Source organism: Pelodiscus sinensis, chromosome 2 (genome assembly GCF_052426305.1).
Source record: "Pelodiscus sinensis isolate ZL-2025 chromosome 2, ASM5242630v1, whole genome shotgun sequence".
NCBI classification, from domain to species: Eukaryota; Metazoa; Chordata; order Testudines; family Trionychidae; genus Pelodiscus; species Pelodiscus sinensis.
The window spans coordinates 263,602,568-263,740,117 of NC_143053.1; the positions used below are offsets into that span (position 1 = coordinate 263,602,568).

At 62.2% G+C, this 137,550-nt stretch overlaps 5 protein-coding genes and 1 long non-coding RNA gene across 8 annotated transcripts in view; 5 read left to right on the plus strand and 1 right to left on the minus strand.

Annotated features, from left to right (window-relative positions):
• LOC102451050 (GTPase IMAP family member 8-like) overlaps positions 1-7,121 on the plus strand; it is a 9,904-nt gene extending 2,783 nt beyond the window's left edge. Inside the window, exons 3-4 of one of the 2 annotated variants that reach the window (XM_089775958.1) lie at positions 1,155-1,850; positions 5,100-7,121. In XM_089775958.1, coding sequence (XP_089632084.1) covers positions 1,155-1,850; positions 5,100-5,983 — 1,580 coding nt within the window. In that variant the 3' untranslated portion in view covers positions 5,984-7,121. The remainder of the gene's footprint in view (positions 1-1,154; positions 1,851-5,099) is intronic. The other variant, XM_089775959.1, reaches the window with a different exon arrangement.
• A 21,257-nt stretch (positions 7,122-28,378) lies between these two features.
• LOC102450112 (uncharacterized) lies at positions 28,379-72,902 on the minus strand. The gene is made up of 20 exons (XM_089776040.1): positions 72,514-72,902; positions 71,553-71,679; positions 70,447-70,580; positions 69,850-69,972; positions 60,788-60,992; positions 60,174-60,272; positions 57,537-58,291; positions 52,669-52,947; positions 51,517-51,643; positions 50,787-50,885; positions 49,415-50,375; positions 48,479-48,588; positions 39,108-39,182; positions 36,178-36,612; positions 33,582-33,671; positions 33,187-33,288; positions 32,529-32,648; positions 32,249-32,326; positions 31,948-32,055; positions 28,379-30,682 (listed from the first exon to the last, which is right to left on the minus strand). Exons 1-20 carry the CDS (start codon positions 72,523-72,525, stop codon positions 29,322-29,324), a joined length of 5,400 nt encoding a protein of 1,799 aa, XP_089632166.1. The 5' UTR covers positions 72,526-72,902; the 3' UTR covers positions 28,379-29,321.
• On the plus strand, positions 39,096-40,997 carry LOC142823896 (uncharacterized). The gene is made up of 2 exons (XR_012898958.2): positions 39,096-40,472; positions 40,704-40,997. It is a non-coding gene; the product is annotated as an uncharacterized LOC142823896 (long non-coding RNA).
• Positions 72,903-81,927: 9,025 nt separating the features above from the next.
• On the plus strand, positions 81,928-94,962 carry LOC142823893 (transmembrane protein 176B-like). The gene is made up of 8 exons (XM_075915636.2): positions 81,928-82,056; positions 86,203-86,280; positions 86,585-86,810; positions 90,476-90,586; positions 92,508-92,564; positions 93,000-93,218; positions 93,871-93,981; positions 94,526-94,962. The coding sequence occupies exons 3-8, from the start codon at positions 86,595-86,597 to the stop codon at positions 94,622-94,624; spliced, it is 813 nt and encodes a 270-aa protein (XP_075771751.2). The 5' UTR covers positions 81,928-82,056; positions 86,203-86,280; positions 86,585-86,594; the 3' UTR covers positions 94,625-94,962.
• An 18,720-nt stretch (positions 94,963-113,682) lies between these two features.
• On the plus strand, positions 113,683-128,807 carry LOC142823886 (uncharacterized). The gene is made up of 4 exons (XM_089776041.1): positions 113,683-113,885; positions 116,435-116,494; positions 116,729-119,762; positions 128,723-128,807. The coding sequence occupies exons 3-4, from the start codon at positions 117,634-117,636 to the stop codon at positions 128,805-128,807; spliced, it is 2,214 nt and encodes a 737-aa protein (XP_089632167.1). The 5' UTR covers positions 113,683-113,885; positions 116,435-116,494; positions 116,729-117,633.
• Positions 128,808-136,784: 7,977 nt separating this feature from the next.
• AOC1 (amine oxidase copper containing 1) overlaps positions 136,785-137,550 on the plus strand; it is a 9,370-nt gene continuing 8,604 nt past the window's right edge. The window contains exon 1 of one of the 2 annotated variants that reach the window (XM_075915600.2): positions 136,785-136,941. In XM_075915600.2, the coding sequence (XP_075771715.2) occupies positions 136,843-136,941 (99 nt within the window). In that variant the 5' untranslated portion in view covers positions 136,785-136,842. Of the gene's footprint in view, positions 136,942-136,961; positions 136,974-137,550 lie in introns of those variants that run through there. The other variant, XM_089776859.1, reaches the window with a different exon arrangement.

Consider the following 137,550-nt stretch of genomic DNA (forward strand, 5'->3'; position numbering starts at 1 on the left):
CCTCGTCTAGACAGTCAGCTGATTCCTCTGCTTGGAGGACAGCGAGGAATATCTGCCGCCTGCGTCCCGAGTGGCTCAGCAGAGATCCGGTCCCATCAGGCTTTCTCTGCCGGACTTTCTGTTGCCTATCAGCCCAGAGGAGGTGGATAGGACTCTACAGAGTCTCTGCTGTTGCTCTCTACGGGAGATCAAACTCTCCGGGTGCAGGCGGTCAGCTACTAGCTCAGCGTAATCCCACCGGCTCTGAGCGCTCGGAGGCCGTCTGCGCTGCCACAGCTCCCCAGAACACCACAAACGGAGCACGGCACCCGGCGCGAGGGCTAAACGCTGGCTGGCTGACGGGCCTCGAAATGTCCCTGTCCACGCTGCAGCGCTGGGCCCTGCTCCGGGCCCCGATTCAGGAAGGAGGGTGGCAAACGGACGAGGGTTCAAAGAAGAGCCATGAGAGTGATTAACGGCTCGGGAAACACGCCCGACAGTGACAGACTCAGAGCGTCAGCTGGGCACAGAGCAGGGGAGCTGCCAGCCGCTCCCCGTTGTCTGGTCCTCGTTAGGGCCCCAGTGGAGCTGACGCTCAATGCAGAATGGATGGGCGGCTTTTCCATCCTCGCCGTCTCCCGCCCTCATTACGGATTGTGAGCGCGCGGCGGGCCGGCCATCCTCGCCCGCACTGCGACTAGCCCCTCCAGCGCGGAGCCGTTCCACCAGCAGGACCTTGCACGTTGGCTGGTCCCCCCAGCCTGGCTTTCTGGGAGTGGGACACGCAGGCCACAGTGGCTGCCAGTCCCTCTGGATACCAGCGCAGCCGTAGACGGGAGCAGCGTTGGCACCAGCGATGCGGCTTTTCCTAACCACGGTGCTTCAGTTAGGAGCCCCTCCTGCACACGCATTTGCTCGCCCCGTCCGCACCAGGGACCCTGGAGCATTGAACCGAACCGTTCCCTGGTGGCCCGTTTCCCTTCTCTCACAAAGCAAATGCGCCAGCGGTCGGAGCTGCTCCGGAAGGCGCTGAGCCAGATCAAGAGCCCTCTCGTCACGCTCCCTAGCCTCTCTGTGCTCACGGAGGGCGCGGGAGAGCCCCGGAGCATTGGTCTCACCCGCCTCTTGGGTCCTGGGTGCTGAGGCTCTGACTCTGTCGCCCTTGTTCCCGACAGGGCCGGGCAACGGCAGCCGCCTCCCTGGGCAGTCAGAACCTGTGGGTGAGATGGGAGCTGGGAAAAGTGCCCCAGGAAGCAGCACCCTTGGGCAGGAGAAATGGGAGTCCGTCCGCGGGGCCACGGAGGCCTGCAGCGACGGCGGCAGGACCTGGAATGGAGGGGAGGGCGCGACCACCAGCACGCCCGCGCCCTCTGACACTGAGCGCTCCGGCGAAGACGCCCGCGGTGAGCTCGGGGGCCGGAGGGAGCTGTCGTTGCCGGGCCCCCACGCGCTGGTGCTGGTGACCCTGCTGCGCCGGCACACGGACGGAGACCAGCCAGCACCGAGCAGAGCCCAGGAGACGTGTGGCCCGGAGGCCCCGAAGAACACGATTGTCTTGTTCGCCCGGAGAGAAGAGCTGCCGAGCGGGGCCCTGGAGCAGTGGCTCTCGCCCGCGGGGGACGTGCCCGGACGGTGGCAAGGCCGACGTTGCGCTCTCGACACGGAAGCGGCAGGGCAGGAGCGAGCTGCCCAGGCAGAACTGCTGATGGCTCAGGTAGTGGAGACGGTGCGGCGCAGCAAGGCCCCTGACAGTCCGGGCACGGCTCCCGGGGCAGACGGCAGCAGGAAGCAGGGCGGGGAAGAGGAAGATGACCAGCAAGGGGAGGCAAAGGAAGGGGCCCAAGAGGAAGAGGCGCCAGCCAGCGAGACAGGTAAATCCCCTAGGAAATAGCAAACGAGGTTTCGTTGCACGCTCCCTTCCTGCCCTGCCGGCTCCCTGCTGTAGCACAGAGCCCCGAGCTTTGCTCCCAACTCTCCATCTGCTTCTGTAACTGCACTGGACTCTCCCCGGCTTAATTCGGTGCTTTCCCTCCCCTGTCTAACGCTCGTCTTCCCGCCCCTCTGCCCCTCTCTTTGCTGGACAGCCCTGGATCCTGTGCCCAGATCCGAGTCGCTCACTCAGCTCTCCCCACCCCTGAGCAATGACCGGGCCTTCGTCTGCCCTGGGGGTGGGCATGGAGCCAGGCAGCTCCTCTCAGCCCTGTGCTCCCCCTCTGCCCCCAGTCCCTCCTCTCCCCGTTCCTGTGACCCCCCCACACCGGTTACCAGCCTGCCCCTGCCCTCTGCTTTTCTGCTCTGGCTCCTCCCTCGTGTGCATCCCCCTCCCCACCTCCTCCTGTTCCTGCCCCGCCCCGCCCTGGTACCCGGGGAGAATGTGGGGGGGGGTGATGCTGAGCTTGGTACAGGGGCTCCCAGCGCTGAGCCTGCAGGCCGCGTGTGGTGGACTCAGTGACCCCCAGCCCGCAGCCCGGCCCTGGGCGGGGAGGAGGTCACTGACAGCCGCTGTCTCCGCTCCAGGGCCTGTCCTGACCCCCGGCCGGGGGGAGTCCAGCGCACCGGGCAGCCAGCGGGTCTCGGGTTAGGGAGGCTGCGCTAGCGCCTCCCCCTTACGGCGTTATGGGGCCAGCCCCTGCGGGTGCCTGGACGCTCGGAGGGGCCCCTAGAGAGAGTTCCTGGGACCGGCTGGGTTAGCTGTGCTGAGGTGGGAGCCGGATGCGCCTGCCCGTGGTGCTGCTGGCCCTCTGTCCGAAAGGGAGCCGGCTCCTTCGGACCCTCCCCTCCCCACGCTGGGCATGGGGGAAAGTGACACGCCCACCGGCCTCAGAGACCTGCTCATGGACCACTGGCCGGGCTGTCAGCACCCCCTGCTGCTCCATCCTGGGGCTGCACCTTCGCTCCCTGCCCCAGGCCAGGCACTCCAGTCCCCATTTAAATCAGCCCAAACGCCCCGATCCCGCGCTCCTCCAGCCTGAGCCGCACCGGCCCCGGGGCTGTCAATGGCACGTTGTGTCGCCAGGCAGGGTCTGGCCGGGATCGGCGGGAACTCCATTCCGTCAGAAACGCCAGCCAGCACGCTCTGGTCCAGCCCTGCTGGGCACTAGCTGTGAGCACACGCAGACCTGAGCCATGGGGTTAGGCCCACCCGGAGATTTGCTTTGGACACCGAGCCGTCAGGGACGGGGAGTCCAGAGGCCAGGAGAAACGACTCTCCCTGGAGAGCTCCCGGACTGCTCCCAAGTGCATTGTGACCTGCCTTTTAGAACTAACTTTTAACAAACGGGTGGGTCATACGACCCCGACGGGATCATCACTTCCCCTGCAGTCTGGCTGAAATTACCTTGATCACATTCTGGGGAAGACCTCGCCCCCTCCTCAAATCCAAGGCAACGCCGCGGCTCTTCCAAGAAATCCCAGCCCTGATGTGCTCTCAGTCTTGGGCCCAACACAGCTCCGCTAGCAGGCTCAATCCTGAGCAAGACACGAGGGCTGTGTCTAGACTGGCCACTTTTTCCGGAAAATCAGCCGCTTTTGCGGAAAAACTTGCCAGCTGTCTACACTGGCCACTTGAATTTCTGCAAAAACACTGACGATCTCATGTAAGATTGTCAGAGCTTTTCCGGAAATACTGTGCTGCTCCCATTCTGGCAAAAGTCTTTTTCCGAAAAACTTTTGCGCAAAAGGGCCAGTGTAGACAGCACAGATTTGTTTTCCACAAAAAAGCCCTGATTGCAAAAATGGCAACCCGGGCTTTTTTGCGGAAAAGCGCGTCTAGATTGGCCACGGACGCTTTTCCGCAAAAAGTGCTTTTGCGGCAAAGCGTCCTGCCAATCTAGACACTCTTTTCCGAGAATGCTTTTAACGGAAAACTTTTCCGTTAAAAGCATTTCTGGAAAATCCTGCCAGTCTAGACGTAGCCAAGGGGTGTGTCTAGACTACAGGGTTGTGTCATCAAAAGGTGTTATTCCTTGTAGAATGAGATTTACGTTATGTCGACAGAACTCGGCGGTAGTGTAGACACAGGTCTATGTGTCTACACTACCGCCGAGTTCTGTCGACATAACGTAAACCTCATTCTACAAGGAATAACACCTTTTGTCGAGAGAGTTCTGTGGACAGAAGGCATTATTGCATCTACACTGTCCTTTGCGTCTACACTCTCATGTCGACAAAGCGGCTTGCTTTGTCGACAGAACTGGCTGCAGTCTAGACGCTCTTTGTCGACAGAAGCTTTGTTGACAATATCTGTTGACAAAGCCTCTGTTGACAAAAGCCTGTCGTCTAGACGTACCCAAGGAGTCATTCTTCTGCTCTGCTCTGCGCTGATTAGGCCTCAGTCAGAGGATTGTGTCCAGTTCTGGGCACCAGATTTCAGGAACGATGTGGAGAAATTGGAGAGGATCCAGAGAAGGGAAACAGAAATGATGAAAGGTCTGGAGAACATGAGCTATGAGGGAAAACCGAAAGAATTGGGCGTGTTTAGTTTGGAAAGGAGAAGACTGAGGGGACATGAGAGCGGTTTTCAAGTATCTAAAAGGGTGTCACAGGGAGGAGGAAGAAAAATAGTTCCCCTTGGCCTCTGAGGATAGAACAAGAAGCAATGGGCTTAAACTGCAGCCAGGGAGGTTTAGGTTGGACATTAGGAAAAACTTCCTGCCTGTCAGGGTGGTCAAACACTGGACTGAATTGCCCAGGGGGGTTGTGGAATCCCCATCCCTGGAGATATTGAAGAGCAGGTCGGACAGACCCTGTCAGGGGTGGGCTAATCGGTGCTGGCTCCTGCCGCGAGGGCCGGGGACGGGACTCGGCCTCACAAGCTCCCTGCCAGTCCTCGTGTTCCATGATTCTCTGAACTGCAGAACTCTCTAGTCCCACACTCCTAGGGCCGTCCCAGCAAGTGGTTAAATGTGCCGTATCGTGGACAGGTTCCCTAGGCCGAGACATAAGCTCCCTTCATGCCCAGCCTGACTCAGACGGAGCCAAGAGCTCCAGTGTTTAAGGACTAGCTCAGTAACCGCCTTGCCCTGCCGCTGCCAGTGAAAGCAGCAAGGCCCATGTGAGCACAGGGCCACCTCTTTGGGGTCTGGCCAGGGATGTTCTGAATCGGTCACATTTGCTCCCAGCAGGGCCGGGGACCAGCAGCTGCCTCACAGGGAAACCAGAGCTGAGGATCGTCCTCGTGGGTAAGACGGGAGGCGGGAAAAGCGCCACAGGAAACACCCTCCTGGGCGAGGAGACGTTTCCGTCTGTACTCCAGGCGACACCTGTCACGCAGAGCTGCAGCCGAGGCAGCAGGACCTGGCGAGGAAGGAAGGTTTTGGTTATCGACACCCCTGCTATTTTTGACACCCATGTCTCTGATGATCGAGTCCCCCGGGAGATGCGTCGCTGTAGGGAGCTCTCCGCCCCAGGCCCCCACGCGCTGGTGCTGGTGACCCAGCTGGGCCGCTACACGGCGGAAGACCAGCGCGCAGTGAGGAGAGTGCAAGAGCTGTTTGGCTGGGAGGCCATGAAGTACACGATGGTCGTATTCACCCGCAGAGAGGACCTGCGCCGCGGGACGCTGGAGGAGTATCTCTCCCACCGGGATAACGAGCAGCTTCTGCACCTAATCCGAGAGTGCGGCGGCCGCTACTGCGCGTTCAACAACAAGGCTCCAAAGGAGGCTCGGGCTGCCCAGGCGGAGGAGCTGCTGGGTAAGATCGCCGAGATGGAGCGGGAGAACAAAGACCGACCGTTCTACGTGAATGAGATGTCTGAAAAGGCCGAGAAGCTTCTGAAAGCAAAGGCCGCGGGCTGTGAGAGAGATGGAAGCACACGAAGAGGAGGGGAGGCCGAGCAGAGAGAGCTGATGGAAACCCAGAAGGCCTATGAGAGAAAACAGAAATCCAGGGGTGATAAAAGGAGAAGTGCTGGAGACTGGTGTTTATCATGGCCAGGCATCTCAGTGCCAAGTTTGTCAGCGCCAGGCATCTCACTGACAAGGTTTTTGGAGGGCCGGAAGTGACAGCAACTGAGCTGCACCTACTGCCTCGCTTGACTTTGTGGGGTCTCCGAATTCAAAGCTGGAGGGAAAAGAACTTTTAACTCTTCTGAGACACAAATTTCCAGGCGCCAAAGGGCACGTCTACACGGCATTTTGGAGCGAGTCTCTCCGGCCAGGTCAATGGACGCCGACCCCCAACCTCCTTAGGCTTCCGAGCCCGAGTGTCATTGTGAGTGGCAGCTTCCAAGCACTGTGTGTACCACTGTTTTCGGAGCACTCGCGTGAGCTCTGCAAGCCTGGGTGAGATGCTCGCTTCAGCGCCCGTGCAGCCACGTGCCATGCGACCGGTCCCACGTGGCGCCTGTCCTGGGAGACGCTGGAGGATTGTCCCGCACAACGCGTGCCCCAAGCTCCCATTCCATCCAGCCCTAAGCAAGTCACTGACGGACGTCACCCGTTTGCAAACGGAAGCCCTATTGTCTGTTAGGAAAATGGCTGGTCCCCGAACTGTTCTTTCCCTCAGCTTCATCCAGTTCTAGCTACGTATAAATCTTTGGCCCGTCCTTGTCCATTCAGTTCCTCCGAAAGCCCAACTGGGTTTTACCGCTCTTCTCTAGCCTCCTACAGTCTACCCTTTGTGGTAGTGCAAAGCCAAGATCTCAAAGCACCATCCTGCGAGTGAACCCACCTAGGGTCCTAGCCAACCACCCACCTGCCCGCTCCGCACATGGTGCCTCTGGAGCCCACAGGCATGCTGGCTCTTTCTGACACCTCACCCAGCAAACTCGGGTAACATGTTTCCCTCACATCACATGAGCTCTAAAGAATCATTAAAGCAATTTCACTGTTTCCTGTCAATAAGAATTCCTAAATCCTGCATCTCAGCTGCGTGTCTGCCCACACCGTATATCCGTGCAGAATATTTATACAACGAAGAAGTGGAACCACTAATTAGCATGTGTCCTCTACTAGTGCTGGGTACCATGAAATCTGTACCCCAAGCCACTTTATTAGCAAAATCTACCTTAGGAGAGTGCTTTAATATAAAACTCTGAAAATTAAACATTGTTGAAATCTATTCCATATTCGAGTGGGAAAATGAAACCGAGCAGTAATCTAAGGTTAGGTTGGATGAAGCATTAGATAGTTGTAGTGAAAAAGGATATGAAGGAACCCTATTCATGCAATTTTTACTTCTTGGTTGAGTGAGATTTTTTTTTAGGTTGCCGAAGCTTGTAAAAGACTAGGGAAGAGACATGCTCTTTACAGTGAGACCCTAATGATCTTTTTCTTCGTTCTTCTGAAATATTAGAAAAGTGCTAGTTTTTCAGTTACAAAACTTAGAATTGTACATGCACAATGAGGTATGCATTCTGCTTTCTCTAACTGGTACTGCACTAGCTTGTCTTTAAAAATGTTGCTCACATTTTGCACTGGTATTTTAGTGAGTTACAATCAAATATTTCCATCTCTAGTTTATAACTATTAAAAACGAGGATTCTGTTTGTGTTTTGTTCTTTTAGGGTGACAATTGCCTTGGTGCAGAGAGTCAGCACAAGGCCACTTAAGTCTGTAAAACATGGTTTTACATGGGATTTCAATGATGGTGTTTTGTGCAGCTGCTCTGTATAGGGTATGTCTACACTAGCGGACAAAGTTGAAGTAAGATATGTAACTTCAGCTACATTAATTGCACAGCAGAAGTCGAAGTATCTTACCTCGACTTTTGGTGTGGTCTTCACGGCAGGGAGTCAAAGGGAGAACACTCTTCCTTGGACTGCCCTTACTCCTCGTAAGTTTTCCGTTAAAAGCATTTTCAGAAAAGCGCGTCTAGATTGGCAGGATGCTTTTCCGCAAAAGCACTTTTTGCGGAAAAGCGTTCGTGGCCAATTTAGACGCGGTTTTCCGCAAAAAAGCCCCGATCGCCATTTCGGCAATCGGGGCTTTTTTGCAGAAAGCACTACTATGCTGTCTACACTGGCCCTTTTGGGCAAAAGTCTTTCGGAAAAAGACTTTTGCACAAACGGGAGCAGCATAGTATTTCCGGAAAAGCTCTGACAATCTTACATGGGATCGTCAGTGCTTTTCCGGAAATTCAAGCAGCCAGTGTAGACAGCTGGCAAGTTTTTCCAGAAAAGCAGATGATTTTGCAGAAAAACTTGCCAGGCTAGACACAGCCCACATGTGTTCGGAAAACCCTAAGATGAAACTGAGCACTGCACATCAGACTATAAGAACGGCCACACGAGGCCAGAGCAAGGGTGCCTCAAGCCCCAAAGCCTGCCTCGGACTGGCCCGTGCCAGCTGCTTCAGAGGGACTGAGCGAGCCAGCTTCCTAACATCTCCGGGCAGCCGGGCACTGTTAACAAACCCAGCGTGGCCAAAGGCAAGCTCTTCCTCTTCCCTCACTGCTAGCAGGCGAACAATATTTGGGTCTAGAACTGCAGAGACTACAAGTCTAACAGTGGGAACCAGACGGGTGCTACATTATTCTTCCCCCATTGTCTTTTTCCTGGTATATTCCTGATCTCATTCGTACGTACGTCCCCAGCCAGCTGGGAATGAACCAGCTGCTCCCCACTCCAGCCCCATCGCTACTGCAGCCACGAGAAAGGGGACGATGCGCTTGGACTAAGCTCCTCCTGATGCATTGATCAGACAGCGGCGTTCCCCAGCTCCCATGTCGCCACGGGCCTCAGCATAACCCCTCTGGCATTTTGCAACCCCCTTGCCCAATGCAGCTTGTACCCCTCTCCCCCTTCCCCCCACTCTGCCAGGAGAGAGCCCTGTCTCTCTCCCCCACAACGGCTTTCCGAAAGCCCAATCACAGTCTATCGACTGCATCGCCCTCGCCAAGCGCTTGCTGACATGGAGAAGGAATTCTAAGGGACTGGCGAGGCACGATTCCCCTTCCCACCAAACCGGGCTGCTCTTTGGGTCTGGCAATCGCTCTTTGCCAGAGTTTCAATCTCTTCGCCCAGGCCTGATGTTAGATTTGCCGGCCTGTCACTGCCAGGGTCACCTCTGGGGCCTTTTCAAAGATCAGCTTCAGATCAGCTGCCCTCCTGTCATCTGGGGCAGAGGCCGATTTCAGCGAGAGGCCACGTGCACACGCAGGTGCTCTGCAGACTCCGGCGTGCGTTCTTTCAGCGCGCCGGGGAGATACGCCAGCCCACGGGGACGCAGCCCTGCTCAGAGGATCAGGCTGGTTGCACCGGGGAGATACGCCAGCCCACGGGGACGCAGCCCTGCTCAGAGGATCAGGCTGGTTGCACCGGGGAGATACGCCAGCCCACGGGGACGCAGCCCTGCTCAGAGGATCAGGCTGGTTGCACCGGGGAGATACGCCAGCCCACGGGGACGCAGCCCTGCTCAGAGGATCAGGCTGGTTGCACCGGGGAGATACGCCAGCCCACGGGGACGCAGCCCTGCTCAGAGGATCAGGCTGGTTGCACCGGGGAGATACGCCAGTCCACGGGCTGACTCCCGAAGCAACATGCCACAGGCTCCTGGCACAGCTGCAGAGGGGGAAAGGAGCACCCTGCCCATGGGCAGCTGGGGCAGCTAGGGCCGGGGGAGGCAGGACCCCAGCCTCACCCGCAGCCCCACCCCCTCTGCAGAGTCCCCACCTCCCACAGGGAGGGGAGAAGGTGGGGCAGTGTGCCGAGCGTGCCCACCTCCCGGGGGGGAGGAGGCGGGACAGTGCACTGAGCATGCCCCAGCCTCCCCGGGGCACCAGGGAGGGGAAGAGAGGTGAGGGGTCAGCTCCCCTGGTCCCCTGGGTCAGCAGGGACAGCAAAGAAGTGACCCGTGGCGCTCCCCCTCACCCAGCAGCAGCTCAGCGGCGCCCACCGGCACGCAGCGGGGGTACAGTCCCTGTGTGCTCCCAGGGGACTTAGGTCCCTAGATAGAAACCTACAGCAGCCCGGCAGGAGCAGAGAGACCCTGCGTCCCCCTGCAAGGGGCTGATTTGCCGACTCGGGGGGGAGGGTTTCGGTCAAACTGTGCCACTGGAGAAGTTGTGGCAGTCGCAGGGTTTCAAATGGAGGCATGAAAGGAGACGAGTTTGAACGTGGTATCGGTGAGCGTGGCCTGCAGTTACCTCCAGGGGTCCTCTGTCCGATGTGGGTCCTTGGGCGGGGCGGCAGGGTCGTCCGTGGCACCTCCTTGTGGCTCCTCTGGGGAATTAGCTGGGATGGCCCGTCGTGTGATTACTCGGCTGCTGTTCCCCTCAGCCACGGCACCAGAAGCAGCGGCACTTTCCTCGCCAGGGCTTGGCCCTCTGGCCACGTCACACTGAAGTTCTCCCCCTTCCAGGGTATCGCGGACCCGTTAAGGAAAACTGCCCCTGGCGGCCTGCGCGTGGTCTGGTCTGTGCCACTCCGCCAGTGGCCGAGAAGGGAACCCGGGCCTATCCTCTACCCAGGTTCCAGCCCTGGTCGCTCCTTCCCTGGGCGGCTTCCTCCTTCATCACAGCTCCCTGCTCTACCAGGGAGTGTGCCTGCTGGTCAGCGGCCTGCCGGCTCTCTCCCTTTGCCAGCTCCTCCCAGCGGGCCTCCATCCACAGACAGGGCCTAGCACTGCCCGGGTTCCTCCAGCCTTCAGGTCTGGCGTGGGGCTGACCGGAAACGAGGGTTCTGTAAAACCGAAACTTTCCCCAAGAAAAACGGATGTTGCTGAAATTTCATAGTTTTTCCATCAGGAAAATGAAACAAAAATATTTCTGTTTGGCTTTGCCCGTCCGGAACTGAACGGTCCAGATGGCTGGACTCACGCAAAGCGTTTGCTTTCGGCTCAGCCTGGTGTCAGTCTGTGTGCGTCTGAGCTCTGCCCAGGCCACGTAATACAGAGGGGGCGCCCGGATTGGAGAATTGAGCTCCCTGTGGAAACGGCAACAGGAACCAACCGTGTGCGGATGGCGAGAGCACAAGGCAGCCATCAGACCCTAGCACTAGCATGAGACTTGGGAGTGAAACCCCATGTGTAACCTGCAAAGCCCCTGGCCAGACAGGGACAGCCCTAGACTCTGAGGTGCGCCATGCAGGGAAAGGGTCAGCAAATGAACCCCTGGATTCTGAATTGCCAGCCCACTCCCCCTCAGCCCACGGCACTAATGCCGGAGCAGTGACCCTGGGCTTCAGCTGCGAGTCGGGAGTACGAAAGGCAGGAGGGGCAGGCGGGGAGAGCGAATGAGGACCCACGGGACCAGACAGCAGGAAGCAAACAGGCCCTGCATCATCTCCTCCCCAAAGGCAAACGTGGTGAAGAGACGGGCCAATGGGCAGCCAGCAGAGACTAAAGGTAGAGACACTTTGCTGAGCACAGAGGGGCTGTACATCACGGTGCGATTCCCCCCACGGAAACGCCTTTGGAGTATTCCCTGGGCCCAACGGGCTCGCCCAGCCGAAGGCGAGTGCGACCGGAGAATCGCCCGTCGGCCTCTGAGCTCCTAGGGCTGCCCCATCTGGCAAAGGGCTTGAATAGCTATGTCCCGTTTGGGCCTCGGGGGCGATAGTCTGGGCTGGGGGGCACAGCGATCAGTGACAGGCACAAACTGTTCCCTGCCTGCAGCTGGGGACCAGTGGGAGGTGACACGTGCTCCCTGGTTTGGGTTCTGGTGATTGCCGTGTCGTGGATTTGGGGCGTGGGGAACTCCCCTCTGCAGCATCCTGGGCGCCGGTCGAATTATTCTTACCTTGCGCTCCTGAGTGAGCGTCTGGCCTCTCACCTGGACCAGCCATTTACCTGCAGCTCCTGGAGCAACGGCGGGGGGGGGGGGGGGGGTCATTCACTTGGAACTTGCCTTTTGGGGTTGGACGGAACTAGAAACTTTCCACTCTTGGCCCGGCATTCCTGGGAGGGGCTTTGGGCTGCACGTCCAGCAAAGGTCACTAACACGCACCTCAACAGATCTGGAGGCGGCTTCCTTTCGTTCCATTTCCAAGCTGCAACAGCCTGCTAAGCAGCCCTCTTGGGGCTCCCAGATTAGCTCCCAAGGCGCTCGCTGCCCTTCCTGCGCTAACACACGGACTGTCCTCCCATGATTTCCCCCGCTGGCAACGTCTCCGCCCGGGCTCTGCTTGCAGTTACTGGTAAATCCCAACACGGCCTCTGGCTCTCACTGACACAACTTTGCATCTGTCTCTAAGCGCGCAGCACCTGGAGCTCCGTCTCCCACAGGCCCCGTCGTCTTCGCAATGCCGGCGAGTGTGACGGCTCCTAACGGAGAGGCAGGGCTAGTCGGCCCTGAAGGCCCCAGGGCATTTTACAGTTGCATTGTGGATTTCCCTTTCCTCTGTTTTCAAAGGAGATGGCATTGCCTGCGTTTGTCAACTTCTCCAGTAGACAGTTTCGGTGGGGAGTTTTGTTCTAAGCTTTTCTTATTGGCCACTGTCGGCAGACAGGACACTGGGCAGAGGGACCACCAATGGCTATTAGCCAGGACAGGTAGGAATAGTGTCCCTAGCCTCAGGCCACGCCTCCCCTGCCCCCTCACTCAGACAGGGACCACTCCCCTCAACAGCATCCCAATTGGGCCAGCCAACCGTGAATGTTCCCCTCATCAGCTCCCGCCTCGGTGGCTGTGACGCAGTGGGGATACCTGGCTGGTTTCTATGCTGCTGGCTCTGGGGTAACCCCCACTGGCTGTCGTGGGGACCACGACCCAGCAAAACAGGATGAGTCACTATGCAAACCAGTGGCCAGACACCCCCCATGGAGAGGAACAAAGGAAGGGGGATGCTGCCCTGGCTGGGGGGCAGGGCTGGAAGAGAGTTAGTTAGTTGCTGTCTGGAAGCATGGAGGAGACAGCCTAGGGAAAGGGGCTGGAGTTTAGGGGCCCAGTCTCCCCCCAACTCAAGGGGGCCTGAGGCATCCTAGCCCAGCTCTGTGACCAGATTCCATCTGTGCTGTGCTGTATCCTGGAGAGGCAATAAACTTCCTCTATTCCACCGGCTGGTGCAGTCTGTTTGTGCCATTTCGGGGTGCAGGAGACGGGGGACCCCAACGCGCCGTCACAGTGGCGCCCCTGGGATACGTGGCAGGGGTACCGACCGCAGTCCGCACATACCTACCCTTTAAGGCACACAGCCGCTACACCCCAGCAACACCGCACCTGTAGGCCCTCCCCCTCAATCTCTGCACGCTCCTCACCTGCTCGCCCGCCCACCGTCATTTCTCAAGCGGGGTCCAGCGAGCAGGACAACTTGCCTCCGTCAGATTCAGAGAGCTCCTCACAGGAACCCAGATCTAGGCAGGAGGAAGCAGGGTTCCAGATCTCGCCTTCTCCCCTGGCAGATGACCTGATTTTCAGGAACTTTTCAGGTGGGTAGCCCAGTCACAAGACATCCAGGGCCGCATTACAACTATCGTGGGCCCTAGGCACTGTTGCCTTCGTGGGCCCCTTCCTCCATAAAAAAAAATATTAAAAATTATTTTTGATATAACTCTAAATACTTCTAAAGATCTTCAACAAGCATTCTGTAAACTGCGATACCCACACGAGGAAGTGAGGAGACAGATTGACAGAGCCAGACGTGTACCCAGAAGCCTCCTGCTACGGGACAAGCCCAAGAAAGAAACCAACAGAACACCACTGGCCATCACCTACAGTCCCCAGCTAAAACCTCTCCAACGCATCATTAGTGATCTTCAGCCCATCCTGGACAGTGATCCCTCGCTTTCACAGGCCTTGGGAGGTAGGCCGGTCCTTGCCCACAGACAACCCGCCAACCTGAAGCATATTCTCACCAGCAACTACACACCGCACCATAATAACTCGAACTCAGGAACCAATCCTTGCAACAAACCTCGGTGCCAACTCTGCCCACATATATACACCAGCAACACCATCACAGGACCTAACCAGATCAGCCATACTGTCACCGGTACATTCTCCTGCACATCCACCAACGTAATATATGCCATCATGTGCCAACAATGCCCCACTGCTATATACATCGGCCAAACAGGACAGTCCCTACGTAAAAGAATCAATGGACACAAATCTGATATTAGGAATGGCAACATACAAAAACCTGTAGGGGAACACTTCAATCTTCCTGGACACACAATTGCAGATCTAAAAGTAGCCATCCTGCAGCAAAAAAACTTCAGGACCAGACTTCAAAGAGAAACTGCTGAGCTACAGTTCATCTGCAAGTTTGACACAATCAACTCTGGATTAAACACAGACTGTAAATGGCTCGCTAACTACAAAAGCAGCTTCTGCTCTCTTGGAATTCACACCTCCAGATCAGCTGCTAGAAGTGGGCCTCATCCTCCTTGACTGGATCCACCTCCTCATCTCCAGCCTGATCCTGGCCTGCATATTTATTCCTGCCTCTGGAAATTTCCACTACATGCATCTGACGAAGTGGGTCTTTGCCCACGAAAGCTTATGCTCCTACACTTCAGTTAGTCTATAAGGTGCCACAGGACTCCTCGTCGCTCTAAATACTTCAACATTTTTTTTTCTGTTTTAGGCAAAATTTAATAGATTTTCGTGGGCCCTAAAAGTTTCATTTTTTTCTGATGTGAGAAAAGAATTCAAACATTTTCTTCAACCCTAAAAGTTCATTTTTTTTCTTCTGATTTAAAAAAAAATTAAAACATTTTCGTGGGCCCCTAAAAGTATCGTGGGCCCTAGGCACTGTGCCTACTGTGCCTAATGGATAAGTCGGCTCTGAAGACATCACATTACAGAAGGTGCAGGACAAATAATACAAATTGCTCATCATATTACAACCCTCAGCATCCTCCAAGATCACTTTACCCATCAACGAGGTTACCCTCGAACCTTCGAACTTTCGGATGCTTTGTGGCAAAATCCAGCCTCTCTCCCGCCCACAAACCGCAGAGCAGACAGAAAATACTTCATCCCTGCAAAGGACGTGGACTTTCTATTTGCCCACCCACAGCCAAACTCACTGGTGGTGGACTCTGTGAATCACAAGGCTAAGAACCCACAGTTTGAATCTACGGCCCGTGACAAGGAACACAAACGGCTAGACACCTTGGGCCACAAAGTGTGCTCTGCGGCCACTCTCCAGTTCCCGATATCTAATTATACAGCCCTGCTAGCTACTTACGATCATGCCAATTATGCCAAATTACGAGATCTGCTACAGGACATTATTATCTAACATTCAATGAAGGTGCAACAGCTCTTTGTCTGTGTAGAATCGGCGCCCTTCCTATCTACTGCTCTCCTTTGATCCTTATCTGCTTCTTTTAACCAGCCAATCTTCACGTGCTTACAGATGGCCAGTTCTGCCTACTTGTTTTTCCCTTTAATATTTCCATACCCTCCGCTCCTGGCTTCCCACCTCCCTCTTTTTTTACCTTCCTCCTTCTCCCCTATTTATTTTGGGTCTGCACATCCTAAACTCAACACTCCGGTCATCTGAAGAAGTGGGCTGTGCCCACGAAAGCTCATGATCCCATCTCCATGTTTGTTAGTCTTTAAAGTGCTACCAGACCATTGGCTGTTGTTTAAGTTTATCCTGTTGCAGACTAACTCGGCTGCCCCCCGAAGCTACAAACGAGAGAGTTCATTGGGGCATTGCTAGACCCAGTCCCAGCGAGAGCCTACCTCCCACCACAAAGATTCAGGGCGATCCGCGACCTGTTCAAGGTCCCCCTTCTCCACGGCCCGGATGTGACTGCAGTTACTGGGGCATATGGCAGCCATGGCCTTTGGGATCTTGTTCGCAAGGCTGCACATGCCTTGCATGCAACATTGGCTGACAATCAACTATCTACCAACCCCACACAGCCTCGCCAAGTGCCTCTCGCTTCCTCCCCCAGGGCTGCAGTCCCTCGAATGGTGGACATCCCCAAACAACCTCCTCACCGGTGTACCCTTCCACCGACCAGACCCTTCGGTTCCTATAACAACAGACGCATCACTCATGGGCTGGGGAGCCCACCGTGGCGCAGCGTCAATACAGGGCACGTGGGCCCAACACGAGAGACACTTTCACATCAGTATCCTAGGGCTCAGGGCCATTCGCAGGGCTTGCGCCCGTTTCCTTCCCGTGACAAAGGGCAGAACTACCCATGTCCTCACAGACAACACACCGTCCACGTGTTGTCAACCGGCAGGGGGTGGCCGATCACACTCGCTATGTGCCGAGGCAGAGTCTGGGACTGGTGCATCGGACACCATACAACCCCAACGGCCATGTTCATGCCAGGTCAACAGACTGTGCGAGCCGGCAAGCTGAGCGGACACTCCTCCGATCAGCACGAGTGGGAGACCAAAGCCAAGGTCGTCCTCGCAATCTGCCGCAAGTGGGGCTTTCCAGCTATGGGCGCTTTGCAACACCTCACCGCCGCAAACGCCACAGGTTCTGCTCCCGGGCCGGACCGGGCGAGAGATCGGAAGGGGAGGCTGTGATGTAGGGGGCATGCGGTACACTCTGTTTGGGCTGCGGGTGACCCCTACGGGCCCCTGGCTGTAAGCACCGCCCACCGGGGGTCGCCCTGGGGGCCCTCATGGCATGTGGAGAGTGACCCCCCTGGAGGGGGAAGGAGTCTGAACAAAGGAAGTGAGTGTTCGGGGGAAGGGTCAGTCTTTAGCTAGGAACCCATGGAGGGGACAGTCTAAGCGGAGGGCTGGGAGTTTAGGGGTCTAGGCTCCCCAGCCCAGGGGGGTCTATGGCTGCCTGACCCTGACTCCTTATACCCACAACACGCCCACAGTGTGCTGTGTCCTGGGGAAGCAATAACCCCTCTATTCTAGGCTGGAGGAGTCTGTTCTTGCTACTACGGGGGTGCAGGATCCCGACGCCGTCACAGACACCTTCACCATCCACTGGACAGCTCCCCTACTTTACGCCTTTCCACCAATCCCGCTCATCTCCAGAGTGATCAACAAGAGCCAATCCGCTCAGGCTACCGTAATCTTAATAGCCCCAGCCTGGCCAACACAGCCCTGGTACCCTTAGCGACACGATCTGTCGATAGATCCACCCATCCTTCTCCCGGCGGTGCCGAATCGCCTCACACAGCGCCACGGCAGTATATGTCACCTCACGGCGTGGTTTCTCCATGATTCCAAGATGAAGAACTCACCTGTTCGGACAGGGTCAAACAAGTTCTTCTAAACAGCCGGTGTCCCGCCCCGAGAAGCACCCATCAAAGCAAGCGGGCGCATTGTCAACAACGGTGCACGATGCACAATTTGCATCCCACCAGAGTCTCCATACCTACTGTACTCAACCACCTCATGGGCCTCAGTGACGCGGGCCTCTCCACCCGCCCCATCCGGCGACCACGGCCCTCCGTGGTCTGGTAGACGGCTTCTCTCTCTCCGCTCATCCCACGGTGAAGCCTTTTCTCACAGATGTACAGAAAACGCATCTAAGCCTTCCCCCTGGTGCCACCATGGGACCTGAATTTGGTCCTTAACACTCTCACCAGGCCCCCCTTGGAGCCTTTAACCACTATGCCACCGCAGTCCTTGGCTATGAAGGTGGCATCAGAGTGGCACGAACATCCACTAGAAGGGTAGGAGAAATCACAGCCCTCATGGCGGAACCTCCTTTCTCTACATTGACAGGGATAAAGTCATAGTCAGACGTCACCCCAAGCTCCCCCCTAAGGTTCTGTCCGACTTCCACGTAAATGAACCCGTTTACTTACCTGCCTTCTTCCCTAACCCTCCCCCAAGGAGGCTCTTACATACGCTGGATGCAAGGAGGGCAACTGTGTTCCACCTTGATAGATCCAGCGCAACCAGGAAACGGGACAGGCTCTTGGTCCACGCACGGGAACAGCAGTGTCGGCCCAGCGCCTAGCCCAGTGGACTGTCTATGAACTCAGGCATCAGCCACCGCAGCCCATCAGGGCTCCTTCCACACGTGCGATGGCCACGGCAACGGCCTTCCTGAGCAACGTACCGTTGGCGGACATTTGTCGAGCAGCCCGTGGTCCTCACTCCAGATTTCGCACAGCGCTGTGCCCGACACAAGGGGCCAATCCCCTCCACATCTCTAGCAGATGCAGTCCTTCCTCCTTCCTCCTTCCCCTGGGAGAGACTCCAGTGCCCACCCCTATCGGGCGGGTGCTGCCACGGAGTCACCTGGGTGAGCACCCAAGGGACACCACTCGCTGCAGAGGAGGAAGTTCCTCACCCTGTGCAGGAACGTTGGTTCTTCCGGATGTGTCCGTGTGGGGGCTCCGCTGCCCTCCCCCCCCCACCCCCCCGCCTGGAGTCCACAGACCAAGTAGAAAGGGAACAGACGGGGCTCGGCCGTGCGTGCTCCACGGCCTCGAGGGGAGGGGCGCTGCGTGCTCCACGGCCTCGAGGGGAGGGGTGCTGCGTGCTCCACGGCCTCGAGGGGAGGGGCGCTGCGTGCTCCATGGCCTCGAGGGGAGGGGTGCTGCGTGCTCCACGGCCTCGAGGGGAGGGGCGCTGCGTGCTCCACGGCCTCGAGGGGAGGGGCGCTGCGTGCTCCATGGCCTCGAGGGGAGGGGTGCTGCGTGCTCCACGGCCTCGAGGGGAGGGGCGCTGCGTGCTCCACGGCCTCGAGGGGAGGGGCGCTGCGTGCTCCACGGCCTCGAGGGGAGGGGCGCTGCGTGCTCCACGGCCTCGAGGGGAGGGGCGCTGCGTGCTCCACGGCCTCGAGGGGAGGGGCGCTGCGTGCTCCCTGGCCTCGAGGGGAGGGGCGCTGCGTGCTCCACGGCCTCGAGGGGAGGGGCGCTGCGTGCTCCACGGCCTCGAGGGGAGGGGCGCTGCGTGCTCCCTGGCCTCGAGGGGAGGGGCGCTGCGTGCTCCACGGCCTCGAGGGGAGGGGCGCTGCGTGCTCCCTGGCCTCGAGGGGAGGGGCGCTGCGTGCTCCACGGCCTCGAGGGGAGGGGCGCTGCGTGCTCCATGGCCTCGAGGGGAGGGGCGCAGCGTGCTCCCTGGCCTCGAGGGGAGGGGCGCTGCGTGCTCCCTGGCCTCGAGGGGAGGGGCGCTGCGTGCTCCCTGGCCTCGAGGGGAGGGGCGCTGCGTGCTCCACGGCCTCGAGGGGAGGGGCGCTGCGTGCTCCCTGGCCTCGAGGGGAGGGGCGCTGCGTGCTCCCTGGCCTCGAGGGGAGGGGCGCTGCGTGCTCCACGGCCTCGAGGGGAGGGGCGCTGCGTGCTCCACGGCCTCGAGGGGAGGGGCGCTGCGTGCTCCCTGGCCTCGAGGGGAGGGGCGCTGCGTGCTCCACGGCCTCGAGGGGAGGGGCGCTGCGTGCTCCACGGCCTCGAGGGGAGGGGCGCTGCGTGCTCCACGGCCTCGAGGGGAGGGGCGCTGCGTGCTCCACGGCCTCGAGGGGAGGGGCGCTGCGTGCTCCACGGCCTCGAGGGGAGGGGCGCTGCGTGCTCCACGGCCTCGAGGGGAGGGGCGCTGCGTGCTCCCTGGCCTCGAGGGGAGGGGCGCTGCGTGCTCCACGGCCTCGAGGGGAGGGGCGCTGCGTGCTCCACGGCCTCGAGGGGAGGGGCGCTGCGTGCTCCCTGGCCTCGAGGGGAGGGGCGCTGCGTGCTCCACGGCCTCGAGGGGAGGGGCGCTGCGTGCTCCCTGGCCTCGAGGGGAGGGGCGCTGCGTGCTCCACGGCCTCGAGGGGAGGGGCGCTGCGTGCTCCATGGCCTCGAGGGGAGGGGCGCAGCGTGCTCCCTGGCCTCGAGGGGAGGGGCGCTGCGTGCTCCCTGGCCTCGAGGGGAGGGGCGCTGCGTGCTCCCTGGCCTCGAGGGGAGGGGCGCTGCGTGCTCCACGGCCTCGAGGGGAGGGGCGCTGCGTGCTCCCTGGCCTCGAGGGGAGGGGCGCTGCGTGCTCCCTGGCCTCGAGGGGAGGGGCGCTGCGTGCTCCCTGGCCTCGAGGGGAGGGGCGCTGCGTGCTCCATGGCCTCGAGGGGAGGGGCGCTGCGTGCTCCACGGCCTCGAGGGGAGGGGCGCTGCGTGCTCCCTGGCCTCGAGGGGAGGGGCGCTGCGTGCTCCACGGCCTCGAGGGGAGGGGCGCTGCGTGCTCCACGGCCTCGAGGGGAGGGGCGCTGCGTGCTCCACGGCCTCGAGGGGAGGGGCGCAGCGTGCGCAGGCCTGGCGCGAGGGGCACTGCGCACAGAAACCTCCGCTCCCCGGCGCGGGCCCGCACTGAGACCCGAGCGGAGCACCCCCCAGACATCGCGAAGCACCGTCACTGCAGGGGTGAGAACTTCTCCTGGGCAAGGGGCGCTTTTGTAGGGACAGGACACTGTGCGAGGGGTTCGGTGCTGGGTTTGTTTCTGGGGACCCCAGGGGACACCCTGGAGACGGATCACCCCGGCTACGGGGCATGTTCCTGGGACGCGCCCAGTGCGACTCGGCAGTGCCAGGCAATAGGAGCCGTTCCTGGAATCCGGCTGATAATGACTAAGTTGGGTTCGTTAGCATCTGGAGCAGAGATTTCCCATCAGGCCGTGCGTCTCTGCTTTCGTGTCCCAGAGTGCAGTGCGGTTCCTGCTTTGGAGAGCTGGTCTCCATGCTGTGTGCTAATGGGGATGTCTCTGCTCGGTCTTCCATGCAGCTGAGGCTGGGGTGTTTCCTTGTCGGGAGGGGCTTAGCGGGGTCTCCCCCGGCCTCCTCCTCGCTTTGATTCCAGCAGAGGCCGGGGGCGGGGGTTCCCTGCGTGTCACTGCCCGGTCCCAGCCCTGCTTTGCACCTCGGGCTGGGAAAGGCCGGTGGGAGGTGGCGGCCCAGAGCCCGGGGGCAGAGTCTGGGCTCAGGCATTGGCACCAGCTATTTCTCTGGGGCCACTCAATGGATTTGGGGCCCTGGCTGCTCTCTCAACACCATGTAAAAGGTCCCCTGGGGCCCTTCGCCAGGCACCCGGCGGGATCTCACGGCCACATCCCTGGCGGGGGGGCAGGGCGAGTTCCCCCCTTTATGCAGCCAGTGGCCCACGCCTGCCACTCCCACGCCCGAGCCTCCCCACTGGCTCATTGACTGGGCGTGAGGGCGGAGAGGGGCAGGGAGAGCCGCCCAGGGGGGCAGGGCAGGGACGTGCAGGTGCCATTACACTTCGGGGGCGGGGCACCTCCTGCAAGGTGCCCCAAGCGCTTGTGCTCCTAGGGACGGTGGTGTGGCCACGTCCCCGGAGGCCTGTGACCGATTTTGCCGAACGCCGGGGGCTGCTGCCTGCTCTTCACACGGCGCGACAGGCCCTTCGGGGCACAGCCCGGCCCGGGGTTCCCCCCAGACGCTGCCCCTGGGCCCGGGCCGCCAGAGCAGGGAGCTCGGGGACTGGGTGGAAGACAGACCAGCTGGAGTTCGTGGCTGGGCCAGTGTCTGAGCGACAGTGAACGGACCTTCCCGCCCATGGGTACGTCCCCCCCTTCCCCTGGCTCCCAGGCTGGAGCCTGCTGAATGCCAGCCCCACGGTGCTGCTGCCCGGGTTTGCCAGCCCTGCCGCGAGGCCAGGCACGCCAGCTGCAGCACCACGATCGCTGTGTGCGGGGGAAGCCCTGGGCCTCCCCGCAAACGGCCACGTGCCGGGGGAGGAGGCAATGGCAGCCGCCTGGGGGAGAACGTGGGAGCGGTGACACCGGGGTGACTCGAAAGCCGGTCTCGTGCCAACGGAAGTTGGTCCCATAAAAGTTGGTGCCCCTCCCCCTCCCCCTCGTCTCACTGGTGCTGAGAGCAGCGCGTTCCCAGGGCCTCTGGGAGGAACGTGCCAAACTTCAGGGATTTGGGGTGTCTGGCTTTGGCTTAGGGTAGCCTGCAGACGCCCCAGCTGCAGTCCTAGGCACTCCTCGGTCCCTGCTCCAAAGAGACAATGGAGGGGAAACCGAGGCACGGCCTGGGTGGTGACTTGCCCAGTCATTGCGAAGCCCAGACTGGACTGGGGTTGCCAGACTCCCATTGCCCTTCCCAGGACCCTGGGTAAAGATGCCGGGTGGTTTGTGCCGATTGGCAGGGGCAGGTGGCTCTCCTGAGCTCCCCGCGGCAGTGCAGGGCGGGACCAGGCTGCAGGGACAGCGCTGCGCAGGTGGCTGACCCCAGCACACGGGGGCAGGGTAGGAACTCGGCCCGTGCAGTGCTGCATTCGGGGCTAGTGTCCGGCGGGCGCCCGCTCCCAGCCCAGCCCCACACACGGCCCCGAGGAGACGCGAGCAGGGGCGTGAGGAAGAGCCCAGCCGTGCGCTGGAGGCAGAGGAGCCCTGGGCAAGCGGGCGCTTTGAAAACTGCAACTGTCACGTCCGTGTTTCACCGGGGAGAATCCGGGAACTACAGGCCAGTCGGCCTCACTGCAGCCCCGGGGAAATCATGGAGGGGTCCTCACGGAATCCATCGCGAAGCCCTTGGAAGAGGGGACAGTGACAGGAACAGGCAGCAGGGATCCCCCAAGCACAAGATCAGCGTCTATGACAAAGTAACTGGCTCTGTGGGCAGGGTGAAGGCGGTGGGTGGGATAGACCTTGACTTCAGCAAGGCTTTTGCTACGGTCTCCACCATACACTTGCCAGCAAGCTGAGGGAGTCTGGATTGGCTAACCGGACGGGAAGGCGGGGAGATTGTTGGGCCAATGGGCAGTGATCAACGGCTCCAAGTCTGGTTGGTCGGTTTCTAGCGAAGCGCCCCAAGGTTCGGATCTAGGGCCGGGTTGTTCATCATCTTTATTAATGCCCTGGCCGAGGGGATGGGTCGCAGCCTCAGCGAGTTCACGGCTGACACTAAGCTGGGAGGGGTCCACACGCTGGGGGGCAGGGAAGGGTCCAGAGGGACCTGGACAGGTTAGAAGATTGGGCCAAAAGAAATCTGATGAGGTTCAACACGGACAAGGGCAGAGTCCTGCCCTGGGGACAGGCTGTTCTCAGTGGTCAATGGCAGGACGAGGCGCAAGGGGCTCACGGTGCAGTGGGGGAGGTCTAGGTTGGATATTAGGAAAAACGATTTCCCCAGGCGGGTGGTGAAGCACTGGGATGGGTTCCCTGGGGAGGGGGTGGAATCTCCATCCCTAGAGGTGTTTAAGTCCCAGCTTGACCAAGCCCTGGCCGGGGTGATTGAGTTGGGTTGGTCCTGCTTTGGGCAGGGGCTGGACTCAGTGACTCCTGAGCTCTCTGCCAGACATCATCTTGCAGAGCCTGCAGCCTTTCCCCATGGGTTGGGGGACAAGGGACAAGGGCGGGACTGAAATACCTGAGGACTTACCCACCACAGGTGTGTCTGGTCCCAGTCCTGCCCGCCCAGCGGCACCTTCGGCTGCAAGCGACCCATGAGGACTGGCGGGGGAAGGGCCCTACACCCCGTGAGCAAGGGCTCCAGCTGCCCCTAGGCCCTCGATGACACCGAAATGAAGGAGAACCAGTCGCTAAGGGGCCGGGTACCCTTTACCGCCACTGTGGAGACGAGGTGCAAACCGGGCAGACAGCTGCTGGGGATCCCTTGGAGCGTGTGGGTATCTCAGTGCTCTGGAGACTAACGCCGAGCCCCGCTGCGCAGTGTGGGCACAGGGGCAGCTCTGTGGTGGGTGGGTCCAGCTGCCACCTGGGACAGGCTCCTTCCTCCCTCGGTGACCTGGAGAGGTGGTTGTCAGCCCTCGGGTGGCTATGGGGCACTATGTCCGCTGGGAAAAGTGCTGTTCCCTCGCTACTGTGCTGCTGCCGGCACAGTGCTGCCTTCAGAGCTGGGCGCCCGGCCAGTCGCCGCCGCCCTCTGTGCTGCTCTACTGGCCTCAGTGCTGGGTGCCCGGCCAGTCGCCGCCGCCCTCTGTGCTGCTCTACTGGCCTCAGTGCTGGGTGCCCGGCCAGTCGCCGCCGCCCTCTGTGCTGCTCTACTGGCCTCAGTGCTGGGTGCCCGGCCAGCCGCCGCCGCCCTCCATGCTGCTCTACTGGTCCCAGCACTGAGCACCAGGCCAGCCGCCGCCGCCCTCTGTGCTGTTCTTCTGCCCCAGCGCTGAGCGCCAGGCCAGCTGCCGCCGCCCTCTGTGCTGCTCTACTGGCCTCAGTGCTGGGTGCCCAGCCAGCCGCCGCCGCCCTCTGTGCTGCTCTACTGGCCCCCAGCACTGAGCGCCCGGCCAGCCGCCGCCGCCCTCTGTGCTGCTCTACTGGCCCCCAGCACTGAGCGCCAGGCCAGCCGCCGCCGCCCTCTGTGCTGCTCTACTGGCCCCCAGCACTGAGCGCCCGGCCAGCCGCCGCCGCCCTCTGTGCTGCTCTACTGGCCTCAGTGCTGGGTGCCCAGCCAGCCGCCACCACCCTCTGTGCTGCTCTACTGGCCTCAGTGCTGGGTGCCCAGCCAGCCGCCGCCGCCCTCTGTGCTGCTCTACTGGGCCCAGCACTGAGCGCCCGGCCAGCCGCCGCCGCCCTCTGTGCTGCTCTACTGGCCCCCAGCACTGAGCGCCCGGCCAGCCGCCGCCGCCCTCTGTGCTGCTCTACTGGCCCCCAGCACTGAGCGCCCGGCCAGCCGCCGCCACCCTCTGTGCTGCTCTACTGGCCCCCAGCACTGAGCGCCCGGCCAGCCGCCGCCACCCTCTGTGCTGCTCTACTGGGCCCAGCACTGAGCGCCCGGCCAGCCGCCGCCGCCCTCTGTGCTGCTCTACTGGCCCCCAGCACTGAGCGCCCGGCCAGCCGCCGCCGCCCTCTGTGCTGCTCTACTGGCCCCCAGCACTGAGCGCCCGGCCAGCCGCCGCCGCCCTCTGTGCTGCTCTACTGGCCCCAGCACTGAGCGCCCGGCCAGCCGCCGCCACCCTCTGTGTTGCCTTCAGAGCTGGGTGGCGACCTATGAACCTCTAGGGGGGATGGGACGTAAACAGCCACAGACGCGGGGCCTGACCCAATCCGCTGTTCGAGGCGACCCTGTCCCACAATGAGAATAGGGAGGATTTTTGCATGAGAATCATAAATACCCTCAGCAGGCTCTGTCCTGCCCCCTGCTGGAGCCGAGGGGAATTTTCCAGTTGACATCAGAAAGCCCAGGCTGGGAGCGCAGCGCCCGATGGCGTAAGAGTCATTTTACCTAAGATGCATTTGCGAGGTGCACGCCCCGCACACGGAGCCAGCAGCTGCCTGTCGCTGGGCAGCACATGCGGGGGGGGGGGGGGGCAGTGAAAAACCCCTTCCAAACAGCCCCAAAGGGCGTTACAAATCGGAGACCATATGCAACAAAACAAAGAACTAGATGCACCCGTCCACAACTGGCGGGGCCAGAAAACCCACCGCTCCCGCCTGGCTTATCCTCCGCCAACTTCTCTTCCAACCCCAAGTCGCGGGTGCGCCTTGACCAGCCAAACCGGCCCTCGCGGCAGCAGCACCTGCAAAGAGGCGCTTCACCCCTTCTTCGCTGTTCCGAGCCGTAATACGGAACCGCCCCGCTCCGCCTGGAAGGGACAGGTTTGCTGTCAGTTTGACAGGGGCGGGGAAGAGGGAAGGGGTCCTTTTCCCGGGCGGTGCTGCCTCTCCCCCCTTGTGGCCTGGCAGCCCGTGGCTGCAAGGAGCCGAGCAAAGACTAACATTGGGGGCGTAGGTGGGGTGTCCAGCTGGGATCAGAGGAAATTCCGTCCACAAGGGAGATTCTCTCCGAGTTTCACTCCTGGCCCCTCGCTCTCAGCACCAGCCAGAAAAGAAGGGCCCTGGACGCATGATTTAGTGAGGGGTGAGATCTACCCTGGTCCAAGGAGCCAGACGCAGTCTAGACCCCACAACCCCATGGCCATGGGTCTCTTGGTCCAACACGCCAGGCCCACGCCCTGACTACGGCCAGTCCTTGGGCTGCCACGTCCCGCGTGGCTCAACTCCCCCTTACGCGGGAAGGAAAAGCTGGCAGGAAATGGCTGGATCGTGAAATGTTCTTATGCGGCCTGCGCCCCCGGCTCCTTCCGCAAAGGGGGACGTGGTTCTGGGGCCCCAACCTGGGACGCTTCCTCCACATCCCTTCCCCTCCTTGCTGCGGTTCTCAGTCACTTACCCTCCGGACGCCCACGGCCACTCCCAGCCAGGCAGGTCTCCGCCGCGGCGGGAGAAGCGCGGGCGGCCGAGGCTGGAGCCGGGAGAGCCAGGTGCTCCTAGCAGCAAGGCAGGGAGGGGCAGCGCAGCAGGCGGGGCCCGGATCGCGGTTCCTGACGACTAGCAGCTGGGAAGCGCTAGAGAAAACTCGCTTGGCCAAGTAAAGCGCCGGGGAGAACAGCTCCCCGGAACCGCCCGGCCCAGCATCAGCGGAGACCCACCCGCGGGACGGACGCCGGCCGAAGCAGCATCAGCCAAGGGCTATGGCAAGCGGCCAAAGCACAGTGCCGGGAGCAGGTTCCCTGCGGGTGCCAGGCCTAGCACTAGGACGTTCCCCAATCACCGAGCAGCAGCAAGACTGGGATATGGGCAGCGGCATCTGCCCTGTGTGGGAAAGGGAGACTCGGGGGAGCAGGAAGCACTGGCAGGGACGCAGGGAAGAGAGTGGGCAGCAGCCAGCCAGACAGGAGCTTCCAGGCCGACATGGCAGCTGAAAAGGCCAAACAACAGGCTTTGCTAACGGTGCCAGGGGCGGTGGCCCTGATCTATCGGCCTTCGGAGCACCCAGTGGAGGGCACGACGCACCGGGCAGGGGGACGGAACGGGGGCGCCGGGCAGGGGGACGGAACGGGGGCGCCGGGCAGGGGGACGGAACGGGGGCGCCGGGGACGGAACGGGGGCGCCGGGGACGGAACGGGGGCGCCGGGGACGGGGACGGAACGGGGGCGCCGGGGACGGGGACGGAACGGGGGCGCCGGGCACGGGGGCGGAACGGGGGCGCCGGGCACGGAGAGTCCAGCAGAGATGGCAGGGGCTGCAGAGCTGAGACGATGCCAATGCCCGCTCAGAGAAGGGTCAAAGTGCCCTGAGGGTGGAGGGACGGGCGGGTGGGCGAGCACAAGAGACGAGCACATCCGGCCTTGCTGACCAACGAGCTGAGGGAACGGCAGGTGGGCGGCCAGAGGGAGGGGAACTGGACAAAATCAAGACTTAGAGCTGAATGTCAGAAAACCCTTCCTAGCAGAGAGGTGTGTGGGGCTGTGTAATCCCGAGAGGTGGGGCCCGGGCCGCGAGGCAGCAGCACGGCACAGAGCACCGGGCCGGGCCGCGAGGCGGCAGCACGGCACAGAGCACCGGGCCGGGCCGGGCCGCGAGGCGGCAGCACGGCACAGAGCACCGGGCCGGGGCCGCGAGGCGGCAGCACGGCACAGAGCACCGGGCCGGGCCGGGCCGCGAGGCGGCAGCACGGCACAGAGCACCGGGCCGGGCCGGGCCGCGAGGCGGCAGCACGGCACAGAGCACCGGGCCGGGCCGGGCCGCGAGGCGGCAGCACGGCACAGAGCACCGGGCCGGGCCGGGCCGCGAGGCGGCAGCACGGCACAGAGCACCGGGCCGGGCCGGGCCGCGAGGCGGCAGCACGGCACAGAGCACCGGGCCGGGCCGGGCCGCGAGGCGGCAGCACGGCACAGAGCACCGGGCCGGGCCGGGCCGCGAGGCGGCAGCACGGCACAGAGCACCGGGCCGGGCCGGGCCGCGAGGCGGCAGCACGGCACAGAGCACCGGGCCGGGCCGGGCCGCGAGGCGGCAGCACGGCACAGAGCACCGGGCCGGGCCGGGCCGCGAGGCGGCAGCACGGCACAGAGCACCGGGCCGGGCCGCGAGGCGGCAGCACGGCACAGAGCACCGGGCCGGGCCGCGAGGCGGCAGCACGGCACAGAGCACCGGGCCGGGCCGCGAGGCGGCAGCACGGCACAGAGCACCGGGCCGGGCCGGGCCGCGAGGCGGCAGCACGGCACAGAGCACCGGGCCGGGCCGGGCCGCGAGGCGGCAGCACGGCACAGAGCACCGGGCCGGGCCGGGCCGCGAGGCGGCAGCACGGCACAGAGCACCGGGCCGGGCCGCGAGGCGGCAGCACGGCACAGAGCACCGGGCCGGGGCCGCGAGGCGGCAGCACGGCACAGAGCACCGGGCCGGGCCGGGCCGCGAGGCGGCAGCACGGCACAGAGCACCGGGCCGGGGCCGCAGCACGGCACAGAGCACCGGGCCGGGGCCGCGAGGCGGCAGCACGGCACAGAGCACCGGGCCGGGGCCGCGAGGCGGCAGCACGGCACAGAGCACCGGGCCGGGGCCGCGAGGCGGCAGCACGGCACAGAGCACCGGGCCGGGGCCGCGAGGCGGCAGCACGGCACAGAGCACCGGGCCGGGGCCGCGAGGCGGCAGCACGGCACAGAGCACCGGGCCGGGGCCGCGAGGCGGCAGTACGGCACAGAGCACCGGGCCGGGCCGCGAGGTGGCAGCACGGCACAGAGCACCGGGCCGGGAGGCGGCAGCACGGCACAGAGCACCGGGCCGGGCCAGGCCGCGAGGCGGCAGCATGGCACAGAGCACCGGGCCGGGCCAGGCCGCGAGGCGGCAGCACGGCACAGAGCACCGGGCCGGGCCAGGCCGCGAGGCGGCAGCATGGCACAGAGCACCGCGAGGACCAGAATTTATTTAGTTCTTTTCTAGACCTAGCGCCTAGGATTCTAGGAGTCCCCACGGAGAACGACAAACGTTAACTTGAAAACGACCCTTTTCCTACTCACTACAGACTAGCAGCTAAACCCACGTCCCGTCCTGCCGCGTCAGTGTCCCGTACACTGGGCCCAGGCCTCGCCCGGGGGAGGGAGGACCCATCACCGGTGACATTCCTAGAGACTGTACGGGGGGACTGACCCTGCCGTGGCCGGCGACGGGGAAAGGACCAAGAGGTCTCGTCCAGCTCTAACGATTCCCCACACTGACGCTTTCCAAGAGCCGGCTGGAGAGACGCCGGTCACGGACGGGCTAGACAGTGCTGGGTCCTGCCATGGGGGCAGGGGACTGACTCGGTGACTTCGAGGGCCCTTCCAGTTCTACTGCTCCATGCTCCTCTGCAAGTCTCTAGGTGTCCCTCGGGTCAGGAGTCCGGCCGGCCTGGGGTGTGCCCGCTTCTGGGGGGTCATACAGTCACTAAGAGGAGACAGGACGGGCGCTGCAGGAGTCACGGCTGGGGGGCTGCACCTGGAGGTTTCACTCCCCAGACTGGCTCTGGCTGGAACAGGCGCGTCGTTCAGTTGTGCCCGGCGGACATGCAGGCACCAGTCCAGCCTCTCTTAGCCCACTGGGGAGCTGCTGGCATCCACCATGATGCCAGTGCGGCAGCAACGCCCCCCCAGCCTGACCCCCACGTAGCACACGGCCCGGCAGCTCCCACCCTGAGAAAACCCCTGGCCTGGCTGCAGCGGCCCCCGTGCACACGGGGCCGGAAAGTCCTGCTAGCACTGACCCCTCTGTCAGTAGTTACACAGCTCAGCTAGCTCAGGTCCCCACGGGCAGCTCCCTCCCTGCTCCTGTGCGGGGCCGGCGGCCGAGCGGCGCGTCTCCCCAGCTCCCCCTCACTTGTACTTGGCCAGGGCCTGGATGGGGGCGCAGGACAGCAGCAGCGGGTGCATCTGCAGGAAGGGGTTGAAGGACTCCCCGTCGCCGTAGCAGGACAGGAGTCTCTCCTCGGTGTGGCCGGCCTGGTGCACCGTCAGCTCCTTCTTGTGGCTGAAGATCTTGCCGCACTCGGTGCAGGGGTAGACCCGCTCCACCGTGTGGGTGAGGTGGTGCGTCCGCAGGTTGCCCTTGTACTTGAAGCTCTTGCCGCACTCCCCGCAGGTGAAGGGGCGCTCGCCCGTGTGGATGCGCTTGTGCTTCATGAGCGTGGTCTTGAGGTTGAAGGTCTTGCCGCACTCGGGGCAGACGAAGGGGCGCTCGCCCGTGTGGATGCGCTGGTGGGTGATGAGGGTGCCCTTGCGGTTGAAGCTCTTGCCGCACTCGGTGCAGGTGAAGGGCTTCTCGCCCGTGTGGATGCGCTGGTGCTTGATGAGCTCCCCGTTGTGGCTGAAGCACTTGCCGCAGTCGGCGCAGGCGAAGGGCCGCTCCCCGGTGTGGATGCGCTGGTGCCGGGTCAGGTCCCCGTTGCGGCTGAAGCTCTTGCCGCACTCGGAGCAGCCGAAGGGCCGGTCCCCGACGTGGATCTTCTGGTGCAGGATGAAGGTCTTCTTGGCGCAGAAGCCCTTGCCGCACTCGGGGCAGACGAAGGGGCGCTCCCCGCGGTGGATCTTCTGGTGGGTGATGAAGTTGGCCTTGCGGTTGAAGCTCTTGCCGCACTCGGTGCAGGAGAAGGGCTTCTCGCCGGTGTGGATGCGCTGGTGCAGGATGAAGGTCTGCTTGGAGCAGAAGCTCTTCCCGCAGACGGTGCACTCGAAGGGCTTCTCGCCCGTGTGGATGCGCTGATGCCGCATCAGGTCCCCCTTCTGGCTGAAGCTCTTGCCGCACTCGGTGCAGGTGAAGGGCTTCTCGCCCGTGTGCACCCGCAGGTGGGTGATGAGGTTGCCCCGGTGCTGGAAGCTCTTGCCGCACTCGGTGCAGGTGAAGGGGCGCTCGGCCGTGTGGGCGCGTGGGCGCTTGGCCGGCTCCGGGCTGCCGACCCCGGGCCCCGAGCCCGCCGGGGATTTCTGGCCAGGGCTGCTGGTGGGAGGCGCCGGCACCTTTCCCCCGAGCTCAGGGGTGGCGCGCGGCCCCTCCGGAGCCACCAGGCTTCTCCGCAGCGCCGGGACGCTGCCCTGGCTGTGCTGCACCTCCCAGCGATTCACACCGGGGTCTGTCCGGGGCGAGCCCGGGGACGCAGGCCCCAAGCGTCTCATCAGCACAGCCCTGCTCGGCTTCACGTCCTCGGGCTCCTGCCCTGGGCATGTCGGCTCTCGGGCACCTGTGGGGCAGAGAGAGGGGCCAGCCGTTACTCCGGGGGGGCGCCGGGAGCGGAGAGGCCAGGAGCCCCGGGGCTGGCCCGCCCGTACGGACACCCGGGAGCGAATGGCTCGCCCCCGAGCTCGCTGGCGAACGCCTCCCCTCCCAGCCGCCGAGCCAGCGCCAGCATCCCCAGACGCGCAGCAGCGAGTGGCACCGGCTTCCCTGGCACCTCGCTCCCTTTGTGACCCGGGAAATCAGCCCGTCCGAGGTGCACCAGGTACGTGGCGGGCTGGGTCACCGCCACGTTTCATAGCGCCCCTCCCACAGCCACGGCAACGCGGCCGAGACAACCCGTCACCTGTCATTAGCCCCGGGCCCCGGCTGCACTTACTGCCCACAGCGGCACCAACAGTTCACCAGCCGCACCCTGTGTCTGGCCAGGGAACCGAGGCGGCCCGCCCCGCCAGGCAAGCTGCACCCGTAACCGCGTACCCCCCGACCTCCCCAGCGCTGGGGGGGGCATTGCGCCGACAGCAGAGCGCCCCCCAACGCAGTAAAACCAGCTCACGGAGCGGCGGCGGCCTCCCTTGTGCACGGGGGGTTCACACCCAAGCGACCAGTCTGCCGACGTAAGCGCCCGGGTGGCTACGGCCCCACGTCCGCCCGCCCCCAGGGCACATCCGGCCCCCCGCTTCCCGCAGCAACAAGAGCGAAGGGGACCTCGGCCAGCCAGGTGCTGCTGACTGTAGCATTCCCAGGCTCCCCCGGGGCCGAGGCGCGAGGGCGAGGCCGGAGCAAGCACAAGCCTCTGCTGGCTCATGTGACACTGGCCCCCAGCCTGGGGCTGCCGGCCGGGAGGCGCCGGGGTCCTGCGTGTGCCACCGCTATCGACAGAAGGGCCCCTCGCCCGCAGGACTCACGGCTGGGGGGCCCTGTCGCCGTCCGACTCAGGGACCCGGCTGGAGGCCAGGCCCGGGCCCGCGCACGGGGCGCTGGAGGAATTTCTCCAGGCTTCTCGGGGGTCACAGCCGAGGCCGGCTCCCCGCCCCGCCAGGGAAGGGGGGAGGATACCCACAGTCGGGGGGGGGGAAGGGGGCCCAGGGAACCCTGGCTGAGTTCCAGGGTGTGTCATGAGCCAGACAGTCCTCAGCAGGCACAGGCCAGGGCCAGGCCGAGTGCATCCCTCCAGCGCCATCGAGCGCCCAGCGACCGGGGCCTGGCTCCAGCCTGCCCGCACCAGCAGCTCCACGGCCCGCCCCGAGCTGCTCCGGGGGGTCGGCTCACCTGGGCTGGGGTACCCCAGAGCCCCTCCGTCGCGCAGGCCCGGCGGGCACCCAATGGCCGACTCCTCGCCTGGCTCCACCTTCACAATGAGCTCCGGCTTCGCGTCGCCTGGGCCAGGAGAGAAGGATTCTCAGCCGGGGTCGCCGGTGGCCGCGGGACTCGCAAAGCAGCTTTAAGCTGGGCCCCGGGCATGCTGGCAGGAGGGGGCGTCCGTCCGTAGCACGGCCAGCGGGAGACCCCGGCGGCCTCAGTCCTGCCCCCGTGCCCACTGCCCCCCCCGCCCAGCCCCCCGTGCACTCACCGAAGGGGTCGCCCTGCTGGGCGCACTCGTAGGACTCGTCCTCGGGCTCCGTTTTGACGACGATCTCGGCCTTGAGACCTGCAGAAAACCCAGCGCGTTGCAGGTTCCTGCGGCCCGGCCCGGCGGCAAGGGGCAGGCCGAGTCCCCCACGCGCATCGGGGCCCGCCGGGGCGCTCTGCTCCCCCGGGTGCTGCAGGGGGCCCGCCTAGGGCCCTGTCCCCACACAGACCCTGCTCCAGCCCCTCCCCGAGCCAGCCTGGGAGCGGTCAGCGTCACTCACCAGTGGGGGGGTAGCCAGGCAGGTCTCGGCCCCCCCGGCCCTGGGGATACCCCCCGTACGACTCGTCCTCTGGCTCCGCCTTCACCGCCATCTCCTGCTTCACCTGGGGCCAGCCTGCGCCTGCGAGGGACAAGGGATCACGTCCCGGCCCCACTGGTCCCTGCAGACCAGCGGCCACCAACGCCGGGCAGGGACGCTCCCCGTGCGGGGTGGCCCTGGCAGACTCGGGCCTGCAAGGCCCCGGCCGGGGAACCTGGCCTGAGGCGGGGGTTCCAGCGCATGGGGTGTTCTGGGCCCGGCCGCCCCGGGCAGGCTAACAGCGCCAACGGCACCGGAGCGCCAGGACGCCGGCTCGGGAAAGCCAGTCCCGCCGCTCGAGGAGGCCCCGGCAGCCTCCGCAATCCGGGCGCTGGGAGGGAGGCTCCGTTGGCACCTGAGCACAGGGACCGGGCTGCTGCTTTCTGAGCACCTAGGTGGGGCCACCGCAGCCCGCTCCCAGCCAGCCCCCGTCCTCCTCGCGGCCACAGCAGCCCCGGGCACCCCGGCTTAGACCGACGCCAGGGATCGCTCGGGCGCCTCCGGGCCAGGCCACCCTGAGACCCTCGCTCTCCCCAGCCTCCCTGTGCCTGGCCAGCACGGGGGAATCTCACACACTCACCTGCGCTGGGGGCCTGCGGGACTCCCCGCCCCCCCTGCTCCGGGGGCGCCCTGGTGCACGGCTCCTCCTCTCGCTCCGGTTTAATCCACGCGCCAGCAGGGCCTGCCGAGGACAGAGGGTCACGATCCGGTCCCCGGGCACCCTCGGCCCGGCAGAGCCCGTTCCAGCCACAGGGCTCGCCCGGGAGCAGCGACCCCACCCGCCCGGGCAGAGGCTCGGTCCCGAGGGAGCCGGGTCAGAACAGCGCCCGATCCCAGAATCATCCCCGCCGGGAGGATGCGACACACAACCGCTCCGGGGGATGGGCGCTCCCCAGCGCAGCCTCCGGGGCAGGCGGATTTTCCGGGGCGGAGCCGGGAAGCAGAAACCGGCTCCCTGCTGAAAGCACCACTCACCTGCGCCGCAGGCGTCCGGCCTTCCCTGCTCGCTCATCTCCCCGCCAGCCCCCGCGGGCCGCTGGTCCCCTCGCTGCACCCGGGGCCGGCCTTCAGGGACAGAGAGAGACGAGTCACGCGCCGCCCGGCCTGGCAGGACAAGAAGAGCCGCCCGGGCCTGGGGCACCTGCAGACGGCCCCCGCGCTGGGGTTCCAGTGAACTGTGGGCTCTCCGGCCTCTCCCCGCGTCCCCCCGCACTGCCCACACCCCTGGCAGAGCCCGTCGACAGCGAGGGGCAGGGTCCGGGACACGCTGGGGACCCCCCCCGTCCTGGAAGGACCCAGCCTCCAGCTAATGGGGCAGAAGGAATTGCCCCAGTGCCCTGCACCCCCCTCACTGCCCCCTGCAGGGCTCTCGCACCTTCCTCTGGCCAGAGCCAGAAGGCTGCCCTGCGCCTCCCCCAACGCCGTCACGCAGCCGCTGCCAAGCCCCCAGGGTGCCGGCCGTGCCACACGGGCACCGAGAACCGGATCGATGGGACGCAAATAGGACACACACGAGCTCTGTGTTCGTGGAACTCCCCGGGCCACTACCCACGGCCTCCCACGCGCCGGCGCGCTCATCGCACTGGCCAGCAGGGCACGGACACTGCCCGTCGGCCGAACCCCACAAACACAGCCCCACGGCACCCTGCTACTCCCGTCCCACATGGGGCCCCCTGGGATCCCAACACTGCCCAGCTCGGCATCAGCCACCGTCCCACGAACCCCTTCAGCAAACCTGGGGACGCCGCCAGCCTCGCAGCCCCCCCACGTCCCCGCAGGACACAGCCCTGCCTGGCCGGGTCCTTCGCTTGCCGTGTCCAGGCCAGCCCACAGCTCGCCGGAGCGCAAGCGCCCTGCTCGTTCGTAGCCCGTTTGCTAACGAACGCAGCTCGCGCTGCTGGGTCAGGGCAAGAGGGAAACAGGCCAGAATCGGTGCCGGCAAGCGGCTGCCCCTCCCCCCGGCAGTCGGCTCCATGGCAAACGCCGAGTCCGACGCACCGGTGACCGGACGCTTCCCGCCAGCCTAGGAGGAACGTGGGACGAGCAGGCGACAGGCTGATGCAGGATTTCTAGAGCCCGGATCCCTGGCGAGCCACGGACACGTCAGACACCCAGCGGCTGCCGCAGCACGGATGGCGACGGTTCCCGGAGCGTGACCCCAGGCTTGGGTCTCCCCAGAACAGCCTCCGCCCGGCGCCGAGACCCCACGTCAAACCCAGGGAAACAACGGCCGAGACGAGATTCCTGATTTTCTACACCCGGTAAAGTCTCCCCGGGGGCGTCCTCCTGGAATATCACCAGCCCCCTCTGGGAAGGGCGGCTCTCTGCCTTGAACCCGGCAGCCGCTCCCCAGACACTTCCCAGCGCCCGGGTGCGCAGCCGGCTTGCACAGCTTCCCTCGCGCAGAGCCACACTGCAGAGAGGCCGCCGGTGAGAACGGGACAGAAATCCGGCCTGGGGCCGACCACGGTGTCGGGGGCTGGGACGGGCTGGAAATCCAGGCAGGGCTTTGCCCTGTGGCTGGAGGGGAACAGAGCGCCCTGGGCTGCCCGCACGCCGGTTTGTTCTCCCCCAGGACGCTGGTGGCTCTTGCTGGCCAGTCCCACACGGGCACCAGGCCTTCTCCATAGACCCCGGCGCAGCCAACTCGCTCGGCTAAGTCCGGGCCAGGCCTGCAGCTGGCAGGCACAGGAGGGGAGGGATTGACGCGCCCATGGAGGGTCCAAATCAGTCCTGACGTGCAGCCACCTGCAGCATTTCACGGATTCCAGCCACTCGTCTCTCTCAGACTCAGACTTTAAGGTCAGAAGGGACCATTATGATCATCTAGTCCGACCCCCTGCACAGTGCAGGCCACAGAATCTCACCCACCCCTCCCAGAATAATCCTCTCACCTAGATCTCAGATATTGAAGCCTTCAAATATTTTGAAGACCCCAAGATGCAGAGAATCCTCCAGCTGGGATCTGTACCCCATGCTACAGAGGAAGGCGAAAAACCTCCAGGGCCTCTGCCAATCTACCCTGGAGGAAAATTCCTTCCCGACCCCAAATATGGCGATCAGCTAAACCCTGAGCATGTGGGCAAGACTCACCAGCCAGACACCCAGAAAGTTCTCTATAGTAACTCCTATCATCCCTCCATTGACCTATTTACCTCTGATAATGAATGGTCAATTAGTTATCTCATCAAACCATCCCCTTCAGAAACCCATCTAGTTTAATCTTGAAGCCAGCTAGATCTTTTGCCCCCACTACTTCCCTTGGAAGGCCGTTCCAGAACCTCACTCCTCTAATGGTTAGAAACCTTTGTCTAATCTCAAGTCTAAACTTCCTACTAGCCAGCTTATATCCATTTGTTCTTGTGTCCACATTGGTATTGAGCTTAAATAATTCCTCTCCCTCCCTGGTATTTATCCCTCTAATATATTTAGAGAGAGCAATCATGTCCCCCCTCAGCCTTCTTTTGGTTAAAGTAAACAAGCCAAGCTCCTTGAGTCTCCTTTCATAAGACAGGTTTTCCATTCCTCGGATCATCCTAGTGGCCTCTCCCCAGCAACACCACTGGCTCACCTGCCTTGCCCGGAAAGCTCCCGCTGCCCACTCCTCCGGAGAGAGACAGGCTGTCCGTCCGTATCCACGCCAGACGCACAATGTTCGCCACTCGGAACTGGAGAGACAGACCGTCCGTATCCACACCCGACACACACCACTCCCTGCTCAGCACTGGGAGAGACAGACTGTCCGTCCATATCCACACACAACGCTCGCCACTCGGAACCGGAGAGACAGACCGTCCGTATCCGCACCCGACACACACCGCTCCCTGCTCAGCACTGGGAAAGACAGGCTGTCCATCCGTATCCACACCCAACACACACCGCTCGCCGCTCACCACCGGGAGAGACAGGCTGTCCGTATTCGCACCTGACACACACCGCTCGCCGCTCAGCACCGGGAGAGACAGGCTGTCCATCCGTATCCACACCCGACACACACCGCTCACCGCTCACCACCGGGAGAGACAGGCTGTCCATCCGTATCCACACCCAACACACACCGCTCGCCGCTCACCACCGGGAGAGACAGGCTGTCCATATCCGCACCCGACACACACCGCTCGCCGCTCAGCACAGGAAGAGACAGGTTGTCCGTCCGTATCCACGCCCGACACACACCGCTCGCCACCGGGAGAGACAGGCTGTCCGTCCGTATCCGCGCCCAACACTCGCCGCTCGGCACCAGGAGAGACAGGCTGTCCGTCCGTATCCGCACCCGACACACACCACTCGCCGCTCGGCACCGGGAGAGACAGGCTGTCCGTCCGTATCTGCGCCCGACACACACCGCTCGCCGCTCGGCACTGGGAGAGACAGGCTGTCCATCCGTATCCGCGCCCAACACACACCGCTCGCCACCGGGAGAGACAGGCTGTCCATCCGTATCCACACCCAATACACACCGCTCGCCGCTCAGCACCAGGAGAGACAGGCTGTCCGTATCCGCACCCGACACACACCGCTCGCCGCTCAGCACCGGGAGAGACAGGCTGTCCGTATCCGCACCCGACACACACCGCTCGCCGCTCACCACCGGGAGAGACAGGCTGTCCGTATCCGTACCCGACACACACCGCTCGCCGCTCACCACCGGGAGAGACAGGCTGTCCGTATCCGCACCCGACACACACCGCTCGCCGCTCAGCACCGGGAGAGACAGGCTGTCCGTCCGTATCCACGCCCGACACACACCGTTCGGCACCGGGAGAGACAGGCTGTCCATCCGTATCCACGCCCAACACACACCGCTCGCCGCTCAGCACTGGGAGAGACAGGCTGTCCATCCGTATCCACACCCAACACACACTGCTCGCCGCTCGGCACCGGGAGAGACAGGCTGTCCGTATCTGCACCCGACACACACTGCTCGCCGCTCGCCACCGGGAGAGACAGGCTGTCTGTCTGTATCTGCGCCCGACACACACCGCCCGCCGCTCGGCACCAGGAGAGACAGGCTGTCCGTCCGTATCTGCGCCCGACACACACCGCCCGCCGCTCGGCAGCGGGAGAGACAGGCCGAGGCCCAGCGGCGCCATCTCAGTGCAAAGAAAGCTGCAGCATTTGGTCGTGGATTATGAGTGTTTACACAGCGCCGGGGTGGGGGCTCGCAGCTTTCCCAACACTTCAATACCACTCACAGTCCCCGCCCTGGCGCTTGCAAGGTAAAGGCTGAATTCTGCTCTCCTCCCACATGCAAGAACTCCCGGGGGCGTCACCACGGCTCTGACGAACGAGTGTAGCTGTTAAACGAGTAACCAATGCGCTTATGCACTTACTCAAACGGCTACAGAGGCCTCCCACTCCAGCTCCCCGGGAGCCGCCTGCTGCCTCGGTACCAGCCAGCTCCCCGGGAGCCAGGTGGAGACAGAACTTGCAGGGAATCGGTTTAAAATCCAGCTGCTGGTATGCACCGGCTCCCAGGGAGCTCACTGCCATCCCTCCGATACAGAGACAGCTGCGCAGGGCAGCAGGCGGGAGCTGGTACACACAGGGAGCCAGTTGAAAAGCACTGCAGGGCAGCAGCCGGCTCCCCAGGAGTGGGGTGGCAGGCGGGAGCCGGTACGCAGAGGGAGTGGGCTTAAAAGCTGGCTCCCAGGAGCCAACTACTGTCCCGTGCTGCAGCCTCTGTATCAGGAGCAGCCGGCTCCCCAGGAGCGAGGCGGCAGGCGGAGCCGGTGCACACCGGGACGCAGTCGCAAAGCCGGCTCCCAGCACATACTGGCTCCCAGGGAGCTGGCTGCCACCCTGCCCTGCAGCTGCACGAAACCACTGAGATTTTTCAGCCGTTACACAGTCAGCCAATTCCCTGCATGTTCACACCCCCAGGGTCGTTTGCATGGGGAAAGAGACGCCTCTCTGGGTTCTGGGTCCTCCCTCCCTTCCCCTTGTTGGGGGGGACCTGGCCAGAGACAGAAACCAGGGGGCAGGGCTCAGAGGTGGCACCAGGTGATCTCTCTGGCACTGGGCTGGCTGGCTTGCACCTGCACGCTCGGGGTGAGCACATCTCCGCGTGGGGGGGAGGATGAATCCGCCCCGGGGCAGACTGCCAGTCGTCTCCTGGTGAGAGGGGCCCGTTGCCTTCTCTACAGCCCGCGGGGGCGCCGCTGGGCGCATCTCCCCGTCACCCCGCAGCACTGGGCCCCTCCCGGACTCGGCCGGGCACGCTCCGGTCTGACCTCGGCCAGGAGCGGATTGTCCCGCTCAGTCTATTGCTCTGTGCCTGCCTCTAGCCCAGGCCGGCCCGCAGCTTCCTTCGGAAGGGGACTGCGAAGCCGCCCGCGGACGGGACAGCCGAGCCCACTCGCAGCGGCTGCTCTCCTTGAGGGGCCTGCTGCAGGGCGTCGTGAGGTGCACCAGCACAGCCCCCGCCCCCCCAGCACAGCCCCCGCCCACAGGAACCGTGGGACACGGCAGCACTGCCACGGGGCCACGTTGCACACTCACCAGTGGCCTCTCCAGCCTCGTCTGAGCCCTCGGGCGAGGCCAAGGCAACAGGCCGACACCAGGGGCCAGCGTTTCCTAGGGGCCGAATGCACGGAGTTCAGTAACCGCGTGACCGCTGCACGTTTCGGGTTACACGCCGGGCGGCTCCCCGGGAGCTGGCTGTTCGCCCGGCTCCCCACACGTCTCGGCTCCTGCCTGCCGCCCCGCCCGACCGGGAAGTGGCAGCACAGGGCAGCGGGCGGCTCCCCGCGTGTCCCGGGAGCCTGCGGGCAGCCACGGACATTAGGGGATGAGCCCGGAGTCGCCGCTTCAGTTCCCAGGCTACTCCCCTAGCGCCTACCCTGCCACCGTGCCCTGTGTCTGTGCCAACACGCCTTCCGCGTGGCACGGCCCCCCAGGCCTGCCGCCCCCCCCCGAGTCTCCAGCCACCTGCCCTGCCAGGGGAGCGCCCCGCCGGGCTAGGAGGAAGACCGGGCCCCACCCAGCAAGCGGCCCCCGGGTGCAGAAGGTGCCTGGCCCGCCCCAAGCGCCCTGCCCAGGGACCCGGCCCCTGCGCTCCGGGCTGCGCCTGGGCCCCGCTCCCGGCCGGCGACCCCCGCGCGCAAAGGAGGCGCCGGGCAGGCTCCGAGCGCGCAGCGCGGCCCCTCTGCCGCCCCCGCCCCGCGCAAGGGGCGCGCCCGGCTGCTCACCGCTGCGCGCCCGGCTCCCGATGGCCGCCGACCCGGGCACTGGCCCAGCCCCCGCCCGCGCCGCCGGGGCGAGAGACAAAGGGCCCCGCGCCTGCTGCATCCTGGGAGCCGTAGTCCCCGCCCGGAGGCGCGCACGGGGCGCGCAGGACGCGCGCAGCTCGGAGGGCGCAGGGCTCCCCGCGCAGCGCTGCGGGCCGGGCCGGCCGGAAAACTACAGCGCCCCGCAGCCGCGGACGGGGTGTGGCCCGGAGACTGCGCCCCCCCCCCCCCAAACCGGATCAGCTGGGGCCGCAGCAGCCCCGCACGGAGCCAGGCCGGGGGGCGCCCCCTCTGCGGGCTCAGTCCCAGGCGGAGCTGCCCCTTCCGCGGCTGGTGCAGCGGGGCGCAGGCGGGCCGGGTACCACCCAGTCACCCCTAGCTCCGGGATCCCCAGGGACGGAAGACCCCGGCAGCCGGGCCTGCAACACCGCGCCCATGTGCTGGGCTGGCCGCGTGGAGCTGGGGTGCGCAGCCTGGCGCTCGGCTCCCAAAGCTGGGCCCCCCCAAACATCTCCAAGGGTCGCTTGGCAGCTCCGGTCCCACCTGCTCGCGGGACTCGCTCCCGGCTCTGCCCCTCTGGGTCGCCCCAGCTCCAGACCATACACCGGAGGGGGAAGGGCGACCCAGGTGGTTAGGGGTAAGGAACAGCCTCCTTGGGCCTTCCACGGCCGGCTACCAGGGCCACGTATCCATTAGGCACCGTGCCCAGGGCCCACAGAAATGTTTTAATTTTTTTCTCACATCAGAAAAAAATGAAACTTTTAGGGCCCACGAAAAAGTATTACATTTTGCCTGAAACAGAAAAAAATAAAATGTTGAAGTATTTAGAGTTATATCAAAAATAATTTTTAATATTTTTTTTATGGAGGAAGGGGCCCGAAGGCAAAAGTGCCTAGGGCCCACGACAGTCATAATGCGGCTCTGCCTGGGGATCCCGGGGTACCCTGACATCGCTACCCCATGTCTACACAAGCCACCCGGCCTTTCAACGTATTCGGCGACAGAACAGGCGCGCCAGTTCGGCATCCTGGGGACTGGTTCCACAAGGACTAAAAGGCGTCTGGAAACAGCACGATGCTTCACAATGCAGGGGTGTGCAGAGGTGCCAGATTTCAAAATGAGCTGTTTTGAAACAGATTGGAAATAAAATACTCAGTTTGCATAGCGCGAATTCCGTCTCTTAGTGCGAGTTCCGGGTGCTGTGTAGACACACCCCGTATGAGCCCGGATTAACAAGCCGGGGCCTTTCCAACTTGGAAAAGAAACGAGCGCGGAGGGACGGACGTTAGGGTTAGAAAATCGTGGCTGGTGTAGGAAACGGGATTTACGCCTTTGCCCACGGAACACGAGACGCTCCCCGAGGACGTGCCGGGGCAGCACGTTTCAAAGCAATGACCTCGCCAGCCAGCCGGGAACTCTGCCAGGGGCCGGTGGAAAGGCCCAAACGGTCCCAGGGTCCAGTAAGAAGGAAATAAGTTCATGGAGGGCGGGTCCATCGATGGTGACTGGGCAGGGAGGGGGCCCCCGGTCCCTGTTTGTCAGGGGCTGGGAATGGGCGATGGGGGATCACTGGATGGTTCCCTGTTCGGTTCCGTCCCTCTGGGGCACCTGGCATTGGCCACTGTCAGCCGACAGGAGCCTGGGCTGGACGGACCATTGAGTCAATCTGGCCGTTCTGGTCGTCTTATACAGAACCCAAACGGATCTGGCCCTGCTGTAACCACTAGACCCCACTCTCCTCGGGCAAGCCAGAGCCAGGAGGCCTGAGTGGTCCACGTCCCCAGTGTCAATAGGAAGTTCGAATGCACATGGACTTCGCAGGGCTGCCCTGGGCCCTCAGTTACTTGCCACAGGCTGGCCCGACAGGGCGGTGCTGGAGCTGAGAACATAAGAACGGTCAGACTAGGTCAGACCAAAGGTCCATCCAGGCCAGTGTCCTGTCTGCCCACAGTGGCCAGCACCAGGTGCTGAATAGGAACCGAATAGTAATGATCAAGTGACCTCTCTCCTGCCATCCATCTCCACCCTCTGACAAACAGGCTGGGGACATAATTCCTACACATCCTGGCTGAGAATCATTAATGGACTTAAGCTCCATGAATGTATCTAGTTCTCTTTTAAACCCTATTATAGTCCTAGCCTTCACAACCTCCTCTGGCAAGGAGTTCCACAGGTTGACCGTGCGCTGTGTGAAGAAGAACTTCTTTTTATTTGTTTTAAACCTGCTGCCCATTCATTTCATTTGGTGTCCTCTAGTTCTTATATTATGGGAACAAGTCAATAACTTTTCCTTATTCACTGTCTCCACACCACTCATGATTTTATAGACCTCTATCCTATCCCCCCTCAGCCTCCTCTTTTCCAAGCTGAAAAGTCTTAGTCTCTTTAAACTCTCCTCATAGGGGACCTGTTCCAACCCCCTCATCATTTTAGTTGCCCTACTCTAACCCTTTTCCAATGCCAATAGATCTTTTCTGAGAGGAGAAGACCACATCTGTAGGCAGCATTCAAGATGTGGCTGTACCATGGATTTCTATAAGGGCAATAAGATATTCTCCATCTTATTCTCTATCCCTTTTTTTAATGATGCCTAACATCCTGTTTGCTTTTTTGACTGCCGCTGCACACTGTGTGGACATGTTCAGAGAACTATCCATGATGACTCCAAGATCTTTCCTGATTAGTTGGAGCTAAATTAGCCCCCATCATATTATATGTCTAGTTGGGGTTACTTTTCCCGATGTGTGTTACTTTACATTTATCCACATTCCATTTCATTTGCCATTGTGTTGCCCAGTCTCTCAGTTTGGTGAGATCTTTTCAAAGCTCTTCACAGTCTGCTTCTGTCTTGACTATCTTGAGCAGTTTAGTATCATCTGCAAACTTTGCCGCCTCACTGCTTACCCCTTTCTCCAGATCATTTATGAATAAGTTGAGTAGGATTGGTCCTAGGACTGACCCTTAGGGGACACCACTAGTTACCCCTCTCCAATCTGAAAATTTACCATTTATTCCTACAGTTCTCAGTCCATGAAAGGATCTTCCCTCTTATCCCACGACAATTTAATTTATGTAAGAGCCTTTGGTGAGGGACCTTGTCAAAGACTTTCTAGAAATCTAAGTCCACTAGATCTACTGGATCCCCCTTGTCCACGTTTGTTGACCTCTTCAAAGAACTCTAATCGATTAGTAAGACAGGATTTCCTTTTACAGAAACCATGTTGACTTTTGCCCAACAAATTATGTTCTTCTAGGTGTCTGACAATTCTTTTCTTTACTATAGTTTCAACTAATTTGCCCGGCACGGACATTAGACTTACCGGCCTGTAATTGCCAGGATCACCTCTAGAGCCCTTTTTAAATATTGGCGTTACATTAGCTATCTGCCAGTCACTGGGTACACAAGCTGATTTAAAGGCTAGGTTACAAACCAGAGTTAATAGTTCCGCAATTTCACATCTGAGTTCTTTCAGAACCCTTGGGTGAATGCCGTCCGGTACCAGTGACTTTAACTGGTAAGTTTATCAATTGATTCCTAAACCTCCTCTAATGACACTTCAGTCCGGGACAGTTCCTCAGATTCATCTCTCACAAAGGACGGTGCAGATTTGGGAATCTCCCCAACGTCCTCAGCCATGAAGACTGAAGCAAAGAATTCATTTAGTTTCTCCGCAATGACTTGGTCGTCTTTAAACTCTCCTTTTGTATCTCGACTGTCCAGTTCTTCAGCAGGCTTCCTGCTTCTGATGTACTTTGAAAACATTTTGTTACCTTTGGAGTTTTTGGCCAGCTGCTCTTCAAACTCCTTTTTTGGCTTTTCTGATTTCATTTTTACACTTAGGCTACGTCTACATTGGCCCCTTTTCCGGAAGGGGCATGTTAATTTCACGAGTCATAATAGGGAAATCCGCGGGGGATTTAAATATCCCCTGCGGCATTTAAATAAAAATGTCCGCCACTTTTTTCCGGCTTTTAGAAAAGCCGGAAAAGAGCGTCTACACTGGCCCCGATCCTCCAGAAAAAGCGCCCTTTTCCAGAGGATCTTATTCCTACTTTGAAAGATCCGCAACCTTCGCACCAGGCAGGCAAGTGACCACACGGTTCTCCCGGTCATCACAAACCCAACTATCTATGTTTCTAACGATCGAATCACCCACTACTAACACCTGCCTCTTCCTAACTGGCATCCCTCCCCCTCAGAGGTATCCTCAGTGCGAGAGGTACCGCAGCATCCTCTGGGAGGAGGGTCCCGACTATGGGAAGGTTCCCCTCTGCACCCGTTGACTGTTCTCCTTCCCTGAGCCTTTCATCCTCCTTAACAGCGTAGGGGCTGTCTGACCGGAGGTGGGACAGTTCTAGGGTGTCCCAGAAAGTCTCATCCACGCACCTCTCTGCCTCCCTCAGCTCCTCCAGTTCAGCCACCCTGGCCTCCAAAGCCCGGACGCGTCTCTGAGGGCTCCTTGCACCGAATGCACACACCCGCCACCCGCCCACAGGGCAGGGACTCAGACATGCTACACTGGGTGCAATAAACAGGGTAGCCCCGCTCTGCTGCTGGCTTCTGCCTGCACCTCTCCTCCAGCTACCTAGGTTACTGAGAGGGGTTTATTTCAATCAGGAAGTTTTGATGATAGTTTAGTGTAAGGGTTTTAGAAGCTGGCAGGTGTCCCTCATCCCCTTCCCAACTCTCGTCTTTATAAAGCCCTGGCCTTCCCGATAGCCCCGCCCTCTGGCTAAGGCTCAGCCAATGAACAGAGGCTTCTAGATTCCAAACCCTGTTAAGAAGCTCACCACTTCCCCCTGCCGGCCACAGCACACGGTCCTTCGCACAGACACACCCCGACAGACAGACACAAGCGCACACACAGCAAGGACCCCCCAACACACCACACACCACAGACAGCCACCTCCCGCAAGGCTCCTGGGTTTGATCCGCCTTCCCTCCTGAAACATCCTGCTCACGGCGCTTTCCCGCCGGCTCCGACGCCTGCTCCGGCCGCCACTGGCTAAGCTGTTGCCCGAACCCAGAGATTTCCAGGGCCCCAGTAGCCCCTGGAGAGAGGTCATGGGGGGGGGGGGAGGCGGTGGCCTCAGTCAGTCCCTCCCCATTTGGGGTGTGGCTTGCACTGAGCATGCTCAGTAATGCTGCTGAAGCCACTGCCCACTCTGCCCAGCAGCGCCAGGGCTGGACCATCCCAGCTCGCCCGCCAGCTGTCTCTCTCCCCAGGGAGCACCTGCCGGGCCCACTGCTCCTGCCTGCCCCTCTTCCTCCTCAGGCCCCAGCCCATCCCCCAGCCCTACTCCCTCACCCCCCATCCCTACCCCTTCTGCCTCCTCCCTGGGCCGCCACCCATCCCTCAGCCCCACCCCCTCACCCCCCATCACCCCAGCCCTACCCCTTCTGCCTCTTCCCTGGGCTCCCACCCATCCCTCAGCCCTGCCCCCTCACCCCCCATCACCCCAGCCCTACCCCTTCTGCCTCCTCCCTGGGCCCCACCCATCCCTCAGCCCCACCCCCTCACCCCCCATCACCCCAGCCCTACCCCTTCTGCCTCCTCCCTGGGCCCCACCCATCCCTCAGCCCTGCCCCCTCACCCCAGCCCTACCCCTTCTGCCTCCTCCCTGGGCCCCACCCATCCCTCAGCCCCACCCCCTCACCCCCCATCACCCCAGCCCTACCCCTTCTGCCTCCTCCCTGGGCCCCACCCATCCCTCAGCCCCACCCCCTCACCCCCCATCACCCCAGCCCTACCCCTTCTGCCTCCTCCCTGGGCCCCACCCATCCCTCAGCCCTGCCCCCTCACCCCAGCCCTACCCCTTCTGCCTCCTCCCTGGGCCCCACCCATCCCTCAGCCCCACCCCCTCACCCCCCATCACCCCAGCCCTACCCCTTCTGCCTCCTCCCTGGGCCCCACCCATCCCTCAACCCCACCCCCTCACCCCCCATCACCCCAGCCCTACCCCTTCTGCCTCCTCCCTGGGCCGCCACCCATTCCTCAGCCCCACCCCTTCACCCCCAGCCCTACCCCTTCTGCCTCTTCCCTGGGCCCCCACCCATCCCTCAGCCCCGCCCTCTCACCCCCAGCCCTACCCCTTCTGTCTCCTCCCTGGGCCCCCATCCATCCCCCCCGCCCTTCCCCCTCTGCCTCCTCCTCAGGCCCCCATCCCTCCCCTTACCCTGCCCCCTCTGCCTCTTACCTGGGTCCCACCCATCCCCCCGCCCTGCCCCATCCTTGCACCCCACCCACCCTCCAGCCCTGCCCCCTCTGCTTCCTCCCTGGATCCCTGTGACGTAGTGTTGGTACCTTGCTGGTTGCAATGCTGGGCTGTGGGTGACCCCCCCCCCCCCCACTGGCTGCTGCCTGGACCACGGCCCAGCAGAGTAGCGGATGGGACAGGGAGGTGCCTGTTCGACCGGTTACCCCCCAGGGAGAGGAACGAAGGAAGGAGGGGAGGCCAGTCCCTGGCTGGGGGCAGGGCTGGAAGGGACGTTGTTTAGTTTCTGTCTGGGATCATGGAGGAAGCAGCCTGGGGAAGGGGCTGGGATTTAGGGGCCCAGTCTCCCCCATCTCCAGGGGGCTGAGGCATCCTAGGCCTGCCCTGGAACCGGGTTACATCTGTGCTGTGTCCTGGAGAAGCAATACACTCCCTCTGTTCTACTGGCTGGGGGAGTCTGTTCGTGCCACTACGGGGGTGCAGGAGGCGGGGGACCCCGATGCGCAGCAACAGTCCCCCCCATCCTCCCAGCCCTGCCCCCTCTCCCTCCTCCCTGTGCCCCCACCCATCCCTCAGCCCCGCCCCCTCTCCCTCCTCCCTGTGCCCCCACCCATCCCTCAGCCCTGCCCCTTCCCTCCTCCCTAGGCCCCCATCCATCCCACCTGCCCTGCCCTCTCTCCCTCCTCCCTGCACCCCCACATCCCCCTAGCCCTGCCCCCTCTGCTTCTACGCACTAAGTCCCTGGCCCCCACTAAGTTCTACCCCCTAAGTCCTGGCTGGCGGGAGGCAGAGGCATGTGCCACATTTCGCCGGCTCAGAGGCAGCTGGCTCCGGAGCAGACCAGTGGGCGGGGACGGGGCGGAAGGAGAAGGCAGCGTTGGGCTTATAACCTTGGAGCCAGCCCCTCCCGTCCGCGGGCGCAAGGGGCATCCCCCCACCCCACCTGTGTGCGTGTTCCCGCCAGCCCCCGCCCCACGCCGATGGAGCTGCCCGTGCCACGCCCCGGCTGTCCATGGCCCTGTTTTGTTGTTGTTTTGGGCGCGTCGGTGGAAGATTCTGCCCACTCGGCCCGGCCCAGCCTCGCGCCAGGCCTCCGATCCCAGAGCTCGTCTCACCCTGGCTTCCTCCCGCAGCCCCGGGCCGCTGCATTGCCTGGTCCCACGAGGCGCCGGCTGCTCACGCCAGGGGCCACGTGGCGCAGATTGAGCAGCCTGCGTTGGGAGCAGCTCCCCGTTCGCAGGGACGAGGATCCCTGGGTAATAGCTACGTCTGGGCTGTGCCAGGCCGGAACAGGCCCGTGGCCACCGCTCGTGGTAGGAACGTGGCCAGTGGCTGGGAATCCCAGGGCAGGGCCCGGCTTGCTCCTCCCTGCCTCGGTCCTCGTGCTGGCTGGGGAGGGCTGTGCTCAAACACGGGTGAATAATTCCCCAGAGCCCCCCCGAACTCTGTAACCTGCACCTGTGAACAGGCTGCAACCCACGTCCCCCGGGGCCCAGGAAACCGCTGGCTTAGCGTGAGCCTCCGGAGGGCACCAGGCCAACCGAGTCACACTTGGCCGGCCACCCGGCAGGCCAGGCTGTTTCCTTCGCTGCTCGCTGCCAGCGCTGGGAGGAGCCGACGGTTGAGAAGTGGCCCGTGGGCCCCCTGGGGCGTGGACGGTTGCACTCGGCTAGCAGGCCCCACCTGGCAGCAAACACCCAACTTGAAGCGGCCGGCTCCCCACCCTGGGAGGGATGTCAGCTCCCGTGGAAGTCACTGTGCCACACGCCACCTGCACAGCCTGAGTCCACCCAGACGTGTTTATTCACCTGCCCTGCCCGGCCACCCAGGGCTCACCACTAGGCCTCACTCCCCCAGGCAGGGAGATGCAGGCCCAGCCCCCGAGAGCTCGCAGCTCAGGGAGCGGAGCGAACGTAGGAATCAATACACCACGGCTCCGCCAGCCGGCCCCACGGGGAGCTGGTCACAGCCCAGGAGAGGGGCATGCGGGCCGGGAGGTGGCCTCCGAGGCCAGTCCTGGGAGGGCCGCGATCCTGCAGGCGGCCAAGGAGAGAGTAGCGAAGCAGACGCGCAGGCCGCCGCCGCTGGCAGCATTGGTGGGGCAGGAGGGGCAGGCGGTGAGCGTGCCAAGTCGGAGCAAAGGCCCGTCCAGCCCAGTGTCCCGTCTTCCAGCAGCGGCCAATGCCAGGTGCCCAGAGGGAGGGATTGCAACAGGGCAGTTAGCACGTGACCCCTCCCATCGTCCACAACCGCTGGCCGTTGGAGGGCTGGAGGCACACAGAGCGCAGCGTCCCATCCCTGCCCAGCCACTGGTGGATCTACCCTCCGTGGATTTATCTAGCTCTTGTCTGAACCCTGTTAAAGTCCTGGCCTTCACAATATCTCCCAGCAAGGAGTTCCACAGGTCGTCTATCTTGTGGCAAGTACCTACTTTGGTGGATGTGCGGCAGAGCGCGCTGTCTGCTCCACAGGCCTCCGGGAATCTCTGCACGGTCCAGCCGGCGCAGAGCTGGGACCCACGGAACAGCGGGCAACGTCTGCCAGGAGGAACGGGGGTCACCGCCCCCACACTGCTGCCGTCGTCAGATCTGCCCTGAGCGGTGCCAAGAGATCACTGCCCCCCCAGACCTGCGGGACCCCAAGCGCCTCTGCTGCGAGACGGGGTGACCCTGATCAGCCGGAAGGTTTCCAAATCCCTGGGCGGTTAGAACAGGGTGGACCTGGCCTGGGCACAGGGCAGCCCTTCTCCTCAGACACACAGCCACGCCGGCCGTGGTGTCCACTCCCCACGGGGAGAGCCAGCCACATGGCAGCCACAGGAGCCGCACGCTCAGCCGTGGGAAGAGTGGGGGAACTGGCTATCACCAGTGGTCCGGCCCATCACCGTGGTGTCTGGGTGCTTCCCAAGCACTGTGGGCAGGGCAGGCTGGTACGGCCGTTGTACGGCCATGAGGCCCTGCGAGGCTAAGGGACATGCCCATGGTCACATGGAAATCTGTGGCAGAGCAGGCACGTGGCACCCTCAGAGCCTGCCCAATGGTCCCCTCGCGGGGAGGCAGGGACGGGGCAAGAGATCTCGGCCCTGGGGCAGCGGGAGGCCAGACCGGATGGGGGGAGCGATCTCTCCCGGCCTTCCCTGCTATGGGTCTCTATGCGCATCACCGCCCACAGGGGGCAAGGCGGCTGTGGGGCCGGCATTTGACGGGGGAATCTCACCCTAATGCACCAGCCTGGCCCCGGGCCTGGCCACTCCAGGGTCACGCCCATAGCTGGTGGGCCCCGGGGACAGGGCCAGCTGCAAGGCCTCGGCCCTGGGGTGACCCACCCCCATCCCTAGCTCCGGCAGAGCCCGGGGCTGGCTACGGCCCGTCCCCGTCCCCGTGGGCCTGCTGGTGCAGCAGCAGCTGGCTCTTGAAGCTGAAGCTGCGGTGGCACTGGGCGCAGGCGTGGGGCTTGCAGCGGCGGTGCAGCTTGCGGTGGGCCATGAGGTTGGCCTTGTTGCAGAAGGTGCGCTCGCACTCGGGGCAGGCGAAGGGCCGCTCGCCCGTGTGCACCCGCCGGTGCATGAGCAGGTTGCCGCTGCGGCTGAAGCTGCGGCCGCAGTCGGCGCAGGTGTGGGCCCGCTCCTGCGGGTGGCTGCGCTGGTGGATCAGCAGGCTCTCCTTCCAGCTGAAGCTGCGGCCGCAGCGGGTGCAGACGAAGGGCCGCTCCTCCCGGTGCCCGGCCTCGTGCTGCGCCAGGCTGGCCGGGTCGCCGAAGCCCTGGCCGCACTCGGGGCAGCGGTGGGGCGTGTCGCCGGCGTGCGCCTGGCGGTGGGCCAGCAGGAGGCGCGGGTGGCGGAAGCTCTGCCCGCACAGGCCGCAGGCGCGCCCGCCCTCGCCCGCGTGGTCCGCCCGGTGCCGCAGCAGGTCGCCCTTGAGGCAGAAGCTCTGGCCGCACTCGGTGCAGCCGTGCCGGCTCCGGCCCCGCCGCTTCTTGTGGGTCAGCAGGTTGCGGGGGTGGCGGAAGCTCTTGCCGCAGGCCTGGCAGGCGTAGGGCCCGGCGCCCGGGTGCAGGCGCTGGTGGGCGCCCAGCGCGGCCTCGTCCTCGAAGCTCTTCCCGCATTCGCAGCAGATGAGGGGCCCCTCGCGCTCGGGGGGGGGCCCAGCCCCGGCCCCCCACTCCGGGCGCTGCTGGGGGGCGTCCCCGGCCAGGCCCCGCGGCTTCGCCTCGCACCACAGCCCGGGGTAGTCCAGCGCCAGGCCCTCGGGCGCCGCGGGCGGCCCCCCCTTCTCGCCGCACTCCTCCAGGGACAGCTCCTCCTTCACGCGCCGGCCCCAGGCAGCTAGGGACAGGGAGTCCAGCGGTGAGCCCGGGGAGGGAGCGTCCTGTGCCCTGGCCGACCCCCCTGGGTCCCCAGCCCCTCGAGCCAGAGCTCTGCCCCCCCGACCAGCCGCTTCTGGGCACAGCCCCTCGGTGACATCTCCGGATGGCCCGGAGCGGGCGTCAGCAGGGGGAGGCCGGGGAGCTGCGCAGCCCAGGGTCGGGGGCCAGAGGCAGACGGGCACTGTGAGGGGCAGGGAGCTGGCATGGGCAGCCGTACCCCACAGCCCCCCTCTTGGCCCTAGAAGAGGAGCCACGCCGGCTGAGGAACGGCCGGGCAGTCGCCACCCGCCCCGCGGGGCGGTTCCCAGCAGTTTCTGCTCGTTTGTCTGGGGGGAGCAGTTTGCCAGGAGGGGCCCTCGGTGCGGCTCACCTGTGCTGGGGGCGTCCAAGGCTCCTCCGTCCCACTTGCCTGGGGGCTCCTCCCCACGCTCCATCTTGCAGATCAGCTCCGGCGTGGGGCCTGCAGCACCTGGGCAGGGCGGAGAACCGCGCTGGGCGTGAGCGGGAGAGGCTGGCCCGGGCCAGGGGGCTGCAGGATGGGCCTGGCCCCGCAGCGCTGGGTGGGAACTGGAGCTGCCGCCCAGGGTACCTGGAGGGGTCCGAGGGGTGTGGCTGCTGTGAGGGGTGGGCTGGGTGCCCGGTGGAGCGGTTGGGGTGGGCTGGGCGTGCCCGGTGGAGCGGTTGGGGTGGGCTGGGCGTGCCCGGTGGAGCGGTTGGGGTGGGCTGGGCGTGCCCGGTGGAGCGGTTGGGGTGGGCTGGGTGCCCGGTGGAGCGGTTGGGGTGGGCTGGGCGCCCTGTGGAGCGGTTGGGGTGGGCTGGGCGTGCCCGGTGGAGCGGTTGGGGTGGGCTGGGCGTGCCCGGTGGAGCGGTTGGGGTGGGCTGGGCGTGCCCGGTGGAGCGGTTGGGCTAGTTCCTGGGACACTGGGTGCCTGGCGGGATCCCCGTGTCCCTGAAAGGGGCCTGGGACTGGGGCAAGCACAGAGCTCGCTCACCGCCCCAGGGCAACGCGCTGACAGGGCTCCGGCTGGCCCCCTGGGCTCGATTTCCCCCTCCCACGCCCTGCGGCACCGGCCGGGCCCTGCCAGGCGCTGTGTGCTCACCCAGCGAGGCCACCAGTGCGTAGTTCTCCATCATCACCTCCCGGTACAGCTCCCGCTGCCAGGCCGTCAGCTCCGCCCACTCCGCCGGCGAGAAATAGACCGCCACGTCCTCGAACGCCACCGGCGCCTGCCACGCGAGAGAAGCCCCGTTCAGACCCACTGGCTCTATGTGCCCCCATCCGCGAGGGGCCGGGCAGGGCGTCTGTGGGCTCCGGGCAGGGTCAGGCCCTACAAGCTACCCCCCACCCCCCACCCAGAGCCTCTCTGAACTCGCACTGGCCGAGCCCACAAAGGGCCACAGCGGGGAGCCCGCTGGCCAGTCCCCAAAGGGCACAACGGAACAGACTTTAAACAGCACCTGCCAGCCGGCTCCTGCTCCTGCCCCCTTCACCAGCCGGCTCCTGCCCCTGCCCCCTTCACCAGCCGGCTCCTGCCCCCTTCACCAACCGGCTCCTGCTCCTGCCCCCTTCACCAGCCGGCTCCTGCCCCTGCTCCCGCCCCCTTCACCAGCCGGCTCCTGCCCCTGCCCCCTTCACCAGCCGGCTCCTGCCCCTGCCCCCTTCACCAGCCGGCTCCTGCCCCCGCCCTCCCTGTCCCGCAGGGCACTGCTAGCGCCAGTGCAACAGGTCGGTTCGTCCTGCCTTCGGGGCGCTCTGGGCCCAGCCCCCGTTCGAACAGAGCAGCCCGGAAACTCCCCGCGTCCCCTCCGGGCATGACAGACGCGAGGCGCCGCCAGCGGGTCGCGCACCACCGGCCCCTCGGGGCGCATGCACCCGGCCCAGGGCGGGGCGGGCTCGCCAGGGGCATCGCTCAGTGACGGGGGGGGGGGTTGGCGCCCCAGCCCCACCCCGGGGACGAGCCCCCCCGCAGGCCCCAGCTGGGCCCCTCCCGGCGCGGATGCCGGTCACCGGCGGCCCCTCCCCGCGGCGCGGAGCGCGCTCGCCCCCGGCCCCTCCAGCGCAGCCTGCAGGAGGGTCCAGGCTGGTCGCGCCCGGCCCGGCCCCGGCGAAGGAGGCTGGGGCAGCGGGCGGGGAGGTGGCCCCGGGGAGCGAACGGCCCCCGCCCCGGCCCAGCCTGCACCCGCCGGGCAGACCAGACCGGGCCGGGCCAGCGGCGCCCGCTCTACCTGCTGCGCCGCGCCAGCGGCCATACCCCTGCGCGGCCCGGGCTGTGCGCGCTGCGGGCCCCGCGCCGCGTCCTCCGGGGCGGGGGCGGAAGGGGACGGGCTGGGGCGGGACCGGGGAAGGACCCGGCTGCTGGGCTCGGGGCTGCCCCGGCCGGGGGCTTCGGGCACCAGCCGCAGCCGCGCGGAGCCCCCCGGTGCCAGGGCGCAGGGGACGGGCCCTGCCCTGCCGGCTGAGCGCCCCGCTGGCACAGGCCCCGGGCGCCCGTCCTCTGGAGCGCCCCTGGGGCGGGCCCGCTGGTGTGGGGCTAGGGGCGGGGATGGGGGAAGGAGGGTCCGGGGCAGAGGCGCAACGAGGTGTTATGCGCCCGGGTGTGACGGCAGAATGGACCCCCGCCACCGCCAAATGCTGGGGCCCCAAACCTGGCGCATGGCTGAGCTCGGCCCTGGGAGGGGTGGGGGGAGCTGGCACCGAGTCTTACCAGACCCCTCCAGTTTGGGGCTGGTCCCCTGCACTGACCCTCTGGCAGAGGTGGAGGGGGTCGGGCTGGGGCCAGAGGCAGGGAGGGGGTAGCTCCAGCCGGTGGTGGCGGCAGAGGAGGCGCAGGTGAGCAGGGGGATGACAGGGGGAGTATAAGGGGACTGTACTGGCCCCTCACTAGTGTGGTACCCAGGGCCCACTTCCCCTCCTCACTACACCCCTGTAAATCATCCACCTCTTAGGATAGTTGTGTAATGAATTACTTACTTTACTAATGACAGACAGACAAAGGATATAGTTTGGTGGTTTATTCTGTTAAATATTTTTTTCTCTTTAATTTGTTCATATCCCATTCTCATTAGACTCATAGACTTTAAGGTCAGAAGGGACCATTATGATCATCTAGTCTGACCCCCTGCACAGTGCAGGCCACAGAATCTCATCCACCCCTCCTAGAATAATCCTCTCACCTAGGTCTCAGATATTGAAGCCTTCAAATACTTTGAAGGACCCAAGATGCAGAGAATCCTCCAGCTGTGATCTGTGCCCCATGCTACAGAGGAAGGCGAAAAACCTCCAGGGCCTCTGCCAATCTACCCTGGAGGAAAATTCCTTCCCGACCCCAAATATGGCGATCAGCTAAACCCTGAGCATGTGGGCAAGACTCATCAGCCAGACACCCAGAAAGTTCTCTATAGTAACTCCTGTCATCCCTCCATTGACCTATTGCCCACTGATTAGGTTCATGTCTTTTACATAAGGTCAGATTCTTAAATATGTAAGTTTTATAAAACATGAGAAGTTAATGTTATACAACCTAAATAGCGATGAAATTCATATATTTCCTTCAAGCATTTAAAACCACTGTTATAGCAAATGAGTAGCCCATTGCTTTAATGAAGAAAAGTAAACAAGATTTTGAGCATATCAAATTGATTGTAACAGAGAGGTAGCCGTGTTAGTCCAATCTTGGTAAAACAAAAAGAAAACAAGTTATGTAACACTTCAAAGACTAACAAGATCCCTAATCAATTTATTCTCAGCAATCTGTAATGTTCCCTAACTACCCATTTACTTACCTAGTTAACCTAATTGTTTTTCACGTTATCGCACCGCAAAAAACCACACGCGAGTTCTCCATGTAAGAGATTAACTTACCTGTTAAAATAATGCTCCGAAAAACTTTTAAATAAGATTCACACACAACACAAGAGTCCCCCTCGCCTTCTTGAAGGCACTTGCGGCAATAAGCAGCGTAAGGCTGAGGATACCCTGCAAGTGGCTTTCTGTCTGCCTGAGGACTTCTTCCTTCACGCTGCCGTGAGAGTCTCTCCGTAAGTAAAATAGTCCTAGAGAGGGAGCCGTGTGAGTCTGGTCCTTCTGAAACAAAAGACGGGACTATGCAGTACTTTAAAGTGCCGCATAGTCCTGTCTTGTACCCTTAAGTAAAGCAGAGAGATCTCTGAGCCGCTCTTCCAAATTGCACACAAGCCATTCAACGGAAGCCACAGATGTCCAGATCCAAGGCCAGCCTTGCCTGGGGCAGACTGCCTCGCCAGTGTTCACAATCACAACGTCCGAACACGAAAGCCATGTTAACCCCACGTCTCTGCTAGGACTGGGGGTTGGAAAGTCTGCACCAAACGGTGGGGTGATCTGTCATTTCAATGATGCCCCCAGCGGCCGAGGCTCCGATTATCCAGCCCCAGCGGAGGTGGAGCCGGCACTCCGGGCACGTCTGATACGTTTTTACCCAAACGCCTGGCTGCCCAGCTCGCCAAAGGAGAAAGGAAACAGGGCGGCAAGAAGGACTGGAACGGTGCAGAACCGTTTTTAAGGCGGCGGCGGGGTGGCTGAGTTAGTCTGCAACGGGAAACACGTAAAAACAACCCAGCAGTCTAGTGCGTTACAGACTGACAAAGCATGTAGCTCAGAGGCAGGCCAAAGGGCCTCCCTGGGTCGGCTCCGGTCTGCGGAGGCCCTGCCCCCCCCCCGCCCCAGGCCAATTAGGGTTTGGGGGCAGGAGAGCACGTGAAGCTTTCTCTGCTCTGCCCCCCCCCAGCGAGCAGCACACGGCACTTCCACGCCCCACGTGCTGCTCGCAAGGCCGGGGGTGGGGGAGCGCCCGAAGCCTCCTCCTGCCCTACCGGAGACATGGGCGCCTAGTGGGAAGGAGGCAAAGGGCTCCCCCACCCCAGATCAATCATGGTCTGGGTAGCCCCGCCCCTTCCTGGTTAGGCCCCGCCCCTTCTGCAGTGACCTAGGGCTACTTAAAAATTTTTTGAAGTGGCCCTCGGGCAAAAATGATTGGCCCCCCCCTTATGTAGATGGGATCGTGAGCTTTCGTGGGTGGAAGTGGGCCGTGCCAAACGCTCATGATCCCATCTACCTCAGGCATGTCAAACAGGCTTCTCCTGGGCTGCACGTGGCCCAATCGACATTTTTTGTGGCCTGCCACAAGATTTTATAAAAGAATAAAGTGAGGCCTGCTGGCCGCTCGGAGCACGTGGCCGAGTGCAGACCACGACTGGCCGGGCTGCTCTGCGCAGGCATCAAGCGCCTGCTCGCAGCTGGCTGCTGTGCTCACGCCTCCCCCGCGCCTGAGGAAGAAATGTGGGGCAGCTGCAATGCTGGCTCTGGGACCAGGCAGTAGGTATGGGGGGAGGGGCGGGGAGTGCCTGGGGCTGGGGGAGGGGGAGGCGTTGGGTTAGAGGGGTTCTCTAGGGGAGCAGAGGGGAATTGGGTTAGAACGGGGATATGGGAGTGCCTGGATCTGGGGGAGGGAGGAGGCGTTGGGTTAGGGGGGTTCTCTAGGGGAGCAGAGGGGAATTGGGTTAGAACGGGGATATGGGAGTGCCTGGATCTGGGGGAGGGGGGAGGCGTTGGGTTAGGGGGGTTCTCTAGGGGAGCAGAGGGGAATTAGGTCAGAACGGGGATATGGGAGTGCCTGGCTCTGGGGCAGTCGAGGGGGATACTTTGTTAATGTTTTCAGTTTTATTTATCTATTTCCAAATAAAATCACAAAACGTATATTCATTTTATATCAAATAGACGTCAATTTTTTGCAATTGCACGAATAATTATATAGAATCATAGAATACTAGGACTGGAAGGGACCTCGAGAGTCATCGAATCGAATCGAGTCCCCTGCTCTCACATCAGGACCAAATACTGTCTAGACCATCCCTGAGAGACATTTCTCTAACCTGCTCTTCAATATCTCCACAGATGGGGATTCCACAACCTCCCTGGGCAATTTATTCCAGTGTTTGACCCCCTGACAGGCAGGAACTTTTTCCTAATGTCCAACCTAAAATTATGCAAAATCTCAAACTTACCAGAAGCCTGTTCTAGTTGATTGACCATGGTCTGTACTTGCTTTTATTTCAACAAAGCAAGTTTTGTATCATAGACAGCATTTAAAAGTATCTTCAATTTATATTTAAATTAAACATTATTTTATGAGTAAATAACAATTTTATGCATCAAATTATTGTACTATATTAAAACAAGACCTGAAAAATATTATAAAATATACCTGAAACATAACCTATAATATTCGATTATAAAATATATTAATGATATTATCATTATAAAATATATGAACTATACCTACAACATACTCTATAATAGTACATAATTACAGCTTTCCAATGGAAGGACATTTCCTTTGGGGTCTGTGAAAGCTGTCGGGTTTCATTTGCGGCCCTCAAGCTTGCCCTGCCTGATCTCAGTGTTTGTTTGTCTTTAAAATGTAACCAGATTTTTTTTTTAGTTTTTCCTTTTGTTATAAAGTATCTTTTATTGAAAATAATTATAAGTAGCCCCAATGCACCCACCTCTCCCCCAGAGCCAGCCCCTCACACCTCCCACAGAACCAGCCCCCATCCCAATGCACTCACCCCTCCCCTTGAGCCAGACCCCCCCCGAGTCCCCATCCGAATGAAGGGAACAGTTGGGCAAGGGATTCTAACTTCCAGTGGCCACTGCTGCCACCCGGCCCAGCTGCCTCAGCTCGCAGCGTGTAGAGCCGGGAGCAGGGAGCCGACTCCTGGTCTCTGTTCAAAAGCATCACGTGGGCCAGCGTAGCCTGGGCGTCGCTCCCAGCCTGGCCCGGCGTCCCTGACACAGCGCCCAGGGGCTAATGCCCCCCCTACACCTCTGCCGAGGGGCACAGGCCAGGCTGCCCATCCCCATCGCGGGGGGGGTACAGCAGGTCCCCAGCCCCCCGGCTCGCACCAGTCGCGCACACACCAGGCCGGGCAGCAGAGAACGAGCAGGTGGCTTTATTCGCACTGGGCCTGACCCCGGCCCGGGCCTGGGGGCAGAGCCGGCGCCAGAGCGCTCCTGCCAGGCTGGTCCGGGCTGTCCCCCGCTGGCGTAGCACCCGAGGGGCCAGGGCGCTGCCCGGGTTCATTTGTACTTGGTGAGGGCGCCCAGGGGCACGTGGGTGTGCGTGCCGGAGACCAGCATCTCATGGATCTGGAGGAACTCGCTGAAGGTGCCCCCGGTGCCGGAGCCGGGCGGCAGCAGCCCTCCCGCGTAAGCCCACTGGTGCCGCCGCAGGGCCCCGCGGTCGGGGAAGCTCTGGCAGCAGTGCGGGCAGCCGAAGGGCCGGGCGCCGGCGTGGGCCCGGTGGTGCAACAGCAGCGAGCCCTCGTGCAGGAAAGTCTTGCTGCACTCGGGACAGGGGCGGGGCTCTTTGTGCACGTGGGTCTCCTCGTGCCGCACGAGGTGCTCCTGGCGCGTGAAGCCGCGGCCGCACTGGCCGCAGGCAAAGGGCTTCTCCCCGCTGTGCACTGCCCGGTGCCGCCGCAGGCAGCCCTGGCTGCTGAAGGCTTTGCCGCACTGGCTGCAGGGGACGGCGCCTGCCCCGGCGGGCTGCTGCTGGGCCATACACTGCCCCTCTGAGCTGGGGGGCACAGCCTCCGGCCCCGCCCTGCCCCTCTGGCACTCGGGGGTCCCCTTGCTCTGGGGCTCAGTGCCCCCCAGCGGGACCCCCGGGGGTTCATCGTGTCCCTTCCCCGCAGGCCGCCCCTTGCGCTGCCTCCGACTGGCGCTGGCTCCCGGCCCAGCCGCGCCCGCTGAGACTCTGGCTGCGTCTCGCCCCGCCGGCATCTCGCTCGGGTCCAGCCCTGCCGGCTCCTCCTCTGGCCCCCGGGGCCCAGCGCCTGCGGGGAGAGAAGCGTCCGGGCGTTACTGGCCCCTCGGGAGGCCCCAGGGTGAACCCGAGACGGGGCCCAAATGCAGCCCCCGGGCACCTGCCCCTGGGCCCGGTCTCTGGTCACAGCGCTGCCGGTTCAGAGCCTGCCTGCGAGGTCCCTGCCCCGCTGCGCTATTTCCCAAGGGAAGAGCCCACTGAGCGGCTCCCCCCGCCTCCAGCCAGCCCCACTGGGAACCCAGCGTCTGCGGGCAGGGGCCATGCTCTGCCCCCCTGCAGTGGGGGTCTCGCAGTGCGAGGCTCCTGGCAAGAGGGAAACTCCTGCACGTGCTCCTGACTCCGTACGGCCCACGGGAACGGTACCCCCGGCGGGCCCGGCTCCCGACGGTACGGCCCACGGGAACGGTACCCCCGGCGGGCCCGGCTCCCGACCGTACGGCCCACGGGAACGGTACCCCCGGCGGGCCCGGCTCCCGACCGTACGGCCCACGGGAACGGTACCCCCGGCGGGCCTGGCTTCCGACTGTACGACCCATGGGAACGGTACCCCCGGCGGGCACGGCTCCTGACTCCGTACGGCCCATGGGAACGGTACCCCTGGTGGGCCCAGCGCCTGACCGTACGGCCCACGGGAACGGTACCCCCGGCGGGCCCGGCTCCCGACCGTACGGCCCACGGGAACGGTACCCCCGGCGGGCCCGGCTCCCGACCGTACGGCCCACGGGAACGGTACCCCCGGCGGGCCCGGCTCCCGACCGTACGGCCCACGGGAACGGTACCCCCGGCGGGCCCGGCTCCCAACGGTATGGCCCGTGGGAACGGTACCCCCGGCGGGCCCGGCTCCCAACGGTACGGCCCACGGGAACGGTACCCCCGGCGGGCCCGGCTCCCAACGGTACGGCCCGCGGGAACGGTACCCCCGGCGGGCCTGGCTTCCGACTGTACGGCCCGCGGGAACGGTACCCCCGGCGGGCCCGGCTCCCGACCGTACGGCCCACGGGAACGGTACCCCCGGCGGGCCTGGCTTCCGACTGTACGGCCCGCGGGAACGGTACCCCCGGCGGGCCCGGCTCCCAACGGTACGGCCCACGGGAACGGTACCCCCGGCGGGCCCGGCTCCCAACGGTACGGCCCGCGGGAACGGTACCCCCGGCGGGCCTGGCTCCCAACGGTACGGCCCGCGGGAACGGTACCCCCAGCAGGCCCGGCTCCCAACGGTACGGCCCGCGGGAACGGTACCCCCGGCGGGCCTGGCTCCCAACGGTACGGCCCGCGGGAACGGTACCCCCGGCGGGCCTGGCTCCCAACGGTACGGCCCGTGGGAATGGTACCCCCGGCAGGCCCGGCTCCCAACGGTACGGCCTGCGGGAACGGTACCCCCGGCGGGCCTGGCTCCCAACGGTACGGCCCGTGGGAACGGTACCCCCAGCAGGCCTGGCTCCCGACCGTACGGCCCACGGGAACGGTACCCCCAGCAGGCCTGGCTCCCGACGGTACGGCCCGTGGGAACGGACCCCCGGCGGGCCCGGCTCCCGACCATACGGCCCGTGGGAACGGACCCCCGGCGGGCCCGGCTCCCGACCATACGGCCCGTGGGAACGGACCCCCGGCGGGCCTGGCTCCCGATCATACGGCCCACGGGAACGGTACCCCCAGCAGGCCCGGCTCCTGACGGTACGGCCCGCGGGAACGGTGCGCCCAGCAGACACTGGTGGGAGATGGTGGAGGGGGCCCCGTGGGGTCTGCTTGGGCAGGGACAAACCCTCCGACTGGCCCAGGCCCCGCTGGACACCGGCAAGGCTGGACAGGTTCATGACGTGGGCACCAGCGTGTCCTGCACCATGACGTGCCAGGAGCCGGCACAGGGACCCGACTCCGGGAGCTTTGCTCACCCATGCCTGGGGGGCCAGCCCCGCCTGTCTCCCCGGGGCCGTATGGCTCTTCCCCTCGCTCCAGCCTGGAGATGATCTCCGGTTTCTCCGAGCCGTCCCCTGTGGGATGGAAGGCGAGGTCTGGGACGTGCCTGTCTAATGACCCAGTGACCCTGGCCCACAAGGGTCCAACGCGGGCTGTGAGGTGCCTACTAGACTAGCTACAGAGCCCCGGGGAGGGATCCAAGTCCCCGGGACCGGACGGCATCACCCTCGAGTTCTGAAAGAACTCCGATGGGAGACTGTGGAACTATTCCCTGTGGTTTGTAACCTCCTTTAAATCAGCTTCCGCACCTAATGACTGGCAGGTAGCTAATGTGACACCAGTATTTGAAAAGGGCTCTAGCGGGGATCCTGGCAATTACAGACCGGTCAGGCTAACGTCAGGACCAGGCACATTAGTTGAAACTATAGTAAAGAATAAAATTGTCAGACACATGGATGAAGATAATTTGTTGGGGAAAGTCAACATGGTTTCTGTAAAGGGAAATCCTGCCTTACTAATCTATTGGAGTTCTTTGAAGGGGTTAACAAACATGCGGACAAGGGGGATCCAGTAGATCTAGTGCACTTACGATTTCCAGAAAGCCTTTGACAAGCTCCCTCACCAAAGGCTCTTAAGTAAAGTAAGTTGTCATAGGTAAGAGGGAAGGTCCTTTCATGGACTGAGAACTGGTTACAAGACAGGAAACAAAGGGTAGGAATAAATGGTCGGTTTTCTGAGTGGAGAGAGGTAACTAGTGGAGTCCCCCAAGGGTCAGGCCTAGGACCAATCCTATTCTACTTATTTATAAATGATCTGAAGAAAGGGGGAAACAGGGAGGTGGCAAAATTTGCAGATGATCCCAAACTGCTCAAGATAGTTAAGACCAAAGCAGACTGTGAAAAGCTTCAAAAAGATCTCACAAAACTAAGGGTCTGTCTACACTGCATTCCTCTTTCGAGAGAGGAATGCAAATGCAGGGGAACGAAACTGGAAGTGAAATGCGGATTTGAATTTCCTGCGCTTCATTTGCATAATCACGTCCGGGCGCTATTTCAAAATACCCTATTTCGAAAAAAGAAACGCTGTCTAGACGCGGTTATTTCGAAAGAAAACTCTTCCTTCAAAATGACCCTTAAACCTCATGATATAAGTAAGGGTCATTTTGAAGGAAGAGTTTTCTTTCGAAATAACTGCGTCTAGACAGCGTTTCTTTTTTTGAAATAGCGCCCGGACGCGATTATGCAAATGAAACACGGGAAATTCAAATCCGCACTTCATTTGCAATTTCATTCCCCTGCATTTGCATTCCTCTCTCAAAAGAGGATGCAGTGTAGACAGACCCTAAGGGAGAGGGCAACAAAATGTAATGTTGATAAATGTAAATTTATGCACATTGAAAACATAATCCCAACTCTACAGACAATACGATGGGGATTCATTTGGCTACAACTACTCAGGAGAGATTTTGGAGTCACTGTGGAGCGTTCTCTGTGCGCAGCGGCCGTCAGAAAAGCAAATAGACTGTTAAGAATAGAAATAAGACAGAGAATATCTTATTGCCTCAATGCGTGGATGAGACGATGGCGTAGGGAGGAGAGGGTTAGATTTATTAGGAACTGGGGACACTTTTGGAAGAGGGGGAGCCTACATAGGAAAGATGGGCTTCACCTAAACCAAGGTGGATCCAGACTGCTGGCACTTAACGTTAAAAAGGTTGCAGAGCAGTTTTTAAATTAAGAGATGGGGGGAAGCCGGTGGGTGCGGAGGAGCACGTGGATTGGATGGAGACATCTCAGAGGAGAGTCTATTGACAGAGATTCTCTAGGTTTTAGTCAGGAGGAGAGGACGGAAGAGGATAAAGTATGGGCCAGATCAGACAAGAAACATTCTCATAAAAAGGGATCTGACACATCAGAAAAGAGCAGACAAATAAACAGTGACAAATTTGTAAAGTGCTTGTACACAAATGCTAGAAGTCATAAGAACATGAGAACGGCCGTACTGGGTCAGACCAAAGGTCCATCTAACCCAGTAGCCTGTCTGCTGACAGTGGCCAGCACCAGGTGCCCCAGAGGGGGTGGACCGAAGACAACGATCAAGCGATTTGTCTCCTGCCATCCCTCTCCAGCCTCTGACAGACAGAGGCCAAGGACACCATTTTATCCCCTGGCTAATAGCCTGTTATGGACCTAACCTCCATGAAATTATCTAGCTTCTCTTTAAACTCTGTTCAAGTCCTAGCCTTCACAGCCTCCTCTGGCAAGGAGTTCCACAGGTTGACTACACGCTGTGTGAAGAACTTTCTGTTATTAGTTTTAAACCTGCTCCCCATTAATTTCATTTGGTGTCCTCTAGTTCTTCTATTTAGGGAACTAATAAATAACTTTTCTTTTATCTGCCCTCTCCACACCACTCATGATTTTATAGACCTCTATCATATCCCCCCTCAGTCTCCTCTTTTCTAAACTGGAAAGTCCCAGTCACGTTAGCCTCTCTTCATATGGGACCCGTTCCAAACCCCTCAGCATTTTAGTTGCCCTTTAGTCTATGTAATAAGATGGGTGAACTAGAGTGCCTCGAGTTAAAGGAGGATATTGATTTAATAAGAATCACAGAAACCTGGTGGAGTGAGGACAATCAATGGGAGACAATCATACCAGGGTACAAAATATATCGGAAGGACAGAACAGGTCGTGTGGGGGGTAGGGAGGTGGAAGTGGCACTGTATGAGAAAGAAAATGAAGAATCAAATGCAGTAAAAATCTTAAATGAATCAAAATGTTCCATAGAATCTTTATGGCTAGTAAATTCCATGCTCCAATAATAAGAATTTAGCAGTAGGGATCTATTATTGACCACCTGACCAGGACAGTGACAGTGACTATGACATGCTAAGGGACATTAGAGAGGCTTTCAAAATAAAAAACTCAATAATAGTGGGGGATTTCAATTGATTTAGTCCTGAGTGGAGCGCAGGATCTGACCCAAGAGGTAACTAGAACAGGACCGCTTGGGAATAGTGACCATAATATAACAACATTTCACATCCCTGTGGTGGGAAGAACCCCTCAGCAGCCCATCACTGTGGCATTTCATTTCAGAAAGGGGAACTATGCAAAAAGGAAGAGGTTAGTTAAACAGAAATTAAAAGGCGCAGTGACTACAGTAAAATCCCTGCAAGCTGCACGGACACTTTTCAAAGACCCCATAATAGAGGCCCAACTTAAATGTAGACCCCAAATTCAAAAACACAGTAAAAGAACTAAAAAAGAGCCACCGTGGCTTCACACCCATGTCAAAGACGCAGTGAGAGATAAAGAGGCATCTTTTAAGAAGTGGAAGTCCAATCCTAGTGAGGAAAACAGAAAGGAACATAACCACTGCCACGTTAAGTGTAAAAATGTAAGCAGAAAAGCCAAAAAAGGAGTTTGAAGAGCAGCTGGCCAAAAACTCCAAAGGTAACAAAATGTTTTCAAAGTACATCAGAAGCAGGCAGCCTGCTGAAGAACTGGACAGTCGAGATACAAAAGGAGAGTTTAAAGACGACCAAGTCATTGCGGAGAAACTAAATGAATTCTTTGCTTCAGTCTTCATGGCTGAGGACGTTGGGGAGATTCCCAAACCTGAACCGTCCTTTGTAGGTGACAAATCTGAGGAGTTGTCACAGATTGAAGTGTTATTAGAAGACGTTTAGGAATTAATTGATAAACTTAACAGTTACAAGTCACTGGGACCAGATGGCATTCACCCAAGGGTTCTGAAAGATGTGAAATTGCGGAACTATTAACTCTGGTTTGTAACCTAGCCTTTAAATCAGCTTCTCATAGAATCATAGAACTGGAAGAGACCTCAGAAGGTCAAGTCCAGCCCCCTGCTCTAGGCAGAACCAATTCCAACTAAATCAACCCGGCCAGGGCTTTGTCAAGCCGAGACTTAAACACCTCTAGGGATGGAGACTCCACTACTTCCCTAGGGAACCCATCCCAGTGCTTCACTACCCTCCTAGGGAAATAGTTTTTCCTAATATCCAACCTGGACCTCTCCCACCGCAACTTGAGCCCATTGCTCCTTGTTCTGCCACCTGTCACTACTGAGAACAGCCTCTCTCCAGCCTCTTTGGAACCTCCCTTCAGGAAGTTGAAGGCTGCTCTCAAATCCCCCCTCACTCTTCACTTCTGCAGACTAAACAGACCCAAGTCCCTCAGCCTCTCCTCGTAGGTCATATGCTCCAGCCCACTCAGCATTTTGGTTGCCCTCCGCTGGACCCTCTCCAATGCGTCCACATCCTTTTTGTAGTGGGGGCCCAGAACTGGACACAATACTCCAGATGTGGCCTCACCAGAGCCGAATAATGGGGAATGATGACATTTCTGGATCTGCTGGCAATGCTCCTCTTAATGCAACCTAATATGCCATTAGCCTTCTTGGCTACAAGGGCACCCTGTTGACTCATATCCAGCTTCTCATTCACTGTAACCCCCAGGTCCTTTTCTGCAGAACTACTACTTAGCCAGTCGGTCCCCAGCTTGTACCAATACTTGGGATTCTTCCGTCGCAAGTGCAGGACTCTACACTTGTCCTTGTGAAACCTCATCAGATTTCTTGTGGCCCAATCCTCCAATTTGTCTAAGTCACTCTGGACCCTACCTCTGCCCTTAAGCGTATCTACCTCTCCCCCTATCTTAGTGTCATCCGCAAACTTGCTGAGGGTGCAATCCATCCCCTCATCCAGATCATTAATAAAGATATTGAACAAAACCGGTCCTAGAACCGAACCTTGGGGCTCTCCGCTAGAAACCGACCGCCATCCTGACATTGAGCCGTTGATCACTACCTGCTGGGCCCAGCCTTCTAGCCATCTTTCTATCCATCTTACCGTCCATTTATCCAATCCACAATCCCTTAACTTGCTGGCAAGAATATTGTGGGAGACCGTATCAAAAGCCTTGCTAAAGTCAAGGTCTATCACATCCACTGACTTCCCCATGTCCACCAAGCCAGTTACCTCATCATAGAAGCTAATCAGATTGGTCAGGCACGACTTGCCCTTTGTGAATCCAGGCTGACTATTCCTGATCACTTTCCTCTCATCCAAGTGCCTCAATATGGATTCCTTAAGGATCCCTTCCATGATTTTTCCAGGAACCAAGGTAAGACTGACCGGCCTATAGTTCCCTGGATCGTCCTTCTTCCCTTTTTTTAAGATGGGCACTACATTTGCCTTTTTCCAGTCATCCGGGATTTCTCCCGATCTCCACGACTTTTCAAAGATAATGGCCAAAGGCTCCTCAATGACATTTGCCAAACTCCCTCAGTACCCTCGGATGCACTAAGTCCGGACCCATGGATTTATGTACGTTTAGCTTTTCTAAATAGTTCCTAACCTGTTCTTTGCCCACCACGGGCTGTCCATCTTCATCCCATCTTGCGTCACTTAGCGCAGAAGTCCAGGAGCCGACCTTGTCTGTGAATACAGAGGCAAAGAAAGCATTGAGTACTTCAGCATTCCCCACATCATCTGTCACTAGGTTACCTCCTTCATCCATTAGGGGCCGCACACCCTCTCTGATCACCTTCTTCTTGTTAACATGCCTGTAGAAACCTTTCTTGTATCCTTCACATCCTTAGCCAGTCGCAACTCCATTTGCGCTTTCGCCTTCCTGATAACCCCCCGGCATTCTTGAGCTAGACCTTTAAACTCCTCCCTGGTCATTTGTCCAAGTTTCCACTCTTTGTAAGCTTCCTTTTTGTGCTTAAGTTCACCAAGGATTTCCCCTGTGAGCCAGTCCGGTCTCCTACCATGTTTGCCTCTCTTGCTACGCGTCGGGATGGTTTCTTTCTGTGCCTTCAATAAGGCTTCTTTAAAATACTGCCAGCTGTCCTGGACTCCTTCCCCCTTCATGTTAACATCCCAGGGGATTCTGCCCATCAGGTCTCGGAGGGAGTCAAAATCTGCTTTTTTGAAGTCCAAGGTGTGTATTTTACTACTCTCTTTTCTTCCTTTGGTCAGGATCCTGAAATCGACCATCTCATGATCACTGCTTCCCAGGTTGTCACCCACCTCCACTTCCCCTACTAGTTCCTCCCTGTTTGTGAGCAGAAGGTCAAGCTGCGCACGGCCCCTGGTCGGATCCTTCAGCACCTGTGTCAAGAAGTTATCCCCAACATTCTCCAAAAACTTCCTGGATTGCCTGTGTACTGCCGTATTGGTTTCCCAGCAGATGTCAGGGGGATTAAAGTCCCTCACGAGAACCAGGGCCTGAGATCTGGAAGCTTCGCTCAGTTGTCCGAAGAAAGCCTCATCTACCTCATCCACCTGATTCGGTGGCCTGTAGCAGACACCAACCACAACATCACTGCTGTTGTTTGCTCCTTTAAACTTAACCCATAGACTCTCAACAGGTTTTTCTCCCTCTTTATACTGGAGTTCAGAGCAATCGTAGTGCTCTCTTACATATAGTGCAACTCCTCCTCCTTTTCTCCCCTGCCTGTTGTTCCTGAACAGTCTATACCCTTCCATGACAGCGCTCCAGTCATGCGAGTCATCCCACCAAGTCTCTGTTATCCCAATTAAATCATATTTCTTGGTCTGGGCCAGGGCCTCCACTTCTTCTTCAGGTAACCAGCTGAGCGCCCTATCTTCTGCATTCGAAGCATGGGTCCTCCTTTCTTGTCCCTTCCTCTCTGCATTTCTTCCCGGTATCCGACTTTCCCACTCCCCTCAGGGTTTTGGTCACCATCCCCCGACGAACCTAGTTTAAAGCCCCCGTCACTAGGTTCGCAAGCCTGCCCGCGAAGATGCTCCTTCCTCTCTTCGTTAGGTGGATCCCATCTCTTCCTAACAATCCTTGTGCCCGGAACAGAGTCCCATGGCTGAAGAAACCAAAGCCCTCTCTGCGACACCATCTGCGCAACCACGCATTTATGTCCTCAATTCTACGATCCCTGCCCAGTCCTTTCCCTTCAACAGGGAGGATGGAGGAGAACACCACTTGCGCGCCGAATTCTTGGATCCTTCTTCCCAGCGCTACATAATCCTCAGTAACGCGCTCAAGGTCATTCTTGGCCGTAACGTTAGTTCCCACGTGGAGAAGCAGGAAGGGGTAGCAATCCGAAGGTTTGATCAGCTTGGTAAGCCTCTCAGTGACATCCCGAATGCGAGCTCCCGGTAAGCAGCACACCTCTCGAGATTCCAGGTCCGGACGGCAGAGGGATGGCTCAGTCCCTCTTAGGAGGGAGTTCCCGACCACCACCACCCGTCGTTTCCTTTTGGGCGTGGTGGCCGTGGAACCCCCATCCCTAGGACTACGCATCCCATGCCTTCCAGTAGATGGTGTTCCCTTCTGGTTTCTTCCTTGTGAGGTCCCTTCCAGAGCTTTCAGCACTGCAGAGCCTGTGGAGAGAGCTTGAAAGCGATTGCTTACCTCTATAGCATCGGGGGATTCCCGTGCTGGCCTTTTCCCCCTTCTAGAAGTTACATGCTGCCAGTTCTCTTCTTGGTCACGTACTGCCCTCTCTGGCTCTTCTGCCTGTCGTGCTTGAAGGATTAAACGCTGCCTTCTATCGAGGAAGTCTTCATCCTCTCTGATCAAGCGCAGGGTCGACACTTGGGCCTCCAGTCCTCTAATTTTTTCTTCCAAAATGTCGACCAGCTTGCACTTGGTGCAGATGAAATCCGTTCTTTCTTCCGGGAGGAAGACAAACATGGCACACGCTGTGCAGGTAACAGCAGCAGACCCATCACCATCCATCGCTGCTGTCCTGGAGAAGGGATTTAAAAAGAAAGACAAGAGAACCTCCCGCCCTTCCCAACTCCCTCTCTAACCTCCCTGTTAGCACTCACCTGTTCGCAAGCTCCTTGGTCGCTTGCCCACTGCCTTATGTACCCAATGACTGGCAGATAGCTAATGTAACACCAATATTTGAAAAGGGCTCTAGAGGCGATCCTGGCAATTACAGACCGGTCAGGCTAACGTCAGTACCGGGCAAACCAGTCGAAACAATAGTAAAGAATACAATCATCAGACACCTAGAAGAACATAATTTGTTGGGCAAAAGTCAACATGGTTTCTGTAAAGGGAAATCCTGTCTTACTAATCGATTAGAGTTCTTTGAAGGGGTTAACAAAGATGTGGACAAGGGGGATCCAGTAGATCTAGTATACTTATGATTTCCAGAAAGCCTTTGACAAGGTCCCTCACCAAAGGCTCTTAAGTAAATTAAGATGTCATGGGATAAGAGGGAAGGTCCTTTCATGGACTGAGAAATGGTTAAAAGACAGGAAGCAAAGGGTAGGAATAAATGGTAAATATTCCCAATGGAGAGGGGTTACTAGTGGTGTACCCCTAGGGTGAGTCCTGGGACCAATCCTATTCAACTTATTCATAAATGATCTGGAGAAAGGGGTAAACAATGAGGTGGCAAAGTTTGCAGACGATACTAAACGGCTCAAGGTAGTTAAGACCAAAGCAGACTGTGAAGAACTTCAAAAAGATCTCACAAAACTAGTTGATTGGGCAACAAAATGGCAAATGAAATGTAATGTGGATAAATGTAAAGGAACGCACATTGGAAAAAATAACCCCAACTAGACATATAATATGATGGGGGCTAATTTAGCTCCAACTAATCAGGAAAGAGATCTTGGAGTCATCATGGATAGTTCTCTGAAGACATCCATACATTGTGCAGCGGCAGCCAAAAAAGCAAACAGGATGTTAGGAATCATTTAAAAAAGGGACAGAGACTAAGACGGAGAATATCTTATTGCCTCTATATAAAACCATGGGACGCCCACATATTGAATACGGCGTACCGATGTGGTTGCCTCACCTCAAAAAAGATCTATTGGCCTTGGAAAAGGTTCAGAAAGGGGCAACAAAAAGATGAGGGGTTTGGAACGGGTCCCACATGAAGAGAGATTAAAAAGACTTGGACTTTTCAGCTTAGCAAAGAGGAGACTAAGGGGGATATGATAGAGGTCTAATAAAATCCTGACAGGGATGGAGAAAGTGAATAAGGAAAATTCTCACAATATAAGAACTAGGGGTCACCCAATGAAATGAATAGGCAGCAGGTTTAAAACAAACCAAAGGAAGATTTTCTTCCCTCAGTGCACAGACAACTTGTGGAACTCCTTGCCAGAGGATGTTGTGAAGGCCAAGGCTATAACAGGGTTTAAAACAGAGCGAGATAGATGCAGGGATGTTAGGCCCATCAGTGGCTGTTAGCCAGGCTGGGCAGGGAGGCTGTCCCTTGCTGGTGTTTGCGAGAGGCTGGAAATGGGCGAAAGGAGAGAGCTCCCGTGATGGTTCCCGGTTGCGTTCGCTCTCTCTGGGGCACCGGGCACTGGCCACTGTCGGCAGGCAGGACACTGGGCTGCACGAGCCTTCGGTGTGACCCCGTCTGGCCGCTCTGCTGTTCTTATCTGACAGGCAGCCTAGCTACCCAGCCCCAGTCGGGACCCGCCGCTCTGGCTGGCTTGGGTCGGTGCTGCTGTGCTTGACACACCGGGCCCAGGCTGCCGGGCCGACCCTGCCCCCGTTCTCCCCACGCCCAGCGGGGCGCCTGTGCCCATGCTCCAGAAGAGCAGACGCCAGCCCAGAGCCCCGTGCCGCTGCCGCCGCCGCCAATCGAGGGATCTTTACCCACAGAGCTGACCAGCTGGTAATTCTCCTTCATCACGTCCTGATAGAGCTCCCGCTGCCAGTCCTTCAGCCCCGCCCACTCCTCGGTGGTGAGATAGACAGCCACGTCCTGGAAGGCCACCGGCGCCTGCCACGCAGAGCAGCCCGGCTGAGCCCCGCCCTCGCCCCTCAGCCAATCGCCAGTCACCTTGGGCGGCTGCCGCGAAGTCTCATGGACAGGGCGAGACCCGACCCCTCCTCCCCTGGGTCGGGCCAGGAGCAAACAGCCCAGCGAGGCCCACGTCCCCGGGGCGGGACCCCCAGCCCCCGGCCCTCCCCCAAGGGCTCAGCACGCCCCAGTTCACTGCCCGCCCCAACGCCGCGGCACAGGCCACGGGGCCCAGGCACCGAGCAGAGGGGGCTGCCCAGACACCGGGAGCCCATTCACCCCACTGCGAGGGGGGACCCAGCCACCCAAGGCGCCGACAGGGCCAGCGGGCGGCCGGCTCCTCTGAGGAAGGATTTCGGGGACCCAGAGGCCTCAGACCTCGCCGCTGGCATCCCGCCCAGGCCCCTTCCCTGGTCCCCCCTTGCCCGGAGCCGTTGCGATTCTGGCCGTTACCTGGCTCGGGGCGGCCTTCCCCGGGGCCGGAAGCAGGGGGAAATTCGCTCTCGAGTACTGATGGTCCCAGGCTCGCGGCGCCTTCTCTCGCTTGGCTTTTCTCGCCGACGCCCTGGGCCTGGGGCCCGCGGGGCCTGTCCGAGGGGAGAACCCGCCGGGCGGGCGGGCGACCGTATCACACGGGGGCACTTCGTCAATGTCGGTTCTGGTCCCGGGCCAGCTCCACCCCAGTCAGAAGGGGCGGGGCCTGAGGCAGAAGGGGCGGGGCTAGGGCTAGCCTCCGCCCAGAGCTGTCTGGGGCCAGAGGCTTTGATGTAAAAACACAGCAAAGGGCTCACGGCTCCAGCCCCCCCGGGAGAGGGCCGGGACCGGGAGCCATTTCAATAGGATCCTGCAGCCTGCACCGCCGCCTGGACCTCTGGTGACACAGGCAGCCGGCTAGAGACAGAAAGCGGCCAGATGCAGCCCCAGGCCGGATCCAGCCCCCGGCCACATCGTGCCCAGCCCCGGAATCTGTGCTGAGTCCTGCGGTACCCAGGGCTCGGCCGCCACGGGACTTCTCCTGCCAGCAGCCCCCGGACAGCAGCTCCGCAAGAGGCCCCGGGTCCCATGGGCAGCACCCGCACCCCTGGGCCTGGCAGTTCACAGCCGAGGCACCTCTGGGCTCCCGGGCCGCAGACACCGCTCTCCACCCACCCAGCTCTGCCGGCAGCGCGGCGGGAAGGGCGGCAGTACACACCCCTCGCCACCCCTCCTTCTGTGTCCTGCTGCCGGCGCGCGGCCTTCAGAGCTGGGCACCTGGCCAGCAGCCATTCTCCGGCCGCCCAGCCCCCTCGTCCACTGCAAACTGAGCACCCAGAGCAAGGCTGGACAGGCCGCACCCACCCATCCCGCTAGCTGCACCCCCTGCCCGTCGGCATCTCCCTGCTGGGGCTGGAGTGATGGACCAGCCCCAGCCCCTCGCTGGAGTGCAGCCCCCCGCCAGCCCCACTGCAGCCCCCCACCAGCCCCACTGCAGCCCCCCACCAGCCCCACTGCAGCCCCCCGCCAGCCCCACTGCAGCCCCCAGGGCCGGAGAGCCCTGCCCCCGAGACGCAGCTCCTCACCCAGCGAGGCCACCAGCGCGTAGTTCTCCATCATCACCTCCCGGTACAGCTCCCGCTGCCAATCCGCCAGCTCCGCCCACTCCGCCGGCGAGAAATAGACCGCCACGTCCTCGAACGCCACCGGCGCCTGCCACGCCACCGGGCCGATCAGACACACCCGGCCTGGCCCACCCGCCCTCCGCCCACTGCTGAGCCCAGCCCGGCCTGTCCCGGCACACCTGGGCGGGCGGGGGGTGGCCCGGGTCTGTCTCGATCAGCCTTTCACCCCGGATGGGCAGGGTAACAGGCCCCCGGCGCCGCACTGGGAGCTGGGCCGACCCCGCGGGGGGATGCGACTGGCGGGGTCAGTACTGGGGGGGCACAGGACTGCGGGGGGGTCCCCTCAGGACTACGCCTGGCACCAGGCCTGCCCTTTGGGACTCTCTCAGGCAGCTGCTTGCTCAGGCTGGTCCGCACGGCTGGTAGGCGAGACCCCCCCAAAAGAAGCACATAAGGGGAAGGGGCCGAGCCACAGAATCCCGCAGCCCCCGTGCTTCCAAGCGACCCTACAATAACAACCCCGCCCCCCCGGCCGCCGGGACAGGCTCCCGAACCCCCCCCTCCGCCGGGCTCCCAACCCCCCCCCCCCGGCCGCCGGGACAGGCTCCCGAACCCCCCCCCCCGGCTGCCGGGACAGGCTCCCGAACCCCCCCCCCTCCGCCGGACTCCCAACCCCCCCCCCCCCGGCCGCCGGGACAGGCTCCCGAACCCCCCCCCCCGCCGGGCTCCCAACCCCCCCCCCGGCTGCCGGGACAGGCTCCCAACCCCCCCCCCGGCCGCCGGGATAGGCTCCCGAACCCCCCCCCCCCCCGCGCCGGGCTCCCAACCCCCCCCGGCCGCCGGGCTCCCGAACCCCCCCCCCCCCCCCTCCGCCGGGCTCCCACCCCTCCCCTCCGGGCTCCCGAACCCCCCCCCCCCCTACCTGCGCCCGCATGGCCCGGCCGGGTCCCCGCAGCGCGGCTCCGCGGGCTCTGTCCGGCCGCACCCCGCTCCCAGAGCCCCGGGCCCGGCCTCAGGAGCCGCCGCTGCGCAGAGCCCGGCCCCGCTCCCCGGCCCAGCGACACGGGCCCGCGTCAGGAGCCCCCCCGTGGGGCAGGAGCCCCCCCCCGCAGGGCTGCGCCCAGGGCCCCGCCCCCAGGCTTGGGGGGGTCCCCCCGCTCCCCCCCCGCGCGCAGAGCGGCCCGGATTGCAGAAGCACCAGCGGGGGGGTCTCGGGACCCGGGCCGGGCTCCGGCTGCGCCCCAGGGCGCCCACGAGCCGTCAGGGGGGCAGCAGGGCCCTGGGCCCAGCCCCCCGCGGGGTGACCCTCGTGGTGACCTGTGTGGGGGGAGGGGCTGGCCCGCAGGGGGAGGGCTGCCAGATGGTTGAACCAAAAATACCGAACACCCCCCCCCAAAAAAACAAAAAAACCCACCGGGGGAGGGGGGGGGATATTCTGTTGAGAAAAAAGGGGGGGGGGGCAAAGTTGTTGGGAAAAGACCCAGCAGGCCCCTTTAAGGCTTTGGGGCTCGCTGCCAGCTCATCTTGTTTTCCTGCTTCAAGCCAGAAGACAGGCCCTGCGGCCGGACCGGGTGTGCGGGGCAGGGGCCGGGCCTGGTTGCTGAGTGTGTGTCGGGTGCCAGGGGTCTGGGATTGTCACCTCCTGGCAGGGAAAAAAAATCAGAAAATAGCCACAGTTTAGGACAGTTTAGGAGTCTGGTATTTTCTGATTGTTTTTTTACCAGACAGAAGGCGAGAATACCGGACTGTCTGGGTCAATCCCGGACACCTGGACACCCTAAGCTGGGTCCGTGCCTGTTCCCTCGAGTTTGTCCACCCATCTGCAGAGTAAATTTTGTTCTGTGCACCAAGGCATGTGCAGATGTGCACCACCAATACCAAGGAGCTGCCACCTTTGTGTCTCCTGGCTGCCCCCCCCCCCGCCCCTCATCTCCATCCCAAGTGGAGCACCTCTGGGGGAGGTGGCCCCTGTGCCCGCGCCAGCCCCACTATCCCCCCGGGTGCCTCGGTCAGAACATCAGCACGGCCGGGGGGGGGAGGGTCCATCCAGCCCAGCGTCCTGCCTGCCGGCAGTGGCCAGTGCCAGGGGCCCCAGAGGGAGGGAACACAACAGGGAATGATCACGTGACCCGTCCCCTGTCGCCTGTTCCCAGACACACAGAGGCCAGGGACCCAGCCCTGGCTAACGGCCATTGATGGACCCAGCCTCCATGAATCTCACTTGCTCTTTTTTGAACCCTGTTAAAGTCCGGCCTTCACCGCATCCTCTGGCAAGGAGTGTCGTGGACCGGCCGGGTCTGGCACTGCTGAGGGCGTCCGCTCAGGGCGAATTGCTCAACGCCAGGGCTGCTTACAGCCCGTGACTGGAGACCTTCCAAACCGGCCACACACCAGCCCCACCGAGGGCTCCAGCTACCGATCCCGCCAGCAGGAACCCCACGAGCAAAACCCCTCGGACACCCCAGCTCCCCCTGTGCCCCGATCAGCCCCGAGCTTAACACGGGTGAGGGGTTCTAGAACCGATCTCACCCACCCCGAACGGGTCCTCCCGGTCCCAAAGAACCAGCCCCAGATCCCCGGTCAGTTCACACCCTGGATCGTACCCACAGGCGCACGCTGGGCCCGTCCTTTAGCACCTGAAGGTTTATTAAGAGAAGAGAGCAAAGGCGGCGAGTGAGGCTGCTCAGGGGAACACGTCCCAGCGCCAGTCACTAAGGTCTTGCTGCCGGCTCTAGCGGGGATGTTCCCAAGGGCCAGCGTAGCCGTCTCTGGTTCCAGCCTGTGCCGGGACGGGTCAGCCTCCTCCCCGGCTCTGTCCCTCGCACGGCTGCATCCGGGATCAGCAGCAAGACTGGAGACACGATGGAGACGCCCTCACGGCATCGTATCCATTCCTGGCATCCCCCTGGCCAGAGCGGTCACATGGCCCAGTGACCTGGCTGTGTTTCACGTGCCGGCAGCCATTACGCCCTGGCTGGTTTGCATGCTCCCAGACACATTCCTCAGCTGTGTGGGCCACCTCAAGGGCCGTGGGGCCCTGCTAGTGAGCACAGCACTGGCTTCTCCCCTTAAAATCCAATAATGTGGCGAGGAGTTCCACAGGTTGACTGTGCGCTGCATGAAGAAAAACTCCCTTTTGTTTGTTTTAAACCTGCTGCCTATTCATTTCATTGGGTGACCCCTAGTTCTTGTGTTATGGGAACAGGTAACTAGCTTTTCCTGATTCCCTTTCTCCATGACTGTAAAGACATCTATCATACCCCCCTTGGCTGGGGGAAGAGGTGGAGTTCCTCCTAAGATGCGAGCGTGCGTGGGCACGCAGAGGAAATTTCAACCCCACCCCGCACGCTAAGCAGAGGCAGGAGGCTGCTCCAGCCGTTAGGAGTTTGCACAGTCTGGATGGAAGCTTGTATTTCCATTAAGTTAACATGAAAAATATATAAAAATAAAATGTATAGATGATGCATCAATGGAAAAATAAAAGTTAACTTTTTCTGAAGAAACTTATTCAATTTGGAAAACAAATGTATTCAGATTGCTTTCTTTCTGCGGTTTCTTTACAAAATCGTCCGTTAAGTCATTGTAAGTAATATTTTGTATGGAAGCACTTTCAATTGTCAATACTGCTGAACCTGTCAAAAGTTGACTCGTCGTATTTCACAAAGAATTTTTGATGCATTTCAACACAGAAAAAGAACATTCTTCACCAGCACGTGTGACAGAGGTTGGTGAAAATATTTCCAGTCTGGTATCCACATTCGGGAAGGTTGCCTGCAAACCGACACGTGCAAGTCTGAACAAACCAATCGGGGAACTCGAAGCACAGAGCTTATCATTTTTGATAAAACAAATGAAATGTTTTACTTCATCCTCCATAAGATTTGTGTCTATGTCCTCTCGGTAAATTCACTTCACGGTAAATACGTCAACTCTACAACACTACTCTGAAATAACTTAGTCCACGTCTACACAGCAGGCAGTTATTTCGAAATAATGTCAAAATCCTGTTGAGCTGGAGGACTTCTTTCTCCGATTCCTGTAACCCTCAGGCTGCGTCTAGACTGGCATGATTTTGCACAAATACTTTTAACGGACAAAGTTTTTCCGTTAAAAGTATTTGCGCAAGAGGGCGTCTACACTGGCATGTGCCTTTGCGCAAGAGATGTGCTTTTGCGCAAAAGCATCCGCGCCAGTGCAGACGCTCTCTTGTGCAAGAAAGCTCTGAGGCCATTTTAGCCATCGGGCTTTCTTGCGCAAGAAATTAATGTGGCTGTCTACACTGGCCTCTTGTGCAAGAATACTTGTGCAAGAGGGCTTATCCCTGAGCGGGAGCGTCGGAGTATTTGCACAAGAACCACTGATTTCATACAGTACAAAGTCAGTGTTCTTGCGCAAATACTCGCGGCCAGTGTAGACAGGTGGCCACTTTTGCACAAAATCATGCCAGTCTAGACGCAGCCTCATTGCCTGAAGAGTGAGGGAAGTCAGAGGAAGCGTGCTCTGTCGTGAAAGAAGTGCTAAGTACATGCTCCCTATTCGAAATAAGCTACCGATTCACGTAGTTCAATTTGCATAGCTTAGTTCGAGTTAAGCCCTGCAGTGTAGACACACGCTTGATTTCTTACTGTAGTGGCTTTTAGTGTGTCCATCCATACTTGTCAAAAAACATGCAAAATCAATCAACAGTTTTCTTCAGAGAGCCCCCTCTGCTCTGCAATTGCACTAATAGTGTGTCACAAATCACACTGAACTTCTCGTTCCCTTTGAAATGGATTTCATTACCTCTGGTTTCATGAAAACATAACGTCCTGGGTTTTTTTACACTTCTCATCAAATATATGCGAGGCACCTCTATTTTCTGTTACTGTTAGTGCCTCTGCTTCATGGACCTATAACCATTTCGAACTGCCACGTGTGAAAGTAGAAAGAATTATACTGTAAGAGAAAGATGAATGATGCTGTAATAATTGAATAAGTTGAAGGAATACTGTTTGTCTCTGAACAGGAAGAAGAAAAGTATGTGAATGTTGTTTGTAGGTATGCAGATCAGAGTGCTAGCCAGGTGGGCCTGAGTTAATAGGAAAAGGAACATTAGGTGTTAGGGAGAAAGCAATTGAGATAACCAGGGAGATATGGACAGGAGATTGCTGTGTGCTTCATGTGGAATGAAGATACTGGACTAGCCTCACACTAATCATGTGAAGTTTTGCCCCTCTTTTAATCCTGTTAATTTTGGCTTTCTTTTGACTGTATAAATCAAGGGGTTTGAACCTTGTGGGGCACTCACATCTTCTGGGTGCATTTAGCAGAGCGGCTTTGCTAATAAACAGAGCGGTCTGACAAATCTGTGAGTCCTGTCTGACTTTGACACATGGCAAAACCCGTACCTGAGGCTAACAATTGTGCAGCTTTCAATACACTTGTATCCGCTTTTTGCAGTGATTTACGGACGGCGTTAAGTCTTTGAAGTAAATGGTTCCACAAAATAGTAAAAACAGCAATAGCACAGAATCCTGGAACCCCAGGGCTGGCAGAGAGCTCAGGAGGCATCAAGTCCAGCCCCCTGCCCAAGGCAGGACCAACCCAACTCAATCAGCCCAGCCAGGGCTTGGTCAAGCAGGGACTGAAACACCTCTAGGGATGGAGATTCCACCCCCTCCCTAGGGAACCCAGCCCAGTGCTCCCCCACCCGCCTAGGGAAAGAGTTTTCCCTAATATCCCACCTAGACCTCCCCCCCTGTGTTAATGTTCACGCCCTGGGTCCTCTACTCCATGGTCTGGGACGGGAGTTCCACTAGCCCTGGGCTTGCACCGCAGTGTAGACCCAAGGCGCCACTCGGGTGACTTAGTAGGTAAGAGCACAAGGGAGCGGTAGCCATCACAGCACTACTGTGCATCCCCCAACCCAAACAGGACACTCAGAGCCGGGGTCGGTCCCTCCTCCCCCTCCCCACACCGCTGTGCCAGCACACCCCGGGCCGGACGCTCTGCCTGCTGTCACAGGCTTGGAGAGTTAGGATCTGCCGTCTGGTCCGCTTCAGGAGCGGCTCATGCACTGGCCCGTCTCCAGGGTTCACGGCTTGGGCTAGCCACAAATTCCCACGTGTCCCTGGGGCCCAGTCCCCCTGCCACTCTGGCTAGTCTGGCTCGGAGAGCCCCAGGGAATGAACCGACCATGTCAAATAAGACGGGACCTAAAAGCGACGGTGGCACCTGACTCGGCCTGTTGGTGCCTCTTTTCCGGCCCTTCCACTACGCTCTCCACTGCAAACCCGCGCAAGCCCCGTCGCCCCTTCTGGCTGAAAACTCATTCCAGCTTGCCGGAGAGCTGCTCTTTCCCCCTTCCATAAGCACTTGGACCCCCCCCGCAGCCCTAGCTAGGTGACGTTTCTGGTGTTGGAAGGCCATTTGTAGAAAATAACAGCTTAGCCCAGGGGGTCCTAGCGTGACTGGTAACACTGCTCTACAGCCAACGTGCTTCTGAAATAAATGTAGCCAAACTTTACTCATTCTGGGTCACTGAGAACAAAAATGATGCTTAAAATTGTTGATTGGCTCTAGTTTTCAAGATATGCTATTAGGTCAGTATATACGACCCTTGACTTGCGAATGGCGGAGGATAAGTGCGTTATAAAGGGAAGGGATCTCAATTTAAACCAGAAATGACTAAAATACATCTTTGACTGGATCTATGAATAAATCTGTGACTGGGTTTGGACAGTACTTGCTTTTTAGGTAAAACAATGAATGATGCAATCTGAAGCTGGTATTGCGTCATACATGATATGAATTGCATCATGTTATTCTTAGAAGGCATGGATGATGCAATCATAACAAAGCTCACATCCCTCTGCTGAACAAATTGCCCTATATCAGCTCTAGAAATCACACAGTGTCGTGCTCTCTCATTTGTCAATGTTTGATTTTTGCCAAGGGACACATTTCTGTTTAGCCAAAGTGAGCAGAGATGCCTCGTACTTGTGTGAACAGTGCAGATAACTTCTGCTATGTTTGTGGTAAAGTGACTTTTGCATCACAAAAGCGCAGTATAACCACTATGGTTAAGAAAGCCTATCACCTTGATTTTGGCTGCAAAATTGGAGATCAGGACAAGAGGTGGGCCCCACACATATGCTGCAGCACTTGTGCAACAAATCTTCGCCAGTGGTTGAACAGGAAAAGGAAATCTCTGCCTTTTGCAGTGCCAATGATTTGGAGAGAGCCAACAGATCATACCAGCAATTGTTACTTCTGCATGGTGCCTCCAGTTGGGAAAGGTGTGTCGAAGAAGAAAAAGTGGACTGTGCATTATCCAAACATTCCATCAGCTGTACGCCCAGTACCCCATGGAGAAGGACTGCCGGTTCCTGATGCACCAGAATCATTCTCACTTGAGTCAGACGAGGAAGAGGATGAAACTTCTGGTCCTGAACCATCAATGTCACAGGACCCACATTTTCTCCCATCCTCCCCTTCTGAACCACACCTCATAACACAAGGTGAACTGAATGACCTTGTCAGGGATTTGGAACTACCCAAGAGTAGGCAGAGCTGTTGGGCTCCAGACTACAGCAGTGGAATCTCCTGGCAGGTGATGTTGGGGTTTCCATGTTCCATGACTGTCAGAAGGATCGTGTCCCATTCTTCTTCATGGAAGGTGATCTTGTAGCCTGCAACAACATCGATGGTGTGATGGCAGCCCTCAACATCGTTCACGATCCAGATGAGTGGAGACTGTTCATTGAGTCATCGAAGATGAGTCTTAAAGCTGTTTTGCTGCATAATGGCAATGTTTTGCCATCAATTCCAGTTGGTCATGCAGTCCAGATGAGGGAAACCTATGACAACATGAAACAACTTTTGAGGTGCATAAACTATGACCAACATCAGTGGCAGCTTTGTGGTGATTTGAAGGTTGTTGCTCTCTTGCTTGGTCTGCAGACTGGATACACAAAGTACTGCTGTTTTCTCTGAGAATGGGATAGTCGTGTAAGAGATTCCCACTACCTCAAGATAGATTGGCCACTCCGACAGTCATTGGAGCCTGGGAGGAAAAGTGTTCAGCATCCACCACTTGTTGAATCAAGGAAGATTTTGTTATCACCCTTACACATCAAGCTGGGTCTGATGAAGAACTTTGTCAAGGCCATGGACAAAACACAAGCAGCAGGTTAAGTGAAGCTAAGATAAAGGAAGGTGTCTTTGTTGGTCCTCAGATTCGTGAACTTCTTCGAGATGATGCATTTGACCATGCACTGCGTGGCAAGGAAAAGACGGCACGGAAAGCCTTCCAGTTAGTGGCAATAAATTTTCTCGGAAACAACAAGGCAGACAACTACAGGTTGTTGGTGGAAAACCTCCTCAAGTCATACAAAAGCCTTGGTTGCAACATGTCACTAAAGATACATTTTTTGCACTCTCATCTAGATTTTTTTCCACCGAACTGCAGAGCAGTGAACGACGAGCACGGCGAGCGATTTCACCAGGACATTGCAACAATGGAGAAACACTATCAGGGCAAATGGAGCCCATCAATGCTTGCAGACTATTGCTGGACAGTGACAAGAGATGCTCCATTTAATGAATACAAGAGACAAGCCAAGAAGCGCCGAGTAGACACTGAATAGGACTAAACTATGTACATAATAGTTTTTTGCCTTTTGTTTCATAATAAATTTTATTTATATAACCCTTTTGCTGATTTTTAAAGTGTTACATAAACAGGACAGGTGAAATATTATCATGTAAAGCAACCATAAACACATGAAAAGACCTCGGTTTACAATTTATGATTAAAACTCTACTATCTACACAATATACATAGACGTAAAATGTAAAAACTTAAATATCTTGGAAATAGTTGCCAATCAGTTGTTTTCATAGAATCATAGAATAGAATCATAGAATCATAGAATAATAGGACTGGAAGGGACCTCGAGAGGTCATCGAGTCCAGCCCCCTGCCCTCAAGGCAGGACCAGTGGGACAGTCCAGGCGCGCCGCGGCTGTCCCACCGCTGGCGTGCTCCGAGGCTTTGCTCCCCATCTCCCTGGTCTGCTGGTCAGACCAGGGAGACGGGGAGTAAAGCCTTGGAGCACGCCCGCAGTGGGACAGCCCAAGCGCGCCCGGGCTGTCCTGCTGCAGGTGTGCTCCGAGGCTTTGCTCCCCGTCTCCCTGCAGACCAGGGAGACGGGGAGCAGCTTTTCTCGCCCCAGAGGATGGGGGCAGCGGACTGCAGCGCATCTGGGCGTCCCGCCGCTCCCATCCTCCGGAGCGAGAAAAGCCCCATTCGTAACTGCGGATCCGACATAAGTTGGATCTGCGTAACTCGGGGACTGCCTGTAGTGTCAATGGCTTGTGTAGTTTACCAACTGCCCCTGTATAAAACTGGAACACCCACATCTGGAATACTGTGTACAGATGTGGTCTCCTCACCTCAAAAAAGATATTTTGGCCTTGGAAAGGGTTCAGAAAAGGGCAACTAAAATGATTCGGGGTTTGGAACGGGTCCCATATGAGGAGAGGTTAAAGCGACTGGGACTTTTCAGTTTGGAAAAGAGGCGACTGAGGATGGATATGATAGAGGTCTATAAAATCATGAGTGGTGTGGAGAGGGCTGATAAAGAAAAGTTCTTCATTACTTCCCATAATAGAAGGACTAGAGGACACCAAATGAAATTAACGGGGAGCAGGTTTAAAACTAATAAGCAAAAGTTCCTCTTCACACAGCGTGTAGTCAACCTGTGGAACTCCTCGCCAGAGGAGGCTGTGAAGGCTAGGACTATAATAGAGTTTAAAGAGAAGCTAGATAATTTCATGGAGGTTAGGTCCATAAAAGGCTATTAGCCAGGGGATAAAATGGTGTCCTTGGCCTCTGTTTGTCAGAGGCTGGTGAGGGATGGCAGGAGACAAATCGCTTGATCATTGTCTTCGCTCCACCCTCTCTGGGGCACCTGGTGCTGGCCACTGTCGGCAGACAGGCTACTGGGCGAGTCCGGCCGGTCTCGTGTTCCCCGCCCCGCCCTGCCTCGCCTCCCCCCCCCCCGCCCCAGCTGGGGCAGCTGCTCCCCCGTGGGACCGTGCGGCCGGCGGCGCCCCCACGCGTGTTCCGCTCCTGCGAGCCCCTGCCCCCGGGGCCCCACTGAGCATGCGCGGGGCCGCCGCCCGGCTACATTGTAACCACGGAGCCTTAAGAAAGGAAAAGCCCCCCCCCCCCCGCGGCTGCTGCCTCCCCCCCGGGGGTGGCGGGTTCGCCCCTCCCGGGCCTGGGGAGTTTCCCAGCCCCCCCCCCCCCCCCGAGTTTGCTCCAGCGCCGACTCGAACCTGCTCTATCCCCCCCCCCCCCGGCTCCGCCCCCGCCCCGCCCCCGCCCCCGCTCGCCCCGCCCCGAGCCCGTTTCCTGCGCAGCTCAAGGCCGGGACGGGACGTGTCGCTGCGGGCCTGGGAGCGGCGTCGGGCGGGACCAGGTCTGGCTTCGGGCCCCCCCGCCCCTCTGGGCCCCCTGCAAGCCCCCCGGGACCCCCTGCAAGCCCCCCCGGGAACTCCTGCAAGTGCCCCCCCGCCTGGTCCCCCCCGGAGCCCCTTGCAAGCCCCCCGGAACTCCTGCAAGTCCCCCGGGACCCCTGCAAGCCCCCCCCGGAACTCCTATAAGTCCCCCCCGCCCCCCTGCAAGTCCCCCCCCCGCCCGGGCCCCCCGAAACCCCCCCCCCCGGGTAACTCCTGCAAGTGCCCTCCCGGCCTCCCTGCAAGCCCCCCCGCCTGGGCCCCCCCCGGGAACTCCTGCAAGTCCCCCCCCCGCCTGGGCCCCCTGCAAGCCTCCCCGGGAACTCCCAAGTCCCCCCCGCCCCCCTGCAAGTCCCCCCCCGCCTGGGCCCCTCCCCCACAAGCCCCCCGGGTAACTCCTGCAAGTGCCCCCCCGGCCTCCCTGCAAGCCCCCCCGCCTGGGCCCCCTGCAAGTGCCCCCCCCGGGAACCCCTGCAAGGGGTGCGGGGCAGGGGAGTTCAGCAGCGGGGCAGGGCAGGGCGGGGGTGCGGGGGGGAGTTCGGCAGTGGGGTGGGGGGGTGAGAGGTGTGGGGCGGGGGCGGTGCGAGGCGTGTGGGGGGAGTTCGGCAGCGGGGCGGGGGGTGCGAGGGGTGTGGGGCGGGGGCAGGGCGGGGGGTGCGAGGGGTGTGGGGCGGGGGCAGGGTGGGGGGTGCGAGGGGTGTGCGGGGGAGTTGGGCAGCGGGTCGGGGGGTGCAAGGGGTATGGGGGGGAGTTCAGCAGTGGGGCGGGGGGTGCAAGGGGTGTGGGGCAGGGCGGGGGGAGTGCGAGGAGTGTGGGGGGGTGTTCAGCAGTGGGGCACGGGGTGCGAGGTGTGTGGGGCGGGGAGTTCGGCAGCGGGGATGGGGGCAGGTCGGGGGGTGCGAGGGGCGGGGCAGGGCAGGGGGAGCGGGGCTGGGGGCAGGGCGGGGGGTGCGAGGGGTGGGGCGGGGGAGTTCGGCATCGGGGATGGGGGCAGGTCGGGGGGTGCGAGGGGTGGGGCGGGGCAGGGCAGGGGGAGCGGGGCGGGGGGCAGGGCGGGGGGTGTGAGGGGTGGGGCGGGGGAGTTCGGCAGCGGGGCAGGGGGCAGGGCGGGGGGTGCGAGGGGTGGGGCGGGGGAGTTCGGCAGCGGGGCGGGGGGTGCGAGGGGTGGGGCGGGGGAGTTCGGCAGCGGGGCGGGGGGCAGGGCGGGGGGTGCGAGGGGTGGGACGGGGGAGTTCGGCAGCGGGGCGGGGGCAGGGCGGGGGGTGCGAGGGGTGGGGCGGGGGAGTTCGGCAGCGGGGATGGGGGCAGGTCGGGGGGTGCGAGGGGCGGGGCAGGGCAGGGGGAGCGGGGCTGGGGCAGGGCGGGGGGTGCGAGGGGTGGGGCGGGGGAGTTCGGCATCGGGGATGGGGGCAGGGCGGGGGGTGCGAGGGGTGGGGCGGGGGAGTTCGGCGGCGGGGGCAGGGCGAGGGGTGGGGCGGGGCAGGGCAGGGGGAGCGGGGCTGGGGGCAGGGCGGGGGGTGCGAGGGGTGGGGCGGGGGAGTTCGGCAGCGGGGCGGGGGCAGGGCGGGGGGTGCGAGGGGCGGGGCAGGGCAGGGGGAGCGGGGCTGGGGGCAGGGGGCAGGGCGGGGGGTGCGAGGAGTGGGGCGGGGGAGTTCGGCAGTGGGGCGGGGGCAGGGCGGGGGGTGCGAGGGGTGGGGCGGGGGGAGTTCGGCAGTGGGGCGGGGGGCAGGGCGGGGAGTGCGAGGGGTGGGGCGGGGGAGTTCGGCAGCGGGGATGGGGGCAGGTCGGGGGGTGCGAGGGGTGGGGCAGGGCAGGGGGTGCGAGGGGTGGGGCAGGGCAGGGGTAGCGGGGCTGGGGGCAGGGCGGGAGGTGCGAGGGGTGGGGCGGGGGAGTTTGGCATCGGGGATGGGGGCAGGTCGGGGGGTGCGAGGGGTGGGGCGGGGCAGGGCAGGGGGAGCGGAGCGGGGGGCAGGGTGGGGGATGCGAGGGGTGGGGTGGGGCGGGGGAGTTCGGCAGCGGGGCGGGGGGCAGGGCGGGTGGGGCGGGGGAGTTCGGCAGCGGGGCGGGGGGCAGGGCGGGTGGGGCGGGGGAGTTCGGCAGCGGGGCGGGGGGCAGGGCGGGTGGGGCGGGGGAGTTCGGCAGCGGGGCGGGGGGCAGGGCGGGTGGGGCGGGGGAGTTCGGCAGCGGGGCGGGGGGCAGGGCGGGGGGTGCGAGGGGTGGGGCGGGGGAGTTCGGCAGCGGGGCGGGGGCAGGGCGGGGGGTGCGAGGGGTGGGGAGGGGAGTTCGGCAGCGGGGCGGGGGGCAGGGCGGGGGGTGCGAGGGGTGGGGCGGGGGAGTTCGGCAGCGGGGCGGGGGGCAGGGCGGGAGGTGCGAGGGGTGGGGCGGGGGAGTTCGGCAGCGGGGATGGGGGCAGGTCGGGGGGTGCGAGGGGTGGGGCGGGGGAGTTCGGCAGTGGGGCGGGGGGCAGGGCGGGGGGTGCGAGGGGTGGGGCGGGGCAGGGTAGGGGGAGCAGGGCTGGGGGCAGGGCGGGGGGTGCGAGGGGTGGGGCGGGGCATGGCAGGGGGAGTGGGGCTGGGGGCAGGGCGGGGGGTGCGAGGGGAGGGGCGGGGGGAGTTCGGCAGTGGGGCTGGGGGCAGGGCGGGGGGTGCGAGGGGTGGGGCGGGGCAGGGCAGGGGGAGCGGGGCTGGGGGCAGGGCGGGGGGTGCGAGGGGTGGGGCGGGGGAGTTCGGCAGCGGGGCGGGGGGCAGGGCGGGGGGTGCGAGGGGTGGGGCGGGGGAGTTCGGCAGCGGGGCGGGGGGCAGGGCGGGGGGAGCGGGGCTGGGGGCAGGGCGGGGGGTGCGAGGAGAGGGGCGGGGGAGTTCGGCAGCGGGGTGGGGGGCAGGGCGGGGGGTGCGAGGGGCGGGGCAGGGCAGGGGGAGCGGGGCTGGGGGCAGGGCGGGGGGTGCGAGGAGAGGGGCGGGGGAGTTCGGCAGCGGGGTGGGGGGCAGGGCGGGGGGTGCGAGGGGAGGGGCGGGGGAGTTCGGCAGCGGGGCGGGGGGCAGGGCGGGGGGTGCGAGGGGTGGGGCGGGGGAGTTCGGCAGCGGGGCGGGGGGCAGGGCGGAGGGTGCGAGGGGTGGGGCGGGGGAGTTCGGCAGCGGGGCGGGGGGCAGGGCGGGGGGTGCGAGGGGCGGGGCAGGGCAGGGGGAGCGGGGCTGGGGGCAGGGCGGGGGGTGCGAGGGGAGGGGCTGGGGAGTTCGGCAGCGGGGCGGGGGGCAGGGCGGGGGGTGCGAGGGGAGGGGCGGGGGAGTTCGGCAGCGGGGCTGGGGGCAGGGCGGGGGGTGCGAGGAGAGGGGCGGGGGAGTTCGGCAGCAGGGCGGGGGGTGCGAGGGGGAGCGGCGGGGGAGTTCGGCAGCGGGGCGGGGGGCAGGGCGGGGGGTGCGAGGGGTGGGGCAGGGCAGGGGGAGCGGGGCTGCCCAGGATGCTGCAAGAGGCCTCCGGGGAGCAGAGGGGCGTCCCAGGGCAGAGCCAGACTCCAGATGCCTTGGCTGGCTCTGCCGGCGCCCTGCTGGCCGGCCCCACGGCTCGGTGCCAGGGCCTGCCGGCATGTGCGGGGGTGGGACAGGAAGCAAAGGCCCCGGAGCTCAGCAGTGTCCGGAGGGGGCTCGGGGTCCGGGCCTGCAGGGGGTGGGGCAGGGAGCCTGCCCGGGGCGGGTCTGGGACTGGGCGGGTGTCCCGAGTTGGGGAGCCACAGCCGCGGGGGGGAAGGGTTCTGGGGTCCCAGGGACGCAGCCTGGCTCAGACTTGTGAAGCCAGGACGGCCCGTCACGGGGGAAGGGGCCCGAGCGCCAGCGCCCTGCCCCCTCCCTGCGGCCTCTGCCCCCCCCCCCCCGGCAACTGTCCCCCAGTCTGCAGGCAGCCCTGCCCCTCCTTGGTCCAGTTTCCACGGCAAGGGGTCACCTGTTTGCCCCCCCCCAGGCTCAGGTCAGGCTGCGCTATTGCTGCGGGCGTGCTAATATGGGGCAGCTTTGGGCAGCCCCCCCTCCGTGAGAGCCACCCCCCCCATCCCTCCCCTGCCAGGTCCCAGTGCAGTGCCCAGGGAAACTGAGGCGCGCTCTCTCCCCTCTCTACAGAGCAGCGCAGAACAGCAGGAGTCCCATAGAGCGGAACAAAGCAAAGCGCGAATACCGGCCCCGCTGCGGCACTGCAAGGTCCAGGGGAAGCAGCAAGCAGGCCGGGGGCAGCCCCTGGGGGCAGGAGGCGGGAGGCGGGCGGGCGGGGGCTGCACACGAAGGGGCGGGAGGCGGGCGGGCGGGGGCTGCACTCGAGGGGGCGGGAGGCGGGCGGGGGCTGCACTCGAAGGGGCGGGAGCTGCACTCGAAGGGGCGGGAGGGGGGCGGGCGGGGGCTGCACTCGAAGGGGCGGGAGGCGGGCGGGCGGGGGCTGCACTCGAAGGGGCGGGCGGGGGGGGGGCCTAGGCTCCGGGTCCGTGTCTCACTCCCCTCCCTGTGCCAGAGGGGGCAGGATGCCGGGCACGGTGCTGAAGGTGAACGGGACGGAGGTCTCCGCTGAGGGCTCGGACCAGACCGTCATCAACATCAGCGTCACGCAGGAATCCTCGCTGGGCTCCCTGCTCAGGGCCCTGCAGCAGCTGAGGGTCCAGTCTGGGGCCCGCGCCAGCCCGGGGCCTGCCAAGCGCCTGACTGCGCGCTGCTGCCGTGGGGAGCAGAAAGTGCTGGGGGTGAGAGCCGACGGGCGCGATTCCCACGCCCTGTAGCCGTGAGGGGCGTTTCGGAGGGGCGCGTTATGTAGAGAGCCGACGGGCGCGATTCCCACGCCCTGTAGCCGTGAGGGGCGTTTCGGAGGGGCGCGTTATGTAGAGAGCCGACGGGCGCGATTCCCACGCCCTGTAGCCGTGAGGGGCGTTTCGGAGGGGCGCGTTATGTAGAGAGCCGACGGGCGCGATTCCCACGCCCTGTAGCCGCGAAGGGCGTTTCGGAGGGGCGCGTTATGTAGAGAGCCGACGGGCGCGATTCCCACGCCCTGTAGCCGTGAGGGGCGTTTCGGAGGGGCGCGTTATGTAGAGAGCCGACGGGCGCGATTCCCACGCCCTGTAGCCGTGAGGGGCGTTTCGGAGGGGCGCGTTATGTAGAGAGCCGACGGGCGCGATTGCCACGCCCTGTAGCCGCGAAGGGCATTTCGGAGGGGCGCGTTATGTCGAGAGCCGACGGGTGCGATTCCCACGCCCTGTAGCCACGTTGCGCGGGGAGCGAGGGGCGTTTCGGAGGGGCGCGTTATGTCGAGAGCTGACGGGCGCGATTCCCATGCCCTGTAGCCGTGAGGGGCGTTTCGGAGGGGCGCGTTATGTCAAGAGCCGACGGGCGCGATTCCCACGCCCTGTAGCCACGTTGCGCGGGGAGCGAGGGGCGTTTCGGAGGGGTGCGTTATGTAGAGAGCCGACGGGCGCGATTCCCACGCCCTGTAGCTGCGTTGCGCGGCGAGCGAGGGGCGTTTCGGAGGGGCGCGTTATGTCGAGAGCCGACGGGCGCGATTCCCACGCCCTGTAGCCACGTTGCGCGGGGAGCAAGGGGCGTTTCGGAGGGGCGCGTTATGTAGAGAGCCGACGGGCGCGATTCCCACGCCCTGTAGCCACGTTGCGCGGGGAGCGAGGGGCGTTTCGGAGGGGCGCGTTATGTAGAGAGCCGACGGGCGCGATTCCCACGCCCTGTAGCCACGTTGCACGGGGAGCGAGGGGCGTTTCGGAGGGGCGCGTTATGTAGAGAGCCGACGGGTGCGATTGCCACGCCCTGTAGCCGTGAGGGGCGTTTCGGAGGGGCGCGTTATTTCGAGAGCCGACGGGCACGATTCCCGCGCCCTGTAGCCACGTTGCGCGGGGAGCGAGGGGCGTTTCGGAGGGGCGCGTTATGTAGAAAGCCGACGGGCGCGATTCCCACGCCCTGTAGCCGTGAGGGGCGTTTCGGAGGGGTGCGTTATTTCGAGAGCCGACGGGTGCGATTCCCACGCCCTGTAGCCGTGAGGGGCGTTTCGGAGGGGCGCGTTATTTCGAGAGCCGACGGGTGCGATTCCCACGCCCTGTAGCCACGTTGCGCGGGGAGCGAGGGGCGTTTCGGAGGGGCGCGTTATGTAGAGAGCCGACGGGTGCGATTGCCACGCCCTGTAGCCGCGAGGGGCGTTTCGGAGGGGCGCGTTATGTCGAGAGCCGACGGGCACGATTCCCGCGCCCTCTAGCCACGTTGCGCGGGGAGCGAGGGGTGTTTCGGAGGGGCGCGTTATGTCGAGAGCCGACGGGCGCGATTCCCACACCCTGTAGCCACGTTGCGCGGGGAGCGAGGGGCGTTTCGGAGGGGCGCGTTATGTCGAGAGCCGACGGGCGCGATTCCCACGCCCTGTAGCCGCGTTGCACGGGGAGCAAGGGGCGTTTCGGAGGGGCGCGTTATGTCAAGAGCCGACGGGCGCGATTCCCACGCCCTGTAGCCACGTTGCGCGGGGAGCGAGGGGCGTTTCGGAGGGGCGCGTTATGTAGAGAGCCGACGGGCGCGATTCCCACGCCCTGTAGCCACGTTGCACGGGGAGCGAGGGGCGTTTCGGAGGGGCGCGTTATGTAGAGAGCCGACGGGTGCGATTGCCACGCCCTGTAGCCGTGAGGGGCGTTTCGGAGGGGCGCGTTATTTCGAGAGCCGACGGGCACGATTCCCGCGCCCTGTAGCCACGTTGCGCGGGGAGCGAGGGGCGTTTCGGAGGGGCGCGTTATTTCGAGAGCCGACGGGTGCGATTGCCACGCCCTGTAGCCGCGAGGGGCGTTTCGGAGGGGCGCGTTATGTCGAGAGCCGACGGGCACGATTCCCGCGCCCTGTAGCCACGTTGCGCGGGGAGCGAGGGGCGTTTCGGAGGGGCGCGTTATGTCGAGAGCCGACGGGCGCGATTCCCACACCCTGTAGCCACGTTGCGCGGGGAGCGAGGGGCGTTTCGGAGGGGCGCGTTATGTCGAGAGCCGACGGGCGCGATTCCCACGCCCTGTAGCCGCGTTGCACGGGGAGCAAGGGGCGTTTCGGAGGGGCGCGTTATGTCAAGAGCCGACGGGCGCGATTCCCACGCCCTGTAGCCACGTTGCACGGGGAGCGAGGGGCGTTTCCGAGGGGCGCGTTATGTCGAGAGCCGACGGGCACGATTCCCGCGCCCTGTAGCCACGTTGCGCGGGGAGCGAGGGGCGTTTCCGAGGGGCGCGTTATGTCGAGAGCCGACGGGCACGATTCCCACACCCTGTAGCCGCGTTGCACGGGGAGCAAGGGGCGTTTCGGAGGGGCGCGTTATGTCGAGAGCCGACGGGCGCGATTCCCACGCCCTGTAGCCGCGTTGCACGGGGAGCAAGGGGCGTTTCGGAGGGGCGCGTTATGTCGAGAGCCGACGGGCACGATTCCCACGCCCTGTAGCCACGTTGCGCGGGGAGCGAGGGGCGTTTCCGAGGGGCGCGTTATGTCGAGAGCCGACGGGCACGATTCCCGCGCCCTGTAGCCACGTTGCGCGGGGAGCGAGGGGCGTTTCCGAGGGGCGCGTTATGTCGAGAGCCGACGGGCACGATTCCCACACCCTGTAGCCGCGTTGCACGGGGAGCAAGGGGCGTTTCGGAGGGGCGCGTTATGTCGAGAGCCGACGGGCGCGATTCCCACGCCCTGTAGCCGCGTTGCACAGGGAGCGAGGGGCGTTTCGGAGGGCGCGTTATGTCGAGAGCCGTGCTGTGTCGGCCGCGCCATGTTTCAAACTTCAGCTGTTTTCAGATCACATGGGAATCAGACCGGCGCTGCGCCTGGCTCCCGCAGGGTCCCGCTTTCGCCCCGTGGTGCCGGGTGAATGGGACCTCCGGGAGTCTAGGAAAGAGCAGCAGCCCCAGCTGGGAGGGAAGGAAACCAGGGCAGGTTCCTCTCTAGACAGGGAGCTGTGACGGGGGCGGGGGGGGGAGGAGAAAGGGGGAGCTATTCAGGAAACCTTCCCAGCACTCTGAGGTGGGGGGAGGGGGCAGAATGCTGCAGGGGATAAGGACAAGGACCTATTGAGGGTGGTGTGTTCCCAGCGGGGGGCCAGGTGGGGGCAGGGCGGGTCTGTTCCCGGCGGGGGATGGGGGCGGGGCGGGTCTGTTCCCGGCGGGGGGGCAAGGCGGGTCTGTTCCGGGCGGGGGGCGAGGCGGGGGGCGGGTCTGTTTCCGGCAGGGGGCGAGGCGGGGGGCGGGTCTGTTCCGGGCGGGGGGACGAGGCAGGGGGCGGGGCGGGTCTGTTCCCGGCGGGGGGGGGCGAGGCGGGGGGCGGGGCGGGTCTGTTCCGGGCGGGGGGCGAGGCGGGGGCAGGGCAGGCCGCCGTGTCCATCAGCTGAGCCCCAGGGCTGCTCCTGCAGGCGTGCCAGATCCTGCTCGGGATCCTGTGCGGGGCGTTCGGCGCCCTCCTCTGCTTTGCGCCGTACACGACGGAGGTCTGGTCGGGATCCCCGTTCTGGACCGGCGCGCTGGTGAGTCGCCCCCGGCCGCAGGCCCTGCCCCGCTGGGGCGTGATGCCTTGTCCCAGAAATCACCGGGGTGCTGGCCAAGCCACTGAGCCCCTCTCCCTGGCCTCGGGGCTCCCCTCCCACCTCCCTGTCCTGCTGGCCCAGAAGTGCTGGTCTCCCCCAGCCACGGCACAGTTGGGTAACAGCCCCCCGCAGAGCAGCACCGGCAGGGAACCCGCTCGGCTTAGCGACCGGGCCGTGGCAGCCCCCAGAGCACGGCCCCCTGGCACCAAAACCCAACCCCCCGACTTGCTGTGTTTACGCCGAGGGCTAGCCCCCGGGACGCTCCCCCCTCTGTCCGTGAGAGGAGCGGTGCGCCGTGGCTGCTCCCCTGACCCCGCCCAGGTCCCAGGTATTCACACTGGGCCTGGTAAGAAACCCACGTGGTGTGAGCCGGTCCAAGCAGTGGGATTTCCACGGCTGCCAGTGGAAACAGACGGATCCGAGTGAGTCACTAGGACAAGGACCGCGCCAGGCGACCCGGAGCCGGGTTCCTGCCGATCGTCCCCTAAGCGCCGTGCTAACCAGCCTCCCCCCTCGCCTCTCAGATGTTTCCCCAGGCATCTCGGGTGGGAAATGGGGATCTCGTGGGTCTGGCCACGGCCCGTGTGATGACACGTCGGGGTCCCCCCAGTCCTGCAGCCCCGTAGCAGCAAGAACAGACTCCGCCAGTGGTAGAACAGGGGGGTTTATTGCTTCTCCAGGTACAGCCCAGCACAGACTGGACGTGGCTACAGGAGTCAGAGCCAGGATGCCCCAGACCCCTTGGGGCGGGGGGCCTAGGCCTCTAGACTCCCAACCCTCTGCTTAGTCTCCCTCCCCCCCCCCCCAGCCGAAACTGACCCTTCCCCCGAATGCTCACTCCCTTTGTTCAGTCCCTGCCCTCAATAGGTAGGACTGTTGAGGTAGGGTAGGGTAGGGTCACTGTCTACAGTGCTTCCAGACACAGGCCAGTAGGGGTCGCCCACAGCCCAAACACAGCCACCGCGGAATGCCCAACCTGCCCCAACAATGTACTGCCTGCCCTCTACATCGCACCCTGCTGTGTGCTTTCTCCCCTTTGCCGAGGCGGGAATTCGCTCTGTTCCGTTCAGAGTTTGCTCACTTCCCGTGGAAAAGTGCAAGATCCAAAATGGGGCCCAGCATCAGGTGGCCTGGTCACATGATCTGGCAGGACCAGCCACCGTTTAGATTTACAGGGAAAACAAGGCCACTCTCAGACGATTGCCTTGAGCACCGGGCCATTAATCCCGTAAGCAGCCCCGTGGCCCTTCCTAGGGACTCCGGGTTCATGGGCGGGTTTACACGTCTGCCCTCGCACACGGGAGTGGGACGTGCACGGACACCAGCAGCTTGGACGCTGCCCTGTCAGGTGCTGCACTTTGCCTGGTGTCGTCGACTGGGGCATTACTCCTAAGCCAGTTTTCTCAGGGGTGGCAGCCTGTTCCTGGCAACGCTCCTGGCAAACTTGCAGCCCATCGGGTGGGATTTCTGCAGCCCCTCAGCCCCAAGCTACACCCCAATGCCTGGGGGGGGGCTCTCTGTGGTGCCCCAAGCTGCACCTCGCTGCCCAGGCCTGGCTCTGCCTTTGCCTGGGTTGGGGCTGGCTGCTGGCCACGCCCAGCCCGCATGGCGTCCCCTGTGGCCGTGGGCGGGGCTGGCGGCTGGCCACGCCCGGCGTCCCCTGTGGCCGTGGGCGGGGCTGGCGGCTGGCCACGCCCGGCGTCCCCTGTGGCCGTGGGCGGGGCTGGCGGCTGGCCACGCCCGGCTGTCCCCTGTGGGCGGGGCTGGCGGCTGGCCACGCCCGGCTGTCCCCTGTGGCCGTGGGCGGGGCTGGCGGCTGGCCACACCAGCCGCACACGCTCACCTGCCTTCCCTTCCACAGCTCGTCCTCTCTGGAGCCGTTTCCATTGTGAGCGAGATGCGAGGCACCTGCTGCTGGGTGAGCGTGGGGGGCAGGGAGGGGCTGCTGGCTCCAGTGGGGGAGGGAACCGCCCTGGGTGGGGGCCCAGCCACCGGCTCCTCCCAGACCCCCCTTTCCCTGTGTGGGCAGTGCACAGCCTGGCCCCGACACCAGGGTGGGGGGCTCGCTGCCTGACCCACGGGAACCTGCCTCCTGGGAGGGGCTGCCGGGGGAGTGTCCCCAGGATCTGGGGCAGCGGGCAGGGGCTTGCAGGCTGGAGGTCCCCAGCGCCCAGCTGGGATAAAGCCCATTTTCTCCAGGGCGGGGGAAGGGTGCACAGCGCCACACGCCTGGGCGCGTGGAACAAAAGGTATTCCACACGGCTGGGCCCCTCCTGCGGTTCCCCGCTGGCCCTGGGGGCGGATGGACGGGGTGGGGAGGCCTGTGTCTCACTGGGGTGTCCCTGCCCGGCAGGTCTGGCTGGCCTCCCTGCTGAGCCTGGCCAGCACGGTGGCGGCGACGGTGGCCGTGGTCATCGGAGTGGGGAACATCTCCTGGTACTCCTCCAGCAGCTACTACCTCTCCTACCTGTGCGGCTCGCCCTCGCCCTCGCCCTCGCCCTCCGGCAGGGGCTGGGGCTCCGACGACTCCTGGCGGGAGCGGAACTGCAGGGACGAAGTGGGCAAGCTGGCGGTGAGCCGAGGGCTGCAGGCTCTGCACGGAGGGGGGGCGGCTTAGCCACGGCTGCGCTTCCCAGCTCCCCGGTTCCCCAGCAGGGTCCCGCGAACCCAGGGCCCTGCGCCGCGACTGCAAGCCAGCCCCCAGCCCCCCGCTGCAGCAGCCCCCCCGCCGGGGGGCCCGTGGCTGGAGCCAGGCCGTCCCTTGGGCCCTGGCCGGCGGGGGAGCGGGGTGTCCCTTGGGCCCTGGCCGGCGGGGGAGCGGGGTGTCCCTTGGGCCCTGGCCGGCGGGGGAGCGGGGGGTCCCTTGGGCCCTGGCCGGCGGGGGAGCGGGGGATCCCTTGGGCCCTGGCCGGCGGGGGAGCGGGGAGCCCCTCGGGCCCTGGCCGGCGGGGGAGCGGGGGGATCCCTCGGGCCCTGGCCGGCGGGGGAGCGGGGGGATCCCTGGGGCCCTGGCCGGCGGGGGAGTGGGGGATCCCTTGGGCCCTGGCCGGCGGGGGAGTGGGGGGTCCCTTGGGCCCTGGCCGGCGGGGGAGCGGGGGGGTCCCTTGGGCCCTGGCCGGCGGGGGAGCAGGGGGCCCCTCGGGCCTTGGCTGGTGGGGGAGGGGGAGTGCAGGGCTTGGACCCCTCGGTGCCAGCTGCTCCCACCTGTCCCCTTGCTGTTCCAGCACCTGTTTGCGGGTGTGCGGCTGCTGCTGGTTGTGGCCATGGCCGCCGGCCTCTGCATCGGCCTCTACTCCCTCCTGTACGGCTGCTGGGCCCTGTGCTGCCGGCCGCAGGTGAGGGGGCCGCCCCAGAGCGGGCGTGGGGGGAGGGGAGGGTGGGAGACCCCAGCGCTCTACGGGTATGCAGGGGAATGGCCCAGCAGGCCCCTCTGGCTGGTGTGGAGATCCTGGGACCCCCACAGCCCCACACGTGAATTGGGGCGTCAGCGCCCCCTGCTGAGAGCTGCCCTGGAGCCCGACCTACCCTGCTCGGCGCAGAGGGAGCCGCCTGATTGGCTGGCGCAGCCTTGTGGGGGCGTCCGTCCCGTTGGCATCAGAGGGCACCTGGCGATAATGAAGGGGCCAGGCTGGGGGTCCCTTCCCCCCCACCCCCAGCCCGGTGTGTCTGCCCCGCCCCCGGGGGCGCTGTCTGGGCCTGCGAGCAGGGAGCCTCTCAGCACCCCGGGCTGGCTCCGGCCCCCCCTCCGCTGGCATCTCCCGGGCAAAGGGGCCACGGCAGGATGCTCCCCTCCGCCCACAGAGCCAGCCGTGCAGCCGTTGGGGGGGGCAGGAGCCGGCCTGGCAGCGCCCAGCTGTGACCCCCCCACCCTGCTTGCAGGAGCCCACCGAGGACGGGGAGAACAAGGAACCACTGCTGCCCCCTGACTCCGTCCTCCCGCCGGCCGAGGAGAAAGCCCGGGATGGCCAGGGGGTCTGAGCCCCGCCTGGCTCCAGCTTGGGGCAGCCTGCCCCCTCCCGGCGCAGCCGCCTGCCACGGCCTGATCACGCTGTCGTGGCCGGTCGCGCACGCGCCTCCCCGCTGCTCTGCGGGCTCGTGCAGCAGCCCCGTCACGCTGAGCTTTGCGCCACACGCCCGTCCTCGCGCCAGCGTCGCCCTGGGGAGACAGGCGCTGCCGGGACAGTCCCCCAGAGCCCCCGCTTGTAGGGGAAGCAGCATCCGAACAGCTCCCTTCTGGGCCCCCGCGTACACAGGGAGACCCAGGTCCTGCTTAGCGCGACTGTAACCAATGATTGTATTAAACACCTTAAAAAACACCGGGAAGTCTAGTTGCAGAAACAGGCGCCTGCTGCCCGGGCCGGGGTACTAGCAGCCGGACTGTGGTACGACCGCTCCTAGCCACGCGTGGCGTCTGGCACCGGGGTGCCCCGCCCCCTTAGTGGACTTGCACCGCGCCGGCCAGCGAGCGTGAGGCCCACAAGTGCAGGAGGGTCCCACGGCCTCGGCTGCCCACGAGCAGCTTCCTGCCGGACGAGACGCTGTCGAACTCGGCTTCCTTGGCCCGGCCAATCACCCACCTCCAGCCCCACCCCTTCTGCTGAGGCCCCGCCCCTCATGAGCATGCCCCGTGTGCGCACACCCCCTCCCAACCACAGGGAAGGAGGGGAGCAGGTGGGTGCATGCGGGAGGGCGCGCTGTGACCCGTCCCAGCCTCTGGCCCCGGAGCACTGGGAAGGGAGGAGGGCGTGCCGTGGGGCGGGCGCTGGGGGGCAGCACTCCTCCTACAGCAGGCACTCTGGGGGCGCAGTGGGGGCAGAGCCAGGTGGGCGGTTTGGGACGCCCCTGCCGCTGGTACTGGGCCGTTACCTTGAGCGTGCTCCTGCCCTGCCCGGTGCAGCACGACGGCCCTGCCAGCTGGGGGGTGAGCAGGGCTCCCGGCCCTTCAGCCTGGTGGCAGGGCAGGCTCTTTGGCTCCGCCCGAGGAAGCGGGTCCCTGCAGCCCCCAGGGGACACGGAGCCCGCAGAGCGGGGCCGACGCTGGCAGGGGCCCATGACCTGGCACTGCGGGAGAAGGGGCTGCCCCACAGGAGCTCCCCAGCAGGACTCTCCTGGTACTTGCTGCTGAAGCAGAGTCCCTGGGGACGCGGGCAACAGGAGGCCTGCACACCCGCTCACCGGGACAGTCGCTGGGGTCACAGGCACCGGGCGCGCACACCCGCTCACGTGGAGACAGTCGCTGGGGTCACAGGCACGGCGTGCACACCCGCTTACCGGGACAGTCGCTGGGGTCACAGGCACAGGGCGCGCACACCCGCTCACCGGGAGACAGTCGCTGGGGTCGCGGGCAGGGAGTGCACACCCACTCATCAGGACGCAGTTGCTGGGGTCATAGGCAGCAGGTGCACACCTGCTCGCCCGGACACAGTCGCTGGCATCACAGGCAGGGGGCGCACACCCAGTTACTGGGACACAGTCGCTGGCATCAAGTGCAGGGGGCGCACACCTGCTTACTGGGACACAGTCACTGGCGTCACAGGCAGGGGGCGCACACCTGCTCACCCGAACACAGTCGCTGGTGTCACAGGCAGGGGGCGCACACCTGCTCACCCGAACACAGTCGCTGGTGTCACAGGCAGGGGGCGCACACCTGCTCACCCGAACACAGTCGCTGGCGTCACAGGCAGGGGGCGCACACCCGCTTACTGGGACATAGTTGCTGGGCTACAGCCCATTCCTGTCCCAGAGCCGGTATAAAGCCCGGGGGTCCTGGCTCCCAGCCCCCTGCTCTAACTTGCTAGACCCCCCCTACCCCATCCCTTGAGCCCTGTCAAGGCTTGTCCCAACTCGGGCACTTGGAGGGCAGAAGGGGGCTACAGGGAGGTGTCGCTGCGGGCCCCCGGGAGCGCCCAAGGAGGGATTCCTGCGGGGGGGCCTGCAGGGCTGTAACCCTGCCGGGGGGCTGGCGCAGGGGGCTGCAGGGTGCTGGGAGGGGCCCGGCGGTGTCTCTTGGCGAGCTGGCTGAGCAGCCTGCGGCACGTGGACACGGAAGCTCGCAGGCGCCAACTCGCCACGCGGCTCGTGGGCTGAGCGGTGAGGTCTGGTGCGGGCAGCGCCCGGTTCCTCCTCTTGCGGAGGCGCCGCAGCAGGACTGAACCACGGAGCCGCGGCGCCAGGGGCTCCATTCCGTGGGCTCAGCACCGAGAAGTCCCACGAGCCCCAAGCAAAGGGCGTCTGCCTTCCCACTCCCTGTTCCACTCACGTCTCCTGGTTCCTGGGCCTCCCCAGCGCACGGATGCCGCTGGCTTCTCCAGGCCCGGCCCCTGGCTCCGGCCAGGCCCTGCTCTGGCCAGACAACGCCTGGCACAGGAAGGCCGCTGCAAACCCCACACTCTGTCTCCATTGGCTCGCGCCCCGGAGGCCTCGCTGGGGCCACAGTCCGTGGCGTCACCCGTACAGGCGAGGGCTAGAGAGTTACCTGCAGAATGGCTGGCGTGTCCCCCATTCGCCACGAGCCCAGACCGAACCCAGCAGTGCCCCCTACGCCCTTCCTGCTCTAACCATTAGACCCTGCTCCCTCCCCCTCCTCCTCGGGAAATGACCTGGGTGTGACGGCTGATCCGGCCAGCCACGGCGGCACTGGAAAGTCCTGCCCCTCACTGAGCGGCATCCGTCGCCCCGGGCACGTGCTGATGTGTCGGCCTGGCGCTGGCACCACCACGTTGGGCACCGCGTCCCCCCAGCCTGGCCCCGTCACGTGGCACGCGCAGGGCCGGGCACCGCGTCCGCCCAGCCTGGCCCCGTCACGTGGCACGCGCAGGGCCGGGCACCGCGTCCGCCCAGCCTGGCCCCGTCACGTGGCACCCGCAGGGCCGGGCACCGCGTCCGCCCAGCCTGGCCCGGTCACGTGGCACCCGCAGGGCCGGGCACTGCATCCCCCCAGCCTGGCCCCGTCACGTGGCACCCGCAGGGCCGGGCACCGCGTCCGCCCAGCCTGGCCCCGTCACGTGGCACCCGCAGGGCCGGGCACCGCGTCCGCCCAGCCTGGCCCCGTCACGTGGCACCCGCAGGGCCGGGCACCGCGTCCCCCCAGCCTGGCCCCGTCACGTGGCACCCGCAGGGCCGGGCACCGCGTCCCCCCAGCCTGGCCCCGTCACGTGGCACCCGCAGGGCCGGGCACCGCGTCCCCCCAGCCTGGCCCCGTCACGTGGCACCCCCAGGGCCGGGCACCGCGTCCCCCCAGCCTGGCCCCGTCACGTGGCACCCGCAGGGCCGGGCACCGCGTCCCCCCAGCCTGGCCCCGTCACGTGGCACCCGCAGAGCCGGGCACCGCATCGCCCCAGCCTGGCCCCGTCACGTGGCACCCGCAGGGCCGGGCACCGCGTCCCCCCAGCCTGGCCCCGTCACGTGGCACCCGCAGGGCCGGGCACCGCGTCCCCCCAGCCTGGCCCCGTCACGTGGCACCCGCAGGGCCGGGCACCGCGTCCGCCCAGCCTGGCCCCGTCACGTGGCACCCGCAGGGCCGGGCACCGCGTCCCCCCAGCCTGGCCCCGTCACGTGGCACCCGCAGGGCCGGGCACCACGTCCGCCCAGCCTGGCCCCGTCACGTGGCACCCGCAGGGCCGGGCACCGCGTCCCCCCAGCCTGGCCCCGTCACGTGGCACCCGCAGGGACGGGCACCGCGTCCGCCCAGCCTGGCCCCGTCACGTGGCACCCGCAGGGCCGGGCACCGCGTCCGCCCAGCCTGGCCCCGTCACGTGGCACCCGCAGGGCCGGGCACCGCGTCCGCCCAGCCTGGCCCCGTCACGTGGCACCCGCAGGGACGGGCACCGCGTCCGCCCAGCCTGGCCCCGTCACGTGGCACCCGCAGGGCCGGGCACCGCGTCCGCCCAGCCTGGCCCCGTCACGTGGCACCCGCAGGGCCGGGCACCGCGTCCCCCCAGCCTGGCCCCGTCACGTGGCACCCGCAGGGACGGGCACCGCGTCCGCCCAGCCTGGCCCCGTCACGTGGCACCCGCAGGGCCGGGCACCGCGTCCGCCCAGCCTGGCCCCGTCACGTGGCACCCGCAGGGCCGGGCACCGCGTCCGCCCAGCCTGGCCCCGTCACGTGGCACCCGCAGGGCCGGGCACCGCGTCCCCCCAGCCTGGCCCCGTCACGTGGCACCCGCAGGGCCGGGCACCGCGTCCCCCCAGCCTGGCCCCGTCACGTGGCACCCGCAGGGCCGGGCACCGCGTCCCCCCAGCCTGGCCCCGTCACGTGGCACCCGCAGGGCCGGGCACCGCGTCCCCCCAGCCTGGCCCCGTCACGTGGCACCCGCAGGGACGGGCACCGCGTCCGCCCAGCCTGGCCCCGTCACGTGGCACCCGCAGGGCCGGGCACCGCGTCCCCCCAGCCTGGCCCCGTCACGTGGCACCCGCAGGGCCGGGCACCGCGTCCCCCCAGCCTGGCCCCGTCACGTGGCACCCGCAGGGCCGGGCACCGCGTCCCCCCAGCCTGGCCCCGTCACGTGGCACCCGCAGGGACGGGCACCGCGTCCGCCCAGCCTGGCCCCGTCACGTGGCACCCGCAGGGCCGGGCACCGCGTCCCCCCAGCCTGGCCCCGTCACGTGGCACCCGCAGGGCCGGGCACCGCGTCCCCCCAGCCTGGCCCCGTCACGTGGCACCCGCAGGGCCGGGCACCGCGTCCGCCCAGCCTGGACTCCGGCCTGGCCTGTTTCCCAGCAGCCCGCCCCCCGCTCTCCCGGCACGGGGAGGCCAGCGTGGGAGCCCCGGGCTGCGTCCTGTTGAGCTCTGGTTTATTTTCCAGGAAGGTTTCTGCCCAGCCTGCGAAAGGAGCAAGCCGGGGCCGCACCAAGGGACCGCGGGGCATTCGGGCAGCTCCCGCAGTTCCCAACATGCACCCTGGCGCGGTTTCCATCACTGCAGGGTTTGCAGGTTGGGTCAGTGGCTCAGAGCCCCCCCCCCAGGTTCACTCTGCCCCCCCTTAGGCATCTATTCCAAGCTGAGCAGCCTGTTTTACTGGTCCCTGCTCCTCTGGGGCTGTCCCGTCCCCTCACCCGGCGTGGGCGCCCCACGGGCCCGGACGGCGGCAACGAGGCGTTTCCTGTCGCACCCCTCCGACCGATTCCCAACTTTCCGTGGGGATTCCAGTGCCGACCTGCTGGAAGCACGGGGTGTGCACAAAGCATGGTTAACCAGTGGAACTCACCGTCACAGGATTCTGGGAGAAGCCAGGCACAGTTCCGTTTGGCTCCCGTTTCACACACGGGTCAGGGCCTGGGCAGGCCCAACGGGGCTGAGATCCAGAGCACACCCCGCCAGTCTGGGGGCGGCACAGTGGACTGGGCCTGGTTTCTGTCAGGAGGCATTGCCTAGGGCCCCACACGAGCACCTGGCTGCTGGTGATGTGCCAGGGAAAAACGCCTCGGAGCGCCCAACGCAGGGGCACCTTCCCAGCCCCACTGCAAGCTGGGGGAGCACCCCAGCGCTTTGGCTGTGACCGGTTCTGGTCTCGCGGCCTCGGGCGCAGCGACACGCGGGCGGCTCTGCAAACCGAACGCTTTTAGCAAAACATGGTTTTACACCCAGAAGCTAGTGGAGCTGGGTGAGGCCGGCATGTGGGGGGGTTCTCTTGCTGAAACCCGGCATCCCTCTGCAGGCGCAGCCCGGCGTTCCGCCCCTTCTCCCGCCCACGGGCTGCCCAGCTGGGCTGCAGTTCCAGGCCTGACCCCACGGGGCTGCCACTGCACGGCCACATGCCCTGGGATCCGTGGCAAGTTGCAGGGTTGTTGTGGGGGGGGGGGGTTATTCTGCTTTTCCTGCTGGAGAGCCTGCCCGGCTGGCACGTGCCCGACCCTCCGCCGGGTGCCGCAGGGTGCACCCACTTCTGGGGCGCGGAACAAGGGCCTGAGGCAGGCGTTGCACTGTGGGCTGCTCAGAGTGGCTGGTGGGGGCTGGGGACCCTCACTGCCCTGTGCACGGGGGGGGAGGCGCGCAGTGCCCCCTGCCTTCCTGGGGAGGGGCCACACGGGCGCTTGGAGTCCCTGGGGGGAGGGGCTGGGGCGGGGAGAGCGGGCTGCCAGGCCACAGGGACCAGGTGTCTTTCACGTGTGACCTGGGCACAAAACGTGCATCTTTGCCTGTGCACCGCGTGGGCCACACGAAATCTGATGAGATTCAACAGGGACCAGTGCAGAGTCCTGCCCGTGGGACGGAGGAATCCCAAGTACTGGTACAGGCTGGGGGCCGACTGGCTGAGCAGCAGTTCGGCAGTAAAGGCCCTGGGGGTCCAGTGGATGAGAAGCTGGAGATGAGTCAGCAGGCGCCCTGGTAGCCAAGAAGGCGAATGGCGTATTGGGGGGCATTAGGAGGAGCATGGCCAGCAGATCCAGAGGTGTCATTATCCCCCTTTATTCGGCTCTGGGGAGGCCACAGCTGGAGTCTTGTGTCCAGTTCTGGGCCCCCCTACACTGATGTGGGCGCATTGGAGAGGGGCCAGTGGAGGGCGCCTGAAATGCTGCGGGGCTGACCCACGAGGCGAGGCGGAGGGATTGGGGTCTGTTCAGTCTGCAGAAGAGCGGGGGGGGGGGGGGATTTGAGAGCAGCCGGCAGCGCCCGGCCGGGGGATCCCGCGAGGCTGGTCTCAGTGGGGGCAGGAGGCAGGAGGCGCAAGGGGCTCACGTTGCCCGGGGGGGGGGGGGAGGGTCTAGGCTGGAGATTAGGACAAACGATTTCCAGGCGGGGGGGGGGGGCAGCGCTGGGCTGGGCTCCTCGGGAGGGGGAGGGGGCGGGGGCTCCATCCCCAGGGGTGTTTAACTCCCCCCTTGGCCAAGCCCTGGCTGGGCTGATGGAGTCGGGCTGGTCCTGCCTTGGGCCGGGGGCGGGACTCGGTGACTCCTGGGGTCTCTGCCCGCCCTGGGATTGGTTGATTCCATGCCCCCCACACCCCCACTCCAGCTGTACTTGGTGCCGTGCAACAGCGCCCTCTGGTGGGTGAAAGGCACAAGTGCAGCAGCACGGCCCCAGCAGACATAGGGCACCAGGACGGGCAGGGACCACGAGGTCGAATCCCGTCCCCGGCCCTCCCGGCAGCCCCCAGCACCGCCTGGAGCACCCCTGGCCGGTGTGCGCAGCCTGCCCGCAGGTCTCTCCAGGCATGGAGACGCCGCACCCTGCACTGTGCAGCGAGGGGCCGCGAATAGCCCCCCCGGAGAGCGCAAAGCCCCTGGGCCGCTGGCGAAGAGGCGCCCACTCGGCAGAGGCGGCTGCCTGGCGGCGGGAGGCGCGGAGCACGGCCGTGAGCCGGGAGCTCCGCCAGAGCAGTGAGCAGAGCCGGGAGCCGTGCTCTGGGCGAGGCCTAAAGCGGGTCAGGCAGCGCCCTGGTCTCTCCGCGAGGAGCCGGCTCAGAGGTCAGAGCAGGCCTGGGGCCCGGTCAGACACGTGATCCACAACATAAGAGCGTCAGCACGGCCAGACTAGGTCGGACCACCCGGCCTTCCGGCCCAGGCTGCCCACAGCGGCCAATGCCAGGGGCCCAGAGGGCGGGAACAGAACCAAGAATCCTCACGTGAGCCCTCCTGTCACCCACCTCCACAGAAACGGGCCAGGGACCCCCTTCCCACCCACCCTGGCTAGCAGCCATTGATGGAGCCAACCTCCATGAATCGATCTAGCTCTTTCTTGAACCCTGTTAAAGTCCTGGTCTTCACACCATCCCCTGGCGAGGAGTTCCACAGGTTGACTGTGCGTCGAGTGAAGAAAAACTGCCTTTGGTTTGTTTTAAACCTGCTGCCTGTTCATTCCATTGGGTGACCCCTAGTTCTTATATTGCGGGAATAAGTAAAGAACTTTTCCTTCTTCACTTTCTCCACACCACTCCTGATTTTATACACCGCTAGCATGTCTCCCCTTCGTCTCCTCTTTTCTAAGCTGAAAAGTCCAAGTCTTTTAAATCTCTCTTCATATGGGACCCGTTCCAAACTGCTAATCATTTGTTTGCCCTTTTCTGAACCTTTCTCAATGCCAGTATATCTTTCCAGCTGAGACAACCACATCAGTATGCACGCGTGCGCACACATACACACACCCCCGGGGCACATACAACCACATGGTAGGGCCAGGGCCCTGGCAGGGTGGGGCTGAGGTTCAGCTGCCCTAGGGCTACAGCAGGGAGACACGACTTTCCCCCTCTACCTCCCGCACCCACTAAGGGCCCCACCCCCTCCCTGGGCACCCTCTTCTTGCTAACAGGGCTGGGGAAACCTTCCCCCTCCCGCGCCAGCCGCCAGTCCGGCGGTGCTGGGCACAATGCGCAAAGCTGCGGAAGTGAGTTGAATTTCTGCACGAGCCAGGGCTGGCTTGGCGGGCAAAGGCCCTGGAGAAGGTGAGGATGCGGGTGGGCCCGACTCAGCATGAGACACTGGCCCCCTGCAGTGGGGCCCCTGGGTGCAGGCAGGGCCATGGCGAAAGGCCCAATACCCCGGGCAGGGCTGGCGGCCCAAAGCTCCCAGCGGGGCCCACTGCTGTGCCCCTGCCGGGGGGAAGGAAGGGCTGCACGTCCACTCCGTGGCAGCCCTGGCTGTGGGTCACCCTGGTGTCTCTGAGGCTCCTGGCCCCGAACCTGTGAGCAGGTGAGAGGTGGGGGGTCAGGCGGGGCGGGCAGTGCGAGCCACAGCAGACTGAGGGCAGCCCACCGGGGCAGGGCGAGCCCGTGGGTCTGCTCTCCCGTGGCACCAGGCAGCCAGGCGTGGGATTCCCTTTGAGCAGACACACCCTGCCGAGAAGGGAGCCACGTATCTGCCACCTGCCGTGTCTGAGCGAGCCCGGCCCAGGGGCTGCACCGGGGCCAGGAGAGACGCCTGGGCCCACGTCTGAGCCTCCTTGGGAGCCACGTGGGTTCCGGGCGAGGGAAGGCCCCGAGGTCGGCCACGTGGCCGGGGCAGGCGTCGAACACCACGGCCGGCGGGCGCCGGGTCCATTTCCTACAGCCGCTGCCTGGCTCTTCAGAGGACCGGGGGCCGCGGGGTTAGCAAAGGGGGTGCGCTTTATTCACAGCCCAGCAGGGCGGCCTGGCAACACCCGGTTCCTTGGGGGGGGCCCCGCCAGCCAACTGCGCTCCCCCATTGGCCTCACAGCCAGACCAGGAGCAGTCTGGCCTCTCCCCGCAGGCTGGGCAGCACTTGCAGCGGGTGGGGTGGGTGGACCCCCCCCCACGAGCCCCCCCGACCCCGCCGCACAGAGGCGCCGCGCTGGGACCCGGGCCTGGGACTGAGCCGGCTCCTCGGCCAGCCCCCAGAGCGTCCGCGCGGAGCCGCGGGGCCGACAGCGTCAGCCACAGACTCCCGCTCCCGCCTGGTCCAGCAGCGCAGCGGGAGGGGGAGGCAGGGCCAGCCGGCGGGCCGGGCTCCCCAGCAGCGCCGTCCTGGCCCGGTGCCCGGTGGAGACGCTGGTGCCGTTCCAGCTGCCGCGGCAGGCAGAAGCGCTGGCTGCACTGGGGGCAGGGGAGGGGCCGGTGCCCGCGTGCGCCCGGAACCTGTCCTTGCGCCAGCCCTGCCCGCACTCGGCGCACCAGAAGGGCTTCTGCCGCTCGTGCTCCAGCCGTGCACGGCCCAGGCCTCCCTGGAGCCGAAGGCCTGGCCGCACTCCCGGCAGGGCCTGCTGGTGTGTCAACAGGGGGAGCGCGTGGGGGCGAGGAGCCGGCGTGAAGCCGCCGGGGGGGCAGTCCGGCCAGGTGAGGATCACGGGGCCCCCGGCGACACCCGGAGAGGAGCAGGTGGGGGCGGCAAAGCCCCTCCCCCGAGAAACATCCACTCGGCCCGGCCCCCAGCCCCTGGCATCACTCACCCGTGCCGGGGGCCACCGGAACCGCTCCCCCCGGCCGGGGCACCTGCCCTCACTCCGGCTCCCTGGGGCTCTCCGGCGCGGGGCCTGCGCAGGGACAGGCCCGAGGGGCGTTAGGCGGGTGCTCCGGGAACAGCCCCCGTCCCGGGCGGATCACCCTGCAGGGGCAGAGCCCCGGGGCCACCCACCGCCAGGCCGGGGCGAGAGGTGCAGCCTGCGAGCCACGCGCGACCCCGAGCCCCGCCAGGGCCCCAGGAGCAAACCCACCGGGACCCACGGCCCCTCCGCTCACCAACCCCCACAGGCGCCCGGACGGCCGAGCTGGGCGCAAGGGCCCGGCTCCGGCACCGCGCTCAGGTGATGCTGGGAGGGGAAGGGGCTCTCCCCGGCATCCGGCGGCGGGCACAGGGGTTCCCCAGGGCCCTTACTCTGCCGGGAGCCGAGCAGCCTGCCCAGGTGGGGCGCCCAGTGGGTGCAGGGGAGAGCGCCAGGGGGGCCAGGCCCAGCCGGTGCCCGTGCCCGGGGGCTGATGGGCGCTGCGGAGTCGCGTGTGGGGCAGGTGGGCAGCAGGGCCCTTGCCCCGGGGCCGGGTAACTGGCTACAGGGAGCCTCACCCAGCGCGGCCACCAGCGCGTAGTTCTCCCGCATCACGTCCCGGTACAGCGCCCACTGCCAGGCCGCCAGCTCCGCCCACTCCGCCGGCGAGAAATAGACCGCCACGTCCTCGAACGCCACCTGCAACGGGGCCACGCGGAGAGCACCCGGCCCTGGGGGGCGCAGCGCAGGGCCCTGGCGGGGGATGGCCGACTGCCGCCAGGCCGCCCGGGCGGGGCAATGAGGCAGGAGATCGTTCGGCCCAGCACTGCCAGGAGCACCCTGACCCCTGTGCCGGCTGCCCCGCCCCCACCCCACTCCCCAGCTGCCCCGCCCCTCCCCCACGCCCCTCACCTGCGCCCCACATGGGCGGCCCTGTCCCTGGGGCGGGATCATGGGGAACCGCGGCGCCCAGACAACGCGACAAACCCGGATCCGTGGGCCGGCTCGGAGATTCGCCTCCACCCAAGCGCCCGACCGGGGGCCGCCGGAGCCTGCGGAGAGAGGCGCCGCGTTGCCGGCTCCGGAGCGCACGGGGCAGAGCAGACCAAGGGGGGGAGCGAACCCGCGGCCCAGGCAGCTGCCCAGAGCCCGCCCGGCACGGGGACAGGGATGGGTGGGATGGGCCCTGGCTAGTCGGAGCGGTACCCGCTGCGCTAGGAACCCCCTGCGGCCCCGAGGCCTGCCCCTGTTCCTGCCCCCGCCCGCACCCGGCTCCTGGCCCCACGCCCTGGGACTGACTGTGACCCGGCTTGGATCTGCAGCCGGCTCCCTGACTCGGCGCACGACCCGGACTCCGCTCCTCCACGGGCCCCGCCCCGCCTGGGTCCAGCAGGGGCCTCGGGCTGGCTTTGACCGCTGCTCTAACCACTAGGCTTCACTGCCTGAGACCCAGAGCCAGACGAACAGCCCACGAACAGCCACCCCAGCCGGCCACAGGACAGGCAGGCCACCCTGGGCCTGTGGTGTCCGGCCGGCTGGCGCCGCGCACACCGCCCCGTGCTTCGCCCACCGCAGCCGCCCCCTCGCCGGCCACCCGGTGACGCCCGGGGCCCTTTCCCACCGGCTTTCCTGGCACTGGGGACACGGAGCCGAGCGGCCGAGGGAAGGGCCCGGGGACTAGGAACGGCACAGCAGACACGACGGCTCCAGGAGCCCCGCCGGGGCCCAGGCTGCCAACACCCGGCCCGCGCCCCTCCCCCCAGCCACCGCCCCCCCAGCCATGCACCTCCCCCCAGCCACCCCCCCACCGACGCACCTTCCCCCAGCCACCGCCCCCCCAGCCACGCACCTCCCCTCAGCCACGGCCCCACAGCCACGCACCTCCCCCCAGCCACGCACCTCCCCTCAGCCACGGCCCCCCACCCGCGCCCTCCCCTCAGCCACTGCCCCCCCAGCCACGCACCTTCCCTCAGCCACCCCCCCACCGACGCACCTTCCCCCAGCCATGCACCTCCCCTCAGCCACCGCCCCCCCACCCACTCACCTCCCCCAGCCACCGCCCCCCAGCCACGCACCTCCCCTCAGCCACAGCTCCCCAGCCACGCACCTCCCCTCAGCCACGGCCCCCGCACCCATGCACCTCCCCTCAGCCACGGCCCCACAGCCACGCACCTCCCCTCAGCCACGGCCCCACAGCCATGCACCTCCCCTCAGCCACGGCCCTCGCACCCACGCACCTCCCCTCAGCCACGGCCCCCCCAGCCACGCACCTCCCCTCAGCCACGGCCCCACAGCCATGCACCTCCCCTCAGCCACGGCCCCCGCACCCACGCACCTCCCCTCAGCCACGGCCCCCCCACAGCCACGCACCTCCCCTCAGCCACGGCCCCACAGCCACGCACCTCCCCTCAGCCACAGCCCCCCCACAGCCACGCACGTCCCCCCAGCCACGGCCCCCCCACAGCCACGCACCTCCCCCCAGCCACGGCCCCCCCACCCACACACGTCCCCCCAGCCACCGCCCCCCCACCCACGCACGTCCCCCCAGCCACCGCCCCCCCACCCACGCACCTCCCCTCAGCCACCGCCCCCCCACCCACGCACGCGAAGGTGCGGCCTGTGCCCGTCTCCCCCAGGTGCCCCCGGCCGGGCTGGCACAGACGAACAGGACACAGATGCCACAGGGTGCCTGGGCCAGCGCCTGCGAGCCCCCACCCAGCAGACCCGCAGAGCGGCGCCTCGGCTGGCACAGCGCATCCTCCTGCCCAGTGCCACGGGGCCACGGCTGGGCTCCCGCTGCCCACGGCGCCTGGTGCTGAACAGTCTCACCCACGCTGGCGGCCCCAACGAGCGGCTCTTCCTCCGCCTTCCAGGCGCCCTCCGCGCCGGCAGGGCCTGGGGAGAGGGGCGCTGCTGGGTTTCCTTGGCCACCCACGGAAGGGAGGGAGCCGGCCGCAGACAGGCGCCGGGCGGGGGAACGCGCCCCCTGCGTCCTAGGGGCCAGGCTGCCTGCTGCCCCCCGGGGCCCTGCCGTAGCGCGGTGCTCCTGGAGCAGACCAGCTCTCTCCAGCCCGGGAGCCCCTTGTGCGCAGACACAGGGCCTGCGATCACTTCCCCAGGCGCACGGGAGCCTGCCCACAGTGGAGTCCAGGCCTGCAGGTCCCAGCTCCAGGGCAAGCGCCGGGCCGGCGGCCGAACAGGAGACGGAGCCAAGGCGGCTGAGGGGGACAGGCCGCAGGAGCCTGCCGGGCCGTCTGGGTTCCCAGACACACCCAGGGGAGCTGGGGCTGGGGCAGCCGCTGGGGGGTCCTGTCTGGCCCCTCCCTCCCGTGCCTGCTCTGGATCCTCCTACCCCAGCTGGGAGCAGCTGATGCGGGGCCCGTGGGTCCTCGCTTGGGCCCCAGGCAGCTCCGTAGGACAGGCACTGGGCCCCCCCGCACGGCTGACGCTCGGTGCCTCCACACGTTGCTCGTTCCCGCACCCCAGCTGATCCGGCCCTGCCCAACAGCAGCCCTGGGGCTGGGCCTCCCCTGCCGCCAGCCAGGCCCACGGCCTGCGGGGACAATAATGACGGGCAGACTGCGAACGTGACGCCAATATTCCAAAAGGGCTCTAGCGGCGATAGCGACCGTGGCAATCACAGACCGGTCCGGCCGACGTCAGAGCCGGGCAAAGCGGCTGAAACAATAATAAAGAATCAAATGGTCAGACACGCGGGTGAAGATCATTTGTGGGGGAGTCGACATGGTTCCTGTAGAGGGGAATCCTGCCTCACTGGTCTGCTGGGGTTCTGTGAGGGGCCAGCACGTGGCCAAGGGGGTCCCGTGGAGCGAGTGGACTTAGATTTCCAGAAAGCCTCTGACAAGGTCCCTCACTAAAGGCTCTTAAGCCAAGTAAGTTGTGACGGCGGAAGAGGGAAGGGCCTTTCCCGGACTGGGAACTGGTCACAAGACAGGAGACAAAGGGGAGGAAGAAACGGTCGGTTTTCCGAGAGGAGAGAGGGAACCAGCGGGGTCCCCAAGGGGCTGTCCTGGGTCCCATCATATTCACCTGATTTATAACCGATCTGTCCAAAGGGGGAAACAGGGAGGCGGCAAAATTTGCCGATGATCCCAAACTGCTCAATAGTGATAGAAATGTAGCCGTGTTAGTCTGGGGTAGCTGATCCCAAACTGCGCAAGGTAGTTCAGACCAAAGCAGAGTGTGAAGAGCTTGGAAAGATCTCACCAAACTGAGTGATTGGGCAACACAACGGCAAATGAAATGGAATGTGGGTAAATGTAAAGGAACGCACATCGGGAACAATAACCCAACTAGACATACAACACGATGGGGCCTAATCTGGCTACAACTACTTAAAAGAAAGATCTTGGGGTCACTGTGGAGCGTTCTCTGAAAACACCCACTCACTGCGCAGCAGCAGCCAAAGCCAACAGCATGTTAGGAATCATTAAAAAGGGATGGAGAATAAGACGGAGAATATCCTCTTGCCTCTATAAACCCATGGGACGCCCACAGCTTGAATCCTGCGCACAGATGGGGTCCCCTCGTCTCAAGAAAGGTCTCTTGGCATTGGAAAAGGTTCAGAAAAAGACAACAAACTGCTGAGGGGTTTGGCCAGGTCCCATACGAAGAGAGATTTTAAAGAGTGGGACTGTTCAGCGTGGAAAAGAGGAGACTGAGGGGGACAGGACAGAGGTCTAGACAGTCATGGCCGGGGTGGAGAAAGTGACTAAGGAACAGTGATTGGCGTGTTCCCATCACATAAGAACTAGGGGTCACCCAATGAAATGAATCGGCAGCAGGTTTGAAACAAACCAAAAGAAGTTTTTCTTCACTCGGAGCAATCAACCTGTGGAACTCCTCGCCAGAGGATGTGGTGAAAACTAGGACATTACCAGGGTTCCAAAAAGAGCGAGATCGATTCATGGAGGTTGCGTCCATCAGTGGCTATTGGGCAGGGATGGGTCCTTAGTCCCTGTTTGCCAGTGGCTGGGAATGGGCGGCAGGGGAGAAATCCCGTGAGGATTCCCCGTTCTGCTCCCTCCCTCTGGGCACCCGGAACTGGCCGCTGTCTGAGGACAGGACACTGGGCTGGCTGGACCATTGCTCTGGCCCAGTCTAGCCACTCGGATGTTGTGACGGCGCGTTGGGGGTCCCCTGTCTCCTGCACCCCGAAATGGCACAAACAGACTGCCCCAGCCGGTGGAATAGAGGAAGTTTATTGCCTGTCCAGGATACAGCACAGCACAGATGTAATCTGGTCACAGAGCTGGGCTAGGATGCCTCAGGCCCCCTTGAGATGGGGGAGACTGGGCCCCTAAACTCCAGCTCCTCTCCCTAGGCTCTCCTCCATGCTCCCAGACAGCAACTAACTAACCCCCTTCCAGCCCTGCCCCCCAGCCAGGGCAGCATCCACCTTCCTTTGTTCCTCTCCATGGGGGGTGTCTGGCCACTGGTTTGCATAGTGACTCATCCTGTTTTGCTGGGTCGTGGTCCCCACGGCAGCCAGTGGGGCCACCCCAGAGCCAGCAGCATAGAAACCAGCCAGGTACCCCCACTACGTCACAGATGTGAAGATGCTCAGGGCTGCGAGGCCTCTCCCCCGGCCCGGGACCTGCTGTGCCAGAGCGAGGCGCCTCTCACAGGTGCTGCAGAGAGCTGGGGGAGTCTTTTGTCCCAGGGCACCCTGCACCCCAAACCGTGGGGTCTGGCCATTCCGGGCTGCCCGGGGGATGCTCCAAGCCTGGGCCGCAGGCCTGTCCCCACAGCGAGGGGCCCAGGCTCCCAGTGTGGGCTCAGCTGTGACCAGGCCCAGGCCGGCTCCGCCCCAGCCTCGAGAACAGCTTCCCGGCCGACCCGCCGCGTCTCACGGGCACGATGTGCCAGGAAGAGCCCGGCGCCTGCGGGAAGCCGCGTCCCTGCCGGCCTGGCAGCGGCAGCCACCCCCGGGCGCCCAGGACTCCGCCGGGCGCAGGGACGGGGGCCAGTGTCCCCACGTCAGGGATCCGGGAGCCTCAGCCAGCGAGGCCACCGGCGCGTAGTTCTCCCGCATCACGTCCCGGTACAGCGCCCGCTGCCAGGCCGCCAGCTCCGCCCACTCCGCCGGCGAGAACGAGACGGCCACGTCCTCGAACGCCACCTGCAACGGGGCCGCCGGCTCAGCTCTCGGGCCCCCACCACCCGGCCGTAGCCAAGGGGGCCTGGACCCACCCCCATGCCCTGCCCCCCCAGCCAGCCAGGCCCCCACCCTGGGAAAGGCCTCTGACCCCCTTCGAGGGCCGCTGGGGCTGGGGCGCTCTGCGGGGCGGGCAGGCCCAGGGAATGGGACCGTGACGCTGGAGCCAGGCCCGCAGCCTGCCGGGGGCTGGGCACGAGGGCAGCGGGGGGCCCTGCCGGGTGACTCTGCCCGGGAGCCGGGGCCCCAGGCTGCGCCCCGTTTGCAGAGCGGCCCCGCCCCACCCGGGGGCACCTGCCCTGCGCCCGCCCCGGCGCTCCCCGTGCACAGGGCCCTACCGGGGCGCGGCGCCCCTCGCCCATAGAATCATAGAATCATAGAATAATAGGACTGGAAGGGACCTCGAGAGGTCATCGAGTCCAGCCCCCTGCCCTCAAGGCAGGATCAAGCTCCGTCTACACCATCCCTGACAGATGTCTATCTAACCTGTTCTTAAATATCTCCAGAGAGATATGGCCCAGCTCTGCTGCAGGCGGCCGGCGGATGCGCCTTGCGCGGCGCGCGGCGGGCTGGGCGCGGGGACGCAGCCTGGGAGCCTGAGCCCGGCCCGCCCCCGGCCCCCTCCCTGCCGGCGGCCGCTTCGCCTCCCCGCAGCTCCCCGGGAGGGGCCGGGCGCGCTCCACGGCCCCGGGGCGCCTCCGCGCACGGGCCCTGCTCTCACGGCCGGGCCCAGCACCCCCCTCGGACACCCCAGTATTCCCTGTGCCCCCCCTCGGGTACCCTACCGCCTCCTTGTGCCCCCCCTCGGGTACCCCAGTGCCTCCCTGTGCCCCCCAGTGCCCCTCGGACACCCCAGTGCTCCCTGTGCCCCCCCTCGGGTACCCCAGCGCTCCCTGTGCCCCCCAGTGCCCCTCGGACACCCCAGTGCTCCCTGTGCCCCCCACTCCCCTCAGACACCCCAGCGCTCTCTGCACACACACCCCCAGTACCACCCACACAGGGGAGAGGTTATAACCCATCCCCCACCTCACACACCCCAGTGCTCCCTGTGCCCCCCAGCCCCCCCTTACACAGGGGAGAGGTTATAACCCATCCCCCACCTCCCCTCAGACACTCCAGTGCTCCCTGTGCCCCCCAGCCCCCCTTACACAGGGGAGAGGTGTAAAGGCAGGAAAAGGGAATAAAGGAATTTGTGAGCAGCCATCTTGGTCTTGTTAACAAGAGAGCAAGAGTCAGGCTAAGTCTGTGGCCTGACAAGGCGAGATCTGGAATTAGACGCTGCCTTCGCCTCTTGCTCCATACGGAGATACGGATCCAACGCTGACTCTGGCAGGGACCTTGAGATACGGAGCATCTGGGTGGAACTAAATCACTGTTAGCCATTGGTGTCTGGAATGGGAAGGAGACGAATTGTTATTGTTATTATATCTAATAGACAGTATAGAAACTGCTTCAGAATTGCTCCTATTCGAAGATCTGCCTCGGTGAGGGGGGGGGCTCCCCCCCCCCTGTCCGAACCAGTTTTTCCCTTGCTGCAGCTCCTAATAAAACTGCCTCTGGCTACTTGCTGCTACAAACTCAGAGTGAGGACAATGTTTTCTTCCACAGAGGTTATAACCCATCCCCCACCTCCCCTCAGACACCCCAGTGCTCCCTGTACCCCCCAGCCCCCCTTACACAGGGGAGAGGTTATAACCCATCCCCCACCTCCCCTCAGACACCCCAGTGCTCCCTGTGCCCCCCAGCCCTCCCTTACACAGGGGAGAGGTTATAACCCATCCCCCACCTCCCCTCAGACACCCCAGTGCTCCCTGTGCCCCCCCAGCCCCCCTTACACAGGGGAGAGGTTATAACCCATCCCCCACCTCCCCTCACACACCCCAGTGCTCCCTGTGCCCCCCCAGCCCCCCTTACACAGGGGAGAGGTTATAACCCATCCCCCACCTCCCCTCAGACACCCCAGTGTTCCCTGTGCCCCCCAGCCCCCTTACACAGGGGAGAGGTTATAACCCATCCCCCACCTCCCCTCAGACACCCCAGTGCTCCCTGTGCCCCCCAGCCCGCCTCACACAGGGGAGAGGTTATAACCCATCCCCCACCTCCCCTCAGCCACCCCAGTGCTCCCTGTGCCCCCCAGCCGCCCCTTACACAGGGGAGAGGTTATAACCCATCCCCCACCTCCCCTCAGACACCCCAGTGCTCCCTGTGCCCCCCAGCCCCCCTCACACAGGGGAGAGGTTATAACCCATCCCCCACCTCCCCTCAGACACCCCAGTGCTCCCTGTGTCCCCCCAGCCTTCCCTCACACAGGGGAGAGGTTATAACCCATCCCCCACCTCCCCTCAGACACCCCAGTGCTCCCTGTGCCCCCCAGCCCCCCTTACACAGGGGAGAGGTTATAACCCATCCCCCACCTCCCCTCAGACACCCCAGTGCTCCCTGTGCCCCCCAGCCCACCTTACACAGGGGAGAGGTTATAACCCATCCCCCACCTCCCCTCAGACACCCCAGTGCTCCCTGTGTCCCCCCAGCCTTCCCTCACACAGGGGAGAGGTTATAACCCATCCCCCACCTCCCCTCAGACACTCCAGTGCTCCCTGTGCCCCCCAGGCCCCCTTACACAGGGGAGAGGTGTAAAGGCAGGAAAAGGGAATAAAGGAATTTGTGAGCAGCCATCTTGGTCTTGTTAACAAGAGAGCAAGAGTCAGGCTAAGTCTGTGGCCTGACAAGGCGAGATCTGGAATTAGACGCTGCCTTCGCCTCTTGCTCCATACGGAGATACGGATCCAACGCTGACTCTGGCAGGGACCTTGAGATACGGAGCATCTGGGTGGAACTAAATCACTGTTAGCCATTGGTGTCTGGAATGGGAAGGAGACGAATTGTTATTGTTATTATATCTAATAGACAGTATAGAAACTGCTTCAGAATTGCTCCTATTCGAAGATCTGCCTCGGTGAGGGGGGGGGGGACTTCCCTCCCCCCCCCCCCCCCCCCGTCCGAACCAGTTTTTCCCTTGCTGCAGCTCGTAATAAAACTGCCTCTGGCTACTTGTTGCTACAAACGCAGAGTGAGGACAATGTTTCCTTCCACAATTTGGTGCCGTGACTCGGATGGCAACGCCCGATTGAAGACAGCGACAGCGGCTGCAGACCATCCCCCTTCACCCCCATGGGGCCAAACGAGAGGTAAGAGACCTTTTGAAATCTCTCCTGGGGTGTGGAGGAGGACTGCCTGTAGGGTCGTCTGCTTCTTGTGGGCTCACGCCAGCCGAACTTCCTGAATCTGCAACAAGGTCAGACGCAAAACGGTTCCGGGGAGGTTGATTTGTTACCCCCGAGTAGGCCTAAGTTTACGCAGTGCTGGGAACTGCTGTGGTTCTGGGGGAAACGTGTTGTTTGCCGCCCCAAATATGGACGAGGTCCATAAAGAGAGATGCATCTAAAAGTGGGAACATTTCTGTGTGAAAAGCACGCTGAGTGTGAATGTAATGAGTGGAGTGTGAATGCCGCTGCCCAGGTCTCTGAGAAGTGAGCTGATTCCAGCCACACCAGGGCTCTCCCACAAGGGAGTTCTGAACGCAAGGGGGGTCAGCCGAACCTCGAGACCGAGCAGATATGTGAGGGAGTGACGACTCCCCTTATTTCATGAGCTGCTGATAAGGTCTGACACTCAAGACCCAGCAGACCCCTTCTTTGGAGTGTGTAGATTTAGTTTCCTATAAGCCACTGAGCAGACGGGGAATGGACAGGATGCTCCCCTGAATGACTAAAATGGATGGGGATCAGTCTAAGCATACCCTCCCAGACCGCTGAAAGGCACCCCTGCGTACTACATGTACGTGCATCATGGTCCAAGGACCTGTAAGCATTTGACAGATTGACAGAGAAAGAAATTAAAGCCCTGAGGGATGAGATTGAAGCTCAGAAAAGCAAAAATCCGCCCTGCAGAGAAATGTAACTTACACGCAAGTGCACAGCCTCTCCCAAGCTTAGGGGGGAATTTGGCCCAACATTACCCCCTCTACTCCTCTCTATGCCCAGCCCTATATGGGCCCTTACCACACATTACTGAAGATAGAGAGGAGGCACAGAAGATAATTGAAAGGGATCAGATCTTCCCTTTGGAAGAACGGGCTCTAGTTACAAATCTGTCTGATCCAAAGCAAAACACTGAGTTTTGGAAGAGACTTAACAGCTTGTGGGAAGTATTCCTCCAAATATTCAAAAGGAAGGAATGCCTGCCGACCAGCAAGCCATATTGGCCCTAGGCATTTTGGTTGGAAACATATACACGGAACACAACGCAGGAGTAGGAAAGGGCTGCCAAGCAACTTTAGGAGATTCTCAAGCCCTTGTTGGAGAATAGATAACTACAGCCTCTCTGGCTGGAATCACAGGCTACCCAATGATGTTTCTCAACGCACAAGTGAGGGCCGTCCAGAAAAAAAAACAGTTAAAACCTTTCCCTCACACACTGTTATAATTAGCTTGAGGGCGTGGGAGGACGTAACCTAAAAGCCACCCTAAAAGCCAACTAGTGGGAATTGAATTTGAAGATGTAATCACTAGAAGCTAAATCTGCCCTAACAAGGAGACACATTCTGCAACATAAATCTCCTTACAGAGCATGGTCGAGTGATCCACCCCAGAGTCAGCAGCATAGATCAACTGCTGCAGCATGGATGTTATGAAAACCCTATACTGAGAAGTTTAAAATTAGTAATAGCTGACTGCAATAATACACATTTGGATTTACCTATTGAAAAGAATTAGGAGGTGAGGAGGCTAATGGGAAAGCCCATCCTCCTTACCACATTAATACTGGACAAACATGTGTCATTGGGAAGGGTCATTTAGCAGGAATCAGGACAGATCATAAGAAGGAATTAAGCGATTGTTGTAATATATGAAGGGAAACCTGCTTTAAAAAGTGGCTCCTTGTTTCCTGCAGCCTTTTTCAACAATCCAGGCAAAGAAACAATCAAATTTAACTATTTGGCTACAGACTCTTTTGTTAAATCTGCAAAAGGAAAAGAAGGAATTCTATTGACACTTAACTGGTTAACTGTATAAAAGAATGAAATCTATACATTCAATCCTTAAGGTTAAATTTACTCTTTAAGAAAACAAATCTTTGTTTTAAAAATCCAAGCCCTGAAACTTCACTGTGTCTCTGTTCAAGGCTGAGTTGATAACACTTTTGGCTTGCTTTCAAATCCAACATTATATGTGAATACAGGCTGCCTGACTATTTCAAAGGAATATAAAACACCTGTCCCCTCAAGTAAATTGTCCAAATACAAACAAAATATTTATAAGCGCCCATTTAACAAAATTTAATGTCAATATTATTATTACTATAGTCTTAATAAGTAACACTGTATATGATTCTTTTCAAGAAAAGAAAAGCTTTTTGCTTGATAGAACAATAACTGACCAACACCTTGTGCTAAAGAAAAGCATTATAGCTTCACACATTAAGCCTGATCTGTAGTACAAGAAAGAAACTGAGGCATGCCACTGTTGAAGAAAGCTAGCAACTCTAGAGGTAATTCGAAAGAGTAGAAGGTCACGAGTACCGATGAAGCGCCCTTGTTCTCGTAAAGTTATAGCTCATTCGCCCATGGAAGTGGTAAAGAACTACCTGTAACAGGTTCCCCTAGCAGATTTTAAGCAGTATTTTAAGTTATAATAAGCCACCCCGACGAAGGTAGAAATATTTTCTTGTCTTTCAGATCATCAGAAAGCGCTGGTGCCAGCTGAAGAAAAACTACAAACAACAACAAAAAACCATGGTTTGTGTTCTGCCCAAGTTTGTCTTGTGTGTCTTAATTGTAATACATATTGAAAATATTGTTGTGTGTAAGATATTGTTTTAATGAAAGGATAATTTGAGTAAAGCAGAAGCATTAATTTAAACCAACAAAATTAATAATTAAGCCCAATCAATTAGCAACTTTAAAATTCAGTGAAAAGATAATAGTTTAGAAATTGTTTAGGCTAAGAGAATGTTAACAATCTCTCCACAGGTGAACAAAAAAAGAACTAGAAAGAAGCACGGAGTGCAGCATGTGAACAGAAGGACTAGGGGTAAAGTACCAGCCTCTCCCCCACCGGATTAGTTTTGCTTTAATAGCTACACAAATGAAATATTTAGCTTCTGCAAATTTGCACACCAACCATAAAAGTAGTTTAGCCAGAGATAATAAGAAATCTATAAGTAACAACACGAGCAAGTGGGACATCAGCATATTTAAGTAAAGATGCCCACAACAATGAAGAAACTAGTAACCTCACCATTGCAATAACAGCTACTTGCCCTGTGTGACGTAGTGGGGGTATCTGGCTGGTTTCTATGCTGCTGGTTTCTATGCTGCACGACCCAGCAAAACAGGATGAGTCACTATGCAAAGGGATCTCTGGTATGGCCAGACACCCCCCATGGAGAGGAACAAAGGAAGGTGGAATGCTGCCCTGGCTGGGGGGCAGGGCTGGAAGAGGGTTAGGGAGTGGCTGGCTGTCTGAGAGCATGGAGGAGACAGCCTAGGGAAAGGGACTGGAGTTTAGGGGCCCAGTCTCCCCCATCTCAAGGGGGCCTGAGGCATCCTAGCCCAGCTCTGTGACGAGACTACATCTGTGCTGTGCTGTATCCTGGAGAGGCAATAAACTTCCTCTATTCCACCGGCTGGTGCAGTCTGTTTGTGCCATTTCGGGGTGCAAGAGAAGGGGGACCCCCAACGCGCCGTCACACTGGTGTCAGAAGCGGGATCCACTGCACCCCGTGAATGGAGCTTCCAGCGGCGAGCGACAAGGCGCAGTAGAAGCAAGAGCCCTGGAGCCAGGCATGCTGGAGACAGAGCGAAGCGGTTCCTGCGAATCGTGGGGCGCTGCAGCACTAGACTGGTGAGTCTGCACCGGGGGGCCCAGCGGGCAGATGGCCTACGCCCAACTCTTGAAGGCAGAGCTGGTAGGGCTGTGCAGAGAGAGGGGCCTGCCCGTGGGGAAAGCAACCAAGGCCCAGCTGATTGCCCAGCTGGAAGAGAATGACCAGTCCAGGGACCTGGATCCTGTCCCAGCGGGGAGCAGCCAGACCCCCCTGGGGAGCATCTCAGGCTCTCAGACTGGAGGGGGGGCTGGAGCCCACCAGAGAGACGTGTGGCCCACCAGGCCCCGCTCCGCCAGCCGCAGTTCGTCCAGGGCGGGGTCCAGCCTGGTGGAGCTGCGGCGGCTGGAGATCCAGCTGCGGATGAAGGAACTGGAGGTACAGGACCGAGAGAGGGAGCGCCAGGACCGAGAGAGGCAGCGGCAGCATGAGCTGGCCATGGTGGAGAAGAGGAGCCGAGGGGCCACAGCTGCAGCGAGTGGGGAGGACCCCAGGGGGCCCGGGGTGGCCAGGCACTTGGAGCAGCTCATGTTGGCCCCGTGTAAGGACGCGGGGGACACGGACGGGTTCCTCAGCGCCTTCGAGCGGGCCTGTGAGCTGCACCAGATCCCCCCGGCGGACCGGCTCCGGCAGCTCACCCCCTTGCTGAGTCAGGAGGCCGCAGGGGTGCTCAGCCAGCTGGAGGACCTGAAGCCGGGTGACTACGAACGGTTCAAACAGGCCCTGCTGCACAAGTTCGGGCTGACCCCCGAGATGTACAGGAGGAAGTTCCGGGGGGTGCAGAAAGGGCCACGGGAGACCTATGCGGATCTGGCCTCCCGCCTGGCGCAATACTGCCGCAAGTGGGTGTCTGGAGTCGGAGCCCAGACCGCAGAGGAGCTGCTCAAGCTGGTCATGATGGAGCAGTTCTATGAAGCGTGCCCACCCAAACTGAGGCTGTGGCTCAAGGACCGGAGACCAGAGAACCCCCAGGAGGCCGGGAGACTGGCGGATGAGTTCACGGAGAGCCGGTCCGGGTGTGAACGGGAGTCCCGGAGAGAAAGGGAATCGCGCAGAGACCGGATCTCGGCTGAGCGATGGAGGGAGTCAAGTACGAGGCGAGCCCAGAGAACAGGTCATCTGTGCCCCAGAGAACCAGCCAGGGCCTGGACAGAGACAGCCCAAAGCCTAACTTGCCAGCGCTGTGGGCAAAAAGGCCACAAGAGGGCTCAGTGCACCAGGTCCCAGGACCGGGGACTTTCCAGGGTTAACTGGCTGGGGCGGGAGGAAGGGCAGGCTGCCCCAGAGGCAGGGGCTGGCCGGCAAACCTCAGCTCAGAGAGAGGGGAAGGATGCTCAGGGCACCTCCCCTGGGAGGTCTGATTCTCAGGAGGCGGATTTCTCCGTGTACCGGGTGGGGGCAGGACGGCCCCTGCGGAGCGAGTGCCTCATACCCCTGGAGGTGGATGGTAGGAAGGTGACGGGCTTCTGGGACACGGGGGCGGAGGTGACTCTGGCCCGATCCGACATAGTGGCCCCAGAGCGGATACTACCCCACGCGCAGCTGACCCTGAAGGGCATAGATGGGTCCCCGTTTAAGGTGCCTGTAGCCAGGGTGCATCTGAAATGGGGGGCCAAGGAGGGCCTCAAGGAAGTGGGGGTGCACCCGCACTTGCCCACCGAGGTGCTGATGGGGAATGACCTGGAGGAGTGGCCCCAGGAATCCCAGCGGGCTCTAGTCACTACCCGGAGCCAGAGCCAGCGGGCGGCTAACAACGTGGGTCCAGGGAAGGGCTCCCGGCAGAGTCCTCAGGGTCCCATTGCAGCGGACACGGGGTCCAGCCAGGTTGGGACTCCGGACCTAGGCAGAGGTGGGGGACAGGTCCCGATCCCTGCCTCAGCAGCTGAATTCCAGGCTGAGGTGCAGGCAGACCCCTGCTTGCAGAGGCTGAGGGACCAGGCTGGCCTCCGTGCAGCTCAGCCCCGGGGGAGAGGTGGCCAGGAGAGATTCCTGCGGGAGCGTGGACTCCTGTTCCGTGAATGGCTCCCCCCCAGGAAGGCGAGGGCATGGAGGGTCCAGCGGCAGCTGGTCGTCCCCCAAAAGTATCGCCTCAAGCTGCTGTATTTGGCCCACGATGTCCCCATTGGGGGCCACCGGGGGATCCGGAGCACCCGGCTGAGGCTGCTCCATCACTTCTATTGGCCGGGAATCTTTACAGCCGTGCAGCGGTACTGCCGGTCCTGTGACTCCTGCCAGAGGGGCGGGAAGGCCCAAGACAGGAGGAAAGCGGCTTGGGGGTCTCTACCCCAGATAGACCCTCTGGGCTGGCTGAGAGAGTTATGGGAGGGGAAGTCCTCCCTGGATGGAGCATCGGGGGTGGAAGCCGCCCTGGCTGTCCAGAGAAGGCTCGCTGGGCTCATGGCCCCGGCCCAAGAGACCCTGGCCAGAGATCAAGGCCAGCGGAAGGGTGGGTGTGACCCCCGAGAACAGGCCTGTGCCAGTCGCCCTGGAGCGGGGCGGCGAGTGGACAGAGGGAAGCCAGCTCATGTGGGGCCTCGCCGCAGCTGGCCTGAGTCAAGGGGAGCACCCATGTCCCCAGGGCGGGTTCCCACGCAGAGGACCCGAACTTCCCTAGGTCACGAGCGGAGTGACCCTGCTCAGTTCGCTCTCGGAGGGGGGAGAACTGTGACGTAGTGGGGGTACCTGGCTGGTTTCTATGCTGCTGGCTCTGGGGTAACCCCCACTGGCTGTCGTGGGTACCACGACCCAGCAAAACAGGATGAGTCACTATGCAAACCAGTGGCCAGACACCCCCCATGGAGAGGAACAAAGGAAGGTGGATGCTGCCCTGGCTGGGGGGCAGGGCTGGAGGAGGGTGCGTTAGTTGCTGTCTGGGAGCATGGAGGAGAGCCTAGGGAAAGGGGCTGGAGTTTAGGGGCCCAGTCTCCCCCATCTCAAGGGGGCCTGAGGCATCCTAGCCCAGCTCTGTGACCAGATTCCATCTGTGCTGTGCTGTATCCTGGAGAGGCAATAAACTTCCTCTATTCCACTGGCTGGTGCAGTCTGTTTGTGCCATTTCGGGGTTCAGGAGACGGGGGACCCCCAATGCGCCGTCACACCCTGCTACTCATTAGTGCCTGATACCTTAAAAGGCCTCAAGAATTATGGAATTGCATAGGTTCCTATTAACAATTAAACATCTGTGAACCATGCTTGGTCCTATAAGAGAAACAGCGACTCTAGTCAATGTAACCTCCTTCAAGTCACACACACAGAACAAATACACACTAATAGCAATGGGGAATACACGGCCTTGGGCCTCCCCTCATTCACACAGAATCATTTTGTTTATTGTAACAACATGGACACTACGAGGACAAAGAACACACAGTCCTCTGAGTTAATTTGTATGGAATATTGTAAGAAAAAAGCTAAACACTGACATTAGGCTACTGAAGTTGGACCTACTGACTCCCACTGGGGCTTACCACTTAAAGCCCAGACAAAGGTAACCCCTGAGGCATGGCTGTCATTTGTTAAACAATGGCCATTGCTAACTTGCCCTCATTTGGATATTATTAACCAGGTCCTTAAGGACAAAATAGAGCCTCCTAATTGTGCATCATGCCCTGAACAGACCCCTGTCCCAGAACCAGGACAACTGTCACTGGTCCTTACCTTGGTGATGTTCCACACTGGTATAGACCAGCTGTGTGCCAGACTGGCTAATCGAATTGGCAAGTGCCTGATTAGGCAACGACGGGGCTTAGCAGATACCATCGCAGATTGGTTTGGGCCTGGAAACTCTGTCAGCAACACTTATGTCATAGCCCAGAAATTGTATGAGAATCCAGGCTGGTAGATGCAGTAATATCCAGTGCCCGTAAAGGCCTAGACACCAGCCAAGCCAACCGATTGATCCTGAATAGTTTGAAAGATCTGTCCAGCTCTGTGTCCACTTCACTAAACCTAACCAGATATTTAGAACAGAGATTAATTGGATTGTTAATTAATGGAACTAAATTAAAGGAATTAGAAAGCCTGTATTGAAGAATAGGATAGCTTTGACCACCCAGCCCTTATGGGGGTGAGTCCCCATCTCCCCCGTCCTACCCATGGGAGTGGGGAAGTAAAGAATCCATGAGGACCCAAAGGCCCACCTGGACAGGGTATAATATAACCATTTGTTTTTGGCCCCTCTGGGGATTCCTCACTCAGATCAGACCAGAATGGTAACCTCCCTGCCTGTACTAAAGCAGGGGCATATAGATAGAGTTGAGAGCATCGCTTATTCTGAAGGTGTGGGAGCCTCCCTATACCCAGGGATTGTTGCACCCACTTTGATAAGGAAATTTTATGTACCTGCCCATTTAACATCATGACGAATCTGCCTAGGTTTGATGTGGTTGTCTCAGAGAAACAAAAACATCGAGCTGGTCCAAATGAACGGTACCTACTGGTGTTTGACTACCCAGACAGATCGCTCCATCCTGCCCCTCTATATATCTGTCTGTGTGCATAACAGCCCCTCGCCGGATGATCCTGACCGTTGATGGAATGCGGCTCTATCGCACTTCGGCAGTGATGAGTAACCTAACATGAGATTCTGAGTGGCATGGCAGAAGTAAGTACCTAGAGGAGGGTACTTTACTGGCCCTGCAGGCGAAGATCGAGGAGTTGGTGGCCAATGCCCAAAGATATGTCGGGGCTGGCCGTCTGAGGTACACACAGATAGGGAAACACCGTGGACCATGCCAAACACCTACCTCTGCAGCACTCAACCAGGCAGTAGAGGTCAAACCTATAATCATGGGCAGCGCCAGTAAAGCGATGAAATATCTTAAAGATGGATTTAAATAGTGTTTGTCAAATTATGTGGGAAGTTTTCATTTTAACATTTATAATAATGCTGGTGCTGTACTGGCACTCCCAGAGTAAATTAAAACCCCTTAAATTGTATTTAACCTGGTGGGTTAAGGAGAACCCCAAAGTCAAGAGAAAGGAACTATAGGAGTAAACTGAGGCAGTCCATGGTATCTTGCTGAGAACTGACAAGCTCAAAGTATTAGGCCAGCTTGGGAAGTAAAACAGTTCAAGAGTTACTGTGACCCTGGTTCCCCTGGCAACCACATTCCAAAAGAGCCTCACTTTGATAAGGCTGGTACCAAACAACCAAACAACCACGCGGGATTGTTTTTATGGTTTGCTTTATTCCTAGGAAATAACCTTGGTTCCAAAGGAGCCAGCTGGCTTTTAGCTCAGAGAATAAAGACTCATATGTCCATCAGCAAAAGACCGCTCTAGAAAGACCTTTACCAAGTCTTGCTAACCACCAACACCACTGTGAAGTGCCAAGAACTGACTGTTGGCCAACGCTTCTCACTGCAAAAAGATCCCTCCATCTCGAAATGATCCTACCCCGACTGCTGATAAGCCTCTCTCTTCTGGTCCTGCTTTCCTACCTGCTGGACACCAGAAGAACCAAACTATTACAGGGTGATGTGCTAGTAACCTCTCCCCTGCGTGATGCTGAACCACGACTGCTTCAAGGAAAAAAAAGAGGAAAAGTCCGCTCCTCTGGCACCGCCAAAGCCCAAAGATTCCTGACTACAAAAGGACGTTAAGAACTGACCCTGGTGAAAGAAGCCAAGTATTGTATATTGCCAAGGAGAAACTTGTAAGAGTACAGGCAGTCCCCGACTTACGTGGATCCCTAGATACGAACGGGGTGAGGCAACTCCCGCACATGCGCAGCAGCATTCCCGGGGCTCGCTCACCTGGGTCCTGGGATCCTCCTCCTCCTCGGGCCGGCTCCCACTGGGGTCCCGCAGAGCTGCCGGGCAGAGGAAAAGTGCCTCCCCACGCCCGCTGCCCCCCCCCCCCCGCAGCCTCGCATCCTGCACACCTCCCCCTCCCCCCCTGCCAGCAACAGGCTGCCCCCTCCCCTGAGCAACAGGCTGCCGAACAGCAGACAAAAGCAGCCTCTCCGCCCCTCCTCCCCCTACACATGCTGGGCTCCCTGGGCAAACAAAGACTCCACCAAAACAAACAAAGTGCTGGCCTCATTGTGTTAGCAAAAAAAGGACCCTCCTCCTAGAGCCCTGTGTGGTGTGTGGAAATAAAGCTATTAGCTCAAAGCATGGTGCAGAGCTGTTTGGTATTTGATGAGTTACTCCTTTAGTCCTGAGTTTGTCACAGGGACAGAAATAGATGTGAAATCTTCTGAACAGGGGAACAGACAGCAAAACAAACATTAGAGGGGAGTTAACCTTTCCCTATGCTATCCAAAACTAAAACAAATGTTTGGCTAGAGTTTCCCCTACAATATGTACCAGTTCCGACTTACATACAAATTCAACTTAAGAACAAACCTACAGTCCCTATCTTGTACGTAACCCGGGGACTGCCTGTAGTTTAAGTTTCTCCCTTTGATCTGGACTCTGTGCTTATGGACAGGTACCATCAGCATGTACCTGTCCTCCCTAATTTGGTTACTAATTATGATATCTTGTATGATGTTACTAAAATTATAGAACAGCCCCATCATAGAATTATATTGGGGATAGTAATGATGATATTGCTTTTGCTTATTAAAAGTTTCATATTTGATTGTTGTTGTAAAAGATGTAGTAATAGAAATAGCTTTAATGTTTGTACTAGTTATGTAATGTGTAATGAAAATAAAGGTTTAGAAAGGTAGTTGTGCCGTAAGCACAAAAGGGGGGAGTGTGGAGGCAGGAAAAGGGAACGAGGGAATTTGTGAGCAGCCATCTTGGTCTTGTTAACAAGAGAGCAAGAGTCAGGCTAAGTCTGTGGCCTGACAAGGCGAGATCTGGAATTAGACGCTGCCTTCGCCTCTCGCTCCATACGGAAATACGGATCCAACGCTGACTCTGGCAGGGACCTTGAGATAAGGAGCATCTGGGTGGAACTAAATCACTGTTAGCCATTGGTGTCTGGAATGGGAAGGAGACGAATTGTTATTGTTATTATATTTAATAGACAGTATAGAAACTGCTTCAGAATTGCTCCTATTCGAAGATCTGGCTTGGAAGGGGGAGGGCTCCCCCCCGCCCGGGAGGGCTCCCCCCCCCGTCCGAACCAGTTTTTCCCTTGCTGCAGCTCCTAATAAAACTGCCTCTGGCTACTTGCTGCTACAAACTCAGAGTGAGGACAATGTTTCCTTCCACAGAGGTTATAACCCATCCCCCACCTCCCCTCAGACACCCCAGTGCTCCCTGTGCCCCCCAGCCCCCCTTACACAGGGGAGAGGTTATAACCCATCCCCCACCTCCCCTCAGACGCCCCAGTGCTCCCTGTGCCCCCCAGCCCCCCTTACACAGGGGAGAGGTTATAACCCATCCCCCACCTCCCCTCAGACACCCCAGTGCTCCCTGTGCCCCCCAGCCCCCCTTACACAGGGGAGAGGTTATAACCCATCCCCCACCTCCCCTCAGACACCCCAGTGCTCCCTGTGCCCCCCAGCCCCCCTTACACAGGGGAGAGGTTATAACCCATCCCCCACCTCCCCTCAGACACCCCAGTGCTCCCTGTGCCCCCAGCCCCCCTTACACAGGGGAGAGGTTATAACCCATCCCCCACCTCCCCTCACACACCCCAGTGCTCCCTGTGCCCCCCAGCTCCCCTCACACAGGGGAGAGGTTATAACCCATCCCCCACCTCCCCTCAGACACCCCAGTGCTCCCTGTGCCCCCCAGCCCCCCTCACACAGGGGAGAGGTTATAACCCATCCCCCACCCCCCCTCAGACACCCCAGCGCTCCCTGTGCCCCCCAGCCCCCCTCACACAGGGGAGAGGTTATAACCCATCTCATCAACTCCAAACATGTTCTCCAAGTCCCAGCCACAGTCCCAGGTCAATGTGTCCCTCAGATCCCACCCACAGCCACAGTGCTCCCTGGGCTCCTCCTTTAGTATCTCTGGGCACGTCTACACGACAGCGTTAATTCGAGTTCACTTAATTCAAAATAGTTAATTCGAATTAAGCTAATTTGAAATAGCGCATCTACACACAAAGCCTATTTCGAAATAGCGCGTCCACACTGAGTGGGCCCTGACCCGAAGTTAAGGCTGGCTGGAACCAGTGCCTCAGGGCATCAGGTTAGGACTTAGCGTGTGGGGCTGCTGCCTGAGGCTAACTGAGCTCTGTGCGTAAAGGGACCCGACCCCCCCCCGGACAGACAGTCCTCAGGGTTCCCCGGCTTGTCTACCTCCAGGAGGGACAGCAGAGCAGTCCTGGCTTGGAGAGCCCTGAGCGCCCGCACTCGGCACATCACAGCACTCGGCACATGGAGCCAGAGCTGCCCCTGGGCACGCCGGTGCGTCTCGGGGTCGTTGCCGTCAGCCCGGCTGCACTTGCCGCAGGCTGCCATCCGGGGGGGAGTATCTATCAGGGGGTGTCAGGATCCAGGAGGCCTTGAGGGAGAACGTCCACCCCGAGGAGCCCTGAGAGTGTTCCCGGTCTTCCCCACTGGGGGCTCGTGCCCCATTCCTCCCTCACCTCCTTCCACTGACCCCTCCCCAGCCCCCTTCCTGTTTCAAACAACAGACACGTGTGTTCAAAATTAGAAACTGGGTTTATTGAACAAAACTGGGGGGATGAACTTCTGGGGAGACTGGGAAAAGGAGGTGGGAGAGGGGAAGAGAGAGGGTGTGAGGGGGAGGAGGAAACCTGGGAGGAGGGAGCTGGCAGGGGGAGGGGAAGCAGGAGGAGGGGAAGCTCAGGGTTGGGGGTCTCACCAGACCAACTTAATTTTCACGCAAACCTGCTCCTGGGTTCACGTGTGGCCTTTGGGGGCCAGGCTGGCAGCTCTCCTGCCATAGCCGGCCGCATTCCTCCATCTAGTGCGGAGATCATGGACGTTGGGGGCCCCCCAAACCTGAATAAGGTCCATGATCTCCGCCCAGGACCAGGAAGGCCCCCACCTTCTCCAGCTCCTGGCAGGCTCCTGGGAGCTGGCAGACTGCTCCTGGGGAGCGGTGGAGGGCTGGCTGCCAGTGACTTGCTGGCTCCTGTTTTGGGGCCACTGGGTGAGGGGCCCCGGTGGCCACTGCTGGCTCTGGGCTGGCAGGCTTGGAGCTGGCACAGGCTCTGTGGCCAGAGTCAGCCCCTTTAAGGGCTCCGGGGAGGAAGGGAGGGACAGGAGTGTTCTTGGTTGAGGCTGGAGTGGTCCCCAGGGCTCCCTGGGAAGGCTGGGGGCCCCCGATTTCCAATGAAGTGTCTACACAGCGCTGCATTCCAAATAGCTCTTTCGAATTTGGCGTTACTCCTCCTGGAATGAGGTTTACCAAATTCGAATTAAGTGCTCCGCTAGTTTGAATTAACTTCGAAATAGCGGTTTGCCTGTGTAGATGCTATTAAAGTTAATTGGAAATAACGGCTGTGATTTCGAATTCGCTTTGCAGTGTAGACACCCTATCAGCATAAGAAAGGAAGGGAAGGGAAAGTTGTAAGTAAAATAGCTAAAGGAATAAAGTTACTTCCACCAATTAGGAAGTGCCTGGGGGAGGCTCTGAGCAGAGATGGACAAAGCGGTCATCGTATACCTCTCTGGAACACGGGTCACAAATCAGGACCCAACCCCCCCCCCCATATTTATTTGATTATTATTTATTTATTTAAATATTTTTACCCCGCCTTTCTAGTTAAAATATTCAAGGCAGCTTACAAAAACAAACAAAAGAAATACAAATATATATCAACATTGAAAATAGGAGAATTTAAAATAGGAGACCCCAGAGGGACATAACCAGCTAAAACCATCTAGGGTACGTCTAGACTACATGGCCCTGTCAACGGAGCCATGTGGATTTGTTTGTTCGGCAAAGGGAAATGAAGCCGCGATTTAAATGATCGCGGCTTCATTTAAATGTACATGGCTGCTGCGCTGAGCTGACGAACAGCTGATCAGCTGTTTGTCGGCAGATCGGGTCAGTCTGGACGCTCCCCTGCCGACACGAAAGCCCTTTATTGACCTCCCTGGTAAACCTCATCCTACGAGGCATAACGGGGCGGTCGATAAAGGGCTTTCAGGTTGGCGCGGGAGACCAGACTAGCGCGCTGAGCCGACAAACAGCCGATCAACTGTTTGTCAGCTCAGCGCGGCAGCCATGTAAATTTAAATGAAGCCGTGATTATTTAAATTGCGGCTTCATTTCCCTTTGCCGATCAGCCTAATCTACATGTCTCCATCGATGGAGCCATGTAGTTTAGACACACCCATAGAGAGGAGGAACACACACACACAGACTCAAACATTAATAAAAGCACAAGTAAAAAGGGCGGTTTCAGCCTGACGCCGGAACAACACTAGCGTTGGCGCCATGCGAATATCCTGAGGAAGAGAGTTCCACAGCCTGGGAGCAGAAGCTAAAAATCCCTGTTCCACGTAGATGTTAATCTTATCTCCGCAAGTGGGGGAACACGAAGCAAAGCCTCCCCCGCTGACCTCAATCCCCGGGCAGGTTCCTATGGGAGAAGAGGGTCCTTCACATCCCTGGATCCAACTCATTTAAGGCTTCATAGGTCATAACTAAAACTTCAAATTGTGCCTGGAAACATACCGGAGGCCAGTGCAGCTGCTGAGGCCCTGGCATCATGTGCTCCGCATAACGAGTGTTGGTTAAAACTCGAGCAGCCGCATTCTGGGCCAGTTGGAGTTTCCGAAGGCTCTTTAGAGGCAGCCCCACATAAAGCGCCCGACAGTAATCCAGTCGGGATGTAGCAAGAGCCTGGATCACTGTGGCCACGTCATGCTTGTTCAGGAAGGGTCACAGCTGGCCGATCAAACAAAGCTGCCCAAAGGCCCTCCCGGCCACGGAAGAAATCTGATCTTCAAGTGTTAAAAAAGGGTCCAGGAGGACTCCCAAGCTGAGCACCTGTTCTTTCGGGGGGAGAGTAACCCCGTCTGGAACAGGTGCCACGCCACATTCACGCACAGATCCCTCCTGATCCACAGGCCCTCGGTCTTATCTGGGCTCAACTTCAGCTTAGCTGACTTCATCCAAACCACCACTGCCTCCAGACACCGGTTTAGATCAGTCTCTGCCACACCTGGTTCTGACGTCACAGGGAAACAGAGCTGGGGGTCATCTGCATATTGGTGGCACCATCCCCCAAAACTCCTTCTGACCTCTCCCAGCGGCTTCATGGAGATATTAAACAGCACAGGGGACAAGATGGAACCTTGCGGGACCCCACAGCACAATCGCCACGGGGTCGAATAGCAGCCCCCTAGCTCCACCTTCTGAAAGTGTCCCGACAGGTAGGACCGGAACCACTGCAGAACAGCACCTGCAATACCCAACTCCGCCGGGCGTCCCAGGAGGATATCATGGTCCATGGTATCAAAAGCCGCTAAGAGGTCTAGGAGAATCAACAGGGATGCACTCCCCTTGCCTCTCTCCTGGCGTGAATCGTCTACCAGGGCGACCAAGGCTGTTTCAGCTCCAAAACCAGGCCTAAAGCCAGCCTGAAATGGATCTAAGTCGTCTGTTGCTTCCAAGAAAGCTTGGAATTGCAGCACCACCTCCCGCTCGAGTACCTTGCCCAAGAAGGGAATATTAGCAATTGGGCGATAGTTAGTTAAGTCATGTGGGTCCAGGGAACATAAGAACATGAGAACGGCCGGACTGGGTCAGACCAAAGGTCCATCTAGCCCAGTGTCCTGTCTGCCCACAGCGGCCAGCACCAGGTGCCCCAGAGAGGGTGGACCGAAGACAATGATCAAGCGATTTGTCTCCTGCCATCCCTCTCCAGCCTCTGACAAACAGAGGCCAAGGACACCATTTTATCCCCTGGCTAATAGCCTTTTATGGACCTCACCTCCATGAATGTATCCAGCTTCTCTTTAAACTCTGTTCTAGTCCTAGCCTTCACAGCCTCCTCTGGCAAGGAGTTCCACAGGTTGACTACACGCTGTGTGAAGAAGAACTTTCGCTTATTAGTTTTAAACCTGCTACCCATTAATTTAATTAATTTAATCCTTAGTCCTTCTATTATGGGAACTAATAAATAACTTTTCTTTATTCACCCTCTCCCCACCACTCATGATTTTATAGACCTCTATCATATCCCCCCTCAGTCTCCTCTTTTCTAAACTGAAAAGTCCCAGTCGCTTTAACCTCTCCTCATATGGGACCCGTTCCAAACCCCTCAGCATTTTCGTTGCCCTTTTCTGAACCCTTTCCAAGGCCAAACTATCTTTTTTAGGTGAAGAGACCACATCTGTACACAGTATTCCAGATGTGGGCGTCCCATAGTTTTATACAGGGGCAGTAAGATATTCTGGGTCTTATTTTCTATCCCTTTCCTAATAATTCCCAGCATCCTATTTGCCTTCCTGAGTAACTGTTTTATCATTGCCTCTTTCAAGGCCGCAGGAACCACACCATTAATAATCCCCTGGACCCGGCCAGTCATCCCTTCCAGCTAGATTTAATAAGCCATGAAGGGCAGGGGCCAAGTGAGCACGTGGTCGGTCGCACTCCGCCAAGCACCCGGGCCACATCCTCAGTCTGCAATAGCTGAAGCTGAGCCAGAGGAAAGACTGGGCCGTGCACTCAGCACATTCTGTGCCCCACTTACACAGCAACCAGAGCCCAAACCCAGCCGGCTGCGGGCGAGCTTATTAGCAAAATGCTTTGCAAGGAGATGGCAGCGGGGGCCGAAGGCTCCTCTGTTTCGTCACGCGTGCCAGACTGCAGCAGGCCCCGCGCTGCTCGAGACGTCCCGCCGGACGCGATACGGGGGGAGAAGCAGCTTTTCTTCGCGGTCAGCACCGCCACAGAGCGAGCGCGCAGTCCAGCTCTGACCCACAGCCGGTCAGACTCAGCTCTAGCTCTCCTCAGCGGCGTTCTAGCCGTCGCACGGGCTGTTTCGCTCCATCAGCTCCCCAGAAAAGCAGGGAGCAAACTTGCCTCGACTGGTCCGGAAAGGGCGCTTAGGAGCACTCCCATCGACTGCCCGGGCTCCCTCGGTGTCCCTGTCTCCACTAGGGCAGTGTTTCCCAACTGGTGCTCCGGGGAACCCTGGGGTTCTGCGGAGCACAACGAGGGGTTCCGCGAGGCCGGCGCTCCCCCGCCCCCTCTGAAAGAGCGAGAGAGAGAGAGAGAGCCGGGTAGCCAGCAGAAGCGTGAGCAGCCAGTTGTGTGGTGCCCACGCTCCAGCAGTATTTGGAGCTGGAGCAGGTCCCGACCCCCCTGCGCGCGCCCTCCCAGCCCGGCCCCAGAGCGTCTCCCCGGTCCCCGGACCAGTCCCCGCCGTGCACAGTCTTCCCTGAGCTCCCCCTGGCTGGCTGCTGCTGCCCCGCGCAGCGCGCTCAAACCAGCGGGTGGGGAGACACCCGGGCGTGACATAACGTCACGGCCCGGGATTTTAAACTTGCTGGGCGCTGCATGGCATGGCTGAGTTGCGGGTTGAGTCCGGGGACAGAGCACAGAGTCCGGCCCCGCAAAGTGGAAGGCAGAAGGTGGGGGAGGGGGAGCGGGAGGAGGAGGAGGGGCTTGTGCAGAGGGACAGGGGAAGGGTTGGGAGAGGAAGGGGCTTGTGCGGGGGGGGGGGGGGGGGACAAACGGCAGGGGGCCAAGCGCAGACAATGAGGAAAAGGGCAGGAGGGGAGAGGAGGTGTCAGTGGGTGGGGGACAGGGTGATGCTGGGAGGGGAGAGGGGAAGAGCATTGGGGGCTAGAGGGAGGAGGGGGAGGTGCCGGGAGATGGCTTGAAAGAAGGGGTGGGCATGAGGAAGTCTGGGATGGAGCAAGTCATGTGAGAGGGCAGAGGGGCATGAGGGGAACGGGGCAGAGGGTGGTGAGGGGTGGCCGGCAGGGGGCGCTGTGTCGTGCCGGCGCTGCAGGGTGGCCGGCAGGGGGCGCTGTGTCGCGCCGGCGCTGCAGGGTGGCTGGCAGGGGGCGCTGTGTCATACCGGCGCTGCAGGGTGGCCGGCAGGGGGCGCTGTGTCGCGCCGGCGCTGCAGGGTGGCCGGCAGGGGGCGCTGTGTCGCGCCGGCGCTGCAGGGTGGCTGGCAGGGGGCGCTGTGTCATACCGGCGCTGCAGGGTGGCCGGCAGGGGGCGCTGTGTCGCGCCGGCGCTGCAGGGTGGCCGGCAGGGGGCGCTGTGTCGCGCTGGCGCTGCAGGGTGGCTGGCAGGGGGCGCTGTGTCGTGCCGGCGCTGGAGGGTGGCCGGCAGGGGGCGCTGTGTCGCACTGGCACTGCAGGGTGGCTCGCAGGGGGCGCTGTGTCGCGCTGGCACTGCAGGGTGGCCGGCAGGGGGCGCTGTGTCGCGCTGGCGCTGCAGGGTGGCTGGCAGGGGGCGCTGTGTCGTGCCGGCGCTGGAGGGTGGCCGGCAGGGGGCGCTGTGTCGCACTGGCACTGCAGGGTGGCTCGCAGGGGGCGCTGTGTCGCGCTGGCACTGCAGAGTGGCCGGCAGGGGGCGCTGTGTCGCGCTGGCGCTGCAGGGTGGCTGGCAGGGGGCGCTGTGTCATACCGGCGCTGCAGGGTGGCCGGCAGGGGGCGCTGTGTCGCGCCGGCGCTGCAGAGTGGCTGGCAGGGGGCGCTGTGTCGCGCTGGCGCTGCAGGGTGGCTGGCAGGGGGCGCTGTGTCATACCGGCGCTGCAGGGTGGCCGGCAGGGGGCGCTGTGTCGCGCCGGCGCTGCAGGGTGGCTGGCAGGGGGCGCTGTGTCGCGCTGGCGCTGCAGGGTGGCTGGCAGGGGGCGCTGTGTCGTGCCGGCGCTGCAGGGTGGCTGGCAGGGGGCGCTGTGTCGCGCTGGCACTGCAGGGTGGCTGGCAGGGGGCGCTGTGTCGTGATGGCGCTGCAGGGTGGCTGGCAGGGGGCGCTGTGTCGTGATGGCGCTGCAGGGTGGCCGGCAGGGGGCGCTGTGTCGCGCCGGCGCTGCAGGGTGGCTGGCAGGGGGCGCTGTGTCGTGCCGGCGCTGCAGGGTGGCTGGCAGGGGGCGCTGTGTCGTGCTGGCGCTGCAGGGTGGCTGGCAGGGGGCGCTGTGTCGCGCTGGCGCTGCAGGGTGGCTGGCAGGGGGCGCTGTGTCGCGCTGGCGCTGCAGGGTGGCTGGCAGGGGGCGCTGTGTCGCGCTGGCGCTGCAGGGTGGCTGGCAGGGGGCGCTGTGTCGCGCTGGCGCTGCAGGGTGGCTGGCAGGGGGCGCTGTGTCGTGCTGGCGCTGCAGGGTGGCTGGCAGGGGGCGCTGTGTCGCGCTGGCGCTGCAGGGTGGCTGGCAGGGGGCGCTGTGTCGCGCCGGCGCTGCAGGGTGACCGGCAGACTCCAGCGACAATGGCACTTGGCAGCCCGGCTGGGGCCCTGTGTGCAGGGGCCGGTGGCGATGGCCGGGGGCGCCCACCTCTTTGGCCTTGCGAGCCTGGTGCAGGCCCCTGTCCTCAGCATGGGGGGCCGGGCAGGCGGCGGGAGCTGGGCGCTGGGGCATCCGCCGCCCGGCTTTGCAGAGAGCTGGGGGAGGGGACGGGCACCAGATGGGCACCAGACGGGCTGCGGTGTCTTTGCTGCTGTTTGGCGGGGAATTAGATGCTGTAATATAACAGCATGGCACGGACAGAGACCCACACAGCAGCATCACGCAGAAAGACACACAAACACAGACACGCACACACAGTGTCACGCAGAAAGACACACAAACGCAGACGGACACACACAGACACGCACATACAGCGTCACGCAGAAAGTCACACAAACACAGACAGACACACACAGACACGCACACACAGCGTCACGCAGAAAGACACAGAAACACAGATAGACACACACAGACACACACACACAGCGTCACGCAGGAAGACACAAACACAGACGGACACACACAGACACGCACACACAGCGTCACGCAGAAAGACACAAACACAGACGGACACAGACGGACACACACACACAGTGTCACGCAGAAAGACACACAAACACAGACAGACACACACAGACACGCACACACAGCGTCACGCAGAAAGAGACGCATAAACACAGACAGACACACACAGACACGCACACACAGCGTCACGCAGAAAGAGACGCATAAACACAGACAGACACACACAGACACGCACACACAGCATCACGCAGAAAGACACACAAACACAGACGGACACACACAGACACGCACACACACAGCGTCACGCAGAAAGACACACAAACACAGACAGACACACACAGACACGCACACACAGCATCACGCAGAAAGAGACACATAAACACAGACACACACACAGACACGGACACACAGCATCACGCAGAAAGACACACAAACACAGACGACACACACAGACACACACACAGCATCACGCAGAAAGACACAAACACAGACGGACACACACAGACACACACACAGTGTCACACAGAAAGACACACAAACACAGACGGACACACACAGACACACACACAGTGTCACGCAGAAAGACACACAAACACAGACAGACACACACAGACACGCACACACAGCGTCACGCAGAAAGAGACGCATAAACACAGACAGACACACACAGACACGCACACACAGCGTCACGCAGAAAGAGACGCATAAACACAGACAGACACACACAGACACGCACACACAGCATCACGCAGAAAGACACACAAACACAGACGGACACACACAGACATGCACACACACAGCGTCACGCAGAAAGACACACAAACACAGACAGACACACACAGACACGCACACACAGCATCACGCAGAAAGAGACACATAAACACAGACACACACACAGACACGGACACACAGCATCACGCAGAAAGACACACAAACACAGACGACACACACAGCATCACGCAGAAAGACACAAACACAGACGGACACACACAGACACACACACAGTGTCACACAGAAAGACACAAACACAGACGGACACACACAGACACACACACAGTGTCACACAGAAAGACACACAAACACAGACGGACACACACAGACACACACACAGTGTCACACAGAAAGACACAAACACAGACGGACACACACAGAGACACACACACAGCATCACGCAGAAAGACACACAAACACAGACGGACACACACGGACACGCACACAGTGTCACACAGAAAGACACACAAACACAGACGGACACACACAGACACGCACACACAGTGTCACACAGAAAGACACACAAACACAGACGGACACACACAGACACACACACAGCGTCACGCAGAAAGACACACAAACACAGACGGACACACAGACACACACGCAGCATCACGCAGAAAGACACACAAACACAGACGGACACACACAGACACACACACAGCGTCACGCAGAAAGACACACAAACACAGACGGACACACACAGACACACACACAGCGTCACGCAGAAAGACACACAAGCACAGACGGACACACACGGACACGCACACACAGCGTCACACAGAAAGACACACAAACACAGACAGACACACACAGACACACACGCAGCATCACGCAGAAAGACACAAACACAGACGGACACACACAGACACACACACAGCGTCACGCAGAGAAACACACAAACACAGACGGACACAGACAGACACAGGGAAGACGCCAGGAAGCGACTAGCCAAAGAAAGGCCGAGGTTGCCGTGGGTGACACTGGCAGGCCAGGGCTGGGCCCAGTGGCCACCCGACACCCGCCCCCCCCCAGAACTGGCCAATCCTGGCGACCGTCGCCCGCAGCCCGAGCCGGCTCCCCGCTGTGCGACAGGACGGCCCCATGCGCAGGCGCGAGGCGGGGGGATGGTTGCTGTTCGCTTTGTGATGCTGTGTGTGGTTTCTACTGTCCTGTGCTGCCCTGTAGGAACCCTGAATGTGCCTCAGTTTCCCTGGGCACTGCACTGGTGCCCGGCTGGCATGGGAGCTCTGGGTGACTCTGCTGCGACCCGGCACGTCCACACTGGCCAGGCTCCCCGCAACCTGCGCCTGGGTGGGAGGTTCAATCAGGCGACACCTTGTGCCCAGGAAGCTGAGAGACGACGTGTCGGGGACCCCGGCCCTGCACCCGGAGCAGCCAGACCAGGCCCCGCCGGCCGGTAGAACAGGGGGGTCGTCGCTCCTCCGGGTACAGCCCAGCACAGACGGGACGTGGGTACAGGAGTCAGGGCCAGAGCACCTCAGCCCCCTTGGGACGGTATGGTGTGGGGCTGGGCCTGGTGTGGGGCAGGGCCTGGTGTGGTGTGGGGCTGGGCCTGGTGTGGGGCAGGGCCTGGTGTGGGGCTAGGCTGGTATGGTGAGGAGCTGGGCTTCCTGCGGTGTGGGGCTGGCTCTGCTGTGATGTGGGGCAGGGCCTGGTGCAGTGTGGGGCTAGGATGGTGCGGTGTGGAGCTGGGCCTGGTGTGGGGCTGGCTCTGCTGCGGTGTGGGGCTGGGCTTAGTGCAGTGTGGGGCAGGGCCTGGTGCGGTGTGGGGCTGGGCCTGGTGTGGGGCTGACTCTGCTGCGGTGTGGGGCAGGGCCTGGTGTGGTGTGGGGCTGGGCCTGGTGTGGGGCTAGGCTGGTATGGTGAGGGGCTGGCTCTGCTGTGATGTGGGGCAGGGCCTGGTGCGGTGTGGGGCGAGGCTGGTACGGTGTGGGGCTGGCTCTGCTGCGGTGTGGGGCTGGGGCTGGGCCTGGTGCGGTGTGGGGCAGGGCCAAGCCCCAGGGAGGATCGCCCCCCCCCCCCCAGCAGGCTCTGGGCCTGTTTGCTGCGGTGCGGGTGGCCCTGGAGTTTGCTCGAGGGTCAGACGAGCTGGGCAGGGCCCCCCCTCGCCGGCCGCTCTGGGGAGGGGCAGCGCCCAGGCCGGACTCGCTGCCTGGCTCCGGCGGGTTTCCCATTAACCCGGCAGGGGGCGGGGGAGGGGCCCCGCTGGGTGGGGGGGGGAACACGCAGCACTGGTGTGCCCAGCCAGCCCCTCCCCCAGGGCTGCCCAGAACCGCCCCCCCCCCCCGGCTGTTTGCTGCACCCTGCAGGCTCCAGGGGAGGGCGCCCAGCGGTGCCCCCCGGGCGGGCAAGTGGGGGCAGGGGAAGGGGGGGCAGGGCCTGGCCAAGTGGGGGCGGGGGAGCAGGTGCAAGAGCTCTGCTGTCCGGGGTCATGGCCTAGAGGGGCCCCCACCCCGAGGGGCATGGGGGGGCAGGTGGCACCCTGGGAGCAAAGGGCTGAAGGCGGTGGGGGGGGGGCAGGGCTCTCAGCAGCCTGGGGCACGTGTCTCCCACCTGCTGCCTCTGAGCCGCCTGCGCTGCTGCTCCCTTGGGGGCCTGGCCCCCCCAGCTCAAGCCCCGGGCCAGGAGCCGCCCCCCTGCCAGCCAATGGCGTCCTGGGGCCCCACTCGGGGGGCGGGTGTGGGCGGGGCGAGGCACAGGGCAGCCGGAGCGGTGGCCAGAGCCGGAGCCGGGCAGGGGCCGCAGGTGAGCACAGGGGTGAGGGGCACAGGGATGAGGTCGGCGGGGGGCAGGGGGCGCACGGGGATGGGGAGCGGAGGGGTGACGGGGGGGGAGCCCAGAGCTGCAGGGACCTTAATGGGTCTCCCCTCCCCCCCGGCACTCGGGTGGGCGACTTGCTGGGCTCGGGCGGCTGGTGTGAGGGGAACAGGCTGAAATTCAGCCTGGGGGCCCAACGCGAAGAGCCCCCGAGGGCGGGCGGGGCGGGCGCCACGCTGGGAAGTGGCTGCCTAGCACGAGAGCAGCCAAAAGGGAGCCGGGGTCACGGGCCTGGCCACAGGCTCCACACGAGTCCCAGCGCGAGGGCCCCAAGCACCAAACGTCCCTTCCACTCGCACGGCCCCTGCCTGCCCCCAGCTAACCCAGCCGGCTCCCAGCCCCCGGGTTCCCCCAGCTAACCCAGCCAGCTCCCAGCTCCCAGCTCCCGGGTTCCCCCAGCTAACCCAGCCAGCTCCCAGCTCCCAGCTCCCGGGTTCCCCCAGCTAACCCAGCCGGCTCCCAGCTCCCAGGTTCCCCCAGCTAACCCAGCCGGCTCCCAGCTCCCAGCTCCCGGGTTCCCCCAGCTAACCCAGCCGG

What these genes read in the sequence shown, in the direction of transcription:
- LOC142823886 (XM_089776041.1), top strand. Translation starts at nt 117,634, where the DNA reads ATGGCCTACGCCCAACTCTTGAAGGCAGAGCTGGTAGGGCTGTGCAGA. An exon ending in CTGCTCCATCACTTCTATTG is followed by an intron (nt 119,763 to 128,722) that starts GCCGGGAATCTT and finishes GACCTCTCCCAG; the next exon opens with CGGCTTCATGGAGATATTAA.
- LOC102450112 (XM_089776040.1), bottom strand. An exon ending in ACAGCCCGGGCCGCGCAGGG is followed by an intron (nt 51,644 to 52,668) that starts GTATGGCCGCTG and finishes CTCGCGTGGCAG; the next exon opens with GCGCCGGTGGCGTTCGAGGA. An exon ending in GCCTGGCTACCCCCCCACTG is followed by an intron (nt 32,327 to 32,528) that starts GTGAGTGACGCT and finishes GGTTTTCTGCAG; the next exon opens with GTCTCAAGGCCGAGATCGTC.
- LOC142823893 (XM_075915636.2), top strand. Translation starts at nt 86,595, where the DNA reads ATGCCGGGCACGGTGCTGAAGGTGAACGGGACGGAGGTCTCCGCTGAG. An exon ending in CGTTCTGGACCGGCGCGCTG is followed by an intron (nt 90,587 to 92,507) that starts GTGAGTCGCCCC and finishes TCCCTTCCACAG; the next exon opens with CTCGTCCTCTCTGGAGCCGT. An exon ending in ACGAAGTGGGCAAGCTGGCG is followed by an intron (nt 93,219 to 93,870) that starts GTGAGCCGAGGG and finishes TTGCTGTTCCAG; the next exon opens with CACCTGTTTGCGGGTGTGCG.